This window comes from Cupressus sempervirens, chromosome 8 (assembly GCF_028749045.1).
Source record: "Cupressus sempervirens isolate cs-2001-9-10 chromosome 8, ASM2874904v1, whole genome shotgun sequence".
Taxonomy (NCBI): Eukaryota; Viridiplantae; Streptophyta; class Pinopsida; order Cupressales; family Cupressaceae; genus Cupressus; species Cupressus sempervirens.
Window position 1 is genome coordinate 279,291,642 of NC_143125.1, and position 144,179 is coordinate 279,435,820.

Genomic DNA, 144,179 nt, shown 5'->3' on the forward strand with positions numbered 1-144,179 from the left:
ATACTATAATATTATTTAATCATTAATTTTTTAATACTATTGAATTTGTTAATTTAATACAAATATTTTATTCAAATAAATCACATGCACAAAATCACAATATCTTCAGGACTAATACTATATTGTTTTCTTTCAAATTGTAGGTATCTAATATATTGGTCATACAATGCATTTGACTGCTTTAAAGGTTATTATCCAGGTACTTTATATCGATTATCTTTCTTCAATAATATTTTCAGTTATTATTATAATAAATAAATTTCTTACATTGTATTCTATTTCTGTGTCATTATATAGAGATTTGAATTATGAAGCTAGCAGTTTACATGATATAAATTTCAATTATATTCATGGGTTAGATATACAATGGACTTGTGCTACAATGAAAAAACAATGTCATACAAATATCAGATATAGAAGACACTGTAAATGGGCCACCTCCATCAAGTCCTATGATTTCCATAGGTTCAAATGGGTACATAGAAAAACCCATTAAAAATATAATGAAAAATATTTGTGGCCATTTCACAGAGATGGTAACTGATATTGAGAACTTAGCAATGCACATACATGATATTGACGAGACTGATGTCAACGTATCGAGAGAAATGACATCCTTCAACCGAAAAGTAGCTTGCAAAATAGGAAGCATTGATGTATTTGTCAAAGAGATGTATTATGATAAATATTATGATTTAGGGAACATTCAAATATTATGTAATGATTTCTTATGTTACTTGAACAAGTAGATATTGTAATAGGGTTCTTTGTATTCTTGTAGTTACAAAAATCACAACTAAATAAATTGTTCAACTCTCAAATGTTATGTGATGATTTCTTACATCACTTGAACAAGTAGATATTAACACCAAGGCTTCTTTGAATTCATGTACTTGCAAAAACTACCAATAAATAAATTGTTGATAATGCTTGTCACACTAGATCAATGTAAATGTACTTTTATATTCTTATTCATTATTTTTGTATGAGTGCTACTTAATCAATTAAAAAGTAAATGTGTCTCTCATAAGTAAGCATCTATTCTACAAATACAAACACATATTGAAACGGATAGATGAATTACTTAGTCATGAATTATATAGAAATATATATTTAATCATATTTTTATCAACCGTATTAAAATATACTTTTTTTTTGTTATTATATTTTTTCAATATTAGCTATGGGACGTCCAAAATGAAATTTTGAAAAAAAAGACCAACGTAGACTATATATAAGAGAATACCAAAGAGAGTATCATAGAAACTATCATAGACAAAGAAGAGAACAACAAACAAGCTCTCAGATAGAAAAGCAAAAAAGAAAGCACAATCAAGTTGATAGAGAACAATATGTTAAAAAAAAAGAAAATCCAAGTGTAAATCATTTCGAAGTTGACAATAGTGAGGATACAAGTCTATAGAGAAATGTTCATCAAATGACACCTACACAAACCTCTAATTCTCAAGGTCAAGAAAGACAAGCGGATCATGCCGAACCAAATGAGACTACCCATCCTCACTTGAATGGAACTATCCAGTTCAATGATGGACATGAAAATTCAGTCTCAATAGATCGTGTTCTAGAAACACCTCAACATGAAAATTCATTATAGATGAAGTTAGGTATTTAGCGTAGTGTCCACAATGTACACATTTGTAATGGTTCAATTCAATTTGATTTGAAAAGATTCCAAATGCAGTTTAGATCTCAAGTGGATAGTTTTAGAACCCCAAAGGTGTGTTATGTTTATCAAGAATCATATATTGGAATCAAAGTATACTAAAGTTCTGAAGATCCTATATGCAACAAATGTAGACAAGAAAGAAGAATTCATACATTTTCATGTTCAAATAATATGGATCCTGGGCCACAAGCAAAGGATTTATCAAAATTGACACAAGTCGAGGAAATGTTGATTGCACGTGTAAGCCCAATATTGCAAGTGACCCATGCAACAGGTGGTCAATATAAATACAAAGGGCACACCATAAGTTTTCCTCAAAATGTACAGTAGGTTTCAAAAATATTGCCACACACACTACAAAATTTTCCCATTATTATTGTTAGAAGAAGGACTCAATGTGGCATATATTATAATTTCATTGTCAATAGAGATTATGTTTACAAAGCACTGAAATACAAAATAGAGCATGACAAATTTTATTCAGATGCTATTATTGATGAAAATGCTCTCAATGACCTACCAATGAATACAAATGAAATTATATTTAGTAGATTAACTACAGTACAAATGGAATTTGACTCAGATACCAATGAAGTCACATATATCGGTCTTATATTAGAGATTGATGAAGGTAGAACAATAGAGCACACTACATCAATGGCTTCAAAACCACTAAATTCCCAAAGAGAAATGGAATTAATTCAAATGTGGGTTAATAACCCTGATGAAAAACCAATAGCATTGATTGATTGGCCCGGTATTGGTGCTTCTCCTATCAATGAGTATGTAACATCAGGTTTACTAGACATGGCATTTCCTACATTATTCCCTAATGAAAGATGTGATTGGTTAGAACCACGAACGAGGCATACACATCTACATGAAATTGTCAAGCATTTATTATGGTATAGGGATCATAGGTTTGGAAAAGATCCACGATTTAAATATTTTATGATGAACATGATAATGAGACACTGAGCACATAATTCATTTGCAGTGTTTGTCAAAAGAAATATCAAAGACATGCCAATTACTATCAATGAGCTACATGAGCATATGGAAATAATGCCACAATTTCATTTAGCTAATAAGTTGATGTAGTTTGGAACAACGTTAAGGGGAACACGGTCATATTGGACTAAGTATCATGCAGAATTGACAGACTTGCTTCACCAAATTGGCACTCTAACAAATTTTTTCACCTTAAGTGCAACAGATATGAAATGGCCTAATCTACATTCTCTCATGCCCGGAACATGCCCAACCAATATGTGAGAAGCTCAAAATTGGAGAAAACAAAATGTTATCAACTATCCTCATATAGTTGCACATTACATGCATTTAAGACATATAGTATTCGAAAAAGAAATTGTAGAAAATGGAATGGATGTCAAAGATTTTTGGTGTAGGTATGAATGGCAACATAGAGGTTCTCCACATGTGCATGGATTTTTATGGATCAATGGTGCTCCCATTATGGACATTATTGATTGGTCAAATGAGGAGGAATAAAGAACAGTTGAGCAATATTTTCATCGCATTATTCATGCATGGAATCCTAGAGAAGATCCACATCAAAGAAATATACTAGTCTTTTCAAATTGTTTTCCTGTAAAATATCTTGTTATTATATAACATATTGTTTCAAAACTATATTTATATAATGAACATATGTCAAATATCTTTATTTTCTTGTAGGTATTCCAAAATTTTGGTCAACATTTGTGTCTCAAAATACAACACACCTTACCAATATGGATATTGACAATTACTATGAACAAATACTAAATTGTGTTGAGCGTCACACAGTTTGTAGAGAGGGTGCATGTCTATGCAAAAAATAAGGAAAGATGGTTTGTAGGTAACTATTATAGTTATTAATATTTGTATTGTAAAAACATATTATTTATTTAATAAAATAATTAATCATTCACCTTCTTATAATGTTTTTAGATATCATGCTCCTTCACCATTGAATCTTACTGGATCTAAATTATAAGAAGACATAGGAACAGGTGATTTTTTTTTTTAGCCAGTAAGAAATGATGATAGAGTGAACTCACATAATCATCACATATTGTAATTATGGAGAGAAAATATAGATTGGCAACCTGTTTTGTCCAAACATGCAGTCATTAAATACATAACAAAGTACGCATCAAAAGCTGAGAAGAGCTCTGAAACATACCACCAGATGTTGATGCATCTTTCAAACATGGAAAACCTTGATGATTTAGTTGCACGTGCATATAGAAGGCTTCTAACATAAATTGTGATAGAAAGGGACATTGGAGCTCAAGAAATATGTCACATGTTGTTAGAGCTTCCGCTCATGGAGAGTAGTAGAAGATTTGTCAATCTAAATGTCTCACATGAAGTGTTCAAAACTATAACTTTGAATAATGAGGAGAACAATGATGACAATACAAAATGTTTCATTGATGGATATAAACAAAGGCCTCTTTCTATGGAAGGCATCACACTAATTGATGCAGCAAAATCATGGATATACAATTCTAAAAGAAAAAGAGAAAATAAATGGGATCCAAGGGAAAAAGTAGCTATAGTTAGAGTTTTTCCAAGATTTACATCCATTCCTCCACATGCTTCACAAAAATGGACAAAATTCTATTTTACAGAGTTAGTACTATACAAACCATTTTGTGACATAGAAGGGGATATTGGTGTAGATACTGACTCCATAATAGAAAAGTGAGACTCATTCAGCTATAATGCTTGACATGTACAAATAGAAACAATTATAGAGGAAAATAAAAATAATAATGGTTCAGATATTGAAGATGATGAAGCTATTGCAAGTAATACTATAGAGAACGAATGGGAAATCATATCTAGACTTCATAACGGTCAAAATATGCAAGTATCAGAAATAGATATGTTGGGAAGAAGAGACATTGATAACAATACAAATTGGTCTACTAAATATCAAGGTGAGAAGTGTACAATGGGAGCAGTCAATTTCATAAAAAATACGAAGAAAAATGGATGTCTCATATATGACGATATTCCTCAATGCTTCAATTATACAACCCTTAGCAATAAACAACAAAAGGCAATGAACATAGTTATGACACACTACCATACCAATGAAGATAGAGGTCCATTGTTCATGATAATTCAAGGAATATCATGAATAGGAAAGTCATTTTTGATTGGTGGCATACATGAAGCCCTTCAAAATGCATGTTTGTCGGGTCCTTCTCCCCTTCTTTTACTAGCACGAACATGAGTTGCAACATTTAATATTGGAGCTTTTACTATTCATTCAAAGCTAAGAATACTAGTAAGAGATTTTTTACAGCTAGAAGGATCACGTCTTACAAGTTTCCAAGAGGAAATGAAACATATCAAATACATATTGATTGATGAAATGAGCTTCATTGGTCAGACTATGTTGGAAAACATAGATTCAAGATTAAGGCAAGCATTTCCACAAAGTTCAGACCAAATTTTTGCAGGTATATTTTCACTTCTATTAGTACATGGTTTCATATTATGCCATATTTAGTACAATATATAACTATTAAACACATTGCATGTTCAGAACAACTTATTAGTTTTTTTTATTTTAAATATGTTTAGATATATCTATGATTTTTTTCTGAGACTTGGGTCAATTACCTCCAGTGAGTGACAGATTTGCATATGATATTAAAAGATGAGTAAAATTATTGTGGGAGGAATTAAAAATTGTGGTAACTTTGGATAAGATTTTTAGACAAGAGGGGGAAAACATTGAACAAAAAAGATTTCATCAACTTCTAACAAATCTTAGAGATGCTGACCCACAAATTGAAGACTGGAAATTACTTATGATGAGAATTCCTATCAATTTAAATGCTACAACAAATGATGAGTTTCAAAATTGTGTCCATTTGTTCTCCACAAGTGACAATGTTTATAACCATAACAAGAGAATGCTACATTCATTGAAGCATCCTGTTGCACGAAGTCTTGCAACAAAAGTAGGGAGTTTGAATGCAATAGGAGATTGTTCAAATGGAGAGCTTGAGCTTGAATTATTAATCAGTAACAATTCAAGAGTGATGTTCACTACAAATATTTGGGTAGAGGTAGGTCTTGTAAATGGAGTATTGGGGTATATTAGAAAGATTATCAACAAGTTAGAAAGTAAACCACCACAACCACTAACATATGTTTTGGTTGCATTTGATAATTACTCTGGATTACCTTTTCAAGATCATCAACCAAATATAGTCCTAATAATACCAATACAAAGGGGTAGAACTCTTCAACTACCTTTAAGATTGACATGGGCATTGACCATTCATAGATCACAAGGACTAACTCTCTCAAAAATTACAATTGATATAGGTCCAAGAGAGAGAACAAGTTTGACATTTGTGGCAATATCTCGTGTGAAGTCTTTACAAAGTCTTAGAATAACACCACTATTCACATATGAAATTTGTTATGAGAAAATGAAAAATGTCATACAACTTTCCAAAAGAAAACCTGAAGAAAATACACTCAGATGTTTAGAAGAATATTAAGGTAATCATTTTATTTTCAAAATTGCTTCAATTACAATATATTGGTACATATATAAGTTCAAAATATAGTGACTTTAAAATGGTTGCATCAATATAAACTTATATATATATATATATATATATATATATATATATATATATATATATATATATATATATATATATATATATATATATATATATATATATATATATATATATATATATATATATATAAGTACACAAAATTGAAAAACTACAATTTTTTTAATCCTATTGATGTTCAAATTTATTATCTTAAATTATCTATACTAACTTTGATTTGATTTTGTTTGATTCTTAGGTAACACTTTTCTCTATGGATCTATCAAACAATGAATTTGAAATTGTTGATGCAATTCCAAACATCTCAGCCAACTCTACTCCATCTAATGAAATACCTATTGATAAGTGCACAACATCAATTTTACAGTGTTGCTCTAAAATTCTTCAAGCTATTGAAAACATTGCATTATCCATTGATTATGTTGAAGAGCTAGAAATAATGAGGATGAAAGATGTTGCACACAAGGTTAAGGAAACATATACAAAGGTGATTGCCTTCACAAGTTTTATGGAAGAAGTATATCGTAATCACTTGCATAATAAAGGTCGTAATACTATTATAATCACTGAAGAATATGTAATGTATTTGCACCATTACAATGAAGTGCTCTTTATGAAATTTCCACTTTGTTAGCACAAATTTTTTAAATAATAGTTATTTGAACCATTTATAAACTCTTCAATTGTGATATAAACTACAAGGTTTTACCTATGTTTTTGTATTCTCTATAATTTATATGCTACTGGTTGTAGAACTTTTTCAACTATTTTGAATCAAATAATTAGTTTGCCTTAAACTCCAAGCTTTGTGTAATGGTTTAGATTGATGATTGTGACTTGTAATATCACCAAACTTTTAAATAACAGTTACTTGAAACATTTATAAACTCCTAAACTGTATCAATACACTACATGTTTTGACCTATTAAATTTGTTATGGTTTATAATTGATATGATACCAATTGTACGACTATTCCAAATTTTTTGTATCAAACAATTCATATGGTTAATTATGAACTATTATGTATATGTCATTTGAATTATTATTGCTTCAACTCCAATCCTTGTGCAATGGTTTAGATTGATGAATGTGATTTGTGTAAATGCTTTAATAGTATATTCAATAATTATAGATTTAGTTTATATTTCAGATAATGGTATGAAAAAATATTTCAATTTTACTTGAATTCACAATAAATATATAATGTATTATATAATGTATAAATAATTTGTAACTAAATGTAAATGAAAAATTGAATTGAGCTATTGTAAAATGTTATAATTTTACTTACCATAAATGTCTTCAAAGTTATACTCAATTGTACCTAAATATTCATTTTGTTAGTATAATTATCATATACTATGTTTCCAATTAATTTAGCAAAAAAATTAAAATATTGTTCAAATACTTTTATTTGTATTCATATGTATTTCTTTTTACCAATGTCCAAAAAATGACGAAAAATAAATATTGTTTAATATACATTTAAAAAATAAATATGTATTTTTATTTAGTTATGACCAAAATATTGTCAAAAATCTTATATATATAAATTTAGTTATCATACATGTATATCATGTGTGTGGTTGCTACTAGCTTATTTATATTTATTTAGATATTATTTATATTAAATATGTCGATCAATATCTTTACGAAAGGCATATATTAAAATAAGATATCGATCAGTGTATTTATATAGATATTATCTGAATAAATATAAATAAGTTAGTTATTATTTGTTGATATTAATTATTATTATGCTTTTAGTCTTGAATCCAAGACCTCCAAGATAAGAGGTTCATTGCGTTGTAGGCTAAATGTAACAATTAATCAATTATATTATTTCAATATTAACAAGAGCTCTGGGAGAGCTTGAGTCCCCGCCTTGTGCAAGAGTTAGAAGGTAAAAATGCAAAAGATATTGTTATGTGACATTAGGTTATAGAAAAAAGCATAAATATAAGAATATCATATTTTTAAAATAGTGATATTAAATTATATAAAGATTATATTTATTAAAAGCATAGCCCTTATACATATAATTGCTACAAAGTGAAATTGGCATTTTGAGTACATGAGTGATGTAAACTAAAAAAATAGAACTCAATGACATGACGATCAACAACTAAATTATTAAAAACTCTCAATTGAAATAGTAGAGCTCATATATTCAAATTAAGATGAAGCATTCGTAATTACTAAATAGCAAACAAACTTACGTCTATAAAGCCAAAAAGGACTTATCTGTGTTTGCTAAAATTGTGAATGTTCCCCTTCAAAGGACTATGTATCCAAACCTTTTGTAATGTTTATGACTAAATCTATGACACATTACCCTCTCAAATATTTTAATTGCTTGTTAAAAATGATTTAATCAATCTTATATACATTTTCACCATTTTATAATAATATTAAATATGGAAGAATCTTTTTAAGAAAATCTTTGAAGAAAAATGAAGAAATTTTTTCTTTTGAAAAAGTAAAATAAATAGATTTATAAAAAAATTACAACTTAATTTATAGGGAGAAGAAAATATATGAAGAAAACATGAAACTTCTATCATAAGATAGTGATTTAACTATTTGATAGAAACATATCTTTAGAAGAAAATTCAACTATTATCTTCTAGAAAGTCAAATTATTTTTTAACGTCATTATATAAATTTCATCAATTACATTTTTTTAAATGTATTTATTTAATATTTAATTAAAATATAGATTGAAAAAATACTATGCATAATTCAATTAGCTATTCAAATGCTTTATCTATAAATAGCAATACAAATAAATTTAGAATTGAAACTTAGTATACAAATATAATACTTTAAATATGTATCGAGTAGATAAATAAATAATCATAATATAATGCAAATATTGGAATTTTCTATCTTTGCATTTATACAAGGAGAAGCACAATCTTCAAAGTCAAAGTTGGAAGAACACAATGCATGAATGATCTCCAAATAAGCTCGAACAATTTTGGGGTGGATAGCTCTCTTCAACATCGGACTTTTCCAGATTTGATTTGACAGGTTGCAACACAATGTTCTACGTGGCGATCATGGTTGCACCCTTTCTAGAAGTTTCTTGTTGATTTCATTCTACTCTCGCAGCATTCTAAGAGAACTAGTAGGTGGTTAAAAAATTGATCTTAATACATTTTCCCTCTTCTGAAATTTTTCTTTGGGTATGACCAGACGACTATCTTTAAGGCGGGGTAAAGTAGAAGATGATGAAATAACAAAGCAAGATTCCTTCTAACAGCTCCAAGGACGCCTTGGTCATGTATTTGGGATGTGGGTATCTGCTGCATACCATCCATCTGAAGCCCCACATATTCTCTAGTTGCTGTACACAGTAATTCCCATATATCAGTGTTCTCCGTCAAGGGAGTAGTAGGAGGAGACGAAACCTGTGGAGGCCCTTTAGAGCTCACTGTAGACCAACTACCCACTGCCGACAGGATAGATTGTGGAGACCTTGCCATTGTATTGGACTGTAAAAAAGATTCAAGAATAAAAATTAAGCTAGATGTTCCTCAAGTATAAAATAAACTATATTTTAAATTCATATGGTAGTCGAAGTCCCTGGTTGATATGGTGATTGTTTTAAATATGACCCACTTACTTGAAATGTTGTGTGTCCAGTTGTAGTGGTTAATAAAAAGGTTCTGTCAGAATATAAATGTGTATTCTATAAGGTTGTAATTCATACATATTCATTTGCATAGGAGGTTTGAGAAGCAGAATAGAGGCCAAGATTGGGGTTTTTTAAGTTGAATGCCACAATCACTGCATCTTTCCATTCCTAAAAACAGGGCTAGGGTTGGGGTTTTTTAAGTTGAATGCCATAATTGTTGCATCTTTCCATACCTAAAAACATTATGTGATGAAGAAGAGATAGTTGCCTCTGTTCCTTTTGCGTCCAATCTGAACATTATGTTGGATGTAAGATTTTTGTGCAACTGATAATCAATAATGGGATTTTGAAAACCTGTGAGGGCACCAAAGGCGGTGACAGTGAAGAAGTAAGGAGGTGACAGTGAAGAAGATTCTAGAAATTAATTTCTAGTAATTTTGCTCATCAATAAATCCACTTTACTCTTTGGAAAATGGGCAACAACCAATCAAAAATTTAAAATTGATGTAAACAATTTCGACAAACTGACTTTGGTTATAAAAATTTATTAGGGACCATCATTGAGAACTTGCCTTATAGATAATGCAGGGACTAATAAGTGATCTAGTGGTGCATTGGGGTGATCTCCATATAAGAAGTCTTAAATTCCACTCTTATCTATACATGTATGACCTTGGCCAACTTTGTTATGAGTAAATAATCATATAATTTAAAATGAATTTTATTTATTAAAAATATTTATTTTTTTTCCTATTGTTGAATTTTTTTTTGAAGCACATAAAAGATCAATTCTTTGTGAACGCAAGTTCATAAAATTATTTGTTCTTAATCAATCACAATTAGAAGAGTTTCAGCGTCAGCTTGGCTTTACTTTGCAGCCTACAGGCTTATATTTCCAATATGAAAGAGGTAGCTATATAAAATTGATAAATGGAAAACCCTAAAAACAACAACCATCACACTCCATTGCCAAAATTAACTCTATCTAAGAATTAGGAAAAAAAACATGAAACGGAGGCATTTTGATAGCTCGGGGGTTACAAGTGCCCAGGCTGTAGATAATGAACAATTCTTCGGAATTTCCAAGGAAAACAGGGGTTCCAGGAGAAGGAACTTGGTATACTAATCTGCGTAAGCCTTGAGACGAATATCATACTTCTACGGTGAGAAATATTTAGGCTAGATTGAGGAGGAAAAAAACATGAAAAAGAAACAAAACATTTCTGGACTCTGAAACACTGCAACAAAACTATTTTAGGCACATTTTATATTAAGAGTCAAGATGCCACGCCAGCGTGACCGCGGCGTAATGACTACGCTTGTTGCGTGTAAATTTTGTTTAACTCGGAAACATAAAATTAGTAAAACGGAGACTTTTTTTTATCGAGGATAAAATGTTCACTCCGCTAAATTTTTGTACAGTGGAAACAAATGCATAGTCAATTTTGTTCAGAGAATCTCTGGTTAGTCAATTTTATTCAGCAAATCACTAGTGGGGTTGAATTTTTTTTTTATCCGAGAATACTTAAAATCTTTCAAATTTCCCATAGTTGCTTTATCTTTTCTCCTTTTTATAGTGTTGGAGATTTTGACTGAAACAATATTAAAATGTTCCGCGATACAAAAATGTTTTGTATTGAAGGCCATGGACCCGGTTTTATAATATAAAAGAAGCTGAAGGAAGAGATTGTGGGTCCCTATTCGCGAACTTAGGCCAGCCACCATTGATGGGGAAATATACATCATATTTTGTAATGAACTGTACACAAAACATAATCTTATCATTTTGTTTCTTCTGCGAAGTTGCAGTCTCCAGGATTGGGATTTCAGATGGCCTATTTATATTGATATTTGAGGGCAAATTTTCGAGGTATGTCATATCAAAATCAAATGATTATCATTATGTTCCATTTACAAGCTGAGGAATCACAAGCAAATGGATTCTTATCAGAATATAAGTAGAATAGGATTATCTGGCTGTAGATTTTATCACGAGGGCATTGTACAATCACATGAGTTAGCGTTGCTAGAGTTGTTCAAGATGAGTTTTCTGAGAGAGAAATTTTGAATGAATGTTCTTTGTGAGCAAACTAGACTATTGGATTCTGAGACAGCTTATGTAGAATATTTTCTGACGGTGTCTCTTTTCCTCCGAAGTGGGTGTTGTTCAATCTCTGAAAATTTCATCGTTAAATTTCTTCTATTGGCTTCTGATAGGGTTAGACTTGAATGAATCTTCTTTTCCAGCTAATTAAACTCTCGACACAACATGGATTAAATAGGGTTTTTTGGGCGTGCTTTCCTCAATTGGGTTTTATTCTATCAATGGTTTTGTCATTTCTAAAATTATTCAAATAGGATCTGATAGAGATAGGCTTGAATGAACGTTTACTGTTATAGGTTCTGGTTCGGAAGACAACTAATGCGTTCGTTGTGGTTTTATTAGGGCTTCATGGATTCTTCTTCCTTCAAAGGGATTACACAACTGGCCAGCAAGGAAATGGACGAGAATGTTGCTGTTGCAGAGTTAATGGATTTGGATACTTTTGGAGATTCTTTGGCCGTTGGGTCATGGATGGAAAACTGTGGTGATATGGAATTTTCAGAAATGTCACCTAACTCCTCAGCTTCTTTCTTCAATGCACCATTTTTTTCGTTGTTCCCTTTTCCCGCTACAGAGAATCCTCAGCTTGTACAGGACCAGAGGCTCCAGAGCAATGATGTCAAAAACCAGGAGCAGAAGGCTGTAGCACATGAGGAGCACGCTTTTCAATCATATCCAGTGATTTCAGGCATTGAAAATGATACTCCCGCTGCTAGACAAGATCCTTTCGTACGAATGGAGGGTTTTCAGGTGAGGAATGAATTGTTGAAGTCAAACCTAACCAGAGAATCGGATTTTCAACAGCTAATGGATTCAGCTACGCGTGATAAATCTTTTACAAGATCAAATGATGAACAAAATGAAATTCGTATGGCCCCAGGAAACAACAATGATGATCTTGCCAATAACAGAGCAGAACAAGAAAATGATTCGCTGTTGAAAGCTATCAGAACATATGATGGGTCATGTCTTCTAAAGGAAAAGATGACACAGGCGCTTAGATATATAAAAGCCTTTAGCGGAAATAATGTCCTGGCGCAGGTATGGGTGCCAGTAAAGAAAAATGGAAAGCGTGTCCTTACCACATTTGGACAACCCTACTCTCTGGATTATGGCAGTGACAAGCTCATTAACTTTAGAAGTGTTTCCTTGAATTATGAATTCTCGACTGATGAGAACTCAGAAGAAGGTCTTGGAATTCCAGGAAGAGTTTTCGTAAGAAAACTGCCTGAATGGACACCTGATGTGCAGTATTACAGTAGCAAGGAATATCCTCGTGTAATTCATGCACAAGTCTACAATGTGCGGGGCAGTCTTGCCCTTCCTGTGTTTGAACCAGAAAATCAAACTTGTATTGGTGTTGTAGAGCTCATTATGACTACACAGAGGATCCATTATGCAACTGAGTTTGAGAATATCTGCAAAGCGCTCGAGGTCTGTTTTGTAACTCTATTTGTTCATTCTTTTCATTTACAATGCGTTTATGCCTTTTTTCTATTGGTTAGGCATCTCAAGACAGGACTTGTTCCCTGCCAGACATACATGTACTTTTAATAGTTTACCCAACACAAGTGCCACATACTATTAGACTCAGCATTTCTATGAAGCATTAGAAATGATGGGAAAGTGTAAGAAGAAATGAACAACCAATCTGTACTAAATGATATATTGAAGGCAAATGCATTGTATTACCTCCTTTTCCACCCGGGCCAGTAGAATCTCCCAGTTGTTCCTATTTGACCTGAAACTGATCGATCTATCCATGAGCAGGGTGGAGAGAACTCCAACAGGCGTGGGCGAACCGAGCCCACATATGTGGCAAGATATGGGGATGACTTGTGGCTAGGGTGAAAGGCCAACCAAGGTCGGATAGAACTGGTTTTCTAGTAGGACCCTTAGAATGGTAGGGCCTCCCCCCGGGGGCTAAAGGGCTTACCCATCGACATTTCCCTCCATGCCCCTTTTTGGCACTGCTTAATAGAAATTGTAAATCGGTAAATAGGTATATTACTGTAAAGAACTGTTAGACTATCTCCAGCTAGAACCTGTTGGTGTCAAAGTCCAGACAAACCAGAGAGCAAAACCAGCTTTTAAACATATAATTCTAAATTGTCATGCGTGATTTGAACAAAACAGTTCTTCATTGCACATTGTTCCTTTTAGCAACAAGTACACATGATTATCAGACATGTTAACAAGCATATAAATCTAATGGTATTGACTTACCGAGTCTTCTAATAATTATGTTAAATGTAAAAAGTATTCTTTCAGTTAATTTGCAGTTTGAATTAGTGCTTGTAAATTTGTAATGATATCATATGACACTGTTTTCCTTCTAATATTATTTTATTTCTAAATATTTTAAAAACTTGTATTGCAGTCTGTTAACTTGAGAAGTTCTGAATTTTTAGATCATCAAAAGTTGCAGGTAATGTGCTTGCTTTCACCATAAGCTGATTTCACTGATTTAGTTTTTGCTTCCTGCCTTTTCTAAGTGGATTGACTTGATAATGTGTGGAAATTTCAAATTAACAGATATATAATGAAAGCCGCAAAGCTGTCCTGCCTGAGATTTTAGAGATTTTGACTGCAATTTGTGAGACACATAAGTTACCATTTGCTCAAACCTGGGCTCCATGCAGGCATCATAAGGTTTCCGCTAATGGTGACGACAAGAAAGGAAGTTGTATTGGTATTGATGGTTGCTCTGATGGGCGAGTTTGTATATCTACAATAGTTGAGGCATGTTATCGGACAGATCCTCGAATGTTTGGATTTCAACAGGCATGCTCTGAGCAACATCTCCTGAAAGGGCAAGGTGTTCCTGGAAAAGTCCTCCAATCCAATCAGCCGTGTTTCTCAGCCGATGTAACAACTTTCAGCAAGATGGATTATCCATTAGTGCACTATGCACGCATGTTTTCCTTGAGAGCTGCTGTTGCTATTCATTTATGGAGCACCCTTGCTAGTAATGATGATTACGTCTTGGAGTTCTTTCTGCCTATTGACTGTAAAGACTTAAAAGAGCAGCAGCTAATGGTGAATTCCATATCTACAACTCTGCAGAGGGTACGCAGGAGTTTATGGACTGTATCTGACAGGGAGCTAGAAGAGGAGAGATTAATAGAAATTACAGACGAGTGTCAGACTGGGAAAAATAATCTCAAGGATGAGTTGCTGACTAGAGAGGGTGAAAAGTGTTTGATAGGAACTCCAGAACAAGAATGGAAACGGCAAGGTTCACTGCAACAACCAAAGCAACATATCCAAAACCAAATAAAACAACCTGCAGCAAAATCACCCGCTGCTATTGAGTATGAGGTACATGATTCAGCCCAAGTTGATAATGGCGATCCCACTGCTCATTCAGTTGGGGAACCCACTTCTTGCTCTTCTGTTAAGGAGAATGTGAATATGAGGAAGCGGGGTAAAGTAGAGAAAAACATAAGCTTGGCAGTCCTTCGGCAGTATTTTGCTGGAAGCCTGAAAGATGCTGCAAAAGGTATTGGGGGTAAGTAGCTTAATCAAAACCTTTGTCCAACATTCAGCACATAAATCACAGTAATGAAATTACATTTTTGTTTTGTTTCCCTGTTCTGTTTTACTGATCTATCTGAATGGTTCACATAAAAGAAAAATTAAAATGAAAGGCTTCATGTGAAGTTTAACTGAATCTTCGCTTCAGATCACATGGCAAAGGATAGATTTTGCAGAGGCATATACTGAGAATGACTTATGTGGTTACTTGGGAAATATAACTGTTGATTCCTTTTCAGATTGTCTCTTCACATGATATCTGTAGATTTAATTGATGAATAGTGCACCAGATGAGCTCTACAAGACTGCTAAATATTGGTGTTTATAATTTGTTTGATCCCTCTTGGTTCTGGTACCTTTTCCTCTATTTTTTGAAGCTAGGAGCAGAGCAATATCTAGTGATGGTGTACTTTTCCGCTTTCTTTTTTGGTGGTGCATTTACTATCATTCTTTGCAGTGCTATGGTTGCCTGTCGAGTTTTGAACATAACACATGCAGTTCTTTTGTGTAGTTATGCACTCAACACACTGTGTTCTCTTTTTTCAGTAATCCCAACTTTGGGGCATCTTCAGTGTTTTCTGCTGGTTGCTCATTTCTTTCATTTGCTTCTGTTTCAGATATCATTGTGTTGGAGACAATTTTTCTCATTATTACATAATTTTCCTTCTTTTTTGCTTTGTCATATACTCTATATATAAATGGACGTCATAGATCTCCCAAAAATGGTGAGACACCAACAAATCTGTGTTATTAGATTCATCACACTGAGCTAAAGGAAAAATGAAGTGCAGAGCACTCCATCCAAACTGAGCACTGTATCCAAACTAAGACATCAAAGCAATCCAATCCAAGATTGTACAAGCTTTAATATTTTTAAGCCGTGTTTAAACTTTACTGCCCAAGTCTGAGAACCAGCAATTATGGTAGCCAGCAACCTACACTCTGCTCTCTTCCTTTCTAAAACAACGGAAGAGCAGAAGAATTACCATCCTTTTCCTCTCTGCTCAGTTACAAGACAGAGATCAGGAAATTTGGCAGAGAAGGATTATACTGTCATATTGCGTAGTTTTAGTTTATGAAGATTGCCAAAATACAAACCACCACTCTCAAAGTTAAAGAATAGAGGATCTTTTCTTTGTAGTCTATAAAATCTGTCTGATTTTCTTCTCTTTTGAAATCACTGTACAAACAAGCAAACAGATGCGTTTCTCTTCCTCACAACTTTCACTTCTCCTGTCTTACACCATAAACTCGCAAAAGTGGGAAAAAAAAGGGCAAATAAACTGTTTTTAAGTTTTAACTCTTCACATAGCCCTCTCTTTTTAAAGAAATTTGGAAGTACAGAACATTTGAAAATTGTAATGAGGAAAGAGGCCAAAGTTCAGATATTCTGATACTCTCTTTAAAAAAAAATAAAAATCCTTGCTTTTGTTCCAGAAGCAATAAAGCCAGCCAGTTTAATGCTCATAAAACACTTTTACTGCATACTGTAGATATTACTCACAGAAGAAAATTCCTCATTTTGTATAGTCAACTCTTCCTCATTTTGTATTGTTCCAGAAGCAATAAAGCCAGCCAGTTTAATGCTCATAAAACACTTTTACTGCATACTGTAGATATTACTCACAGAAGAAAATTCCTCATTTTGTATAGTCAACTCACTTTTATATGAAAGTCCTTACTGGTTGACTGCTTGGAAAAACTTCTTTCTTAAGAGCTAAAGACACATATTGCTAGAAATTTAGCAAACTGTCATCTTCTGACACATCTCTCAAATCTCTTTCAGTCCTCATTTGGCAATATAACTATGATATTATGTTCATCCTTCATTAGCATATATTGGTTTAAGAGTTTTTTAAATAAAATTACCATTCTTTAAAATTTACTTAGTCATGCTTAAGAAATCCAGTCATGATAATTGTCTGATGTACAGATCCAAAAGTATTCTTGAATTTTTTAAAAATTCTTAAAACTCCAATTTATACACAATTATATTGTCTTCTGATCCATAACCAGTTATGATATTCTATAACATCATCAACACAAATCCCTGTCTTTCAATTTAACTTATTGACTTTTTTTTGATTTATTCGCTGTTCTCTAAGTTTGCTCAAGAAAAGTCAATAATTGTAATGGGTATGAGTTATGTAAATTCTGGGATGGATGTTGACAAGTTTATGTATGAGCTGAATTAAAAAGGAATAGGAACTATACTAAACAGATTTCCACACTAGGCATCACCTTGGAGAGCCCATTATTGGAAGAAACTCTAGAAAATATGAAAACCTGGTGTTGCCTTTTTTTGCCAGCATCTCTTTGTAGTTTACGTGTACTGCCTTCTTGAGGCCTTCAAGTACACCAATTACCATAACAGCAGTATTCCTGTAGTTTTGTGCTGCAACTTTCTCAGATGCATGCTTATCTACTTGAGTATACTATTACCTAATGTCCTAGCCAACAAGAGTTATATCAGAAGTTTGATTATGGTGACCCTTAAGGGTGTATTTATGCAATAAAAACAGGTTCAGTATCCAAACAAGAAGCCCAAAGGCCATGAATTGGAGACCTTCAACATCTACCGCACAAGAGAGTTTCTCTATTCTCTTATGTAATCAAAAAATTTAAGCATATCTTGAATGGAGATCGATTGGTAAAAGAATGAATTATTCTATAATAGCATTGTTGGATATATGTTAAATTTTCGTTTCAAGTCTTAGGAAGCTTCCTATTATGCCCTCAAAAGCTGCACTAATGTTTTTACTGGCCACTCTGATTTAAGAGTCTGTTTGTGGATAAAAGACAGTAGAAATCTTCAACCTTGTATCTATCTTCTCAGACAAAAAGGCCCAATTTCATAAACCTCATCTTCTTATTTGATGTGGTAGAGCTAAACACTCTCTGCACACTTAAGTGAGTCCTTGTATCAGTGAAAACTAAAAGCAACTTGGTTGCTTTATTTTTCTTCTTTTTACATGTAATGAAAAGGTACATACTACTAAACCGGTCTACAAGAATGGAGAACTTGTGACGCCCTTTCCTTTACCAAGAAGAGTCCCCTTCAAAATGAATGTAGATGCTCTCCTGTGGCATAGAGGGAACAGTAAATGGCATATACAAACAAAACTTTCTGTCATTGGACTTGTGCCATGCAAAGCACATTTCATTAGACATGCAACATCAATTTGCATTTTTGGTCAAATATACTTTTGCGAATGTGCCACTGCTGTGACACACCACAGTGGCTTGCAACTTTTAATGTATGAGCTTCTCTCATCAACTGAACTCTTCCATCGATTTGGGTACATAATTATTTTCCAAATTGTAGAGTAAATTTTGTTGGGGTCAAGATTTATTTTGTTTGCTCCATATGAATTCAAAAACATACCTATGAAATCTTCATCATGTTCATATTCTCAGTGTGTCCAATGCACAAAAAAATTCAAGATATAGTGCACAAAGTTGAAACCAAACCCATCCAGAAAATATATCAGTCAACTTGTTACACACACCTCGTTTTTACCTAATAACCTACTGAATCCTTCGAAGAAACTGGTATTTTTACAAAGACCTTGTAATTTTGATTGTATTGATGATGACTTACTGTTAGAAACACACAGATGCTGTTGATGTGGAATATTTTTGGATGAGCTTTTTCAAGCATTACCTCTACAAAATTGTTTCTCTGTCACTTTGGAAGGTCAACACCTCTTCAAAATGTATTTCGCTTTTGTTGAATTGATTCCCAATTCATATTCTCCAAATGCATGCTGTAAATATATAAGTGATTGTTGTGGAAACTCAGTCTTCTTCTCATTAAGTAGCAACCTTTTCTATTTAAAAACTTGAAAAACATGTTTCAAATGCTTTAAGTGCTTAATAATGTTTTTGCTATGAATCAATATGTGACACAAGCAAACAATGATGTAAGGGTAGATGAATAGTCTTGACCCTCAATAGCTCATTTGTCAATCACAAGAAACTAATTGTGCATTACATGACCTGAAAGTGAGTACAAGACACCCATACAATCTTTGTCTTGTTTTGAATGCCATTTGTCGCAAGCCCTCCTTATATCTTGCTTGTTGGTATCAAAATTTTGAATCTGACCTCCTTATATCTCTCTCTTGTTGATATCAAAATTTTGAATCTGACATCATCAAGTAGTTAGTTTGCAGAAGTTGGCCCATCAAGTCATCAATTCATGGATGAGTGTACATGTTCTAGTTTGCTTTATTATTCGAAGTTCTATAATTTATACACTCTCTCTACAAATCATGTGTTTTATATCTACTAAGAATTGAAGAATTGCATGGAGAAGTGGATGGATTACATCTCAATTTAACAAAGATTGCAATTATTAGTTGTAACCCTTTTGTCTCCACAAAGGATCATGCATAGAGACCAATGTTTCGGAAAGGAAACTCTACTAAATTGGTAACAACAAGATCATCTTTCTGCTGCTCTTCAGGTGGCATACCTTTGGGTTTTTGGAAAACTTTCCTAAATGTTTGCATCAACTCTTAAATGGTCTCTCTTTCTTTTAGACATCCTTGGAGAAAAATTTATCATTGATAACATCATCTTGCTTATCCCTTTGAAGAAGCAAAACAAACTTCCCACCAAAATGAGTCAATTGTTTGTTTTTATTAGCACCTATCAAGGTTAGTTTGGAAGGACTTTCATGAGCATTGATAATGTTACTTCCCACTTCTTTGACCAATCAATATTTACTACTTCTCATTAAGATACCATATCTAACAAAAATGTATGGGCCACCAAAGATGCTGTAACAGATATCGAGAGGAACAACATCTGCAAAAACCTTATCAATGAAATGTCGCTTTATCGTAAACTTCACATATTATGGCAACTTGTATTGCCAAACTTCACATATTATGGCAGCTTGTAGTCAACCAAAAAAAAAAAAAAAAAGCTTGTATTGCCATTCCTTGCTAACTAAACATAACTATTAGTATATAATGCTGCACAAATGATTTGGGCAAAAGCTGAGTTACCAGGATCGTGGGGTATCTATGCTATACCTAGACTAGGTTTGTATCAAGTATTTACCCCAGTTTGGACAAAACCTGGGTATGCCTAGATCTGTGAGCATGGCGCTAGAAAAAAGAACAAACTTTTCGAAGATAAAATCTAAAAAATGAAAATTTAGACCAACCCTAAAAAGTGACTATTAACTCATTAACATCCCACAACAAAAGTAAAACTCCGTCCTACCTTTCAACCCTCACTCAGCCAATATGCCACTTCTATTTTTGCTGAAGGTTACAAGTTTGGTTTGTGTTTGGATATAATGTTCTCCCTATTCCTATGCTTTAGGAGGTATTAGGTGTGGGGAAGATTAAAGAGCTTGCAGCAAGGAGAATCTCCATTGAAGATAAGTTTTTCATTTAGATTCCTTCCAAGTTTTAGGAGAGATTTTTCTGTGTTATTTTTAAATGGTTTACTATAGATTATTAATATCTTTATCATTTTTTCAACTAGTACCAATCGGGGATTCTGTTATCATTTCTTACCCCTGGTTTTTTGTTTATTTTAAACTATGCAGATATAGGTATATTCTAGAATGTTTTAAATTTTTTAAACTAGGGGTTTCAAAATGACTTTTTTTCACTACTGTGGCAACATGTGACAATGACTGAGAACTTCCCAGAGGCAGGGGTTATCTTTGGCATTGAATGAGTGCCAAAACAAGTATTGGAGCTTCTATTATTTGTTGAAAGTCCATTTATGCGTGATTGTTGGTCAAAGAAGTAGAGCTTGTGGTAGGCTAATCAAATATAGGTTGGCAAATTGATAGATTCTTGAGCATATAAAAAATAAAGAGAAAATAAAACATGCAATCAAGAATTCTCAATCACGTTCTTCTTCATTGGCCAAGGAAGGACCATACAGGTCACCTACCTGGCTATTCTTGAGCATTGTAGTAGTGATCAATGCCACGCATTGATTTTTAGTGACACCATCTTCGAAAGAAGAAAACAGTCTCCCTCTTTCTTATAAAAGAAGAAAGGAGGCGAGTGACAATTTCAATAACGGCATTGTGCATTGTATTTACCTCACATTCATCATATTGGTGTGTAACATGGTGGACAGATGGGGCCCCCAGCAGTATATAAATTCAGGCTAACTTATCAGCCAAGGAAAGAAGATATGCAAGCACTTAATTGCAACCTGTTTTAGACTTTGGGCCAAAATTGAGGTGTTCATTGTTTTAGATGGATAGAAAAAAATCTATAACATAGGCTTTTAATTAATGTTATTGTAGCGTTCCCTAAGGGCGCAATGTTTTTGAGAGTAATTGGTTAAGAGTAGTTGAGGGATGCAAAATTCATCGCTTACATTCTTGTAATGCTCATTGGTGTGATGGGGCCTCAAAACTATTACAGAAGTAATTGGTAAAATACTTGCATGTTATTAACAGAGACTAGACGATCAATTTATACAAAAGAATGAGACGATGTTTCCTTAGGAAATGATTGGAAAGAATAGAAACATTCTATTCTAGAGAAAGCAAAAAACGAAAGCAAACTAAAGCTAATTAGATATTTACAATAGATAACCATTAACTAATAATATATGATTTATCTATTATTGTAATACCCTCCCTTAATGGTTAATCTATCTAGAACACCAAGCTGTCCTTTGAATTTGACAAACTTATCAGGACCAAGAGGTTTGGTGAGAATGTCTGCAGTCTGATCTCTAGTAGGAACTTACTGCAAATCTATAGTCCCGTCTTCAACTTGTTGTCATATGTAATGACAGTGAACATCCACATGCTTGGTTCATTCATGGAAGACTGGATTTCATGCTAACTTGATAACGCCTTCGTTATCAACAGAGTAGTCAGTCCTGCTGGTGACATTTGCATATCCCCAAGCATCCGATGAAGCCAAACAGCTTCACATTTTGCCTTAACAATCCCTCTGTATTCGGCCTCTGTAGAAGAGAGAGAAACTGCCCGCTGCTTCTTACTTGTCCATGTGACTGCACCAGATCCCAAACTGAACACATATCCAAATGTTGACTTTTTATCGTCAACAGAGCTTGCCCAATCTAAATTTGTGAACCAACTAAGTTTAGGATTAGAACTTCGAGAGTACAGAAGCCCATAATCTGAAGTGTCCTTCACATAACAAAGCATACACTTTGCTGCCATCCAATGATCAGCCTTAGGAGCTTTCATAAAACGTGAAATATAGCTCACTGCGAAGCTGATATCAGGCCTAGTAGCAGAGAGGTAAATGAGGCTGCCTACTAGTTGCCTGTATGTGGTATCATCAACGGAAGGAGAATCAGACTTTGTTGATAACTTGAGACCTTTCTCCATAGGTGTAGATGCAGGTTTGCAATCCTGCGTACGAAATTTGTCTAACAGGGCCTTGGCATATTTGGATTGAGAGATGAATATACCAGAAGACTGTTGCCAAACTTCAACACCTAGGCAATAATGCATGAGCCCAAGGTCAGTCATATCAAAAGATTGGCATAAATTTTGTTTGATTCCTTGAATCAAAGATGCCGAATTGCTAGTGATGATCAGATCATCCACATAAATAACCAGAAGGATGATGTCACTATCAGTAGTCTTCATGTACAGATTTGAGTCTGAAGAACTCCTCTTGAAGCCTTGATCACTGAGGTACTTATCAATTTTTACGTACCATGCCCGAGGGGCCTGCTTCAAGCCATAGAGAGCTTTTACCAATCTGAGAACCTGATGGTCTTTACCAACAACCTTGAACCCAAGAGGCTGCGTCATGTAGACCTCTTCATTGAGATCACTATTCAAGAAAGCACTCTTGACGTCCATCTGATGGACCTTCCAGCTAAACTGTGCTGCCATGGCTAGGACTGATCTGATGGTACTCATCTTTGCAGTAGGAGCAAAGGTCTCCTCATAATCAATGCCCCAACGCTGAGAAAAGCCCTTTGCCACTAAACAAGCTTTGTACTTATCTAAAGTACCATCCGATTTGTATTTGATTTTGTAGACCCATTTGCAACCAATGGATTTCTTCCCTAGTGGAATATCAGAAAGGACCCAAGTGTTGTTCTTCAGCAGGCTCTGGTGTCCTTTAGCCTTAGAATATGTTTGAGGTTCAACACACTATGAATGTTGGCCATGAGAGCAAAGTTAACATAATTTGTAGTTTTGCTCTTTTTCTGAGCAGTTCTTCCATCAATGAGCTCATCATCACGAAGATCAACAAGTGTCAGCTCACCACTTAGGCCGGATAGGAGAATGACCAACATTAGTACCAGGAGATGCTTGTTCAATAGGATCCTCATCAGAAGTATGTGGATCAAACTCAGGTGAAGCATCTGCAAGGTGAGGTGATCCTGCAGGAGAAGTTGGAGGTATTTGTACAAGTATCATTGGAATAACTGGAGCTGTAGGAGCTACTGGAGCCTCCTTGTGATGTCCCCAGAGTGGGCCCCTAACGGAAGGTGACGTAGGTTTGTCCGTGCGGTTTGTTGCTACCACGTGTCCAGGATCCTCGCCAGCGAGGCTGTCCTGGGGTTGCCCCCTTAATGTGGGGAGGTGCCGTTTACTAACAGTCCGGGCTTTTGGTGCAATGGTTACTAACTTGGTATCAGAGCCGAAGGTCTCGAGGTCAAGACCCGCGGAGCGTGGTGGGCTGTAATGTCCTTAGAGTGGGCCCCTAACGGAAGGTAACGTAGGTCTGTTCGTGTGGTTTGTCGCTACCACGTGTCCGGGGTCCTCGCCAGCGAGGCTGTGCTGGGGTTGCCCCCTTAATGCGAGAAGGTGCCGTTTACTAACAGTCTGGGCTTTTGGTGCAATGGTTACTAACTTGGTATCAGAGCCGTGGGTCTCGACCTCGCGTTAAGGGGGCAACCCCAGGACAGCCTCGCTGGCGAGGACCCCGGACATGTGGTAGTGACAAACCGCATGGACAAACCTACATCACCTTCTGTTAGGGTCCCACTCTGGGGACATCACAACCCACCACGCTCCGTGGGTCTCGACCTCGAGACCTCTGGCTCTAATACCAAGTTAGTAACCATTGCACCAAACGAGACCCGCGGCTCTGATACCATGTTAGTAACCATTGCAGCAAAAGCCCAGACTGTTAGTAAACGACACCTCCCCGCATTAAGGGGGCAACCCCAGGACAACCTCACTGGCAAGGACCTCGGACACGTGGTAGCGACAAACCGCATGGACAGACCTACGTCACCTTCCGTTAGGGGCCCACTTTGGGGACATCATAGCCCACCACGCTCCACGGGTCTCAACCTCGAGACCTTCGGCTCTGATACCAAGTTAGTAACCATTGCACCAAAAGCCCGGACTGTTAGTAAACGACACCTCCCTGCGTTAAGGGGGCAACCCCAGGACAACCTCGCTAGCGAGGACCCCAAACACGTGGTAGAGATAAACCGCACGGCCATACCTACGTCACCTTCCATTAGGGGCCCACTCTGGGGACATCACAACCCACCACACTCCGCGGGTCTCGACCTCGAGACCTCCGGCTCTAATACCAAGTTAGTAACCATTGCACCAAAAGCCCATACTGTTAGTAAACGACACCTCCCCGCGTTAAGGGGGCAACCCCAGGATAGCCTTGCTGGCGAGGACCCCAGACACGTGGTAGCGACAAACCGCACAGATAGACCTACGTCACCTTCCGTTAGGGGCCCACTCTGGGGACATCACACTCCCATCAGGTGGACCTAATGGAAGCCGAACTCCCAAATCATGAGCCATCATAAGCTAGTCTAATGGATCAGGAACAGGAGAAGCCGGCATGAAAGGTCCTCGTTGCTCATCAAAGACTACATCACGACTGTATATGAGACGAGATGTCTCAATATTGATCAGGTGGTAGGCTTTGTGAAGATTGCTATATCTAGCAAGCATGAGTTTCTGACTCTTGGAATCCAACTTGGTGCGTGAAGCATCAGGGATCCGAACAAAAGCAAGGGAGGCAAAAACCTTTAGGTGACTGATTTTGGGCTTGCAACTTGACGAGGCCTCTTCCGGAGTTTTACCTTTGACTGCCATTGTGGGTGACCGGTTCAACAGATAAACTGTAGTGTTAACTGCCTCTGCCCAAAACTGCTTCGGAACATGTTTGTGTTCAAGCATGGAACGAGCCATCTCGGTGATTGTCTTGTTCCGACGTTCAACTACACTATTCTGTTGTGGCTTGTGGGGTGTGGTTAACTGGCGTTTGATGCCATGTGTATCCAAGAAGCTGGAGAAAACATTAGAACAAAATTCCCCCTATTGTCTGATCTAAGAGTAATAATAGATTTCCCAGACTCTTTTTCAACTAAAGGTTTAAACTTCTGAAATACAAGAAATGCATTTGATTTCTTTTTAAAGAAATACACCCACATTTTCTTACTGAAATCATCAACAAACAACAGAACATACCTGAACCCAAGAATAGGAGTGGCCATAGAGTCGTAGATATCGGCATGAACAAGCTGAAGTACTTGAGAAGCTTGCCATGAATTGCCATTGATGAAAGGTGTGCAATGTTGCTTCCTAGCCTGGCATGCGTCACAATTTCCCAGGTGTTGAGTTTGAATCTCTGGCAATCCAAGAACAAGCTCATCCCAAGCAAGCTGTGAGAGATAATGCACATTTAAGTGCCCATATCGCTGATGCCAAGTGTGCTGACAGAAGATTGCCGAGCAACCATAGCTAAGTCTTGAGAATCACCAAAATTAGTAAGTCTGAAAAGACCATGATCCTCAAGACCCACTGCAATAGTAGACTTAGTTGCCCGACCAGTGATGGTGCACTGATGTGAATTGAAGGTGACTGCCAAGTGTGGAGAATGTCGCAGCAACTGATTGATTGAGAGTAGATTTAGTTCCATCCCTGGAACGTAGTACACATCAAGGAATATGAGATTCCTCCCAACAGATTGAATCTAGATGTTGCCTTTACCGACAACTATGTACACTTCTCCGCCACGAAAGATAACAGAGTTTGAATAAGGCTGGTAGTCAGTAAACTAGTCTCTGCAGTGAGTGAAATGACGAGAGGCACCTAAATCAATGTACCAGGTAGACGACTTCACATGATCTACAAGTCTTTTAGCCATGAAGGCGTAAAAGGAAGATTCCGCGTGCTTAGTGTGCTCTGCACTGTTTGCTTTGGGCTATGAACCTGATTGCTTAGACTGTGCAGCTAAGCGTTTTCGACATTCAACCTTCATGTGTCCAAACTTGTGGTAGTAGTTGCATTGAATGTTCTTCTTTCTGGAACCATTTGATGCTAGAGCAAAAGACTTCTGTTGAGATGGCTGTTGAGACTTGCCTTTATCCTTCTGAAAGGATTTTGCAACAAAGGCTTGCTCTGTGGAGGTGGGACTGAAGTTGCCACCGAATTGTTGTTTTCACTGATCTTGCTGAAGCAGCAGGGTGTAGAGATCAGTGAACTTCAAATCATCACCAGAAGATGTGATGTTGAGAGTCTCGATAAAATGCTCATAGGATTTTGGTAAACTCCGAAGAGTGATAACCACAATATCTCTTCCTCCATCTTGCGGCCGATGGCAAGTAACTGATCACAAATTTCCTGAATCCGATTCAGGTGTGTGTTGATGCGAGTTTTGTATCACTTACATAACATATTAGTAATTGGATATCCGATACAGAGTATTGAACATACAATTCCTCTCTTGAAAAGTTATTGCTCATGAGACATGAGTATAACTCCAATGTTCCTTACATCGTTGGATACTTGCTCAGTTTTATCGATGTGATCTGCTGGTAATCACGTAGGCGGCCTTACGTTGTTCATTCAAGGATGACTTGGACTTTGGTGGAATGATGGTGATGGGTTTGTGAAATATGTGGGTGGCAGATAATGTTGATGGTGGTGATGATGGAGGATGTGTCTGCCAATGGTGATGTTGATGGGAAAGCAATGGTGGTGGAGGGTGAATGGGTGTGTTCTGATACTTGACTTACTTCTCTAACTTCCTTCTCTAAACTTCAACTACCCAACTACTCACTATTCTACTCCTACTCCTATGAATGGAAAGTTAGCAAATGGACGGGATCAAACCTAATGAAAGTTGACCAGCGGCCTCACTTCCACAGGTGCAATGATTCAAAGGAATTATAAACTAGTTTAGCACACAAGGCTTCCCAACCAGCCACTAGGATGCTAGTGGTCTAGTATTGATCCCTATCAAACCTCTGCCAATGCTACCATACAGCTATACATCTACTTTACTCTTGCTTAAACAACTTGAAATGAAATTTGCTTCAACAACTTGAAGAGAAATCTAACTATGTGGAAGTAGAAACCATGCAATAACACCCAATGTTCTTAATCACCATGCAAATCACAACAATGAAAAAGAGAGCGATTTTGGTATTATCTTAGCAACAATTCCTCCAACACCTTACAAATGAGAGCAAATGGCCTTATATAGGGGCCAAAAATACAACGGATGATGGAGATCAAAACAAGATCAACGATCCAGATTGGATCCTCAAAATGCTAATTAAGGTTGCCACCCCATCGGCCAATGAGAAGCTGCCACCTTGTCAATGGACCAATGAAAAAAGTCTAAAAATGGCAACCAATGAGAAGGCACCAAAATGGTGGCTAATCAGAAATAGATACTTGTCCTATTCTAAAAGAAAGAGAAATTGCCACTTGGGCTTACATCAAATGATCTTCTAATATAAATCTTCCCTTTTCTTTCATTTTCTTAGCTAAAACAATGAACTTAGCTAGCCTTTCATTAACTTCTTCCATAGGAGGACAAGGTGTGTGCTTCACCCTGAGTTCCGCTGACTTCACCACGTTGCTTGCTACTTGTAGTATCTTTTCATGGTCCTCATATTCTTTCGCAAATCCAATAAAAGCATTGAGAGAGGAAAGAGTGCCCAAATGCTTTTTCTTGATAGCAACCTTTCCTAACTCATCCAGCCTCGATCCAAAATCTGTCTCATTGATATCCTCTTCTCTAATGTCCTCAAAATCAAGCGCAACCCCAACATTGCTCATCATGGTTGTAATAGAAGTGTCGACACTTGGATCGTGATGTGTAACCGCCTTCTGTATCTTCTTTGCTAAGGGGAATTGTCCTTCCTTCACCCATATCATGTCTACTGTACCGATATTGGTGTTGGTTATTTGCTTTATTTTCAAGAAGAAAGGTGTTTTGGACATCATATCCTCATTGTCTTTCTTAGTGTTTGTCTGCTTGGGATTCTTACTTGCACTAACATCCTCCAATTCGTTGCCCTATTACGGGATGGTAGAGTGGTGGACCAGAAGGCTAGCAGAACCAAGGGAAGCAATCGTTAGACTAAAACGAAAGAAGGATGTTAGCTTAAGGACCCCTTTCAACTCTAAATGATTAAAATTCACCTTAACCAATAGTGGACAGTGACTTTTCGGAATTTAGGATCAGACCTCAAGAACTTCAAATCCCTTCCAAAACAGAATTTTACCATGTAATTCACCTCCAAATAAAATCGCCCAACCTAGGGCAAAAATCGCAGCGCCTTGCACAAATCAGAATTTGCAAAAAATTGCCAACACCAGGAAAAATCTGCCTTTCAGCCAAAAATTGCCCAAGACAAGGGCCAAATCTGCCCTCAAGAAAAAATCGCCAATGGAAGGGAAATCTGCCTTCAAGACCAAAATCGCAAAAAATGGAGAAAAAACTGCCTTGCAAGGAAAATCGCCCAACACCAAAGAGCTGCTCCAAGAAGAAAATTTGCCCAACAATGGAGAAATCTGCCCTCAAATAAAAATCGCCCAAAAGCAAGGAGGACAAGATGAGAAGTGAGGAAAGAAGAGGAAGGAGTTTCCTCTTATAGCCAACTCCACAAACCCTCTCTGGCCTAACAATTAATGCTTAACCAAAATTAACTTTGCCATGATGAAAATTAACTTTTTAAATTGTCATTTGGACCAAAATTGCAAAAAGAAAATAAATAATGCCTTAGAAGTGTTAAACATTTCCATTTAATGAAGATTTAGTAATTAATACGTCATTAAAATTGGATTTTGGCTAGTGAAAAGCTATTTTTTCAATGTTAAATTACTAATTTCATTAACGACTAAAAAGTTTTCAAGGCAATTTAATCCATTTAAAGCCAAATTTTGCAATTTTAATTCAAATCGATTTCGCTAAGCAATTTTAGCATTTTAACACAAATAAAATTATTTCTCTAAAGTCTAAAATCAATTTTGCAATTTGATTTCACCATCACAAAATTAATCCTTTTCACCAAAAATAATTAAGATTTTCCAAAAGACCAAATTTAACAAAATTTTCATTTTTTGAAAATTATTCAAATTTACACAATTATATCCAAATTTTCAAAAGAAAACGTCTAAGTACAAAATTCACAACTTTATCCTGCCAAGAGTTGTTCTTTAAAATTTGTTTGCCCTAAGGATGAAATTGGTGGCTCTCGAAAATCAAGTTGAAACCGGGTGAAAATAAGCCAAGCCCCTCCCATTGGCTTGAAGGTGTCCAAGACTCAAAAATTTTCAAAACTCAAATTTTTTTGGACAACTCCAAAAATTATTATCAATGTGACTGAAAAAAAGGGGGTCCCCAAAGTTTTGGGGCAATGGTGTGAAAACCTCACAACAGTGTGCTTGGAGCGAGGTGCGTTCATCCATGACAATAGAAAACAAAGTGTTTTTTAAAAAGAAGGCTTTGCTTTTGTTAGAAGTCTCATGAAGACTTTTGAGATGTGTCCAGATCTCGATAGCTATCTTGCCGGATGGAATTTGAGAAAGTTGATCATTAGCCACGAATAATTTGAGAAGCATCACTACCTCTCGATTATTCAGATCCTATGTATCTTGATCAGGACCAGGAGAAGTCGGACACTTCGTAACACCCAGAACAAGTTGATTACTGTTCCAATATTCAAAAATTGCAATGATCCGCTACTTCCAGGTGCCATAATTTCAACCATTGAATGTGGAGTTATGCTCGAGCAGAATGTTTGTCAGAGATGCCATGGCACGTTTTTCAATGAAAAATAGTGAAAATTTGCAAAGGCATGTTCTTCAAGGCAAAAAAACGGAAGACCTAGTAAAATCAGAGGGTGACTCAAAAGAGAGCTCGAAAAACCTAGAAGGAATATGCTATCGGTTTCTGGATTTGCTAGCTCAAAAATCGAGGCAACCAAAAAAATGAACAACAACCCAATTGAGCTCTCGAAAAACCCACGAAGAACTTGAAATCCATTTTTTTTTTTGAACCCAAAAATTAGGGTTTCAAGCAAAAAAACAGGTTGGCGGCCATGGAGGTCAAAAACAATAGAAAAAATGGTGATTTGATACAGAACTTTCAGATTTTTGTTTTAGAGCTCGACTAGAGGCTAAGATGAAATTGAAGAGTGCTTAATATGTGGGGATTTAACTCCACAAATGGCTGTAAATGCAGGTCTACGGTTGTAAAAACCGTCAACAAGAAAACGCCACAAAAACACGACCCTCTTGTTGGTTATTGCCATGGTTTTTGAACGCTAAGAGCTGAGAAATTGCCCTTTACAGACGTGTGATTTAATCACGATTTTCTCCATGCGATCTCCTCTACAAATCACGATTTTTAGTCCTCAAACTCTAGCTTGAAATTGTATTAGTCTGATTCGAATTTCTTCAGGTAGAAAACCCTAGGCGGGTTGTAGAGAAATTAACTAAAATTTTTTGAAATTATTTTAACAAATAATTTTAAAAAGAAATTGTAAATTTTTCCGAAAAAATTTAAGTATTAGCTCTGATACCATATTACATAAGTAATTGGTAAAATACTTGCATGTTATTAATAGAGACCAAACGGTCAATTTATACAAAAGAATGAGACGATGTTTCCTTAGGAAACGATCGTAAAGAATAGAAACATTCTATTCTAGAGAAAGCAAAAAACGAAAGCTAACTAGAGCTAATTAGATATTTACAATAGATAACCATGAACTAATAATAGACGACTTATCTATTATTGTAATAAAAACATTGTCTAACTCTAGATCATAACACACAATGCTAAAATATACCCAGCAATCGGGATACTGGTTAAGATGAGATACAAGCACATATTTTGAACATCGTATGGCATTCAATTTTATGATATAGAAGCTTGACGCACAAGTGGTTGAAACAACTCTATATTGAGGTTGGTGAGATTTAGATCTTTGTGACTGATCACCTTATGTCACTAGCCATCATTAGGCCTTTCTTGTAGTTGTAGCTCTTGAAGGTAGCTTTTTGCAATTTCAATATCTATTTTTTTGTTCATTTCAGTTTTGAAAATTTAAATTTAAATTTTTCTGTCATTTACTTAAGTTTTTATATATAAAATTTGAAAAACAAAATAGATAATGTTTCAACTTGGAATTTATCCATCATTAGGCCTTTCTTGTAGTTGTAGCTCTTGAAGGTAGCCTTTTGCAATTTTAATATCTATTTTTTTGTTCATTTCAGTTTTGAAAATTTAAATTTAATTTGTTTTCTGTCATTTACTTAAGTTTATATATATAAAATTTAAAAAACAAAATAGATAATGTTTCGACTTGGAATTTGTCTGATTTGTTTTAAAACTTTTTAGCACATTTTTTTTTTGCGATTCAATTCACCTTACATATCATTGGCTTGAGATGAGTTGTGAAGGTGCAAAATACATAGAGCACCATGACAACCAATAAGATTTGGAGTGTATTGAGATGGTTGAATGCATAGAGGACCAAAAAGTTCAAGGTGTTTATCTTAATTGATGATTGGTGGACTTGTGGAATATGTGTTGAGTAACTTGAGTTACACTCAGCCAATCAGAAGTATGATTATATTCATTGCTACAGATCAGGGTAATCAATAATCTATGGAGTGCATCGAGATGGTCCAATGCATAGAGGCCCAAAAGTTCAAAGCATTGATCTTGAATGACGATTGGTAGACTCATGTGGAATTTATGTTGAGTTTCAGTCAGAGTACGATCAACTTCATTTTTTTGGATCAGTCCTGTTTAGGTAAGATACATGATGATGTTGACTCCAAAGTAATAAATTTAAGGGGCATAATAGGAACTAAGGAGCAAGATCCTATATTTTTCAACTAGTTGCAAATAGGTCTAATCCAGAGATGGAATAAGATGACCACCTTGTTGCATCTCCTAGCATTGTTTTTGATTTTTAAGTATTAGAGTGTATATACTTTCTTTGCCAGGGAGGGGGTGGCCATATAGAGATGTTAAAAGGACATTCACTAGACTTTTCTCAATCTAGATGTATAGGATACAATTCTGAACTGCCTTGGGCTCTTCCAGAAAATGCAAGAAAGATGCTCATATACAGTTTTATCCTATAGTCAAGGGGTCTGTTTGCTTGCTACCTCTTAATATCAAGTTTCTCTTTAAGTTTTTTAATTAGTTTTCTAATTCTTGTCTTTATTTGAGAACTAAATTTCAATAGTTTATTAAGTTTTGAATCTCAATATGTTATGAATTCTTCATATGAGCAGATGCAGTACAAGCTTCTTTATCTAGTCAATTAAACACAACTAGTTAGCAGCAAAAAATTTGAAGAAAGGGTAGAGAAGTTGATTATATGTGTAATCCAAACTGCATTTCTTCTCAAACAAGCAAGTTGAGTATGAGTGAATAATGAGGTGCTGGTATGTAGCTCTAGAGTATCCCAACTTGGATGCTTTTGTTTCAAATGTTTCCTTAGTCTAAAATGATGATGGAAGGGCACAATGTTGCTCAATTGGACATGCATAGTGCAGCAATTGGGAGTGGCATTGTGATGCTTTTGAATCTAATGAAGTAGTGGATGGTGTTGATGCACTGAAGAACCATATGATGATCATTGACTCGTGTTGAATTCTGACATGCCTTTGAGCTAATATAAACTCTTTTGATTTTTCTTCAACATTCAACATTAAATATTAATTATTCACCATTTTTATGTGTATAACTATATTTTTATTGTATGGGCATATCTAGCTGTGCTGAATCTGAATAATAAAAATTGCATCATCACAATACATGAACCTTGAACTTTAACTTGAACATGTTACTGAACTAGCAACTTAGGCCAAAATGAATCGAAGATTCAAAACACTATATATCCTTTTTAAGTTATCAAGCTTGGAAAGTAGAGTTCCATTCTTTTTAGAGCATGTCCCCATTGACATTACTTCCATTGCACTAATTAATTATCACCTATGATATGGTGGATCTTCCAGGAAAAACTTGCCTGGAAAAACCATGGAACCTATAGGTCCTGCCAACAACAAAACTGAAAACAGATATCGTTAGTTCCTTATTCAAAATGGGTTGCATCAACATTTCATTGTTCTCCACTAAAATGAGATTGGGATGTTTTGAATTTCCATTGCCCTATCCCTGGCATTATAAGAATGACTATGTTCTGAGAAAATCATCTTGAGAAGAAGATATCATGATTTTCTTAATGGCAAGATCAACATATCATAAGACCAATGCTTAGATGAAATAAAGAAGCAATATGATTAATGTTCACCTTCCAAAAGGTGGCAAGGTGCAAAGTGTGATTAAGGGGAATGGATGTGATTGGTGTAAGTGAAGGGATACATCAGCTCTGAAGCAATACAACCTTGGAAGGGAAATGACACTTCCACCCAAAGAGGAGACACACACACACATATGAGAATGGTATTCAAGGAGGATCATCGAATCAAGGAGAGATGTTTCACAGCGATCTCGCTCAAGTATTTCTGAATGTTATTTATAAATCGGTATAAGTGTTAGTTCTGATATTAAGCAGCACATTAGGATATCAAATATGAATTCTTGCTTATGGATAATGATCGTATTAGTATTTATAGTTTCTTGTTTATTTATAATGTATGAGTATGATATCATTACTATGTGATGTCTTATATGAAGAATACATGTAACTCTTATATATTTTCTATAATAGATCATGTTAGGGATAATAAGGAATTCAAGGAGGGACAAACTGTTATGAGGTTCTCTTCTAAGTATGCCACCTCATGGTTGTGACAGGAATCCCCATAAGGCCAAGGGTAATGCAAGGAATGCCCTGATGTTGGGCTTATAAGGTAAGGATGCGCTGGATGCAATATTGTAGTTTCCACAAAACCCTTTCCTTGGTGGACCATTGTTGTTAAGAGACTCTAATCATAAGAAGGATAAGTGTGGCACTGGAAGAGCAAAATGGCTATGAAATTCTTCTCTAGGTACAACCCCTCATATTGATGGCAAGAGCCACTGGCCAAGAGGGATGATGCCCACTCTTGGGCCTAGGGTAGAGGACTGTGAATGGCTTTGAAAGTCCTCACCTGGCACACTCCCTCATATGTATGGTAAGAGCTACATGATGGGCAAGAGGTATGGTATCTACTCTTGGGCCTAGGGTTAGAGGATTATAAATGACCGTGGAATTCCTCACTAGGTACACCCCTCATATGAATGGAAAGGAGCCACACGATGGCCGAGATTGACGATATCTGCTCTTGGACCTAGGGTAGAGGATTTTTTAAGGCACCCTAATATGCTCCTTATCCTAGCCCTCCTATGGTTGAGCTCCATCAATGAATTAAAATGTCTTACAATTAAATTAATGTTCATAGCCCTAGATGAAATGATCTATACTTTATTGTCTCTAATGAGGAAGATCTATTTTTTGAATTATGGTTTAATGATTTCCTAACATGTTGCAGGATCTCAACTAGGCACACGAGGTTACTAATTCTATTTTTGTTCTTGTTCTATTTGGAATTCTGATTCAGGGCAAAAGCTAGGGCATTCACAAAAGGTTATATTGCGTCCGTTCTCAACAGACCTTTTCCCTCTGACATTACTTCCACTGCACTAGACATCGACTCTTATAATATGCTATCCTTTTTGGGAAAACCTGCATTGAGAAACTATCTAGCCTATGGGTCTTATCAACACCAGAATTAAAAAAGATTTCCTCAGTTACTCATTCAAACTGGGTTGCATCAAAATGTCATTGTAGTACTCTGAAATATGATTTGGGAATGTTTTCATGGAGCTCATTCTGAGCTTGATCTCTTTTAAGAATTTTGTCTCGACATTTCTGTAACAAATTTCAGCCTCATCTCTAATTTGGTAACTTGATCCAAAGGGAACATGGTGTTATCAGTATGATCAAAATTACTGAATAGGAAAGAGGAGAAAAAAGTTTGTTTCATATCCCATCTTTCAGCCACCCAACTTCCAATTTCTGTTTTTCGTATGTCTCCATTTAAGACACCTTCTGAAAATTTGTGATCAAGGGCCTTGTACTTATCAAAGATTTTTTATCTAGTCGCTTGATTGCAATGTGCTCTTATAACATTTTTAGATCCAACGAGATTTGTTCTGTTTTTTCAGAAGTTGTTGTGAAACTAATCCTTGTTCCATTTTATAACCTCTGTTTTTAATTACTCTTATTTGAATTATTTTACAGCAACTTGTGATTGTCTTCAAAAGTTGGATCTTTTATCAACATAAACTCAAATTGAAATGGATCTCTCTCAGCCTATGATCCTCTCCATCAGCAAGCCCGCAAACCAATAGTTTGAGCATGCCAAGTGAAGAGTTTTTGTCACAAATTTATCCCCTGTTAGCACGTTCTCTAGTTTGCCAACGGGATGTGCTTTTATGCTAATGTCAATAGTAAAAATCATGTATCATGTATAGTTTATTGGTCCATCTTAGTTTTGAGCATGTCTTTGTTCAACTTGGTAATCTTGTTGTTCCAATGGTAGTCATTCATAATTTCATTGGACCTCTTTGCATTGGGTGTGCTTTCTCGTAGTGCAAGTGTATGTATTTCACGTTTTTGGGGTGGGTATTAAGTGTTTTGAATCTCTTCATTGTTGCTATTTGAGTGTGGGTGTTTTAAAGTCATGTTGTAGTCCTATTGTCGAGTTTCAAAGTTCTAGTGTAGTTGAACAATTTGCAAATTGTTGACCGAACTTTGCACTCTGACCATTTTACACTTTAGAGCTTCCTCGCAATCTCATAATCCTTGCAATATTCTCCTTGATTTTTGTCTTTTGCTTCCCGCCATGGTTCCTTCTCATGAATCTCTTCCTCTTCTTTGTTCCTCACCGTCTTTGTGCCTTGTGCCTCATGTTATCAGAAAATTTCCTCCCTCTTCTGCAATTTGAATCCCTACTTTAGAGTGGGTCAGTTTCCATTAGTTATTTTGGGGATTTGACCCTCTTGTGTAGTTGTGCTGCCATCTGGCTTCTCCACTTCAATCCCCAACTAGCTGAATCTTTAAAAAACTGAATGATATTAACCAATTATCTGAATATAGAGTTTACAAAAGCTTTTAACAAAAAGAGCAAAAAATAAAAACCAAAGTCGTCTAAATATAGACAACTGAAAATAAACTAGTGAAGACAGCTCAAATAAGAAACTAAATGACCATTAACTAAGATTCTAAAATAATGAGCTAAAAATAGCAAGAACTTTAGGACACTAAAAATAGTAGAATACCCTTCTCTAATGGTCATTCTATCAAATATCCAACTGATGTAACAAAATCTGCTTATCAACAGCATAGTAGGCTGTTTTCTCTTTAAAATGCCTGTGCAGGAGCTTGCTACTTAGGGGGACAGACTCTTTCTAGTTTGTCTTTTGATCAGCCAATTGCTTTCTATAGAACTTTTGAATATGACCAGACCTCCCACAATAGTGACCTGATTTTCTTCTTGGAACCTTTCTCAGATGTGTGTTGTCCTTTCTGCTGACTGGACACGCCTTTTCCTTATCACCATGTCAGTGCTGCTACCAAACTATTGTCTCCATCTATCTTGCTGCAACAATTTACTGTGCAACTCATCAAATTTCAAATCGATATTAGTGGTGGTAATGGTGAGTGTCTCATTAAAGTGTTCATAGGAGCATGGTGAATGCTTCAGCATACTCACCGCCATGTCTTCTTCCATCTTGTGATCAATGGCCTCCAGTTAATTGTGTACATCCTTGATCTTCATACGATGCTCTTGTAGAGTCATCCTCTCATCCATCATAAGGAAAAATAACATGGTCTTCAGAAAGAACATTTGGCCCTTGTCAGACATCTTATGAAGACCCTTCAAGTGATTCCAAATATCTTTATCTGTCTTGCTTGATGGCACTTTTGGAAGCGTCTCATTAGTGACTGATAATTTCAGTAGTATAACTGCCTCTTGGTTACACTCATCAAACTTGTCTTGGTTGTTGCCCGCTGTTGTAGGACAAGTAGTCTTACCTAGAACAAACGCATCTAAACACTGGTACTCAAAAATTGGAATCATCCTCCAAGTATTATAGTTCTTGCCATTTAAGTGCTGAATGCCTTCCAACATGATGTTGGTCAATGATGCCATCCCTCCCCTTTTTTGAACGAGGTCAACTTCTCACAAAACTGAAAGATTTAATTTTTCTGTGAAAAACCTTCAACAAACTATTGGTACAAACTTTGAGGCACTACTCAAACACCAAAAACCCCGTGCAGAAAACAGATTGATATTTTCAAAAACATCATGCAAAAATCGGAAACCACAAATTATGCTAAAAACTGTGAATGTAAGCTATCTTCAAGTCTGCATGTACCAAACTCCAAAATGAGAAATATTTTATTGATTTCAATATTCTCTCTTGGCCTGATCAATTTGAAATTGATAGTACCTCAAAGAGGCATGATTACAAAAGGCATGTTATGAGTGGACGTATCTCATGTTTGGTCATGACATGACTTTATATTTAACAACTTAGTTAATGTAATCATTAGTTTGTTTAGTTAATACATTGCCTCTTATAGCTCTAGGCAAATCGCTGATCTGCTATAGCCTTATAGATCATTTTCTTTATCATAAAGAGGCTAATTAATGGCATAATTTGATCTGCTCATACGATCATGTTTAAGAGAGGATAGATATACTCAGAATCTGTAAGTGTAGAAAGAGTTTCAATTCTGCTATGAGGTGATAGAATTATAGTCATGTAATTCATTACCCGAATATCTGACCGAAGCTACAATGTCATAACACTCCCTCTTAGCTAGGGAAGATAACTAAGTATAACACAATTTAGATATCACCTAACTCATGATATCAAGGAATATAGAGAACATCAAGTCACTTGACATTCTTATATCCTAGTTATGGTATGTGCACTAACATCACGTTACATGATGTCTACCATAACATATCATGGCATGTCTACGGATATTACGTCACATAATACCCACCATGATTATCTCATAAAGAACATATTGATACACAACCGATATCAATTCAGCATGATATCTATCAATAAGTCCAAAAGATATTAACTATTAAGACATTTCCATGAATATCAAGTTGGCATGATATTCGTCATGATAGTGAACATTGTAAAGTTGTCACCGTACAATGTTGAATACAAGTGTACATTATCAGAAAGATCGTCACCTTTCAGTAATGTACATAGGGGGCCCATAAAGTCATGGAGTCACACACATGACAATAAAAGATTTTTCACACAGCCACTATGAATTCTCTCACGTGGTGTTATCATGGCATCACACACATGCCATCCATTATGAACCATATCAGAGATCATTGATGCTGAAGTTTCTTTTCAGCTAAGGCTTCTTTCTCCAACGTATCAAGCTTGTCCCAGAAGTACAAAGAACTTCTCTTCGGCATGAGGCTTGGCGAGAATGTTGGCCGTCTGTTCTACAAGACTACAATGATGAGCTACCTCAACTGAAAGTTAGAGAAACCATCTCGTCATGGTCCACTCCCTCTGAATCAATATCATTGGATGTCAACAAATGTAGATCCTTAAGCTGCTCCCCGTGTCAAGGAGGCATGTCCATTTCATATAGCCCAATCATGAAAATATCTTGTTCCAAGTGACTCATCATTAGGAACATGATTTATTAGTTTAATAATCACAACATTGTTCACAAAAGCAACTTTCCTACATGAATGTACTTGTTTAATTCCATAGTAACATGAGTAAATGTAATAAGCTGTGTATTTATCCCCATGTTTGGCTACACTAGACATTTATGCTAATGTGGCTCCCTTCTGAAACTCCAAGTACATGCATAAACTGCTTGGCTTCCAAGTTTACCTTTGACGGATGTGCCAGACTCCCTCAAAATGATATCACCTTGTATTGGCCACAGAGGTTGGGAGATACAACTAAATGTATCAATGAAAGCAGTATCCATGATCTCTCGAGTCTCATCTTCCTAATGCATCTTCTTATGAAAAGAAATTTCTTCCTGGTAGAAGGAATTTCAGACACATCTGGTACTTTAACTAGGTACCATCCTGAAAGCTTTTCACACAGACTCTTTATGAGTTAGTCTTCCAATGCAGGAAATACAATACAACCAACAACAATCGCAATAATGGCACCAGAGTTTGACTTCTTCCCTTCAAAAGACTTTTCTTTCGGAGCTTCTTTAGATCCAAGAGAACCAGGACTATTATTGCTGCCATTGCTGCCATTACTGCCATGCGAATAACTGGGAGCAACTGTATTAATCTTAGCATTCCCTTCAGTACTAACTTCTACTCCTGGTAAGTTTGGAGTTTGGACAACTAAAATTAGCCAGACTATGCTACAAAGCTAGAGACTAGGGCACTATATCAGTGAGCTGGTTACTACACAATAAAAGTCTACTCAGGGCACTAGCCTTTGAAAAAAATCATCAAGGATTTCTCCTGAAAAGTTGATAGCCATAACTTACTTAGAGTAATGATACTTCCAAGAACATCCAAGGTACCCCCAGTTGTGGCACTCGCTGACAATTGGCAATCAAAACCTGCAGGCCGCTGCTATTGAGTCTACTTGGTATAGGCCCCTTTAATGAATTATGGTGTAAACCAAGGATCTGCAAGCTTCCCAGGGAACCCAAAAAAATTAAGGAATAGAACCAACTAGTCTGGTATTTACTTCCGAAATCATAGGATTCTCAAAACCTTACCAGAAGACAATTACATTAATTTCCAAGAGCAATGTACCCACACCTTTCTCACTCACAATCCACCAGTTGTGATGTATCTCAGAGTGAGATAAACAACTTGACGACCCACAGCTGATCACAAGGTTCAATCCGTATTCTGTTCACAGAAATCAATCAAAGTGCAGATAAGCAATCCAGGGTAGCTGCATTGATTCAGGGTAGGTTGTTGACTCTTACGGTGCCTCTTGAAGTGTCGCAGGTCTCGATGAGTTATCCTTGAGGCTCCTGGAAATGGCAATGGCCTCTTCATCCTTGACATGCATTCTATCAAGGAAAAGTTCTGTAAGACCTAGATGTCCAGGTACGACATTGCTAAGAGCAGCCCCACTGACTGTCCCAAACATGTTATGATTAAATTTGAGTGTTTTCAACCCTACGCCTTGGCTCAAAGTGTTCTGTATGCTCTGTGGTGGCAGGAAAGCTCCTCTTGATACTTTCCAAACAGATAAAACATATTAAAACCCATCCATAATTTTGTAATATAGAATGCCATGAAACGTAAAGGAGCTTCCTAACATTGATAACTTTCTGCCTTCTAATATTTGACTACTTTTGTAGGAATATTACTGACTCTGTCTCCTCATTCCCATTGCCAAAACATCCAGAATTAATTCACTCTGCGTAAGTTTAGAGAGAACTTGCTATTACAGCTTGTCTTACAAACAACTAACTCTGTGAAATAAACCACAAATATTCTCATCCCAAGGACGTGACCCTCTTCCTTTTCGCTGTTCAAAGGCTTCCAAAATAACTCCAGCTTCCTTTAATATGGTGTGCACGTCCAAACAAATGCTCCTTACAAAGATTCCAACTTCATATGGCAAGAACATACAACAACTACATTAATACACGAGCTTGTTCCAGAACTCCTTGTAACTCTGTGATCATGTGATGCAGAGGAGACACATGGTATTTTTATTTTCAACTCTTGTTGGTTTAATGTAATGAACTCGTGAATTCCCATTTGTAATGCCAAAACACAAATTATAGTCAATCATTATTTATGGTTGACAATGTTCCTCTACACTGGTGGTATTATTTCCTGGAATGGTCATGTCTTACAACTGTTATAGTTTCCAGAATTAATTCAATATGGAACTCCTTAACCTAACTACATCCAATAGGCTGAATATAACAAAAGTTATACTCCTGCAAACATAATCAACGCCAAAGCCAAAAGGTCGTGTATGTATCTGTAGATACTCAATTTTAATGTTTTATTTCTGATGACAAACTCCACCACATAGATCAACCTGTCCATCATTATTCAAGACATTGAATGCTTCCTCACAAGATTACTTGATTTCTGATTCATAAACTTTACTCAAGTCTGAGGGATGGAAACATATCGATTTGAATTGGTCAATACTCCAGAATTCAGCTTAATAGTAATTAGAAGCATCTCTTCTATTGCACTCTAGCAGAAACATTGGGTCGCCACAATCTCTGGCTTTCCCTCCAATCTTTGAAACCTGACAAGGAGTGACATTTCTAGCCACAATTGTCACCATAGGTAGTCAATTTGAGGCACTGAAGCTTCTGTAGATATTTATACAGTCGTCCTCCCCAGAAAGAAAAATGAGTCGGAGGAGTGGGCCGCTCATGTCAAAGATAGCTCTTGTTTGAGTAATCCTAAGGTCGAGAGTTCGTCCTTTTCTCATCTTGCCAACCTTACCAACTTTCATCGCTGTTAGTTGACCCTTAAATTTGAAGACAACACTTCCAAGCTTCAGTATAGCTCTACAAGGCAGATTTCAAACAAATTTCAGCCTCTTGGAAGAAGATAATCGAAAGTTGAGAGCTGACTAAAATCAAATTCCTCTCTTGGCCAAAAACCATGTGCTGGAACCTTAATTTCTACCATCCAGTCACCTCAAACTTGTAATACAAACAATGTGAACTGAGCTCAAGACATAGCAAACTCGAATCGTGAAATCTCTAATCTGTGGCATTGCTTGAAGTCCGCACATCTGATCAACGCATAGAGCCTAAATGGCTCAAGTCAACGTTCTTATTGAAAAGAGTCTGAATCGTTGAGCAACATCATTTCTCATTCAATTTCGATCCTTGGAAAGATCCCTAAGACTGAGTGGCTTTGGTACCATGTGAATGCAAGTTATCTTCAAGTTTGCAAGTGCCAAACTCCAAAATGAGAAATATTTATTGATTTCAATATTCTCTCTCGGTCTTGATTGATTTGAAATTAATATTACCTCAAAGAGGCATGATTACCATAGTAACATGGAGACACGTCCCCCTCCTTTTTGCCCCATGTGTCGAAGAAGAGGACACACCCAAAACTTTAGTGACTTTGTCCCCTCGTCCCCAATGGTGCCACCACATTCTGCCACCTCCGCTGAGGATGGGGGGACGTCCTAGTGTTGACTATTTGCTGATTTGACTATTTATGTTCAATGTTTGATGTTCCAATTTAATGCGATGTTCAAGTATTTACTCTTTTATATCATTATATCTTATATTACAATACATCTTTTCATTACTAGCATTTTAAGTACCATATGTATAGTATATACAACCCTCCTCTGCCCCTTGCCACCATCCCCTTGCTGTTCCCCCACCATTCCCAAATTAAGGCCCCTTTGTCACCTCGTCCCCTAGGGCGATGTAACTGTGAATCAATTATGCAATTAAATTAACTCTCAATATCCTTATTAATTCCAAAACATGTAAACAATAGATGCAACAAGCATATAAAGATAATCATACATAATAACACTAGATCTGTTAACTAGGGAAACCCTTGATCAGAGGGAAAACCTCGGTGGGGATGGTACCCACAAGATTATGTACTAATATAAAAGTCCCTTGTGAAAGGATGGACCTTGTTAGGAGTCAATGAAATACATTCAGTACATATTAGTCCTTGTTAGGAGACTTTGAATCTCCATTAGGAGATTCCAACCCTGTTAGGAGTTGATTAGGAAGATAGATGGACCCACTGTCCAAACAACTTCAATACTATTCTCACTGAATAATACAAATGTGTAATAACCACTGTCCAACAACTTCTTTGCCAGATATAGTTTCTTGTAAGCTCATTTTTCCTCAACCGCACCAAATACTTTTCTGATCTGAAAGATATTCACATGTAAGTTTGCACAACACAATATTTCACTGATTACACAATATCCACACTAGATGATTTCAATCAAATAAATCATCTTTCGTTTATACCAAGTACTAGAATAAGTTATTGAGTCGGCCGTCAGGCTTTACCAATTTACAATAATAATATAGGACTAACTTAAGATATTACCTTTCCATGTTACATTACAATATTACACCATTTCACAATAACACACAAACTGTTGGCTCACAGTCTTAATAACTCTTTATGCACTAATCATCTGAATATTACAAGGTAATTGGTAAATACTTGCTTATTAATAACAGAGACCGAAAGGTCAATTTATACAAAAGGAAGAGACGATGTTTCCTTAGGAAACGATCGTAAAGAATAGAAACATTCTATTCCAGAGAAAGCAAAAAACGAAAGCAAACTAAAGCTAAAGATATTTACAAGATAACCATTAACTAATAATAGACGTCTTATCTATTATTGTAATACCCTCCCTTAATGGTTAATCTATCTAACACACCAAGCTGTTCTCTGAATTTGACAAACTTATCAGGACCAAGAGGCTTGGTGAGAATGTTTGCAGTCTGATCTGAGGTAGGAACATACTGCAGATCTATAGTCCCGTCTTCAACCAGCTGTCGTATGTAATGACAATGAACATCCACATGCTGGGTTCGTTCGTGGAAGACTGGATTCCGTGCTAACTTGATAACGCCTTCGTTATCAACAAACAGAGTAGTCGGTCCTGCTGGTGACATCTGCATATCCCCAAGCATCCGACGAAGCTAGACAGCCTCACATCCTGCCTTAACAGTCGCTCTATATTCAGCCTCTGTAGAAGAGAGAGAAACTGCCTGTTGCTTCTTGCTGGTCCATGTGACTGCACCGGATCCCAAACTGAACACATATCCAGATGTTGACTTTTTATCATCAACAGAGCCTGCCCAATCTGAATCTGTGAACCCACTGAGTTTAGGATTAGAACTCCGAGAATACAGAAGTCCATAATCAGAAGTGCCCTTCACATAACGAAGCACACGCTTTGCTGCCATCCAATGATCAGCCTTAGGAGCTGTCATAAAGCGTGAAATATAGCTGATTGCGAAGCTGATATCAGGCCTAGTAGCAGATAGGTAGATGAGGCTGCCTACTAGTTGCCTATACGTAGTATCATCAACGGAAGGAGAATCAGACTTGGCTGATAACTTGAGACCTTTCTCCATAGGTGTAGATGCAGGTTTGCAATCCTGCATTCGGAATTTGTCTAACAAGGCCCTAGCATATTTGGACTGAGAGATGAATATACCAGAAGACTGTTGCCAAACTTCAACACCTAAGCAATAATGCATGAGCCCAAGGTCAGTCATATCAAAAGACTGGCATAAGTGTTGTTTGATTCCCTGAATCAAAGATGCCGAACTGCCAGTGATGATCAGATCATCCACATAGATAACCAGAAGGATGATGTCACTGTCAGTAGTCTTGATGTACAGATTTGAGTCCTAAGAACTCCTCTTGAAGCCTTGATCACTGAAGTACGTATCAATCTTGATGTACCATGCCCAAGGGGCCTGCTTCAAACCATAGACAACTTTTACCAATTTGAGAACCTGATGGTCTTTACCAGCAACCTTGAAACCAGGAGGCTGTGTTATGTAGACCTCTTCATGGAGATCACCATTCAGGAAAGCACTCTTTACGTCCATCTGATGGACCTTCCAGCCAAACTGTGCTGCTATGGCTAAGACTAATCTGATGGTGCTCATCTTTGCAGTAGGAGCAAAGGTCTCCTCATAATCAATGCCCTGACGCTGAGAAAAGCCCTTTGCCACTAATCGAGCTTTGTACTTATCCAAAGTACCATCTGATTTGTATTTGATTTTGTAGACCCATTTGCAGCTAATGGGTTTCTTCCCTGGGGGAAGATCAGAAAGGACCCAAGTGTTGTTCTTCAGCAGGCTCTGGTGTTCAGATTGCATGGCCTATTCCCACTCTGGAATTCCTTTAGCCTCGGAATATGTTTGAGGTTCAAACACACTGTGAATGTTGGCCATAAGAGCAAAGTTAACAAAATCTATAATTTTGCTCTTTTTCTGAGTAGTTCTCCCATCAATGAGCTCATCATCATGAAGATCAGCAAGTGTCTTAGCCCACCACTTAGGCCGGAGAGGAGAATGACCAACAGTAGTACTAGGAGATGCTTGATCAGCAGGATCCTGATCAGAAGAATCTAGATCAAACTCAGGTGAAGCATCTTCAAAACGAGGTGATCCTACAGGAGAAGCCGGAGGTGGCTGTACAGGTATCACTGGCAGGACTGGAGCTGTAGGAGCTACTGGAGCCCTCCCATCAGGTGGACCTAATGGAAGCCGAACTCCCAAATCATGAACCTGCATAGGCTGGTCTGCTGGATCAGGAACAGGAGAAACAGGCATGAATGGTCCTCGCTGCTCATCAAAGACTACATCGCGGCTGTATATGAGACGAGATGTCTCAACATCAATAAGGCGGTAGGCTTTGTGAAGACTGCTATATCCAGCAAGCATCAGTTTTTGACTCTTGGCATCCAACTTGGTGCGTGAAGCATCAGGGATCCAAACAAAAGCAAGAGAGCCAAAAACCTTCAGGTGACTGATTCTGGGCTTGTGACCTGACCAGGCCTCTTCCGGAGTTTTACCTTTGACCGCCACTGTGGGTGACCGGTTCAACAGATAAACTGCAGTGTTAACTGCTTCTGCCCAAAAACGCTTCGGAACATGTCTGTGTTCGAGCATGGAACGAGCCATCTCGGTGATTGTCCTGTTCCGACGTTCAACTACACTGTTCTGTTGTGGCGTGTGGGGTGTGGTGAACTGGCGTTGGATGCCATGTGTATCCAAGAAGCTGGAGAAAACATTAGAACAAAATTCCCCCCCATTGTCTGATCTAAGAGTAATAATAGATTTCCCAGACTCTTTTTCAACTAAGGGTTTAAACTTCTGAAATACAATAAATGCATCGGATTTCTTTTTAAGGAAATACACCCACATTTTTCTACTGAAATCATCTACAAACAACAGAAAATACCTGTACCCAAGAACAGAAGGAGTGGCCATAGGGCCGCAGATATCAGCATGAACAAGCTGAAGTACTTGAGAAGCTCGCCAAGAATCGCCACTAGGGAAAGGTGTGCGATGTTGCTTCCTAGCCTGACATGCGTCACAAACTCCAAGGTGTTGGGTTTGAATCTCTGGCAAACCAAGAACAAGCTCATCCCGAGCAAGTTGTGAGAGGTAATGCACATTTAAGTGCCCATATCGCTGATGCCAAAGTGTGTTGATGGAAGATCGCCGAGCAGCCATAGCTAAGTCTTGAGAATCACCAGAATCAGTAAGTCTGAAAAGACCATGATCCTCAAGACCAACTGCAATAGTAGACTTAGTCGCCCGATCAGTGATGGTGCACTGATGTGAATTGAAGGTGACTGCCAAATGTGGAGAATGTCGCAGCAACTGACTAACCGAGAGTAGATTTAGTTCCATCCCTGGAACGTAGTACACATCAAGGAATATTAGCTTCCTCCCAACAGACTGAATTTGAATGTTGCCTTTACCAACAACCGTGTACTCTTCTCCACCACCAAAGATAACAGAATCTGAATAAGGCTGGTAGTCAATAAACCAATCTCTGCGGTGAGTGAAATGTCGAGAGGCACTTGAATCAATGTACCAGGCAGATGACTGTACATGATCTGCGGGTCTTTTAGCCATGAAGGCATAAAAGGCAGATTCCACCTGCTCAGTGTGCTCTGCGCTGTTCGCTTTGGGTTGCGAACTTGATTGCTTAGACTGGGCAGCTAAGCGTTTCCGACATGCAACCTTCATGTGACCATACTTGTGGCAATAGTTGCATTGAATGTTCTTCTTTTTGGTACCATCGGATGCTGGAGCAGAAGAATTCTGCTGAGATGGTTGCTGAAACTTGCCCTTATCCTTCTGAAAGGATTTCGCAGCAAAGGCTTGCTCAGTGGAGGTGGAACTGGAGCTGCTACCGAACTGTTGTTTCCACCGATCTTGCTGAAGTAGCAGGGTGCAGAGATCAGTGAACTTTAGATCAACACCAGTAGATGTGATGTTGAGAGTCTCGATAAAATGCTCATAGGAATTTGGTAAACTCCGAAGAGTGATTACCACAATATCCTCTTCCTCCATCTTGCGACCGATGGCAAGTAATTGATCACGGATTTCCTGAATCCGATTCAGGTGTGCCTGGAGCGAGGTGCGCTCTGACAATAGAAAACAGAGTGTTTTTCAGAAAGAAGGCTCTGCTCTTGTTGGAAGTCTCATGAAGACCTTTTAGATGTGTCCAGATTTTGGCCGCTGTCTTGCCGGATGGAATCTGAGAAAGCTGGTCATCAGCTACGGAGAGTTTGAGAAGCATTACTGCCTCTCGATTGTTCAGATCCCATGTATCTTGATCAGGACTCGGAGAAGTCGGACGTTGCTTAACACCCAGAACAAGTTGATCGGTGTTTCGATATTCGAAAATTGCAATGATGCGCTGCTTCCAGGTTCCATAATTGCGACCATTGAATTTGGAATTATGCTCGAGCAGAATATTTGTTAGAGATGCCATGGCACATTTTTCAATGAAAAACTGTGAAAATTTGTGAAGGCATGTTCTTCGAGGCAAAAATACGGAAGACCCAAAAGAATCAGAGAATGACCCAAAAGAGAGCTCGAAAAACCCAGAAGGAATCTGCTGTCGTTTTCTGAATCCACTGGCTCAAAAATCGAGGCACAAAAATCAAATCACCCAGAAAAAACGGACGACAACCCAGTTGAGCTCTCGAAAAACCCACCAAGAATCTACAAACAAAAATTTTTTCGACCCCAAAAATTAGGGTTTCGAAAAAAAACAACCCTAGCTGAAAAAAGCTTGAAAAAACTTCAGATTTCTTGATGAAAAATGGTCGAATCTGCTTCCCAAAGCACGATGACAGATTGAGACGGCTAAGAGCATGAAGATTTGATATAGAAACATGCAGATTTTCACTCCAAAAATGCGAGTCTCCAAAAAATGGCCACGATTTCCATGCGATTTGCACCCGTAATTCGGGAATTTCTCCAAGCAGAAAAACCCTAGGTGGGTTTTGGAGAAATTAGCTGAAATAATTTTGGAAAAATTTAAACAAATAATTTCAAGAAGAAATTATAAATTTTTTCGAAAATTTTTAAGTATTTAGCTCTGATACCATATTACAAGGTAATTGGTAAATACTTGCTTATTAATAACAGAGACCAAAAGGTCAATTTATACAAAAGGAAGAGACGATGTTTCCTTAGGAAACGATCGTAAAGAATAGAAACATTCTATTCTAGAGAAAGCAAAAAACGAAAGCAAACTAAAGCTAAAGATATTTACAAGATAACCATTAACTAATAATAGACGTCTTATCTATTATTGTAATACTGAATGTGCGTATTAATCATAACATCATCGTGTCTTCTACCTTTGTCCAAGTCCACTTAACCAAATTCTATCTTTGTTAGGAGATACAATCCGAACAACAATAACCGCTTCCTAGAAACTTTGTCGGAATGCTGCCTTCACTAAATCCATCACATCTTTGTCTAGTCTTCATATTTTTGTATGCACTCTTAGCTGCAGCATCTAGAGACTTTCTAGAACATAATCCCAACTGCGCATAAGCCGATCTTCATTTCTCGAACCGCGCAAAACCAAACTCTAACTGCTGCTCTGCTAGTCTTCATATAATAACAAGTATGTTGACATCAATGACAAACGCTGTCATGAATGCAACACACAACCTCTGAATCATGTCTTCAGTAATGCTAGGATACTCCCTAATAGGAATACCATCAGCATTTATGCTAACAAATACATGGCCTTATATAACTCTAGGCAAATCGCTGATCTGCTATAGGCTTATAGATCATTTTCTCGATCACAGAGTCTCATCAATGACATTATTTGATCTGCTCATATGATCATGTTTAAGAGAGGATAGATATACTACAAAACTGTAAGTGCAGATAGAGTTCCAATTCTGCTATGAGGTGATAGAATTATAGTATATAATTCATTACCCAAATATCTGACCAAAGCTACAATGTCATAACAAAAACGTAGATTTTTTTTGCAAACCCTAGGCTGCAAGAAAATTATCAGCAAAACCCAGAAAGTGGCAAGGCTTCCGGGCAGAAAAATAAATAGACTTCACATGGGTAGAAAACCACAGTTTTGTTAAAACCCTAGGTAATGTTAAAAAATTGTGCAGGTAGAAATTTTTTCACAAAATTACTCCGCATAACTCCATGCAAAATTCTCTAATGCAGATTTTTTTCAGAGAAGAACTCTTGAAATTATATGATCTAGGGAAGGGCACAAAAAATTTAATGCCTTGTCACCGGCTCTAATAACATGAAACTCTAAAACTTGAATGATCGTATAAACTAAATACCCAAATATACAGAGTTTACAAAAGCTTTTAATAAAACAGCAAAAAACAAAGTTGTCCAAATATAGACGACTAAAAACAAACTAATTAAGACAACTGAAAAATAGAACCTAAATGACTATTAAGTAAGTTTTTAAAAACAACCTAAACATAGCAAGAACCTAGGATAGTAAAATAGTCTAATACAAGCTTCATCCCATTTGGAATCTCAAAACGTACAAGCAATTGGCAATTGTTGAGAGTTGCTTGTTGAGTCTTGTAACCTATCAATATTGTGTCACCTTGTATTGGTAGCGCATATTTTTCCTTGGTGGCTAATCCTCCAATTGGTCTCCTTATGTTCGCACATTGTAGTGATCTCATTGATGGGTCTCTAGAATTGTTTAACTTGTGCTTGCATGGACCTGATTGCCACTATTTGCATGCATGTGTCACTTTGTGGTGGTGACAAGCCTAATATCTCAATGTCGTGGCGTGTACTCTGTTGGCCTGGTTTTTTACCTTGCATATTTCTGTTATATTCCACAGTGAAAGAACCAATGATCCTATGTTTTAAATGTGAGATGTGTTAAAACCCTAGATGAAATTATTAAAATATTTCATGAAACCCTTGTTATGTGCCCTAGTTTTATCAAAATCTTGGAAAGTAGTGTTTTTAAATTTTTGTGTGGGAAGCTTGTTACCCTAAGATTTTATCTTTACCTTTCCCGTATTTATTTTAGAATTACTTTCCTGGGATTTTAATACCCTTTGTTGTAAACCTTTGTTTTAAACTATGGTTTTACCTTTGTTAATTCCTTAATACTTTCCCAAAGTATTTTAACCATTGCAGGGTTTGATTTGATAACCGAAGATCAATGATGAGTGCTTGCCTGCAATATGAATTTGGTCAACTTTTATGAAAAGTGGGGAAGCACCTGATTGCCACGTAGCAGTTCCAAACGTTAAGCTCTTTAATGCGCCGCATAAAACTGAAGGTGTCAGAACGTTCTCAGAATTGGTAGATGGTCGTCAAAGCACGTTGGAATTTCAAGCTACCACATTGGTCAAGCTGAGCAATAGAGTTACCTTTTTATATTATAACATTACACCGTTGATGGTGCGAGGATCTACGGTAGGCGTACTACCGCAATATAGAGATGTGCAAGGTTTAACTAATGTGAGAAAGCGCCCTAACAACATGTGTACTTAGTGATGTCATGCGTCTTAGTTTAAAAAGGTGTTGAAGTAGTTGGCGACTGTTGGACACGTTGGAAAAAGCAACATATTTTATTGGTTGACCTTGCTGATTGGATTGTTAAAAAGGTAAGATGTATGGCACCGTCGATCTTTGAAAGATCAACGGAAGGCGCTTCACCGCAACATGAAAGCGACTGAACTTTAACTAAAGTGGGGAAGTGCTTGCTTGCCGTGTGGACAAGTGGAGCCAGTCACTCAAAGGGTCGCTTAGTCACGTCGAGTTGGAATGTATGTGGACATGGTACATGATGATTGATGGAGCGGTCTACATGTTTAATGAATTGGAAAATGATTGTGTCAGTGGGCCCGAATTTGTGAAGCCGGTTTTATAAAGTTGTAAAGATTTTCATGATCGTTGAGCTTCCAAAGATCGACGATCAGCGCTTCACCACAATATAGAAATGCTCGAACATTATGAAATGCGGGGAAGCGCCCTGTTGACATGTGGCAATTTGCAAAAAAGGTTAATGCAGCCATTTTGATTTCAAATTAAGTTGTTTGATTCTTCATGATCGACGGTTGAATTTCAAATTTCGTGGCACGATACAAAATGTGACTGTTAAAGCATTAAATTTGATCAATGTTGTTTCATACGAGCTTAATGCTGTAATAAAAATTCCAATTCTCCATTAGTGAGCCATAAAATTGCAGAATTCTTGCAGCGCAAAGATTTCTAGAGCGAAGGGTGAAATTTTTCGAAAGTTATTGACATATTGTTGAGTGATTTCCAGGCAAGAAAAGGCAAGGAAAATGGGTAAGTTGTCTGAGCTTCTGGAAAATTAGGAAATTGTAATTGCATTAGGGTAAATTCTAAACATGCCTCCACGAAAGGAATTTTCGTGAAAAGTAGATTTTATGAAGAGGGCGGTTCATGATGATTTCCTGGAACAAATGCCACAATCTATGAATGAATTAGGTAGGGGGAAAAAGCTTATTCCAAAAAGCCCTAGGTTACTGGTCGGTGAGGGTTTCTATGATAAAGCGAATTGGTTAAGGGATGTAGAAGTGTTTGTTGGAGGATTAGAGCTTTTTCGGAAATAGTGCAATCTTGATGAACAGGGGGTTACTCAAAGACACCCAAATATATTTAGACGAGGATTTAACCGTCAACCAGCAAGAGGAAAGGAGAAAAGAATGGGAGAAAGTAAAATCAGCAAGGCCTGCCGGCAAATGGGCTTGGATGAAAAACGGTAAAGCGCAGATTGCCGACAAATCAGTGAATCAAAAATAGGAACTTAGGGCCCCACAAGAGTATCTAAACATGGGGAGTTGGAATTGTAGAGGATATCCATGGAGAAGAGGACTGGGGTTGGGCCCATAGCTGAGGGAAAAGACATTATTTGTCTCATAGAAACACACGAACATGATGGATGTAGGATTCCGGATTTCGAAGGGTACAATAAAATCTGTGTGGAATGAAGAAACAAAGACAGGTAAAGGTCATGGAGGGATTACTATCTTAATAAAAGATATGTGGAACAAAATCATAAAATTGGAGAAAGAGGATCCAAATAAACAATTTATATGGCTGAAGATTGAAGATGATGAGGAGATCACATGGCTGGCAGCGTGCTATTTTGCACCAAAAAGCTCTAAATTCTACAAAAAGAGACATCTAGACAACGAAGATCCATTTGCAACTTTAAAGAAAGATGTGCTTGCCTTTAATCAAACTGGTAACACAATCCTTCTAGGAGATTTTAGTGCTATGACAGCAAGTAACCAGGCTATCCAGTTGGGCAATGATCTAACAGAGGACAATAATCCCTTGTGGCTAAAAGAAGATGGTGACAATATCAAGAAACGGACCTTACAGGATGAAAAAGGTGGTGCGTCTCACTTTGGGGCTGAACTCTTCAGACTATGCAGCCTACACGAGCTAGTTGTGTGTAATGGTATGGAGATGTGGCCTAAATCAAAAAAATTTACTTGTAAAACGCATAATGGAAAAAGTGTGGTAGGCTATCTAATATGCTCGCAATCAACCATCACCAAAGTAGTTGATTTCAGTATTAAACAATGCCCCATAGAACTAAATTCAGAGCATATGCCTCTTTATATTAAATACAATATGCAGATGAAAAGATTGAAAAGTGATCAAGTTCTAAATGCAAGCACAAAAGGACATAAAGAGGGCAAGATTCTGATAAACAATGATAATAAAAAGATATTTTGCATCGCTCTTGAACAATAGCTCCAAATACATCATAACATCACGAATATCAAGGAAAACAATGATAAGAAAAGTCACGTCAACAACAGTTCTTTAATCCCACTAATTAAGGAAGCACTAAAGGGTTGCAAGAGAACAAGGATAAAGAAGAGCATCTCAAACACCTTCCCGACTAGTCCATGGTATAATGAAGAATGCAAGGCCGCAAAAAGGAAATGTAAAGGGAAAAAGGAAAACAAAACAATCATAAGAGAGTTCAAGTAGTTGATCAAATCCAAAAAAGAAAAATATGTGATTAATCGAAGGAAGGAGCTAATCATGTTAGGAAAGCACAATACTAAAGATTTTTGGAGGAAGCTACAACAAGCTAGGAAACAAGTTGAAAATAAAGTTACGGATTCTCAATGGTTAAAGTATGCAAAGACTCTTTATGAGAGACCGGAGGATGAAGTTTCACATCCCACAACCACCAATTTGGATGAACTTTTTTCAGATGAAGACATTACTCTAGGGATAAAGAGATTAGCATGGAAAAGCTCAAGATATTGATGGGCTGCAAGCTGAATTTCTAGAGTGGGGGACAAATCTATTGACTCCACACATCAGGAACATTTTTAACATGGTCACGCAAGGCTGCTTTCCCACGGAGTGGACTACCAGTGTTGTTATTCCTCTTTATAAGAGCGGGGATGTCAACAACCCCTCCAACTATTGCGCCATCATGATAAACCCACTACTAAGAAAACTCTATGGGGGTATGGTAGAACAAAGAATCAGTGGATGGGCGGAAAAAGAAGGAAAAAGAGCGATGGGACAGGCGGGTTTCAGACCAAAACACTCCACCATTGATCACTGCATTACCCTAAGGTCCCTCATAGAAAAAACGTGGGATAAACAAGGGGACGAGGCTTTTTGCTGTTTTGTTGACTTTAAGAAAGCTTTAGACACTATCCCTAGGGATAAGTTATGGAATAGGATGGAAGAATTAGAAGTCCCAACAAAATATAGAGCTGCTGTTTATAAGTTTTACGAATAGGTTAAAGCGAAAATCAGAACCAAAGAGGGCATGTTAGAATGCTTTGGCAGTGACATAAGGGTCAAACAGGGATGCCCGTTGTCATCTACATTGTTTGGCCTCTATATTAACAAGTTAGAAGAGTGGCTATACAAAACCAATGGAGAGGGAATTCAACTGGCTGATTATGTGATCAGATTGCTTTTATATGTCGATGACCTCATTCTCATTGCTAAAAGAACACAAGGGCTGAGAGAACATTTGAAGAACTTAGAAACCTTTTGCACAAAGGTAGGGATGGAGGTCAACACTTCTAAGACCAAGATCATGGTCTTCTCCTTGAGGAAGAGAAAACAACAATGCACTTTCATATTTAGTGACAAAACACTAGAAATTGTAGAAGAATACAAATACTTGGGGATAGATTTTCATTACCGGCTCAGTTGAGAAACTTGCAGATCAAAAAAGATACAAGGGGGATGAAAGGCATCTTATCTTCTTCAAAACAGGTGTAGGACAGTAGAGTTATGGGACTAGAAGACTAAGAAAACCTTCTTTGGGTCGTTGGTGATGCCAGTTATTTTATATGGCAGCGAGGTATGGGGGAGCAGTGTATCAAATCATAAGTGGCAACAAATTGAAAGGATTTAGAAACACTTTATTACAACTAATCTCAAAATCAAATCCATAGTCCCATATGAGATTATTTTAGCGGAGGCGGGCATGTTCCCGATAGAGGCCTCAACAATTGTTAGATTGTTGAGCTATCTAAAGAAGGTGAATAAAATGGATGCACATTGCTAACCTAGTAAGGTGGTTGATAGAGAATTGACTCGTCGGAAGAAGACATGGAAGAAACAAAACGATAAATGGTTCAATAAGTGGAACATTGACTACCAAGAATGCTCGGAAAACAATTCTGAAATAAAAAAGTGGGTGGCAGGAAAATTCAGATCTGTCATGTGGGCAAATCAGTTAGGTAGAAAAAAGCCTATTATGTCAAAGAATTTAACCCCACATGCGAACATGACAAAGAATATTTAGGAGCAGAGATCAAAGGAAAGGCAAGAATCCTAATTGCTCAATTGAGATCTGGTTCCCATCATTTGAGATGTGAAACTGGTAGATGGAAGGTCCCTAAGGAAGAATGGGAGGACAAAATTTGTAGATTTTGCAATGAGGGTGTTGTGGAAACAAAGTGGCACTATCTGAAGGATTGTACGGCATACGAAGACATTCGCAGCCAACACAAAGAAACGTTAAAAGTAAACAGCATAGAAAACCTTTTCAAAGGACCAAGACTCCTCAAGGGGGCCATTTTACTTATGCAGATTCACAACAAAAGAGACAGGTTGGAGAAATCTCATCAGACTGACTAGGAGTTCTATGTGGGTCCCTGAGGCTTATGGCCTCATGAACATCATTAAAAATCTTTCATTCATTCATTCAGAAAGAAAATTAGATACTCGAGTAAACAATGTATGGGAATTAAATATAGGTAAATTGATTGTTCCAGGAGTTTTCTTCGATGATGATTTATTGGCAGTCATGGCAAAAAAGTATGACCTAATTACCAGAATTGTGAAGAACCATGTGGATGGTAATCTCTCTAGGGTTTCACTTGAACTGATTAGAGAAGTTTTTAAGCTGAACCCTAACCATGTTGTTCATGAAAAAATAGACATAGAAGATCTCCAAGCTAGGTATGATGCACAGAGAATATATCTAAGGATAGGACCATTGTAGGAGCATTTTATAAAAATTGGATCATTGCCCTTCGTTACACAAAATACCCTCGAGCCTCTATTGAAAAAATACTTCAACCCTAGGGCACAAGCCTTATATTTTTTTCTTTGCAAGATCTTTGGCATGGATGGGCAAGATCACATCCTAGGCTCCATTGTTTTCATAATTGCTCAAACTTTTCAATATGGAATGAGTTCAATTTTTGATTTTGCTACTCACTTAGCAGAGGAGATCCATAATGGCTTAATAGGGATTGCAAAGGCTAAGGTTGATAAGCCCTTTTGTTGGCACTCCATGCTGATGTATATATGCTTATACAAGGGAGTTACCTTTTTCTCTAAGGAGATGAATTTGGAATTGGAAAGAGTGGGAGAGAAACTCCCGGTTCAATTATGGAGTGCAGATATGACATAGGAGGTAATTGATGCCAGTTTTGTTAGATTTGACAGATATTTTGCTTCAAGGCTCAGAATGTTGTTAATAGGGGATAGCCCTAGGATACCACAACCTCTATTAGAACTGATTAGACCTAAGGATCATGCTAAAGGGCTGTTGGTTAGCTTTAATTGGGGAGATATCATCCCATATGTAGTGTCCACTATTTTCAGAGTTTATGGTTTTTTGGGAAAACCACATGTGTTACCATACCAAGTGCCTATAAAAATAGGGATTGCTGAATTTTTGTGACAAATTGGATCAGTTGAGGAAAGAGATTTGCTAGTTAAATCTAAAGGTACATTTTTTCCCTAGCTTACTATTGTTCAAAATTTTATTTTTGTTAAGAAGGGATGGAGGAACTTGAGGAAATTCTTAGATAGATATCAAATGGCTCAGTCCCATGCCCGTTTTGTAGACTCAAAGGGATTTTATGACCTCCTCAGAGAAAGGAGTAAGGCTAAAATTAAGAAGCAAATTGTACACTTTCTTGAGGACATAATTAGAAATAGGTTCTCATTGCAAGAACAAGAGCTTAGGAAGGAAAAATGGATAGTTTACAGTAAAGTCTTATACTTTATAAATGCTTTTGAGCCAGATTATGATCCCTTAGTAGATAGAAAATATTGGGGTATGAAAGTAGATATGCTGATGGACAATTTTGTTGGGATTATGCAAACATTGAATGAGAAGAAAGAAATTATGACACAAGCATACCCAGACAAGGCCATTGAGGTGGAGAGGAGGCTGGCAAGCAGAATGATTTTGACCTCGGGGTAGTATACATTGCAGAAAAGGTGGCTAGGAATATACACCATATTCCTCCATACAAAAGACCAAGGTTTGAGAGCCCATCTGACACACATGCTCCCAAAAACAAAAGTTGGAGCTAGGATCTTCTTCTAATGTTGAAGAATACTCACCCACCCAGACTCCACTTAGGATAGATGATGAAGCATCCTTGAGAGAACAATTAAGACAAATTGGAGGGGAGAGGGATATTGTGGTCACAATTGTAGATATTGAAGGAGTGCCTGAAGAACCTCCTATGCCATCACTTGAGCTCACTGTTGGAGATTATAAAGGTAAGGAAATAGATCCAGTGATAGCACAGGCTGGCAAGAAAATTATTGATGATGAAAGTTTTGTGAAATCTAGAGCTTTTGCCCAATTCTTATGGAGAAGAAACATTGATAATTTTGAGAATAAGTGTAAGCTAATAAAAGTAGAGCAACCTAGTAAAATGGACTCTGAAATTGAAGAGGAAGTTAAAGCTAACTTCATGGAGGAATTTGCACAAATAACCCCTGAAAGGGGAAGACAATTATTAAAGGACTCAGGAATTTTAATCTTTGCCTGAATGGGACATAGCCAATGCTATTATTTTTGATTCTATCAGGAAAGCAAAAGACACTTAGTTTAAATTTGAGGAAGAGGTCCTGCAGGCACACAAAGGATTGAAATACAGTAATGATCATCAGCCATTGGTGATATGGTTCATTGAAAAAAGGGACAAGACCAGAATACATGAAGTTTCAAGTGCTAAGCATATAGGTAGCCTCATGGTGTATAGGGCAGAGGAGGTAGACATTGAAAAGGTATCCAAAATGACTAGGGAAATGATGAACTTTGGGGTTGTGATTGCTGAAAAGGATAAAAACAAATTCTTGGAGCTCAATGTCAAATTTGAAGAAATGCTGAAAGCATATGAGGAAAGGGGAAATAAGATACATCAATTGGAGGCTCAAGTAGCCCAAATGAATAAGCACTAGAAAAGAGAAAAGTGGGTGAATCCAGCCGGCCCCAAATTACTTATCCCTGCCCCTCAATTGAGCCATTCAAATCAACTCCCTTAGTAGGATTACCAGATACCCCACATAGGCCAGAATTTTATACCGCTGAGGAATTTGAAGAAGAAAAGAATAAACTCTGGGCCTTGCATGTAGAATTAAATGACTTATATGAGGACAAAATCAGGAAGACAATCTTATATCTGGTAGATAAGATTGAATGACCAACATTTTATGAACAACTAGTACAAATAATGGACATGTGGACTGAAATAAAGAATGGTGAGGATGCTTTAAAGCCCATCATGAGTAAATGGGATAGTAGGGACAAGGATATCACCCTTGTGTTGATTTCAGTTATTAGTCTATCTTGTGAACAGATATAAAAAACCTTTTATATGGCTAATGATCTATCTGATTTTGATGAGAAAAGGGTTGCAGTACAAAAGAAGATAATAATTTGTTTTTCAAAATATCTTGCTGAGAATTTTGAACTTTTCCCTCCATGCACTTAAAAAAAAAGATAAACTAAAAGAGAAGGCGAAATGGGGCAAAGTATTAGATGATTTATTGTGCCTTAGAATAAATGGGGTTATAAATGAAAAAGGGCATGTGTTATGGGCAATGACAACTGAAGAAATTGTTAAGGTGCAATTATTCTATAATTCTATTAGAGAAGATTTTGTTGAAATCAATAAGTTTGGAGATTTTGTGATAAAGAAGCAACGAGAGGTTTTGGGTTTTGATTGGCCAGATGACAGTTTTTAATAAATGGATGGAAGATTTTGTGCACTCAAAACAATTAGTGATTGAAGAAACCGATGACAAGGAAATGGACCAAGATGAGATGCAAGCAATTGATACATCAGTTCGAGTAGAAGAAGATATAGAGGAACAATCAGTTGTAGTAATTGGCACAATGGTCCAAACTGATGACATGGCAACAGTAGAATCAGATTTAACAGTTGTTTTAACAGTGCATGATGACGTGGATGGAGATCCTCAAGTTGAAGTAACTTTACAAACATCAAAGCTAGGTCCATCACAAGCAACTCCAGTGGTCACATCCTCCGAGGAGTGCCGACAACCTCAAAGGCAATCATGAACCTCTTAGCAACAAAAAGGTGTAGCAGAAAGTGGTCCCCACAAGGAATATTCATGATGTGAAATCCTTCTGTTGCACTAATTTTTGTCTTTTGTGACAAGTAACATTATAAATATCTTTCTCTGTTAACGACAACTGTTAGTACTCTCTAAGTTTGAAGTTTGTTGCATCTCATATTATATAAGTGAGATTCCAAGGCTATAGAAAGGGTTTGATTTATTGTATAACTTTTAGTTTTGCTAGTCTATTTCAGTCCAGTTTTTCTTGATGTCAACTCTTTGATGTATTTTCTCTGCAAATCTGAGAATACATTAATTTTCCAAGATCATGGTGTCTTCTTTTGAGTTGTTTTGAGTATTATCCAATGTTACATAATTTTCAAAGAGAATCAATATAAAGATGAGCTGTCCCCATATCTTTTCTCTCTGAATCTTGTCTCTATTTTTATTGGCTGGTTATTTTGAGATTGTATGAGCAAAGCTTGTTCAGTTTAATGCAACTAGGATAAGTTGTATGTCAATTCATTATTGCTTTTGATTCAATGAATTAAATGCTTTAGTGAATGTGACAGGATCTCCAGGCATTAAGAAGGATTTATGTAAGAATGAGTTTTAGGGAGAATTGCTGATGATATTGATTGTAATACAGTCATTTAGGTCAAGAAATTGGATAGACTCTGAATCCCAATGGATGAGGCACTGATCAATTATTTCAGTTAGCATATGAAAAGATCATAGACAGATGTCAAGAAAAAATTTAAAAAATTAATATCAATTTTATTTTAAATGTATGAAGAATGTCATGGTTGGTCAATACTTGTTTACATTTAATCTCCGAGTCTGAGTTGCTATTTCCTAGAATTATTTGTAGATTTGAGAAGAATTGTGACCAATCTGCTATAGGGGATGAATATTGTTATAAAATGCCATGGAATGAATGAAATGTAAATTTAGTATCAAGTTGTGAATCTTTTTATCCCTAAGGTGCATGCCCCCTGGTTTTGCAAAGCCAAAAGAGTAGAAAATCTTTTATGATTTTGTTGAAGTTGGGTCCACATCTGAAGAGCATCTAGCTGTTTATGGGAAGTAGCTAATCCTTAGGTTATTTTGATCTTCATTATCTTGGTATCTGGTATCCTTATTACTTGGTAGTATAAAAACACCAACATACTCTTTGGTGGCTTATTGTTATGTGCAATGTGTTTTTCACATGGTGGAGTGGTGTACTTGGGTTCCTTAACAAAAGAAAATGGAATTTGTGTGCTATGTGGCCTTATCTTATTGGCCAATGACAAATTGAGGCACAATGGCCACATTCTTTGATGATCACTGTCTTTAGGTGCCATGTCCTAGCGATTGATCAGCTACTAATTTATTCATCTTGCAGGAATTTGAATGCAGTAACCTGCATGCTTATGCATTCCAGTGATCATGAACACCATATTTTATGGTTTTCTTTGCTATGACAAGGATGAAGGCTCTGGAAGCAATATGTGCTAGTACTTGAGATTGGTTTCAACATATTTACTCTCTTTAGGATCTCCTCTAACTCATTTGTATTCTTTATGGCAGTAATTGGGATTGACAAGTGTAGTTTTAGTTGTACCATAGATGTTCGTTTACATCTTTGTTACAAATTTGCCTTATGATGGAAATTTAATGGTTGTAGATGCTTTGTTCCTATCCTTTGCAGCATGGTGAACTTGTTGGTAATATGTGAGGCCACAGAGGTTGTAATTACTATGGAGTTCTGTGGAGATTCAAAGAAATGGAGTCCAAATTGTGCAGCAATGTTTTGTGTCATTATTGCACTTGTTGTTGGACGTGTGAGTTAGGCATGGGTTAAAGTAGATTTGCATAATGTGCAGATGTGTCACTTGAAGTATACCTTTGAATATTGAAGTAGTCACTTGCACCAATGTGAAGATTTTTGTTTGCTCCTGTCTATCCTGAAGCAGGTCCAATTTTGATTTTCCTATTTGTGTGGGTGCATCTGTTTCTTCTACAACAATGTGTTGACTGTGACAGTGGTTACTGTTGTTGTTGTCTGGTGTGTCATCTGTTGCCCATAAAGTTAATAAATGGTATTATACTGCTATATATCTAGGAAAAAGATGCAATTGGGATTGGTTGGTGAGTTTTAGGGCAAGGCCCCATTTGTAAATTTTTTTCAATTTGATTAGAAAATTGTAAGGCAACAAATAATGTGTCATTCTTTTTATCTTTTACTTTCATTTAAGTTCATGAAAAGGAATAGAATGCAAAAGTCTGTGTGTTATGAATGGCTCCATGGCTAAAGTTAAATTTGCTAAAATGGTAATGTATTGATTCATCAACTAACACTGGGGATTTTTAAAATCGAAGTGTTTGATTTTCACTAAGATGGGTTGTGTGTGGACTGCTTATGCATATACCTTTGGGTATATGAATACATCTACTCTTGCTGAATATAGAGCCCATCTTATGGTTGTCAATTTTCATACTTGATTTTCAGTTTGTACTTGCACTTTTGTAGCTGTTGAGTTTAGTATCTTGGTATGGTTACCCATTGGATCAAGGAACCAGTTTGAAATGGTCTCAGTTTCTACCATACCTCTCAACATGTAAAGTTCTGCAAATTCTTTTGTTCTTCAATCAGACTTATAGTTCAGTTTCGAATTGATGAGAATGATCTTTTAAACAATATGTATATTCAGATTTGTTTGAAGCAGATATCACTAATGTTTACTGCAGGTCCAGACCTCTATATTCGATCTTGGATGATTAATAATATCTCTGCTATGTAATTCGAAGGAAGTAGAATGCTTGGAAGATCAGACTGCTGTGTGTATGTGTGTCCTCCAAGCTGCATTATCAACCTGTACATATATCCTATCTAGAGGGTATGTCCCTCAAGGGACATAACCCTTGGCATTAACAAACTAACTGTTTTCTCTAAGCCGGCGATCTTTAGTAAACAATTTAGTTATGACTAACTAAATTAACCAAAAACTAAATAAGGTGTTTTCTAAAAATCACCGGCTCCTCTAGAAACAATTTATATTAAATTGAATGCCAATTATTAGGAATATATGTATAAAAGAGTAGGTATAGTATGTACCATCAAACCTGTAGGTTTATCTAGGTTACATTCTTAACACTCCCTCTTAACTTGATAATCCTAAAGAGAGATATCATATCTAGCAACATCAATACAGATTTTTAAGCAAGAATTAATACTCTATATCTGTCTGTCTCTTCTTAGTATGTGGTATCATAGAACGCATGATACAAAGTCATATTACTAAACCTGTGATATGACAAATCACTGCTACTAGTGATAAGACACATGTTGTGACTCATAGAAACTGGTATTTCCTATCACAATGAGATCCTGAGTTTAAGATCTACCAGAATAGAAGATAAACCCGAAGAATTCTAAGATTCTTCCTATATAAATTGTGACCCATGGACATGTCAATGTCACAGGACGATCTAAAACTCATCTAGATCTTACAATGAAATTTACTGTTTAGTACATTATCTAAGAGATTGTCATCTCTCATAGTGCCTTTTACACAAGTATTCATTATTTCAGAGATTGTCACCTCTTTAAATAATGATAACACATGGTGGAGCCCATAACAGTCAATAGCTTGACAAAAATAAAATTATTTTATTAATAATCAAAAGAGTACAAATGGATTACAGCTCAACCATACCAAGTTTCCTCCTGAAATGTTCCATCTTTACTTTAGATAGAGGTTTGGTGAGTATGTTTGTTGTCTGATCTGTAGTACAAATGTATTCCAATTTTACAGAATTCCTATCTACCATATCTCTTACATAATGGTAAGGAATTTCAATATGCTTGGATCTATCATGGAAAATTGGATTCACCTTGAGTTTGATGGAACTTTGATTATCATAATGAATAATCGTAGGATTCATAGCTTGCCCAAATAATCCCACAAGTAACTTCCTTAGCCATACTGCTTCTTGAGAGGCCATCGTTGTTGCAATGTATTCGGCTTCTATGGAGCTTTGAGCTACTGAAGACTGCTTTCTGCATATCCATGAAATCATAGCTGATCCTAAACTGAAACAACATCCTGAAGTGCTTTTCCTGTCTTTACCACTTCCACCCCAATCTGAATCAGTGAATCCATGTAAATCTAAAGCAACTTTCTCATATTTGAGTCCATAATTAAGAGTGCCTTGTAAGTATCTCATAATTTGTTTAACAACGACTAGGTGAATCTCCTTAGGTTCACACATAAACTGACTCAAGGCATGAACAACATAGCAAATATCAGGTCTTGTATTTACTAGGTACATAAGGGACCCAATCATCTGTCTGTACAGAGTAGAATCTATTGGAGGTGATTCTGCAGCTGCTTCTTTAAGTTTATGCAAATTGTTCTCCATTGGAGAAGACATAGACTTGCAATTCCTTTCAAGATATTTGAAGTATACTTTCCTTGATTTAGTATGATACTATCAGAATTCTGTCATACTTCCAATCCTAGGAAGTAATGGAGAAGCCCCAAGTCTTTCATCTCAAATTCTCTAGTTAGATCTTTCTTGCACTAATCTATAAGATGATCATCACCTGTGATAAATAAATCATCAACATACAATATTAGTATTACCATATCATTTTTATCTCTTTTATAATATAAGTTTGGATCGGCTTGATTCTTGGAGAATCCTAAGCCGGTGAGATATTTATCAATTCTTTCATACTAGGCCCTGAGAGCCTGTTTAAGCCCATAGAGAGCTTTCTTGAGCCTGCAAACAAAAGCATTAGGATCATGGGTTTCAAATCCTTCTGGTTGCTCCAGATAGACTTCTTCTGAAATCTTTCCATTTAGAAATGTTGTCTTTACATCCATTTGATGTACCTTCCATCCCTTAGATGTGGCAATTGTTAAGACTGCTCGTATGGAAGTATATCTGGCAACAGGAGCAAATGTTTCTTCATTATTAATCTCTTCTTTCTGAGAAAAACCTCTAGCTACAAATTTGGCTTTATATTTCTCAATACTCCCATCAGTAGCATGCTTTATTTTGAATATCCATTTGGAAGAAACAACAGATTTTCCTTTTGGTCTTGAAACTATTTCCCAAACATCATTTTTCATAATTGATTGGTATTCTTCTGTCATAGCTTCTTTCTAGGCTGGATGTTTAATAGCATCAGAAGGATAAGTTGGCTCTGTTTTGGATAAATCAATCATATTTGTTGTATAACCAGAGAATCTTTTAGGTCTTTTACTTTCTCTGACTGATCCTGAAGGTGCAGCAAGCTTCAATTGTTTTTATGGCCCAAAGTGGTCTTTTCTTTGAATTTTCCTCCAAGTTTATATTTTCATTTTCAACCTCTTCTAAGTTCTTCCTCCAGGATTTAGAGTCACTAATTCTTTCAGAACTTGATAAAGGAGAAGGTTCATTGGAACTTATGGCTCTTTTGAATGCAAGATCTTCCTCAAAGATTACATCTCTGCTAAGTTCAATAGTTTTCTGTCCAGGTATGAAAATTCTATATGCTTTAGAAGTTTCACTATACCCTACAAAGATAACTTTCCTCCTAGATGGTTCTAATTTGGTTCTCTTTTCTTTTGGAACATGAATGTATACCGGACATCCAAATTTTTTGAGATGACTTATATTGGGTTATACTTTAGTAAATACTTCTTCAGGGGTTTTATCTTTAAGATAGGAGTGAGGGCTTCTATTTTGAATATACACAGTAGTATAGAGGCTTCTGCCCAAAGATAGAATTCTAGATTTTAGTCCATAGCCCTAGCAACTTCTATAATTGTCCTATTCTTTCTTTCAGCTACCCCGTTTTGTTCTGGGTTATAAAGAACAGTGTACTCCCTCTTGAACCCTGATTCTTTACAAAACCTTTTAAACAAGTTTGAGGTATATTCTCCTCCGTTATCTGTTCTAAGGGTCTTAATATATCTCTAGAAAAATTTTCAGTTAATGTTTTGAATTCTTTAAATCTTTGTAGGATTTCTTCTGATTCCTTGCATTTAAAAAAATAAATCCATGTTTTCCTAGAGAAGTCATCTATGAACAAGATATAATATCAGAATCCTCCAAGAGAAGGAACGGACATAGGTTCACATAAATTTGAATGAATTAATTCTAGTACATTATTTGTTTTCCTAGTACTATCATGAAAAAGATTTCTAGTACTTTTACCCAGAGCACACCCTTTGCAAATACTAGGGTGATCTTGATTTAATTTTGGTAATCCAGTAACCATCTTTTCCATAGTTGATAAGGTTTTAAAGTTTAGATGCCCTAATCTTTTGTGCCATATTTCGTTTGAATCTTCAGCTTCGTGAACTAGGTCTTGAATGGATCGACTGGGTTCTGTATTCAATTCATACAAATATCCCTTTCTTTGATCAATTAATTTAGCTTTTTTGATGGAAGAGTTCTTAGACCAAGTTTTTACTTTGCCATCCATGAATGCAACATTGTGTCCATCATCTTCTAGTGCTGTAATTGAGATTAGGTTTCTTTTAATCCCTGGTACATAGAGTACACCTTTAAGAAGAAGAGTATTTCTTGTTTTTAGTTTCAAAGTGCAGCTTCCAATTCCTTCAACAGAGTGTGCAGAGTTATCACCAATAGTAATTGCACCGTTAACTTTCTCTAATAAAGAATCTAGAGTTTCTTTGTATCCCGTTATATGTCTGGAAGATCCACTATCAATTACCCATGCCTTATTTGAGATTTCATTTGATAGAGAGGAATACAAAACACGGTTCTCAGGATCATAAGTCTCTTCTTCTCTAATGACGTTTGTATAATTTGCCTGTTGTTTGGAATTTTTCGGACAATTAGATCTATAGTGTCCAAATTTTTCACATTTGAAACACTTTATTTTAGATAGATGTTTCTTGGGCTTTCCATTCTTCTGATTTCCCTTTTTCTTCTTGAAGTGTTTTTTCTTGCCTTTATAGGAGTTTGCATTAAGAACGTGAAATTCATCATCTTCTACTTTTGGTTTTCCTCCTTTCTTTAGTTTTCTAGACTCTTCTTGAAGACAATCATTCTTGAGTCTGTTAAAGTCTAGAAGCTGATCTCTAGCACTTATTCCTTGTGCAAATGTTTCCCATGATTTTGGCAATCTATCTATGGCCATGAGCGTTAGTTCGGTGTCATTAATGATGGTTCCTATGCTTGATAATTCATCTCTAATGCCGGCAACTCTTAGGAAATAAGAGTTTATTAATTCTCCTTTCTTTATTTGGTTGTGATTCAATTGCCTTTTTAGTGCAAGAACCCTAGTTGCATTGTTTACTTCATATGCATTCTGTAATGCATTCATCATATCGTAGGCAGTTTGGTGTTTTGTAAGCATAGGTACGATATCATTTTTAACTCCATCCAAGATGATATGAATTGGTCCATATGGATTTGTGAGGTTCAACTGGGGGCTGTTTGGATGCTCCATCAACAAATTGTTTAACATTGTTCTCTTCAAGAATCATCAAGATTCTGAATTTCCAGGCTTCAAAGTGTTCCTTCCCATCGAATCTGTTCTCGGGTTTGATTGTATATGCCATTGAAAATGGGAGAAAATTACTGAATATATATGAGGTCTGATTATTGAAATTTTGCAGAGCCATAGATCTGATAACTTGGCTCTGATACCATGTAAAGTTCTGCAAATTCTTTTGTTCTTGAATCAGACTTATAGTTCAGTTTCGAATCAATGAGAATGATCTTTTAAACAATATGTATATTCAGATTTGTTTGAAGCAGATATCACCAATGTTTACTGCAGGTCCAGACCTCTATATTTGATCTTGGATGATTAATAATATCTCTGCTATGTAATTCGAAGGAAGTAGAATGCTTGGAAGATCAGACTGCTGTGTGTATGTGTGTCCTCCAAACTGCATTAACAACCCGTACATATATCCTATCTAGAGGGTATGTCCCTCAAGGGACATAACCCTTGGCATTAACAAACTAACTGTTTTCTCTAAGCCGGCGATCTCTAGTAAAGAATTTAGTTAGGACTAACTAAATTAACCAAAAATTAAATAAGGTGTTTTCTAAAAATTGCCGGCTCCTCTAGAAACAATATATATTAAATTGAATACCAATTATTAGGAATATATGTATAAAAGAGCAGGTACGCTCTGTACCATCAGACCTGTAGGTTTATCTAGGTTACATTCTTAACAATTATTAAAAACGTTTTTTGATTCTTTTTAGATGCTAGTTTCAGCCTTGCTTTTGTGCATATTAAAGTCTTATAAGTCCTACAATCTTAAGAAAATTCACACTTGAATTAGATTCAAAAGTTGAGTTCTGCTCACCTTATAACCCATTACTTTAGCAGTACTTATCTTTAGAGAATCAATGTCTGATAGAAATCTAGAGGGTTACAAATGTGAAGTTTCAGGTTGTCTATGAAGTATGCAATGTTAGGGGGATTCTAGTGATTTTGTTTCACATCTTTGGTGTGTACATAATCTTGTTTCCTATCTGTTTAACATGATGTCAAGAAGGTCTACTTATGGTCTCCATTAGAATATGGCTAGCCCAGGCCTGGATGTCTTATCATTTCATCTCCCTTTAATTGCCCTGCTAAGAGTCTCGAGGGTCACCTTTTTAGACAGCCGATTCTGAAGAAAAAAGAGGAGGTGACCTTTCCTATCTATTGCCCTTTAACTGCCCATTATCTGATGATGAATCTTGCCTCTTTTTTATGACTCTTGTTCCTTTTGCATGAGTACCGAGTGTAAAATGTATGATAATAGAAGTGCAATTTTGAGTGCTAATGGCTTCCTGATCCATTTTGATTTGAATTGAATATATCCAATACATTGGCAATTAATTGATCTGTGTTTAATGTTGGACCAGGCAAACATTTTATTCTTAGGTTCAACATCCACCAAAGCTAAGATCTAACTTAATGATCCATAAATTGTTATATTCTGTGAATCGTGATATGTAAATAGAGCCTAATTTTATTTCTGCTAACCTCTGCTTGACATCCAGATATCCAGATATTTTTAGAAGGCTCCAAATCCGTCTGATATTCATTTTTTTCCTGCAATTCCATTCGATCATGTGCTTTAGATAGGGGAAAGACAAACTCCCTTTCAAGCACTTAATTAGAATGGGTTTTGAGTATTGAGTCTTGGATATTAAATTAACTCTTAATAAATAATTTCGGGGTTTCAAAGCACTACCAAGTTCGCTGCTGATTTGTTTGCCTGTATTGCTTCCCAGTGACAGGTCTTCTGTAAGCCATTGGCTATTATTTTAAAATATTCTTTGCTTATTGTAGTACAACGTTTGACTTTTGCTCTTCCTGTAATAGCTAAAATCAGCAATGTATTTTTTTCATGTCAAGAATCAATTTATGGTTTGTCCATTGAAATTAAGTTTTATGTTCTATATTTTACCTTCAAATGTTTTGTTCTGCAAGCAGAGTGTGTGAAGAAACTGTCTTTGTTTATAGAACTTTTGTAACTGTGCATGACTAGTGTATCTTGCTGAAAAGTCAGGTTTTCATAATGTTCTTGATAGATTTTCACGACAGTTTGAAGAGCTTGCCTGGATCCTTTCTGACTCTTTTTACTGCATTTGATTTTCTTCAATATGTTCCAGGTATTTGTTGCATATTTTAGAACATGATTATGTTTGAAAAAAAATCCTCATGTATCGAGTCGCATGGCTGGAGTCTGATGATGGCCTCCTATATTCCAAGATCATGTTAAATATATAACTGCGATTGCCTTAAATTGACACAGCCATTGCAAATTTTGTCATGCTAGAAGCTGCCAAAATGCATGCATAAAAAGCATTTAAAGGTAAAGTTTGCATTGAAAGGTTAGAATTAGCTTAGGGAAGAACTGTTTAGGGCATAGCAGAAAATATTTTGGGGGAAATTTGTCAAACCAAAATGATAAAGTATAAGATTTTTTAAAAAGAATTGGTATTTAATTGGAAAACCCAGATTTAAAACAAATAAATAAAGTTCTAACAATGAAGCAGTAGGGACAAACATGTTTAGATTCTAAAGGCATTTCACTAGCAGAAAAAAAACTTAAGGTCTTAGTGACATTGGGCAACGACCTTAAACATGGTTTTCCATATATGTTAAAATATCATTCACATGCTCTGGTTATCCCATAGTGGTACACTACCTTTATGGGTTTTAATGCTTTTCTTTATGTCAGATTCATACCATTCTTGCCATCTGGGATCTATGCAGGCCTCATCAAAAAGTGATGTTGACTTATTTCAACTCACTATCGTTATTCTTCATATTCTTGTGGAGTAGAAAAAATACAAGCACACAAATTTTGACAATCTGAGTGTTACATGTTGGTTTCTGTATATATGTACATGTTGTGCCATTAGATTCATATGGCTTTGAATGTAACTGATGTGCAAGAATTATTTTCCAAGTCTTAATCTAAAAATGTTTACTTATATTGCATACTTCTTGCTTCTGAGATGTTGTTGTGCTATTGCAGTGTGCCCTACAACATTGAAAAGAATCTGTAGACAACATGGAATCTCTAGGTGGCCTTCACGCAAAATCAGTAAGGTGAATCGCTCCATAAAGAAATTGCAAATTGTAATTGAATCAGTACAGGGTGTCGAAGGGGCATTTAAACTAGGCCCTTATATAAATGGTTCATTCTCTCCTACTTTATCAAACAGATGGATGGGGAATTCTCCACTAGTCCAGGGGAATTCATGTACTGCTGATATGAAAGGTGAAACTAGTCACCTGGAAAAAAGAGCTTCAACCGAGGGTCAAGAAGTCCGCTCCTCTGCTCAAACTTTTCCTGAGAAGTGCTGTGCTGTGCCCAAGGAATTGCCAGAATCTCAAAGACTTATGACAGCTGGTTTAGGTACTAGACTACCTTCTGTATTATCATGTAAAGAGAAACCTGGAAATCATGCTTATCCTCAAACATTTATTCCTGAAAACTGTGCAACACCAATAGAAGGAAGCTTTATGCAGATGACAGGTCATTATAGAAGGGGCCTTGACTCTCTCATGGATAGTGGGTTATCTAATTCTTCAGAATGCAGTCAGAACTCAAGTTCAAGTGATCATTGTTCAACTGAAGTAGACCCAAATGATCAAGCCGCCTCCTATCAATTTGGCACTCCACAAACGTGTCAAGAGAGAGTGCAAATTAATGGTCAAAAGGAACAATCTGCCTTTCCTGTTGTGAAAAGGGTACATAGTGAAAAGCTCTTAGATAATAGAAGTGGGAAAGTACCTGTGAGAACTTCCAGTGTCAATTATCTGGACTCAGCTCCAAATGAAGCTAGAAATTCAATTGAGAAGGGAAAATGTATTCAGGAGTGTAGCAAACCAAGTCCTCTACACGTCTATTTTAATGAATCTTCATTTCCGATGAACCGGAATGATCCAGAATCAGAAAGGTTGATTTCAGCAGGTAGATTGCAAACTGGTACACTCAGTAGTGCAAAAGAGTTCACAGTAATGACAGTGAAAGCAACTTATAAAGATGATACAGTCCGTTTCAAATTGTCTCAACATATGGGCTTTCAAGAAGTTCGTGAAGGAGTGGCAAAGCGTTTCAAGTTGGAGTTGGGTACATTTAATTTAAGATATATAGATGATGATTCTGAGTGGGTTTTACTCACATGCGATGCAGATTTGACAGAATGTGTTGACATCTTCAAATCGTCCGGTGGTCATACAATTAAACTTTTAGTTCAGGATGTATGCCCAAATATTGGAAGTTCATGTGGGAGTACTGGGGGACTGTAAATTATGAGGTCATGTAATCGAGCACCAGTGTACTGTGAAATATGAAGTCTTGTAATTTTGGTATCCAAATATTGAGAGTTTTGAGTCTAATGGGTCTGTATTAACATTTTGTTTAATTGTAAACATATTATTAATCTTCATTAGTCTCTCATTTTTGGCAAGAAGCACCTTTTTGTATGTAGAGAAGTAAAGTTACTTTCTACCCTCTAGAGTCAAATATGTACGAGGACTGTGTTAATAATGGCAGGGAAAACTGTAAATATGACTTCTCTTTCTGATAAATAGTAAAATAAAAGACAGTTGCCCGAGTGTCATAATTTTCTATACCAGGAACTAGGTGTCTAACTGGGATTTACTCAGGAAGCACAAGGCCAGTAATTTCTGCACCAAAGTATGAACACCAGCACTAATCATCAGATATTTAGGACAATGAAGGGAGGCTATTTCAAGTTTCATTGCATGCTTTGATGAGAAGACTCCGGATTTTTATGCAGTAGACTGGTCTCATGTGTGCCAAAATTTTAGTGCAGGGATTTTTTTACAGCTATTTCTTGCTCTAAAATTCCGAGGATATTCTACTGGGTGAAATGCAGCAAAATACCATGTGAAAATTTAGAGAAAGTCCTACACCAGGCAGCTGTAGTTGTTTTTAATGAACATTTTAGTGGGCTATATGACAAGAAAGTTGATAAAATGGGGAGGTAAGCTTCTATACCTCCCTTCCCACCTTGTTTACCCGTTGAGGGGGAATTCCTAAATTCTCTGCAGGTCCTGCTCAAATTTACCGGGATTCTTTTTGGCCCATGAGTGGTACCATGATTCTTCAAACTTGCTTAATACAAGCTACTGCTGAGAAACAACAAACTTTATTTCATCAAAAGAATTATATAAAAAATACAAATAAACTTTTCAATTGGGTACATACAGCAGGTAACCCAAAGTTATGAGAAGCTGCTGCAGACCTACAACTTTTATAGGGATCACCCCTAGCAACTGAATAATCACTCCTAACCATTGTATGAGACTCCTACAAGTTGCAATATAAACTGGGGTTCCCATTCTTATGATTCTGGTGATCATATGAAACATGAATAATAGAAGCAATCAATTTTAGAATCTTCTCTGAGCAGTCTGAGCATCTACATTTTAGTAAGAAGAATTTTGTCAGCTGCAAGTGAGCAGGTGAAGAACTTTGCAGTAGCTGCTGAGATTATTTTTTGAGGAAAGTTGTTGAGACAAATGGCTATCCAACTGAGATCAGCTTTACTAACCAGTTATTTTCAGAAGAATTTTTTATTAAAATTTATCAAAAATTACAGCAGAGTTAACAATATTGTTTTCTACAACACCCTAGAACTGCAAAAAGGTTGAGATTTTATCGAGAGCAACTGCTGAAAAAGTTATGCCCCTCAATAGAACCACTATTCTGTATGTCATATTTTATAGTTAGGATGATTCTTGGAGTTGCTGTTTGTGTAGCTGTAATGGCATAATGGAAAAACATCCTTCCAGTGTGTCTCAGGAGGCAATTATCACTCTATAAAAATTAAATCAAAGTTTAGCTGATGCCATAACTAGTTAATACCTTTTAGTTTCAATATCTAGCAATAGAAAGTTTTGCTCAGAGTGAGCATGGTGCAATATTAAGTAGAGAACTGTTCATTCCTGCGTATCCATAAATATCCATATTGTTCAGAATGGTTTTCTGCAAAAGAAAAGGAAAAAAAGCATTCAGGTCTTTTAATGTTTAGCCATTTCATGCTCATTTAGAAATTTTCAAATAGACTACAAGAAATAGAATATAGAAGAACCAACTGGGGTTAAATGTCAGCTTAGAAAAATAATAAATATAGAATTTTTCCTTGTTAAGGAGTTTTTTACGCTTATTATTCTGTAATATATCATGGAAAAAATAGGAGACTACTTAGCAATGTCTTTCAAAACCGGAAAAAGTTAACGTTAGCATTGAATTGTCATTAATCTTATTTGTTTTGTAAGCAACCCGTTGATGTGTTGTGAGCTGTGTGTTGACTTCTTGTTTTTCATAATAGCAGTAGAATTGTTAGAAGGGAAGGTGGGTTTCAGGCAAGGTATTTTGTGCAGGTTAAATGAGCCTGTGTTAAATTTTAGTGATTATTGGGCTTATTTTCAATCAATGCACTGATTTCGTATAGTGTGTTGTGTTGTAAAAACACACACCCTATTGCAAATGTGACCCCTTTTTTCTGCTTGCAAGCTTAGTTTGTCATTAGTGTCTTTTAGTTTTGTTTAGCTTGGCGCTATTCTGGTCTCCTAGTTTCTTAGCAACTGAGAAGGTTTGTGGTATCTTGGCAAGGTTGGGTGGAATTCCAATCAATTCGTAAGAGAAGTATGTGTATTAGCGAATTATGTCTAAGCTAAAATAAGCTACTGATGTACTGTTCTTCAATTTTGAGATATAAATCTGACTTCAAGATCAGAACTTCTTTAGGTTTAGAATGAACCTTGATTCAAATTCTATGTTCGGATATAGATGAGAACTACAGATCTAACTAGTAATTACAAACTTGAATGATATAATCTTCTTATTGAACTGGTGGGAATATGACTGCTTGGAGATCAGATTGTATGTATCCTGTGTGTCTCCAAACTGTAGTCATAACCCGCCTATATATCCTCTTTAGAGGGTATGTCCCTTAAGGGACATAACCCTTGGCACATAACCAATATTTAATTATCCTAAGTCGGCAACTAAGAGATGAGTGTGTGTTAGATTTAATAACGATTAGTCAAGAACAAACTAAACATTTATTTCCAGATCGCCAACTCATATAAAAGATATATAAATGATCACAAATGCCAATCCTGAGTATATATAGAGAGAAGAGTCAGGTACGATCTGTACTAGTCGACCTGAGGATTATCAAGCTTAAATTCTTAACACTCCCTCTTAACCTTATAATCCTACAGAGAGATATCATATCTAGCAACATTAGTACAGATGTTAAGCAAGAATATATACTCTATATCTGTCTTTCTCTTCTTAGTATGTAGTATCATTGAACATATGATACAAAGTCATATTACTAAGTCTGTGATATGACAAATCACTGCCACTAGTGATAAAACACATGTTGTGACTCATAGAAACTGGTATTTCTAAATCACAACTAGACTCTGAATTTAAGATCTACTAGAATACAAGATAAACTTGAAGAATTTTTAGAATTATTTTGTTATCCAATTTGTGACCCATTAACATAGCAATGTCAATATCACAAGACGATCTAAAAATTCACCTGGATCTTACAGTAAAATCTATTGTTAGGGCATTATCTAAGAGATCGTCACCTCTCATAATGCCTTTGCACAAGTATTCATTATTTCAGAGATCATCACCTCTAAATAATGATTACACATGGTGGAGCCCATAACTGTCAATAGCCTGACAAATAAAATTTAACTTTATTAATAACTAAAGAGTACAAATGAATTACAACTCAACCATACCAAGTCTCTTTCTGAAATGTTCTATCTTGACTCTAGATAGAGGTTTGGTGAGTATATCTGTTGTCTGATCTGCAGTACAAATGTATTCTAATTTAACAGGATTCCTGTCTATCATATCTCTTACATAATGGTAAGGAATTCCAATATGTTTGGATCTATCATGGAAAATTGGATTCACAAAGAGCTTGATGGAACTCTGATTATTACAATGAATGATCGTAGGATTCATGGCTTGCCCAAATAATCCCACAAGTAACTTCCTTAGCCATACTGCTTCTCGAGAGGCCATTGCTGCAGCAATGTATTCAACTTCTGTGGAGCTTTGAGCTACTGAAGATTGCTTTTTGCATATCCATGAAATCATAGCTGATCCTAAACTGAAACAACATCTTGAAGTGCTTTTCCTATCTTTAACACTTCCATCCCAATTTGAATCGGTGAATCCATGCAAATCGAAAACAACTCTCTCATATTTCAGTCCATAGTTAAAAGTACTTTGAAGGTATCTCATAATGTGTTTAACAACAACTAGGTGAATTTCCTTAGGTTCACACATAAACTGACTTAATGCATGAACTGCATAGCAAATATCAGGTCTTGTATTTGCTAGATACATTAGAGACCCAATTATCTGCCTGTAGAGAGTAGAATCTATTGGAGGTGATTCTGCAGTTGCTTCTTTAAGTTTATGCAAATTGGTTGCCATTCGAGAAGACATGGACTTGTAGTTCCACATTCCGAATTTCTTCAAGATGTCTGAAGTGTACTTCCTTTGATTTAGTATGATACTATCTGCATTCTGTCACACTTCCAATCCTAGAAAGTAATAAAGAAGACCCAAGTCTTTCATCTCAAATTCTCTGATAAGATCTTTCTTGCATTGATCTATAAGATTATCATCACCTGTAATTAATAAATCATTAACATATAATATCAAGATTACCATACCATCTTTATCTCTTTTATAATACAAGTTTGGATCAGCTTCATTCTTAGAGAATCCTAAGCCCTTTCATACCAGGCCTTGGGAGCCTGTTTAAACCCATAAAGAGCTTTCTTGAGTATGCAAACAAAGGCATTTGGATCATGAGTTTCAAAACCTTCTGGTTGCTCTATATAGACTTCTTCAAAAATCTTTCCATTGAGAAATGCTGTCTTTACATCCATCTGATGTACCTTCCATCCCTTAGATGCGGCAATTGCTAAGACAACTCTAACGGTAGTGTATCTGGCAACAGGAGCAAAAGTTTCTTCATAATCAATACCTTCTTTTTGAGAAAAAACTCTGGCTACAAATCTGGCTTTATATTTCTCAATACTTCCATTGGCAGCATGCTTTATTTTGAATATCCATTTTGAAGACACAATAGAATTTCTTTTTGGCCTAGGAACTATTTCTCAAACATCATTTTTCATAATTGATTGATATTCTTCTGTCATAGCTTCTTTCCAGGCTGGACGTTTTATAGCATCAGAAGGATTGGTTGGTTCTGTTTGGATAAATCAATCATATTTGCTGTATAACCAGAGAATCTTTTAGGTCTTTTGCTTTCTCTAATTGAGCTGCTTCAACTGTTTTTATGGCCCAAAGTGGCCTCTTCTTTGAAGTTTCTTCAAGGTTTATTTCATCTTCGACCTCTTCTAAGTTCTCCCTCTGAGAATCAGATTTACTTATTCTTTCAGAATTTGATAAAGGAGAGGGTTCATGAGAATTTATTTCTCTTTTAAATGCAAGATCTTTCTCAAAGATTACATCTCCGCTAAGTTCAATAGTTTTCTGTCCAGGTATGAAAATTCTATATGCTTTAGAAGTTTCGCTATACCCTACAAAGATACCCTTCCTTCCAGAGTGGTTCTAATTTGGTCCTCTTTTCTTTTGGCACATGAATGTAAACAGGACATCCAAAGATTTTGAGATGACTTATATTAGGTTTTATTTTAGTAAATACTTCTTCAGGGGTCTTATCTTTAAGATAGGAGTGAGGGCTTCTGTTTTGGATGTATACAGCAATACAAGATGCTTCTGCCCAAAGATAGTATTCTAGATTTTGATAAAAAATCATAGCCCTAGCAGCTTCTATAATTGTCCTATTTTTTCTTTCAGCTACCCCATTTTGTTTAGGGTTATAAAGAATAGTATACTCCCTCTTGATCCCTGATTCTTTACAAAAGGTTTTAAACAAATATGAGGTATATTCTCCTCCATTATCTGTTCTAAGGGTTTTAATTTTATGTCTTGAAATTTTTTTAGTTAATGCTTTGAATTCCTTAAATCTTTGTAATATTTCTTTTGATTCTTTGCATTTTAAAAAGTAAATCCAAGTTTTCCTAGAGAAGTCATCTATGAACAAGACATAATACTAGAATCCTCTGAGGGAGGGAACAAACATGGGTCCACATAAATTTGAATAAATTAATTCTAGTATATTATTTATTTTTCTAGTACTATCATGAAAAGGACTTCTAGTACTTTTGCCTAGGGCACACCCTTTGCAAATACTGGGGTGATTTTGGTTTAATTTTGGTAGTCCGGTAACCATCTTTTCCATAGTAGATAGGGTTTTAAAGTTTAGGTGCCCTAATCTTCTGTGCCATATTTCGTTTGAATCCTCTGCTTTGTAAACAAGGGCTTGAATGGGTTCTATATTTAGTTCATACAAATATCCCTTTCTTTGACCAATTACTTTAGCTTTCTTGATGGAAGAATTCTTAGCCCAAGTTAATACGTTGCCATCAGCGAATGCAACATTGTGTCCATCATCTTCTAAGGCTGTAATTGATATTAGGTTCCTCTTTATCCCTGGTACATATATTACATCCTTGAGAAGAAGAGCATTTCCTGTCTTTAGCTTCAAAGTGCAGCTGCCAATTCTTTTAACTGAATGTGCTGAGTTATCACCAATAGTAACTTCACAGTTAACTTTTTCGGTCAAGAAATCTAGAGTTTCCTTGTATCTTGTTATATGCTTGGATGATCCACTATTTATCACCCATGCCTTATTTGAGATTTCATTTGATAAGGAGGAATACAATGCACGATTCTATGGATCATAGGTTTCTTCTTTTCTGACAACATTTGTGCAATTTGCTTGTTGCTGGGAGTTTTCTGGACAATTAGATCTTTAGTGTCCAAATTTTTCACATTTGAAACACTTTATTTTTAATAGGTCTTTCTTGGGCTTGCCATTCTTCTGATTTCCTTTATTTTTCTTGAAATGTTTTTTCTTGCCTTTATAAGAATTGGCATTAAGAACGTGAAGTTCTTCATCTTCCACTTTAGGTTTTCCTCCTTTCTTTAGTTTTCTTGATTCTTCCTGAAGACAGCCATTCTTAAGCTTGTTAAAATTGGGAAGCTGATCTCTAGCACTTATTCCTTGTGCAAATTTTTCCTATGATTCTGGCAGTCCATCTATGGCCATGAGTGTTAATTCGATATCATTTATGATGGTTCCTATATTGGACAATTCATCTCTAATACTAGGGACTCTTAGAAAATAAGAGTTTATTGATTCTCCTTTCTTTATTTGGATGTGATTTAGTTGTCTCTTTAGTGCAAGGACCCTCGTTGCATTATTTATTTCAAATGCATTTCGTAATGCATTCATCATATCGTAGGCAATCTGGTGTTTTGTAAGCATAGGTACTATGTCATTTTAAACTCCATCCAATATGATTTGAATGGCTTTCTTGTATGTCATTTTAAACTCCATCCAATATGATTTGAATGGCTTTCCTGTTTCCATTGATCCATATAGATTTGTGGGGTTCAACAAGTGGCTGTTTGGATGCTCCATCAACAAACTGTCTAACATTATTTTCTTTGAGAATCATCAAGATTCTAAATTTCCATGCTTCAAAATGTTCCTTTCCATCGAATCTTTCTTTAGGTCTGATTGAATATGCCATTGGAAATGGAAGACAATTACTAAATGTAAAAGGTCTGATCACTGAAAATTTGCAGAGCCCTAGATCTGATAACGAGGCTCTGATACCATGTATAGTTCTTCAATTTTGAGATATAAATCTGACTTCAAGATTAGAACTTATTTAGGTTTAGAATGAACCTTGATTCAAATTCTATGTTCAGATATAGATGACAACTACAGATCTAACTAGTAATTACAAACTTGAATGATATAATCTTCTTATTGAACTGGTGGGAATATGTCTGCTTGGAGATCAGAATGTATGTATCCTGTGTGTCTCCAAATTGTAGTCATAACCCGCCTATATATCCTCTTTAGAGGGTATGTCCCTTAAGGGACATAACCCTTGGCACATAACCAATATTTAATTATCCTAAGTCGGCGACTAAGAGATAAGTGTTTGTTAGATTTAACTAACGATTAGTCAAGAACAAACTAAACATTTATTTCCAGATCACCGGCTCATATAAAGGATAAATAAATTATTACAAATGCCAATCTTGAGTATATATAGAGAGAAGAGTCAGGTACGATCTGTACCAGTCAACCTGAGGATTATCAAGGTTAAATTCTTAACAACTAACACTTAGTGACACTATTTTCAAAGATAAATTGATGTAAACCTTTGAAAATTGCCCTGTAGCTCTTTATCTACAGTGTACAAAATCTATGTTATGAAATGTGCTCTAGAATTGAGCAGTTAGACTATTGCAAGATGCGCTGCAGAATGAGAGGTTCAAAAAGGAATAGAGCCATGAAAAGACAAAACTCTCAGCAACTCCATTGATGCATGCATGCATGCAAAGGAGAATGATGAATACTAAGCTAGAAAAGGATGATGAATACTAAGCTAGAATGCAAGATTAATAGAGATGAGGGCTAACCATGCTAATTAATCTAAGTGGGCTAATCTAACATTCAAGAGTAAATAAACTAAATGATTAATAAAGCTAGAGTGCTCAAAAGAAATCAAATGTCAAGCAATAACATCAGGATAACATAAAAATTAGGATATTTTGGAAAGAGGTAGAGGCCTCCCTTTTTATGTGGAAATCTAATGGATGGATGAATGTCATTGTCAAAAATAAGAGCAAAACATGCCAACAATTTTTTTCAAAAAGAAAGTTATGACTAAGTTCTCTACACACTATTATAGAAAGAGTTGTAGATAAGACACAGTAAGAGAATGTTTACAAGTTTCAAGTCTTAGGTTACATGATAAGGTTACAATGTGTTTTCAAAAGAACTTGCTATTACATAAATGAAAACTAAAGTAGTTAAACTCTCGTAAGACACCTTAACTATCAATACATTACACTCTAACTGTAAACAATTCTCACAAATACATTACACACTAACTTACCATCTGCTAATAGATCTAATGACATCTAGTATCTAATTTACACCCTATCAAAACCATTTTCTAATTTAAATTCGTTACTTACTAACCATACTAATTAACTATACTAACAATCCCATTTGCTAACACCTATTTATTAATACATTTATTAACCGTACTAAATCTAATCACTAACTAACTAAAGTAACTTACTAATAAATAAGTCCACTTATGAAGTAAATTAATCTATTAACTATTTAAAAAAAAATAAATCTTTAAATCACACATAACTATACCCATTAACAACACAGATTTACTCACATACTAAACTAAGTTACTAGGTAAAATCCAATAACTAATTAACTAAGTTATTTTCACTTTCCACCAATTAAATCTACACACTAAATAATCAACTACTAACTAACTATACTCTTTGCACTAATTTACTAGCTATACTCTATGCACTAATTTACATACATAATAGGCTGCATTAAATGGAGCGCGCAACGCTTGGATAGGAAGGGTGAGTGCTTGGAAAGGAGGGTGAACACCAAGCAAAAAGGGAGGAGAGTGTGGGGGGGAGGAGGCCGGTGGACTCCAAACAAGGGCCCCCACCAAAGCAATTGCATTTTATTTTTTTTGAAACTTGACTATTTGATAGGCCTGCTTTGGAATATGGCAGACCCTGGGTGGATGGGAAGGTGAGAAATTTTGTGGACCTGGGTGGATGGGAAGGTGAGAAATTGTGGACATGTTATTCTGATATAATTTAATAATTAAACTATTCTATGGAAATTTAAAATATAGGAAACTTTTAAAACCCTATTACCTTATGTTCTTGTAGCAAAAATATTATGTCTTATCAACTTAATCAAGAATGTCTGCATAAGGACATGTGAATTATAGTGAAAAGTTAAAATGAATTCAATAGCATGTTTAAACCTAGAAAAAAAAAATGAAACTCTTTGACTCACTTTAACCCCATCATCAACTATCACCAAGATCAGAAATATAAATTTGAAACTTAAACCCTAAACACATTGTAACCTTATTGTGCAACCTCAAAACTTATAAACATTCTCTTATCGTTAACCTAGCTACATCTCATTCAAAGTGTGTGTGTGTGTGACGGTTATACCCTTTAAAAAAAATGTTAATGTGCTTCTGCCCTAATTTTGGGCATGCCAATGAGATGCAATAATTAGCAACAATGGAGATTTGTATATTTGTAATTCATTCTCAGTTTTAGAAACTTCCCAAAAGTTGTGCACTTAAGCGATGCTATTTTATTTTAGATGCACTTGAGTGATGCTAGTATATCATCAACAATTTAACATTCTTTAACTCCCTATTTTGTCTATGTGCGCCGACAAACAATAAAGTAAACAATTGTAAAAATAACATTCATAAAGTAATGTCCACGCATGTAAATGACACTTTGACACTAGGATTTAACGTGGAAACCCAATTTCGAAAAAAACCACCAAGTAACATGCTACATTTTTTTTTTACTCTTATGAAGTGAGCTCGGTAAAGAGCCAACCCTGTTAAAGGTTATACATCACATTGTTAAATGTGACCTTGTTAAAGGATTTAATCACCTTGTTAGGAGTGGCCTTGTTAGAGGACTTTAGATCATTCCATTAGAATGTCACATTGATTAAAGAATTTACAAAATGACTGTTAGGTCAACTTTGATTAAAGGACTTTGACTACCACAATGGTTAGAATGTAACAATAGGTTTGATCTTTAAAATACAACTCACTTTGCAAATTTAGATCTCCATTCACTCATATGCTGGTTCATTGACTGGCCTCCATCGTCATCTCCATCACTGATCTGCTTGGTATCCCTTCACACTTCTCCTTTGTAGATTTGCTCTTCACAACTTCTCCTTAAGCTCACCAATCAACAACAAAGCAACCTTGGAACACATCTCTTATGTCTCTTTAAATAGGTAATTGTGATCTTTTACCACTTAAACATCATTGTACATTTTAGGGTTAGGTCATATTCATCGAATCTTTCAATAATTCTTTTCGTTCTCCTTCTAGAATTTTTTGATAAAATCCTCACCTTTGATCATATAAAAAATTCTTCTAGTGCATTGAATTCACCAGCTTATAATTCCTTATCATCCACATGCTTTGACTAATTCAAAAATTCAATTGTGTTGGCCTCAGATTTGATTATTTCACAAACTATAACTTTTACTATCACTCGACAATCATTGTGTTCTTCTTCTTGGTCAACACTATGTAGCTTGACATACACTATCTTGTCTTGCTCGACATCAAAATGCTCACTCGACCATTACTATGCTTGGTCACTACTAAAATTTCCTTCATCAACTTGCTCGACAATAACTATCACTCAACTTGAACTATTTGTTTGGTTTCTTCATAAGTTCCTTAATCTTCTGCTTCACTTGCTTCATTAATCGACCAATACTGTTACTCAATCAAGCTTAGAGTTTAATTCAACTATTCTCGTTTCACTCACACATCAATTCACTTGTCTTCTTCACTTCATGTATTGATTAAACAACACATTATCTTGCCAATGACTAACTTATCAAGTGTCCATTGTAGTTCCATGATACTTAACTTCACATCACTCGTCAACATCACTAGCACCTTGCTATCTCTTCTTTTCAAATTGTCTTCATCAATCAAATGATATGACACTCTATAGTATTTGTAAATGTCTTTCCAATAGGTTTGACAATGTCTTACTAGCAGGTTTGACATCGATGACTACATAATAATTGTTCCAATCACAGTTTCCAATAATCTCCCTCTTTGGCATTGATGGAAACACCTCTAGTTACAATGCAATCACTACTACATTTGGGCTCCAATTGCGATGATCACCCATCAGATGAGCGACAGTAACTGGAATTGGCCCCCGTCGGACATGCATTGAACTCTTGTTGTCACAAATTACAATGACATGGGCTTCTGTCGCAATTGCGACATACAAAGCAATCATAATTTTGAAAAAAATAAGGTGAAGAGTTCCTCTTCACACTATCAGAGGTTCGACGGTATATTGTCATAATGACGATGACCTACATTTTCAGTTAGTCGTCATAGGTCCAACGACATTGCTATCTAGCCGAAGGGGTGTCGCAACGAAAATAGGTGTGTGACAACAACATTGTTTGAGCGATGCCCAACTATTAGTTATTGCTGTCGCAATGGTGACGGTAATTCTGTTGGAGCGATGGCTGCTTGTCGGGTAAACCATTGTAATTGTGACAAATTGCTGCTTTATAGAAAAAATATAATTATTTGCAAGCTCTGCATAGATTAGTTGTCATGCAATCATAGGTTAATATTGAGCTTCACTTGGTTTTGAGAATAGTTTAATGTTCTCTACTAATCAGGGCCAACCACATGAAGGTGGAAGCTCATTTTCCCCCCCTCCCCCCCAACATCTAAATTCCCCATTAACATCTAAAATCTTTAAGAAATGATCAATCTTTAAAGTACAAAAAAGGTTCTAGACCTGCAAAAGTGACATCATTTTCCCATCTTTTGGTGCATGTCATTTTTTTGTTGCATCCAAAATAAGATTCTGCCACTCTCAATTGAGAATGCACGTGCAACTCCGTTCTATATGCATGGACAATAGAAGGAGCTGAAAAAACCCAACATGTTTACATTTATTTAACAGGTCTATGCAAACCTCTAACAAAAATGTAAACTTGTTAGGTTTTTTCAGCTCCACTTGATGTCATATGCATATGAATTGAGATTGCATATTGACCTATGGAGTTCTTCTACATTGCCTGGAACCAATAGATTCACACAGTTAGTTGTCATACAATCATAGGTTAATGTTGAGCTTCACTTGGTTTGAAGAATAGTTTAATATTCTCTACTAAGTAGGGCCAACCACGTGAAGGTGGAAGCTCATTTGTCCCCACACCCCCCTAACATCTGAATTCCCAATTAACATCTAAAATCTTTAAGAAATGATCAATCTTTATAGTACAAAAAGGTTCAAGACTTGCAAAAGTGACATCATTTTCCCATCTTCTGGTGCATTTCATTTTTACATCGCATCCAAAATAAGAATCTGCCATGTTGAATTGAGAATGCACATGTGCAACTGCATTCTATATGCATGGACAACAAACGAAGCTAAAAAAATTAAGTTTTTAAAATTATAGACCATCATGAACATTAGAGCTTTAATTTCTATGGCCAAGGGAATTTTCATGATGGTCTATAACTTAAAATACCTAATTAAAGACCTCTAAAAAAAATGCAAACTTGTTACGTTTTTCAGCTGCACCTAATTGCATATTGAACTATGACCTCCTTCTACATTGCCTCAAACCAAGAGATTCATACAATTAGTTTTCATGCAATCATATAAGGTTAATGTTGAGCTTCACTTGTTTTTGATAATAGTTTAATATTCTCTACTAAGTAGGGCCAACCACGTGAAGGTGGAAGCTCATTTCCCCCCTCCCCCCAACATCTAAATTCCCCGTTAACATCTAAAATCTTTAAGAAAGGATCAATCTTTAAAGTACCTGGAATGTCCTCATCACCTTCTACTACTCTCACGGAAAGTCCATCTTCATTGCTCACAAGAAATTCATCACAATTCTTTATTGATTCTCACACATCTAAAACAAGTACTTCTAGGAATGTCCTCATCGCCTCCTCCATAAAATGAATCCAATATTACAAAATGCCCCCTAAGAAATAATAGTTCAAGTGAAATAAACACATGAAAAATGAGAGAGAAAAAGAGGAGTATACTTACCAATAGGCATTGCCATCATATTTGTGGCCATGCTACATGTTGAGTGAGTTTTATTATTTTTCTACTATACATGATACATACATACATGTATGTATGTATGTATGTATGTATATATATACAAAGAGATCTTTTTAAAGGTGCTAGGCGACTTACCTCGAGATCCTCCAAAAAAATAATGTAGACTAGGAAAAAAAGGTAGAGTTCACAAGGAATTTTACAAAAACATATCATAGCAGGTATTTTTAGAAAGAAACAAGCCATAACCCAATTAAATGGGTCTAGTTGTTGCTTTTCTGGATTGATTACAAATTCCTATAGAACCATCATCATATTAGGTACAATAAAATGAATGAGATGCAGAGATCATAAGGGCATGATAACAAGATGCAAAGATCACAAGGGCATGACAATGAAACACAACGATCACAAGGGCATGACAACGAAATCCTAGATCTCCACATGATACACACATACATACATACATAAGAGATTTTTTTAAAGGTGCTTATTACATCTTAGCACAACAAAAAAATTGATCGAACTGCATACATATTTCAGAATCCAAATAATTTAACAATAAAACTCACTCAACCTGTGCTAAGTGACTTAGCTCAAGATCCTACACAAAAATAATGCAGAGTTAATGGGCAATATGTAAATATATAATGTATGTATGTAGGGGAAATATAATGCCAATTAACACTGATATTAACTCTACTCATTTTTCTTAGACTGTATATATATATATATATATATACCTACATACATACATACATACATATATATACATACATATATACATACATACACATATACATACATACACACATATACACACATATACACACATACATCTATTTGCATCCTTTGCATGGTTTAGAGGTAATTTCATCGTCGCAGAGGCTTCTATAAGGGAATGAGCCCGTGATTATGACATTTACACAAAACAAATGGGGAATGATTAATGTCCTATTTTATTTTCTATTTTTTTAATTTTACGCAATCCTCCATATGGCCTATAGTAATATATGTATTTCATCTGCATTTCCTTTTCCATTGCGGCAGCAGTAGTAGATACTTGGGATCCTCGCAGGGAGAGCGTGCCAATACATGCACGGTTACATCCTTGACTTCCATTGTTGGGAAAACATATGGAGCCTTTATATCAAACCATTTGTTATAAATTGGGGAGTGTGCTTCATGCCTGGCATTCAAGTGATGCATTTGCATATGCAATTTTATCACCTTCAAAAACTATATTTGATCCTGCTATCTGGGAACAACTGATTGTTCATTTTATTGTACCTAATCTGATGACAGTTCTATAGGAATTTATAATCAACCCATCTAATCAACAACTTATAGACCTATTCAACTAGGTTATGACTTGTACATATACCTATATTTATTGTGTCATGGCTTCTGCAAGGGAATGAGCCTCATGATTATGACATTTACATAGAAGAAGAACTTGCTTCTTCAACTCCTTACACTCACTCTTTACTGAAGTTATTCTTCCAATAGTGAGAATAGCTGCTACAAATTCTTGGGAGCCAAGGGACCCTAAACCTATGCTACATTTTCTTGAGATGTGGGAGAAGTTACTGCCGGCTTCAATACTTCATAACATACTAGATCATATAGTGATGCCCAAATTAACAACAATAGTAGATACTTGGGATTCTCATAGGGAGAGCGTGTCAATACATGCATGGTTACATCCTTGGCTTCCATTGTTGGGCTGGAGTATGGAGCCTTTATATCCAACCATTTATTATAAGTTTGGGAATGTGCTTCATGCATGACAATCAAGTGATGCATTTGCATATGCAATTTTATCACCTTGGAAAATTGTATTTGATCTTGCTAGCTAGGAACAACTGATTGTTCATTTTATTGTACCTAATCTAATGACAATTCAACAAGAATTTGTAATCAACCTAGCTAATCAACACATAGATCAATTTAACTGGGTTATGGCTTGGGCATCTATCATTCCCATTTATCATATGGTTTCAATGTTGGAGGCATAAGTTTTTCCAAAGTGGCAGTAGATTCTGTAAAACAACAAGTGCTTGTACAATCTAGAGATAGATGATTGATTGCATCATTTAGTTGAGATGCACCATAATCAAACTAGAGGAAATCAATGATAAAACAAATATATAATGAAGAGAAAACATGAAAACTCAAATGCTGAAATGCTGAAATGAAAGCTATCGAGTATCAAACACCTATGCCCCAGTTACAACACAATGAGAAATTGATTTTAGATATGGTAGAGGCAAGTATTTAGAAGTTTGATTAGAATTTAAGGCACAAGAGAGAGTCTGTGGCAATATATCCAGGAAAGTGTTGTGGTAGCTACTCTGACATTGGAGTCAGTTTCAAGTGTCTTTGAGAATTCACAGTCCAAATATCAGGGGGACTACAAGTTGTGCAATTTGTCATGAATTGCATCTATATTTAGAGGAATAAAAAATTGTTTCTCATCTTTGTCTCATTGTTGGACACAAAGTGTGCTTGAAATAACAAAGTTTAATCATCTTCCATTAGTGGATAGATATAATCCTCTCACTGAATACTCATCGTTCATAGAGTGCATGAAAAAAGCCTCTCATCAGTTTTAGTGCATTTCTATCCACTTGCTGGTCGGTTGAAGAAGGGAGAATCTCATCGCTGATTACAAGTTGATTGTAATGATGCATGGGTACGTATATGGAACTAATGCAATAAGCTCTCCAAGATTTCTATTGCATGAGGTTGATTTTGGATGGGGAAAGCCATTGGATGTGTAGATCACAACAATGAATGAAATTGGATTAATGTTTTTGTCATGTGGAAAGGATGAAGGAACAAACATTTTGGTCTCCACTTGCCTTCCTCAACACCAGATGCAAGTCTTACATAATCTTCTCTCCATTTAACTACAATGACTTGCAATATTCCCTTGTAGGATGAAAATTGTAGGCAATGACAAGTACTAATTAAGGTTATTACTAGTGGCAGTTTGCAAAAACAATACCAAAAGATCTATATTTAAGTCTACAGATGATTTCCAGTAGCAATCCAACATATATGAAAGTCACACCCATAGTGAGACCACAAAAACAAAATCTCCAAGATAATTTACAACATACATATCAAATCATAAAATGAAATCTTTATCTACTTCACCCTACCAAAAGATTTATAATTTACATATGAATCATTTCAACTTGTATGAAACTCATTTCCATTGTTAGATCATCAGTAACTTCTAATCCTTTCATAACCTGCACACATATGTACTAATTAAAGTTGCAATTAAGAACGTCATCTCCATTAGTAGATGATTAAAATGAAATCCATTTACAACCCACACCACCAAAACCTCTATTGAATCTATAAATGAAATACAACATACACACCAATTCAAATCAATTCTACAGTTAGACAATAAAGAGATTTCCATTTATAACCCACAACACCAAATCATAATCCTTTTGAGTCCACATGTGCAACTTACATAAAAGCCTAATTGAATTAAATGTGAGATGTGTATTAGTGTAAGCATACTCCCATTTTCTAAACATATAACTCGTACCCATAGGTTTCATCTTCTAATACAAAATGTGATGGATTCTTATAATAAAATAAATAAATAAATGAATGATAACAGGCAAAATGTATATGAAAATTTAATAATGAAACTCACCTTGAGGAACTTGTGTATTCTCTTGCCAAACATGTCATAAAAAATGTTCATGATTTTTTTTGCTTCTACATGTTTTTGCATGGAGCCTTCACACGCCTAGTGCGCACAAATGTCTACTTAAGAATGTTTTATTATTTGGATTTTGGAATATGTATGCATCTAGATCAATTTTTATGTTGTGCCAAGACTTCTATGTGTATACATACATACACACATACATACATACATACATATACATACATAATAGTAATATATGTAATGTATTTGCATTTTCTTTGCCATTGCTTATAAGAGTGATTCAAGGTTGGGAACCACTTAAATATCCTTTGCATGGTTTATAGGTAATGTCATTGTGGCAGAGGCTTCCACAAGGGAATGAGTCTCATGAGTTAACATATGTCTTAAAATAGTTAAGTGCTACCTAACTATGTCCAAGGTGTCTGCACACTCCACCTACCGGACTACCTACATACCCATATCCATAGGATCAAGACTGTTGAACTACTCACTCTAATGCATATGTAGTTATGGTTTCTAATCATTTTGATCTAGTTGTATTCCTATAACTGCTAATGAGATTAACTCACCTAATACAACTCTTTTCCATCATACACCCACTCGAAAAAATCAAATGGGTTTCTATAATTAAAATAATGTAATACCCTGGTGCAACCTTTGTGTTGTAGTTTACAGTTAATGTAAGGTTAACATATATATGTCCTAAATCACTCCTTATATAGTTATGTTTAAAAACTAGTTTTGAAGCACATATTCCTTTTATTAATTGTAAGGTTTATTGCCTGAACATCCATACATGTATAAACATGGGAAGTTACTTGAAATTTCATGAGATCAATCTTTAAAGTACCTGGAATGTCCTAATTGCCTCTTGCTACTCTCATGGGACGTCCATCTTCATTTCTCATGAGAAATTCATCACACATGTACATCTCGGAATGTCCTCATTGCCTCCTACATAAAATGAATCCAATATTACCAATGCCCCCTGAGAAATTATAGTTCAAGTAAAATAAACACATGAAAAATGAGAGTAAAAGAGGAATCTACTTACCAATAGACATTGCCATTGCATCTGTGGCCATGTTTCCTGTTGAGTGAGTTTTATTTTTTTCCTATTGTGCCAAGATCTCTTTGTCTATATACATACATACATACATACATACATACATACATACACATACATACACATACATACATATACACATACATATACATATACACATACATATACATATACATATACATATACATATACATATACATATACATACACATACACATATACACATACACATACACATACACATACATATACATATACATATACATATGTATGTATGTATCATACATACATACATACATACATATACAAAGATCACAAGGGTGCAACAATGAGATGCAAATATCACAAAGGAATGACAACGAAATGCAATGATCACAAGGGCACAACAACGAAATACTAGATCTCCACAATCCACAAGTTTCACTCTATATATACATACAGACATACATAGACACACACATATGTGTGTATGTATGTATGTATGTATATATACACATATATACATATACATCTATATATGTATATACATACATACATATACATAATTACACACACACACACACACACACACACACACACACACACACACACACACACACACACACACATCTTCATATGCAATTTTATCACCTTGGAAAATTGTATTTGATCCTACTAGTTGGGAACAATTGATTGTTCATTTTATTGTACCTACTCTGATGACAATTCTATAAGAATTTGTAATCAACTTAGCTAATAAAAAACTACACCAACTTAACTAGGTTATGGCTTGTTTCTTTCTAAAAATATCTGCTATGATATGTTTTTTTAAAATTTCTTGCAAAGTCTGCCCATTTTTTGTGGTCTGCATTATTTTTTTGCAAGATCTTGAGCTGTTACTTAGCACAAGTTGAGTGAGTTTTATTGTTTAATTATTTGGATTCTGGAATATGTATGCAGCTAGATCAATTTTTCTGTTGTGGCTAATATGTAATAAGCACCTTAAAAAAGATCTCTCTGTATATATAAAGACTACAAGTGCAATTTTCATGTATTGCATTTGCATTTCTTTGCCATTTCTTATAAGAGTGTTTCAAGGTTGGGAATGTGCTTCATGTGTGGCATTCAAGTGATGCATTTGCATTTGTAATTTTATCACCTTGGAAAATTGTATTTGATCCTACTAGTTGGGAACAACTAATTGTTTGTTTTATTGTACCTAATCTGATGATAGTTCTATAAAAATTTGTAATCAACCCAACTAATCAACAACTAGACCAATTTAACTGGGTTGTGGCTTGGGCATGTGCTATTCCCATTTATCATATGGTTGCAATGTTGGATGCAACATTTTTTTCACAATGGTAGCAAGTTTTATATCATTGGCTTTGTTCAAGTCTTGACTTTAATGAAGTAACAAAGTGGTTTTTAGGGTGGAAAGGACTGTATAATGAAGATGACACTTGGAAAATTGAATGTTAAAATGCTAAAATGAAAACTATCAAGGATCAAAAATCTTTTCCAAATTTACAACACAATGTGAAGTTGATTTTAGATATAAACAAAAAAAGAAGAAAACACGACATAAATCATTCCCTATTTATTTTGATTATGTAGAGCTACACATGAAAGAGGGTGGAGAGCTCCGAATGAGGGTGGATAGCTCTTAATGTTGCCGCTTCCTTGTCATTGGTGAAGTTCATTGCTATGATCTCTACATTTTTTTTCATGCCCTTGGTGGAGATTAGTAGAGATCTATGATTTTTTTGTCATGCCCTTGGGATCACTACATTTTATTGCCGTGCCATGCCCTTGTGATCTTTGTTCCCTTTGCACTAGGACATTTGGGGTCAAATTGCAATGACGATGTAATTTGTGGTGTATTCAAGATCAAATGTAGTAGTTCTCTATGATTTTATTCTAGGAGAGAAGAGGTACCTATGTAAATGTTCTTTTCTTTTCCTTCTAAACATGTATCTCTTTATATTTCCCCCAACAGGTGATTGGAAAAGATTCTTTTTATGTATATGTATATGTATGTATGTATGTATATATAGAGAAGCTTCTCTTTATTTATGTGTATATATACATACACACGCACACACATATATATACACATATACATGGATCATAAGGGCACAACAACAAGATGCCAAGATACATATATACAATCATACATACATATATACATATACACATACATGCATACATGCATACATACATCTACATATGTAATTTTATGACCTTGGAAAACTATATTTGATCTTTATTCAATCACCAAGAGATACTACAATTTGTAAGTACATATTTCTGCATACTTAGTTTGGTATGAATAGTTTCGATTGAATTCATCTAAGGAGAGCGAGTCTACTAATGATGATAACGGCTCCATGTATTGGATCTTTAGAGGAGAGAGACTTATAGAAGATTTGATGTTGTTTATGGATATGGGATGATTCATTTGTGGTGCCAATATATCCTCCTCCATATTGAATTTCTATATCATAAAATTTCTAGATACAAATCACTGGACTTGGTCTTCTAAAATGGTATGGGCTACTTGGAATTGTCAAACTTGAACCATTGAACTATACATTCAGATTGATGAACCAAAACTTTGAATTATTAGTTTCATGTTAAGAACCTTTTGCCTTTGAAATGCAAACTTTGATTTTTATTTGTGGTCCGTGGGTTATTATGAACCAAAATACACCTAAATGTTCTTGGAGACATCTGAAAGCATCTGCACAAATTGATATGAACCATTCAATCTAAATTACAAAGTCTTTGAATCTTAGTACTCTGATCCAAGCCAAGAGCCTTTTGGACATTGAAACCACTAAACTACCTAGGACAATGAACTTATCAAACATATGAACCTTCTTGAACCAATGGAACCATTTTGAAATAGGTTCAATGAGGTTCAAAACCCAAGACAAACTAAGATATAAACCTCAAACAAGGGATGCGTGCTATGGTAGGGTAGGAGGAAAATGGTTGTGTGAATGGCTAAAATGGCAAGTTTTAGAAAATCAAGGTGTCAGTAGCAAGTAGTTTCATTAATTTGATAAGGGAATCAACTTTCAAAGTGGGATGATCAAATTGGCATGTCCATCCTTATGATAGATATCTCTATCTCAGAATAGAAAATTACCTCAAACAAGCAACAAAGAATTATTTAATGTATGGAAAATTAGAAGAACATTCACCTATAATATTTTTGAAGGACAAAAATATAATGAAAATATAATTTGGTGGTAAAAGCCATTAGCTATGTGGCTCCACACTGTGGCTATTCCACTATCTACTAGTGGAAACTCTTCATGTTAAATATGAAGATCTTGAAATTATAAAAGATAATTATCAGAGATCTATATTTGTGTTTTAGTGATAACAAATATACAGTATAATTTTAAGAAAACTTATAGTCTTAAATATATATAATTAAAAAAACAAACAAGAGTACTAGCTGTAGTTGTATAATTCTAGTATTATTGATTATGTTAAAAAAAATGTTCAATAAAATAAGTATGTAGTAACTTAAATGGATCATCTTGTAGTGGTAATATTTTTTGAAGTTTGTGTTGGATACAATTGTTAATTGTGTATTTCCTTTGATGTTACACAAATGTCATATTAGTCATCAGACAGAGTCTACCGAGCTCAGATGATCAGCAAAGCAATTTACAGTGTCTACCGAGCTCCCAAGGTTAACAAATAAAAGTCAGTTCTTACCAAGCTCACTCGGTCATCAAAGGATTTTGTAGCAGAAAGTTAGTGTTAAATGAGCTTCCAAGGTTAACAAAGAAAAGTTAGTTCTTACCAAGCTCACTTGGTCATCAAAGGATTTTGTAGCAGAAAGTTAGTGTTAATCGAGCTCCCAAGGTTAACAAAGAAAAGTCAGTTCTTACTGAGCTCACTCGGTCATCAGAGGATTTTGTAGTAGAAAGTTAGTGTTAACTGAGCTCCCAAGGTTAACAAAGAAAAGTTAATGTCTACCGAGCTCACTCGGTTATCAAAGGAAATGTGGTAGAGAGTTAGCTTCTATCGAGCCCACAAGGTCAACAAAGGAAGGTCAGTGCTAACCGAGTTCACTTGGTCTCTAAAGGATTTTTGTAGGGTTTTTAGTGTTTACTGAGCCTCACTTGGTTAACACTAGAAAATGATTCTGGAACAATGGTTACCGAGCTAGGTTGGCTAGCGAAGGATTTTATTGTTTTGATATTAAGTTCAATTATTTCGTGCAGCCGACTGATGTAATGATTTTTTCAGTTGTTGTAACTTATATTTGAGCTGACTTGATAATCTGAAAGGTATATATTTAGATGTTCAAGGTGTGAATTAGTGTGTGAGTGTGAATATATGGATGAGGATGGAATAAGGGAATATTGAGAAAATTTTGATGAAGGATTAGATATCCTGGAGGAGCTGCAAAGTTGCATTTGATCAGTAAGATCTAGTAGAGCCGAACAGAGATCTATAATTAGCAAAAGATAAGTTGCATATCATTCAGGTCACCTCATTGTTGCTTTTTAATCATTGTAATAGTGAATCTAGAATCTCTTAATAGAGTTGGTTTAACAACCATTTTGTAAATCCTCTAACAAGGTGACAGTTCGGTTGAATTTTTCTAAAGATTGCTAACCAGGCCACTCCTAACAGGGTGATTAAATCCTCTAACAAGGTCACACCTAACAGTGTGCATTGTAACCTTTAATAGGGTTGGCTCCTAACAGGGCTCACTTCAGAAGAGTGAAAATTGGTGACTAGTTACTTGGTGGTTTTTTCCCATATTGTGTTAACATGTTAAATCTGGTGTCTCTTGTGTTCATTTATTTAATCTTTGCATGCACATTAATAACTATGAATACTAGATGATCAGTAATTAGTTAACCTACTGAGTTACAGTATTCCTGCACTATTTACCGAGTATCAATAGTAAGTAAGTATTATAGACATCTCAGGGATTTGTGAATTTTTTATTTTTGTGGTAACTGATTCACCCCTCCCCTCTCAGTTACTTCATCTATATTTCCAACAATTGGTATAAGAGATTTTGGTGCTTACAGGACAAGATTTCAAGGATCTAAGTCAAAGATTAGGATGTCTTCTAAGAGGGAAATTCCAATACTTAATAGGGACAACTTCTCAGCATGGCAAGGGTTGATGAGACTTCATCTAGCTTCTATTGGAGATATAGGAATACCTTGACAAAAAATATGCAGAACCAGCTAGTACACTATCTGTCAATGATATTGCTGAAAAGAAGACCCACAACATCATGATGATAGATATAGCATCTGCTCTAAGTTATGAAGAATTTGATGATATCAAGGACTACAAATCTGCTTTTGAAATGTGGGAAAAGCTGAAAGAAATCTATGGAGGAGATGATAATGTAAGAAGAGCCAAAGCAAAAAGTCTAAGAGGACAATTTGATCAGATGAGGATGAGAGAGGATGAAAACATTGCAAAATATGTTGAAAGAGTCAAAGCATGTGTCAGTGCAATCAAAGCATCTGGAGGAGATATCAAGGAGGAGACAGTAATAAGTAAAGTTCTTAGAAATCTACTTCCCATTTATGCAATAAGAGTTTCTGCAATTCAAGAAAGAAGATGTGAAGCAAATCACAAGATAAATCTAGAGGCCATAGTTGGAAGATTAACTACATTTGAACTAGACAACTTTGACAACTATGTTCCAGCTTCCAAAAGCATTGAGTTAGCATTTGAAGCCAAGATTTCACTCAAAGAGAAAAGTAAAAAGAAAAAGGAATCTTAGTTAGGAAGTGAAGATGAATCAGACCAAAGTTCAGACAGTGATCTTGAGGTGATTGAAGCTCTACTAGCAAGAAAATATTCTAGAGGCAGAGAAAAATATAAAGGTAAATTTCCTCTAATCTATTTTTCATGTGAAGAAGTTGGTCATATTGCTGCTAGGTGCCCAAACAAGCAGAACAAAGATGAGAAGAAAGGTTACAAGTACAATGGCGAGAAAGACTTCAAATCATTCAAAGATAAAGGCAAGAAAACATGTTTTATGGGTAAAGATTCTAATGATTCTAATGATGAAGAAGAAGATGAAATTGTCTACATTTCTATGAAAGATGAGTCTGATAATGATGAGGAAATGACGCTCATTTCTCATATGAGAAAAAATGATACATGGATCATAGATAGTGGTTGTTCTCATCACATGACTGGTGATAAGACTAAGTTTGAATACTTTGAAAAATATGATGGTGGCAATGTAAGATTTGGTAACAATGAACCTTGCTGTATAAAAAGAAGAGGAAGAATCTCTCTAACCAAAAAACTTATATGTGATAATGCCTATTGGGTAGAAGGACTAAAGCATAACTTTTTAAGTATAGCACAACTACTCAATAATGGATTCAAAGTAGAATTCATGCATGGAAAAGCAAGATTGCTAGATGGCAAAGGAAAACTAATTGGATCAGGCATTCAAACAAAAGGTAACTTATTTTATCTTGAACTTGGTGAATGTTCATGTTTTATTGCTCAAATTGAAGAAAGTTGGTTATGGCATAAAAGATTGTGTCATGTTAATTTTGATAACTTGGTGAAGATAAGAAAATTCAATAAAGTAAGAGGCATTCCTAATATAAAGAAACTTGAGGTCGGTCCATGCAAGAATTGTTAGATTGGTAAAATTGGAAAGACTAGTTTTAGAAGTAAAAACTATCAGTCTAAAGATATATTAGAAATTGTGCATACTAATTTATGTTGACCCATTGGAATTGAAAGCTATACTGGAGAAAAGTTTTTCATTCTTTTTGTTGATGATTACTCAAGAATGATGACTATCATGTATCTAAAGAACAAATCAAAAGCATTTGAGAAATTCAATTGGTATATGGCCAGCGTAGAAAAGGAAACAGGGAAAAGATTGAAATGCTTGAGGTCAGATAGAGGTGGAGAATTCATTTCACATGAGTTCAATAACTTTTGCATTGAGGGAGGAATCTAAAGACAGGTATCAACCCTTGGAACTCCTGAGCAAAATGGAATAGCTGAAAGGAGGAATAGATCTATCATGGATTGTGCAAGAACCTTAATGATTGAAAAGAACATTGCTATCAAATATTGGAAGGAAGCTATCAACACTGCAGTTCATACCTTGAATCGAGTATAGCCTAAAAAGGACTCATTCAAAACTCCCTATGAGCTATGGTATGGCTATAAACCTAATGTAAGCTATCTAAAAGTATTTGGAAGTAAATGTTACATTTTGAAAGAATCTAGAAAAGGAAAATTTGATGTAAAAAGTGATAAAGAAATATTTTTGGGATACTCTTGCAAAAGTAAAGCATATAGATGTTTGAACTTGTCTACTTACAAAGTCATAGAAAGTGCACATGTGAAAGTTGATGAGTTTGCAGAAAGGACTGAAGAAAGAAGCAAAAGGGAACCAAAAGATTATAGAAGGTTTATTTTCACTGAACCTGATACAATACCAGTCAATTAGGAATCTTCTACGCTCGAGTTATTAGTAACCAAGTTACAAGAAGTTCAAACCAAGCTACAACAACCCGAGTTACATTCTGATGCTACTGAGCAAGTGTCTACTGAGTCTGAAGGACCCAAGCCAATATCTACCAAGCTAGAACAATCATAACCTGAAGTTGAAGTGCAAGAGGATAACAATGGAATTCATTCAAAAAGAAAGGAACTTGTATTAGCAAAATATGTCAGGAGACATCATTCAATAGATTAGATCATTGGAGACAAATCTAAAGGAACCATGACAAGAAGTAAGGTGAAAGGTACTTGTTTACTTGCTGATTTTGAACCTAGAAATATCAAAGATGCATTGGGAAATGATAGTTGGATTGAGGCTATGAATAAAGAAATAGAGTAGATAGAGAAAAAAAAGACATGGACTCTTGTACCTAGGCCTAAAGATAAAAATGTGATTGGAACTAAGTGGGTATTCATAAAAAAGTTGGATAAAGATGGTAAGGTATTAAGAAACAAAGCTAGACTAGTATGCAAAGGATATGCTCAAGAAGAAGGAATAGACTATGAAGAAAATTTTGCTCCTATTGCAAGATTGGAAGGAGTCAGAACTTTACTAGCATATGCTGCTCACAAATGATTCAAAGTTTATTAGATGGATGTAAAGTTAGCATTCTTCAATGGTATACTGGATGAAGAGGTTTACATTGAACAACCCAAAGGTTTTGTTGATTCAAATAAGAAGAACATGGTTTGCAAATTACACAAGGAATTGTATGCTCTGAAACAAGCCCCTAGAGCATGGTATGAAAGATTGCATAATTATCTTATTCAGATTAGTTTTCAAAGAACTAATGATAACATTAGCTTGTATATAAAGGAAGGACCAGATAATAAGATTGTCTTGGCAGAAATATTTGCAGATGATAATATTTTCACAGGGAATGATGATCTTTGCAAAGAATTTTCAGAAAAAATGAACAAGGAATTTGAAATGTCTATGTTTGGAGAGATCAAATTCTTTGTTGGTCTTCAAATTCAGTAGAATAAAAATGGTATCTACATCAATCAATCAAAATACATCAAGGAGATATTGAAAATTTTTGGTACGGAAGATTGTAAACCAGTTGGGACTCCTACGTGTACTGGATTAAAACTTACCAAGGAAGATGAATCAAAAGAAGTAGATCAAACATTGTATAGATTTATGATTGGAAAGTTGTAGTATGTAGTTCATACTAGGCCAAATATTGCCCTTGCAGTTGGTATTGTAGCAAGATTTTCAGCAAAACCAAGAGAAAATCACATGATGGCAATCAAAAGAATAATGAGATATTTGAAAGGAACTGAAGATTATGGTTTATGGTACAAATTTGGAGGTAATCTAGATTTGAAATTTTTTACTGATGCTGATTAGGCAGGAAATCTTGATGACAGAAAAAGTACAAGTGGAGGAGCATTCTTTCTTAGAAAGAGGTTGGTTTCTTGGACAAGCAAAAAGCAGAATTGTACATCCCAATCTATAGCAGAAGCAGAGTATGTTGCTGTAGCAGTAAACTGTTCTAATAGTGTTTGGTTTAAATAGTTGTTGGGAGGCATGAAGGTGGAAATCAAAGAACCAGTTGTTATGTTCTATGATAATACACGTGCAATCAACATATCCAAGAATCCAGTAATGCATTTCAAAACCAAGCACATTGCAATAAAATATCATTTTGTCAGAGAATTGGTGCAAGATAAGGAAATCAGATTGGAATATGTTCATACAAAGGAACAAATTGCTAACATATTCACAAAATGATTACCTAAGGATGCATTCTTGTATCTAAGAGGTAAGTTAGGGGTCACTCCCCTATCTGAAGTTCATTAAAATGAAGTTTTAGTGATGCATCAATGCATACCAAGTTGAAGATCTATCAGTTGATGCAACATAATTAAGAAATATTGCATATGAATCAGCACTAAAGGTACATTAAAATTCATTTGAGTTGTGTTGTCGTTGGCATGTGTTGTCAAAGAGGGAGAGTTTTACTAAAACTGTCATATCTCTCTAAAATTTGTTTGAGAGGAAGAATTTTGCTATGTAATTCCTTCATAGAGGGAGATTACTAAAAGAGGGAGAGTTTGCTATCTAATAGAGAAAGTTGTTCTGATAGAAAAAGACTTGTTAGACTTGCTTTCAAATTTCATTCTGCTATGACATGTTGTGTTGCCATCAATGCCAAAGAGGGACATTGTTGGATACAATTGTTAATTGTGTATTGCCTTTGATGTTACACAAATTTCATATCAGTCATCAGACAGAGTCTACCGAGATCAGATGATCAACAAAGCAATTTCCAGTGTCTACCAAGCTCCCAAGGTTAACAAAGAAAAGTTAGTTCTTACCGAGCTCACTCGGTCATCAAAGGATTTTTTAGCAGAAAGTTAGTGTTAAACGAGCTCCCAAGGTTAACAAAGAAAATTCAGTTCTTACCGAGCTCACTTGGTCATCAAAGGATTTTGTAGCAGAAAGTTAGTGTTAACCGAGCTCCCAAGGTTAATGAAGAAAAGTTAATGTCTACCGAGCTCACTCGATTATCAAAGGAAATGTGGCAAAGAGTTAGCTTCTATCGAGCCCACAAGGTCAACAAAAGAAGGTCAATGCTAACCGAGTTCACTCGGTCTCCAAAGGATTTTTGCAAGGTTTGCAGTGTTTACCAAGCCTCACTTGGTTAACACTAGAAAACCATTCTAGAACAGTGGTTATCGAAGTTCAATTGTTTCGTGCAGTTGACTGATGTAATGATTTTTTTAGTTGTTGTAACTTATATTTGAGTTGACTTGATAATCTGAAAGGTATATATTTAGATGTTCAAGGTGTGAATTAGTGTGTGAGTGTGAATATATGGATAAGGATGGAATAAGAAAATATTGAGAAAATTTTGATGAAGGATTAGATATCCTGGAGGAGCTGCAAAGTTGTATTCGATCAGTAAGGATCCAATGAAGTCGAACAGAGATCTGTAATCAGCAAAAGATAAGTTGCATATCATTTAGGTCACCTTATTGTTGCTTTCTAATCATTGTAACAGTGAATCTAGAATCTCTTAACAGAGTTGGTTTAACAACCATTTTGTAAATCCTCTAACAAGGTGACAGTTCAGTTGAATTGTTCTAAAGACCTCTAACCAGGCCACTCCTAACAGGGTGATTAAATATTCTAACAAGGTCACACCTAACAGTGTGCATTGTAACCTTTAATAGGGTTGGCTCCTAATAGGGCTCACTTCAGAAGAGTGAAAATTGGTGACTAGTTACTTGGTGGTTTTTTCCCATATTGGGTTAACATGTTAAATCTAGTGTCTCTTGTGTTCATTTATTTAACCTTTGCATGCACATTAATAACTATGAATACTAGATGATCAGTAATTAGTTAACCTACTGAGTTACAGTATTCCTACACTATTTACCAAGTATCAACAGTAAGTATTATAGACATCTAAGGGATTTTTGAAATTGTTTTTGTGGTAACTGATTCACCCCTCCCCTCTCAGTTACTTCATCCATATTTCCAACAGTTTGTACCTTGTTATATTTTGATTTGAGAGATAGTTTTTACTCATGTTATTTTTTACATTTGAAATGACTTGATGATTAGATGTTATACTTTGATTTCTAGTATCATAGATGTTAGCTTACTATGATGTTTAGTTGATCATATCTGAATGATGATGCCTTTTTGAAATGACAGTATTTTTCATAATAATATCTGGTTATGTTGTACTTGAAAATATCCTCTGATTAAGTTTATATGTTGGATTTGATGCTGTGGTTATTTACTTCATTTTTGCTTTGTGATGCTTATGTGAAAGTGAGTGATGTAAGTGGATTATTTCAGTATAATTTGAGAAATGGTTATTTAATGTGATTTAATGTATTATCTCTTTGGCTACATTATTATATGCAATTTCAATTGATCATTTTGTTTAGTGTGCAAGATTTATGTCCCTAGTAGTGGCACATAGAGTTAGTAATTCAACTGTTCATATTTAACCAATATTGTCCCTGTATGGTCGATGTACCCTATTTAATTATTTAGATTAAACATTTCGATGATTTAATAAATCTAGACTCATTTTCATTATGTGACTAGACCTGTGAGCATGTTTGCACATTTAGAGGTTCACATTTGTCACAAAAGTTATTAAGGAAATTTTGTGATTTTGGTTTAAGGGAATTTTGGGCTTTATCTTATTTAATTTAATTTCCTGACAGCTTTACCGTAGATGAATTCAAATTACTTGGAATAGTCTATTTTTGTTTGGGTTGATTTAGGGTTTAACTAGGTGACCTGGTTAATTACCCTAATCCTTTATTCACTCAAAAAGTGAATAAATATCCAAAAAGTAATATTATTCTTTACTTCTCACTTTCTGAAATAAGAAATTTGAGAGCAAATTTCAAATTCTTTTAAAGAGGAAATACTATTCTGTTCCCTGTAGGAGCTACGGGCATGGGATTGTTGCAAGATTGGTCTCGTTGGATCCATCTTGGGGAGACCTTGGATTGTTGTATTTTTTGGTAGCTTCTATGAGATTTTTATTTTATTGTTTAGATTCCTGTGTTTGCCCTTTTGGTTGTAAGATAGGGCTCTCCTATTTTCCTATTTTTTCTCCATTTATACTTCTGTTTCTGGTAGTTGTATGTTAGGAGGTTGAAACTAATGTTCCCCTCTATTTTTGATTGCTAGCTCTACCCAGTTGGTTGGGTATGAGCATTTGCCTAATTTTTAGGATGGGGTTTTGGGGTTCTACACCATTATGCTGGCCATTTTTGCATATGGTGTTCAAACCCATTTTTTATTTAATTTTTGTGGCTCATTCACTCATGGGTTGAATGGGTTTTATTTTCATTGATTTTCATCAATGTTGGGTTTTTGAGGTTTTTGCCTCAATTTGCATGTCACTCAGTTTTCTTCAGCTTTCTTGGCATGGTGTTGGTTGTGGATGTAGATCATTCATAGGATGTTAATTTGACTAGTATGACATGTTTATGTTGCATTAGGATGCATGCCACATCTGTACTTTGATCTTGTATTCGGTTGAGTGTTGTTATGCTTGTGTTCTCAGCTAGCCCTTGTTTGTTATAATCTTTGTGGAGTTGGTGTTCCCACAAACAAAAACATGCACTTTTTTTTGAGTTCTCGTAAGACCTAAACTCCTAGGTGATTTCGATAGAGTTATGTTCACTAGGATTGGGTTGGGAATATACATTTCCTATGAGAACTCATTGTGTTATGAGCATGTATATGTAGGGTAGACAGTGTAGGGGCTTCTCTTGTAACCTTGGTGTTCATTTCCTAGTTGGTTTGCATGAAGAATTTCTAAGTAAGTGATAACTAAAGAAATAAACTGGGTAATACAACTAAGATAATTAAAATGTGATGCCCATATGGTTTATCCTAGGGTGAGTGTCTTATGGTTTGATTATAAGAACACTCAGTGATGGCCTCCAAGGGAGTACCTTCAGACTATTTTTGCAATAGTGTGATGGCCTTCAAGGGAGTACCTTGAGAGAGTTTCCACACTAGGTTTATCTTGGGAGTACCAAGCATATTAATATCCACTATAGTCCCTACATATTGATCCATAGAATGTCTAACTAGGACCTTTTGTAACTACATTGTCTCGTGATCTTGGTTATAGTCCTCTTTACTATTTGGAATGAGTGTTAGCCATGGATATTTGTTTTATGTGTGTTTTTGGTTGGCTCATTATCTCCATCAACATGATGGGAGTGGGCCTATGGGTTCCACGTGGTTGGGAGGTATAGCTACCTATACCACTACTGGGAACCAATGTACAGAGACAACCTATTTCTAGTTGAGACTAATGTTTGATATTTCACTTGGTATATTCGAGTTTTCAAAGTATGTTTCCTTGTGATTTATGCTTTAATTGAAATTCTTGGATATCAATTTTATATGATGTTAGTTTCATTGATGCATTCCTTTATTATGATGTTTTAGCATATGGTTAGATGACATGATTCACTATTAGTTGGAGTATCTATGCTTTATTGGATTTGCATGCTAGATCTTCTTGTTCTTAAGGTGTTATTATGTTTTAGTAGTAACACCCTTGTAAGACAACTCTGACTATCTAGTTGAAAATTTGGGATGTTATGTTTGGGGGATAGCTAGGTCCCTTGAGATCTCATGATGCCACTATAGTTGGGCGAAACTGAGCACAAGTTTAGTTGTTTATGTTTTCTTCATATGATGTTTGGTTTATGAGCCATGTATATTCATTGCGATGTTTCTTTCTGCATGTTTCTTCATATGCTATTATGGATTAGATGGATAGACAAATTCTACTTCATGTTTCTTGGTGTCTTATATTTCATGCCTTCGAGTGACATTTCCTCGACTATTGTAGTTTTGACAGTCCTCGATGTGGAGTTTCTTACCTTGTTTTCCTTCTAAACTTGTCATCTTCCCCTTTGGTTTTGAACCTAGGAAACATTTGTTCAACATTGGGTGATACAAGAAAAGTATCACACCATAGTAGTGCAAAGCATCATATGACACTGGAAAAGTGTCACCTGGCCATACTAAAAAATTTCACTTGGCCATAGTAGAAAGTATCAGTCACTTGTAGGAAAAAGTATTGCATGGACAAAATGTATCACATGGGTTTGTGAGAAAATCCACTTGGGCAACCAACAGGCACTTTCTAACTTGACCAAATTTTTTTTAGAGGTGACTTGGTTACCTTTTACAGAATCTTTATGTTTGACTCTTCGAATTCAGGATTTTTTAGATTTGAATGTGTTTTGTGGCCTCTGTAGCTTTGTCATTTTGGTTTTAGTGTCACTTGGAGATTTGTTGGTGGTTGCATTGGTTGGTTAAGTCTTCTATTGTGATCTTATGATCAGTTGCATGTTGACATTTTATTCCATGCTTTAAAAAAAAAATATTGGCTTTTATTTATCCTTGTTCCAAGGATCTCCAGGTGGGGCATTACATATGGTATCAGAGCCTATATTGCAACATTGGGATCTATGTGTTATTCTCCCATTATGATATTGTTTTCATTGTGTATAGTGTTATCTTATTTTAGCTTATGCTTGTGACTCTTATGATTGTTAAGTATGACTTTGACCCTTATCGTGCTACTTCCTTAGTGATGCCTCCTACACGAAGACCTAGTCTTCGAGGTAATAACCGTAGAAATAAAAATGAGGAAGAACACCATAAGGAGGAACATTTGTATGGTAGGGAAGAGAAGGATAAAAATGACCATGGTAACATTGAGTCATTGATGCCCTTGGTACAAGAGATTATAGCTCATTTGGGACCTTGTGTAGAGGAAAACCAACATTACTATGGCTAGGAGGAGGGATCTCATCATGGAGATTCTCATATGTCAGATCATAGAGAAGAAGTGGAATGTGGCCATGAGTGTGAATGTTCTCGTACACCACCTGGTGATAGAGGGCATCAATGGAGAGGCCATGCTCAGGATGATGATGAATCACACATGTGGAGATGATGCAAGACCTTCAAATATCTAAACCACCACTATTTGATGGCCAAGGGATGAGACTCAAGGCTAAGACCTAGTTACTAGGTATGGGGAATTTCTTCTTTGTACTTCCTTATGGAAGCAATGTGAAGGCCTTTTGTACTATCACATAGCTGAGAGACCATGGATCTATATGGTGGGATATGGAGAGCAAGAAGCTCCATATTGATGTGGCAGATCTCACTTGGGAGATCTTTGAGGAGAGATTTAGAGATAAATTACTTTCTCCACAATACGATGAGGCTCATACCGATGAGTTCCATGAGCTCAAGAACAAGAATATGATGGTGGATCAGTATGAGAGGTAGTTTCTTTGTTTGAGGTAGTACTCAAGTTAGCATCATGATGAGGCACTTGTCGCACAACATTTTGTTAGGGGTCTTAGGGAATATATCATTGGGGATGTCTGTGTTCACTAGTCGAGGACTCTTGCATTTGTCATGGAGAAGGAAAGAATTGTTGAGAGTAATGTGGCTAGGAGTTTCAGTGGTAGATTAGGCTCTTAGAATTAGAGTTTACAACCTTCAGGGAAAAATGTAGAATCCCCTCGGATGCAATCCTTGGGAAAGGGCCAAATCCAATCAACACCCTCACAAGGCAGTTATCATCACAAGGATCAACAATGATAGAATTAACCTAAGGGTGGACAAAATTTAGGTGCCTCAAGGAAGAAAGGGGTGACTAGAGCTGATGCCAATAGTCTTAGTAGAGTTACCCATCTTAGAATAGTTTGTGCAGTAAGTTGATGAAACAGGTAGGCAGGTAGAGCTTGTGGGGGTATAGTTACCAATCTCACTTCAGATGATCTTAGCTACTTAGCTGAAGTAGAGTGTGCAGTAGGGATGTTAGTTGTTTTCCATTTCTATTAGTGACCTTGATGAGGATAAGGGTTGTAAAGTGACACTTGATGATCACCCACTCCTTTATGGGTATGCAGACATATTTCCTAATGAGATACTAGGTATGCCACCACAACATGACATTGATTTTCAGATCAATCTCATCCTAGCAGTAGAGTTGATATCTCAAGCTCCTTATTGCATGACTACTCAGTAGTTGAGTGAGCTTAGATTGTAGTTGGAGGAATTGTTGGTTAAGGGCCATATTCATCCTAGTGTATCCCCATGGGGTGCACCAATCATCTTTGTGAATAAGAAAGATGGATCATTATGTTTATACATTGACTACTGATAGTTGAATAAGGTGACAATGAAGAATTGGTATCCTTTGTTGAGGATAGACGACTTGTTTGATCAGATGAAGGGAGCGAGAGTGTTCTCAAAGACTGATCATAAGTCAAGATACCATCAGCTTTGTATCCATGAGGCTGACATTCATCAGACAACTTTTCACACATGTTATGGGCCTTATGAGTTCATAATTGTACCCTTTGGGTTAACTAATGCACCATTAGTGTTTATGAGTATGATGAATGGAGTATTTCACACATACCTCAATCAATATTTCATTTTAATCTTGGATGACATATTGATCTATTCTAATAATTTAGAGGAACATGAGGTCCATTTATATTGAGTGTTGCAATTCTTGCTAGATCATCAATTGTATGGCAACTTGGGTAAATGAGGATTCTTCCAGTTTGAGGTGAAGTATTTGGGGCATATCATCATAGGTGATGGTATTGTAGTGGATCTAGAGAAAATCTAAGCTATCATGGATTGGCTTGTACCCTATAATATTTTTGAGGTTCATTGTTTCATGGGATTAACAGGTTACTACCATTGATTTGTGAAGGATTTTTCACGTGTGGCTCATCCCATTACTTCTCTTTAGTGGAAAGGGAAGAAGTATGTTTGGTTAGACTAGTGTGAGGAAACATTTGATGCTCTAAAGAAGCATTTGACCAGTGCACCAATCCTTGTAGTGCCTAATCCTTTAGGCAATTTTATGGTTTGCATGAATGCTTCGTTAGAAAGTGTGGGTGCAATGTTGATGCATGATGGTTGTGTGATTGCATACAGGTCTAGAAAAATCAAAGATCATGAGCTTAACTACCCTACTCATGATTTGGAACTTACGGTTGTAGTGCATCCACTTGTGCATTGATGACATTTCCTTTTGGGACACAGATTTGAGCTACATAGCAATCATAGAAGCTTGCAATATATCTTTACTTAGCCAAAATTGAATGCACGAAATCATCACTGGATGGAGTTTCTATGTGAGTATGACTTTGATGTTCACTAAATTTAGGGGAAAGAAAATGTTGTCGCAAATGCCTTGAGCAAGAGGCAATATGAGATATTAGTTTTGTCATTGGGAGTGGATTTGTGAGGTGGTATCTTGGAGGCCTTACCTAGTGGCACATGGTACCAAGAGGTGAGGGCAGAGATTGAGTTTGGATGTAACCTCAAGGGAAGGCTTTCCGGTTATTTGCTAGAGTCTAATGGATATTGGAGATAACTCCACTCATCCTATCAAAGGTATTGCCTCCTGCTCAATTTACCTAAATTTAGGAATTACTCTCCTACTCAAAAATGTTGTATATGTACATGGAATAAAAAGAAATCTAGTCTTGTTGATCAAGGATTTAAATCACTTTTCAAGAGGACAAAGTTCTATCTTAGCTGAAGAACTTTAATATCAATAAATCCATTTTTATTAGATTTAGAGATGGAAGTCTATATAAAATTTGTAATAATCAAAACTTATCTCTAAGTCATGAAACCTCAAATTCTACTAAAATTTGGCATAGGAGGCTAGGTCACCTTCATTGTCGTTCATTATCATCTATGGGAAAAATTATAGAAGGTTTACCTAGTCTCAAAATTGATCATTTAAGCATTTGCAAAGGATGTACCCTAGGCAAAAACAAAAAGCAATCATTTCCTAAAAGTGTTCACAAATCAAAATCCATTCTTGAACTGATTCACATTGACCTTTGTGGTCCTATGTTTGCACCTTCTCTTAACGGTTGTCTCTTTTATGTAATTTTTATTAATGGCTACTCTAGAAGAACTTGGATCTACTTTGTAAAATAGAAGAATCATTGAAGTAATATCAAAATTCAAAGAATTCAAAGCTCTAGTTGAAAATCAGTCAGGATAGAAAATAAAAATACTAAGGTCAGACAATGGAGGTAAATACATCTCTAAAATTTTCAAAAACTTTTGTATTATTGTTGAGATTAAAAGGGAGTTTTCTATACCGTATAATCCTTAATAGAATGGAGTTGAAAAAATAGATCTATTGTTGAATCAGCCAGAGTAATGATGCACAATCAAAATCTTTATACTTCCTTCTAGGCTAAAGCATCTAATACTGTAGTCTACATTCAAAATAGATGTCCACACTTAGTATTAGAGAACACCACTCCTGAAGAAGTATTTATGAGTATTAAACTAGATCTAAGTCACCTAAGAATATTTGGATGTCCTGTTTATATCCACATTCTTAAAGAGAAAAGAACAAAACTAGAACCATCTACAAAGAAGGGGATACTCATTGGATACAGTGAAACAACCAAAGGCTACAAGGTTTTGTTCCGAGTTAAAGAACAATTGAGATTAGTAGAGATGTGAAATTTGGAGAGGATATCACCTTTAATATTTCTATAAATAGTGATGAATCTCTTACTAAACCTAAATCACCTAGAAAAAATCAAGAGGGAGAATGATATTGAACCATCTTCTACCACTCAATCCAATCCTGAAGATTCTAAAAATGTTAACAATAAAAAGAGGCTGCTTTGTGCTAGGAAAATGATAGAAGAAAATCAAGTTGAACCTAATGAAGTGATTCAAGAAATTAAAAGAACTAGAAATAAGTCATGCTATGTTTCATTATTAATTGAACTTATAAAAATAGAACTTTCAAATGTTAAAGAAGCACTATCAAGTCAACATTGGAAAGAAGCAATGATTGAATAATATAATTCCATACTAAAAGATGATGTATGGGATGTTGTACCCAGACCTAAAAAAAAATTAGTTGTTTCTTCTAAATGGTCATTTAAAATTAAGCATGCATCTAATGGCAGTATTGAAAAGTACAAAGCTAGATTTGTAGGATGAGGTTTCTCACAAAAAGAAGACATCAATAATGAAAAAAATTTGCTTTAGTTTCTAGATAAACTTCAATGAGAACCATCTTGGTTATCACAACATCCAAAGGATGGAAAGTTCATCAAATGGATGTCAAAATAACATTCCTAAATGGTAAAATTGAAGAAGAAGTTTATATCAAGAAACCAGAAGGATTCTACACTCATGACAAAAAAAATCATGTTTGTAAATTAAAGAAAGTACTATATGGTCTCAAATAGGCTCCTAGAGAGTGGTATGAAAGGATAGAAAACTATCTAATGAAGTTTGGATATTCTAAAAATGAAGTTGATCCTAACTTATACTTCAAAATAGATGGTGATGATATGATTATGTTGATGATTTTTTGGTAAAAGGTGAAGAACATCTCATAAATAAATGCAAACAAGAACTCATAATAGAGTTTGATATGAAAGATTTAGGTCTTCTATAGTACTTCCTTGGATTGGTAGTCTGGAAAATGGGTAACTACATTTTTTTGAATCAAGAAAAATATACAGTTGATATTTTAACAAAATTTGGAATGATGGAATGTAAACCAACTTCTACTCCTATGCAAGTCAATCTACACAAGTTGAAAGATGATATGGTCAAATCGGAATCTACATATCCTACTTACTATAGGTAGATTATTGGATCTTTAATGTATTTAGTGAATAGTCATCTTGACATATATTATGCAACTAACACCTTGAGCCAGTTTATGTGTGCACCAAAGAAGATACATCTGCATGTAGCTAAATACATTTTGAGATATATAAAAGGCACTATTGGCATGGGAATCAAATATGATCAAGTAAACATCAACCTTCATGGGTATTCTAATTTTGATTGGGTGGGCAGCCCTACTAAATGTAAGAGTACTTTTGAATGTTGCTTTAGTCTAAGATCTAGAATGGTTTCTTGGTTTAGTAGAAAACAATCTTCAGTTGCATTAAGTTCTACTAAAGCATAATACATTGCCTCTTCTTTAGGAGCTAGAAAAATTGTATGGCTATGAAAATTACTAGTTGATTTGTTCAAAAGACCTTTGAAGTCCACTATGATTCATTGTGATAATAAGAGTTGTATTAAGATTTCAGCTAATCTAGTTTTTCATAATCGTTCCAAGCATATTGAAATTCCTTATCACTACATTAGAGATATGGTGGATTGAGGAGTCATTCAACTAGAGTACATTAGTACTAATGACAAAACAAAATATATCTTTACCAAGCCTCTTGCTAAAGTGAATTTGGAATACTTTAGAGGAAAACTTGGTATGATTAAATTGTAATATTGAATATTGAATTTAAATTTTCAATTTATACGAGTTTATACTTCTATTGTTGTTTAGTTGCATCAGATATGTAATGAAAGGTGACAATCTTTCATAGACATATATATTTAGAAGGTAATCATTTGTAAGGTGATGATCTTAAAAATGATAGGCCTATTATCATGAAAACTCTAAGTATTGATTCAGACAATTAGAGATCATAATATATGTTGTGATAGTGTTCATAGTATGGTGATTTTAATTATTTGACAAGTCACTATTTTAGAGTGTTAAGACCAGATAATGTACTGAAATACTCTATTATGAAATCTATTAAAAGGTGTATTACTTCTCCCTTAGTAAGAGGGAGTGTTGATGTATAGCATAAGTATAAGTAATGATCAATTGTGATGTCTTATGTGAATAATGTTCTTCAGATGTTTACATATATATAAATGCATTTGGATTATTACCATAACAATCTGTATTGTTATTGGCAAACATTGTGAAAGTTTTTATTATTATCAGGGGCCTTATGGTCTGGCATTAATTGCATAAAGGGTGCTGAAAATATGATGTTTTTTATGTAAACTAACTAATGGTTAGTTATGCATCCATAGAGGCATGACCCTACATGGCAAAAGACCATGTAGAGTCATGACTCTATGGAGGCATGTCTCTTCACAAATATATATATATATATATATATTCAAATGCAAATCATTGGAGACAATAATCAATACACGATATTACATGTCCCAGCGATCTGCATATTTCCTCTATAAGATAATTCTCAGTGATCTTTATTCAAGGATATTCTATCTTCATTGTAGACTAAAGATAAAGACTCAGTGATTACCATTCAAAGAACAAATTTTGCATCTCTATTTCAATGATTATTCAAGTAAGGATATTCATTATTGTTCATATCTATTGTAATAGTTTTGTCTATCAGAGATCACTAAAACTAACAAAATTAAAAAATCCCTTTCTAAAGTGCACATGAATTCCCATTTTTAAAATCAAATCAAATAAAAATCACTTAAGTGGACAACTTTTGGGAATTTTTTTATAACTATGAGCACACAGATCACAAGTAAACAAATATCCATTGTTTCTTATTATTGCATCACATCCATCCATTAGATTTCCACATCTATAAAAGGAGGCCTCTACCTCATTCCAAAGGGTCCTAATTTTTATTCTATGATTATCCTTCTTTGATATTTTTTTTTAACATTCTTTGTTTATTTACTCTTGCATTTCATATTAACTCATTTATATTAATAAACATGGGTGTAATCCTTCATCTATTTTAGTTAATTTTTCATTTTAGCTTAACATGAATCATTAGTCTTTGCATGCATGCATCAATGGAGTTCTTGAGGGTTTTTCCTTTTCATGACTCTATACCTCTTTGAATCTCTCATTCTCCAATGTACTTTACTATGGTCTCGTTTCTCAATCAAAGAACACATTTCATAATATATATTATTGTATTTTGTGGATAGAGAGTTGTAGGTTAATGTTTAGAGGTTTCATTCAATTTGTCTTTGAAATTAATATCTCATAAAAGTGTTAGTAGCTTAGATTATCTTAGACATAACTTACTAATACATTTTTGGCACTCATTGGGGACTAAAACTAGTTTATAGCTCTGCATGCTCATATTGTTAATTGTATTTCTAACACGCAAGCACAAAACATCATGCGATAAACTTATCCATTACATTTAATAAACTTTTAGCATGGTTTATCATACAACTTCTGGTAATTTATCATGTAACTCATAGAGATCTATCATGCAACTCAAGGACTTGTATCACCTTTGTGAGTTCTATCACATGGCTTAGGAAGGTTTATCATGTGATATCTCGGTGAATGGTCATACCCTCCTGTTGTATTGCACTATTAATAGGGGGTGTTTTTTGGCATCAAGTTGGTAGTTTTCTACATTTTTCAACGTAGTTTATGGTTTTCACTAATGTCTAGCAACTTTTTATCATATTGACTATATATTTTGCAAGAATTTTTACCTTTATTTTGAAGTTTTTATCTAACTTGTAGGATGCACTTGTCAAAGGTTTACAGATGAAAAAACACTAAGTATCTTTTTCTTCTTTTAGAAAAATAAAAAATCCCAACCCTTTCCATGGAGCTTATTTTCTTTTTTTTTAGTTATAGAGGGTTTATCACTTTGAGGGAAAAATCTCCCAGGAATGACCTAAGTGAAAACCTATTAATGTTAGTGATCCACCTCACTATAATCAATATGCTTCCTTGAGTTCAAAGAATCATAAGACACATGGGCTTCATACATGTTCTCCTTGGCATGATCAATCCATGTATGCACTAACTAAATTGTGTAGAGAAATACCGCTCCCAACCTTTCTAGCAAGTGCACACACTTTAAAATTTGGGTAGGGTTAAGAGGTCTCAATTTTATGAGACTACATGGGGGTAATTACTGAAGGAAACATGTATTAGACACTATTAGTTAGTTTTCTACCTAGTTCACCTCCAAAAGAAGCATAATCTTTGTGCAAGGAGGAGGGAGAATCTCTTTTGAACAATAATTCATCATACGTATCCACTTGGATGTTTGAAGGTAGGAATGATAATGACCCCTATTTTAGGGTAACATTTGAACATGTTTCTATTGAGTTATTGGAAAGAGAAAAAGCATGGGCTCTGTCAACTAGGTGGCAATGGTTGTATGAGCTACATGGATACACATAAGTTGTGGGAAAAGGGTTTTTTTCCCTCATCCATTTATTTTTCTAGAGATACATGTGTTTGTTATTTCATATTTGCAAGTTTCCCCATCACCTTCGTCCTACTAAGTTGATTTATCCCTAGTAGGATTATTTTTTACTACTGTCTTCTTTGTGTTCTGAAACCATACAAAGTTTAATTAAAAGTGAAATAGGTGAAAACTTGTTAGTATATTGGGACAATATTTTAGTTTTTACCAAAGATAGAGACTATTGAGAGATGGTTGAGTGGTTTGAAATTGGATTTATTGCTGATGTGTTACATTAATGACTTGGTTTTTTATTGATGCACATATATGTATTATGGTATGTAACAAATAAAGTTACAGTTTATCATAGAGGTTGAATTGATCAACAAGGTTTCAATATAGCAAGTTAAGATATGTGGGCTTAGATTCATATTTTTGGATGTCTTCAAATGCTACAAGTATGTTTTCTCAATTTAGTATGAAGATTTAGTTGATTCTATGGAGGTCATTGAAGTGTAATTTGTGATATGTTCACTGGCAGCTAACTTTTGTATTGGGATTTATTTTGGATGTTGTAAAGTGTATTGTAGCACATCAAACTTAATTTTAATATCATATAGATGTTATTTATTACTCATTAAATATTAAAAAATCTATCAAGGCTGACTCAATGAATTATTAGGAAAATGTATAAATGAAATGTTGTTTCCTTAGTTATAAGTGTGTAATTATGTGATTGTGATAATGTGAAAGTGTATTGATTTTGAGGATGTGAATTTGATCAGAGATAAGAAATAGATGATGTCAAAATTAGATTGAAAAATTTAAAGGAACTATATTGGTAAAGATTATTTTGTATTGGTCAGTTCGTTACTTGGTCATGTTATCCTAGAGATCTATTTTTTGTAATAGTTTTGGAGCAATTTAGACAGTGGGTTCAGTTCTCTTCTTTTTTCTCCTAATAGGCCTAGAATCTTTCAATAGGGATTCAAAGTCTCCTAAGAGGGACTCATATGTACTAATTGTGTTTAATTGGCTCCTAACTAGTTCATATCCTCTTACAAGTACTTTTATATTAGTATATAATTTTGTGATACCATCTCCACTAGGTTTTTCCCTCTAATCAAGGACTTCCCTAGTTAAAAAAACATTATGTATGTTCTATCTCTTAGAATTATTCATATTATTGGTCATTTAATTTGGATTTGATAAGTTATGTTTAATTTTTATTAATCATACAATTGATTCATAGCCCCTTTGTTGTATTGGTGGACTTTTTTTTAATAATTGGTATAAGAATATTAATCCTTTATCAAGAAGTTTAATAGCTTAAGGAGATCCATGGCATTTAGGAAGGAATGTTCAAAGTTTTATGGAGATAAGTATAATGGTTAGAAGGAGAAATAAAGACTCAATTTATATATAAGGAATTGACTACTGAATGATTAGAGGGGATAAGAAGACTATAGTAGAAGAAAAAGATCTAAACTCTTTGCTTTGTTGGAATAAGGGAATTATTCATGTATAATATGTATGCTAGAGAGACACTATTCTTTACACTTATAAAATTAGAATTTGTTGCTGTAAAAGGTCTACATCTTGCTATAGAAGGGGATGAACATGTAAACAATTCCATATTACAAAATTAGAAAGCTATACTTGAGGGTGCGAAAATGCAAGAAGAAGAAACAATCATATCATTTACACAAAGAGTATTTGAGATTATTGTAGGAATTAAAAGTTGTGGAGATCTATAACTAACATTAAGGTATGTTACAAAATTTTGAGACATTTGACCCATGGTTATGAGAATAAGATATTAGCTATTGAAGAAATTATACAAGACATGCCAAATTTAAATAGAGAAACACTGATTGGAAAATAGTAAGCATATGAATCAAGATTGAAATAGAACTTACCTATATTTTGAGACTATTTTTAGAGCTAGTGTACAAAAAAAGATAGAAGAGTACTAAATAAAAGTGCAAGTACTAGTGGATATTTTACAATAACATTGTCAAACATAGATGCAAAAGATAAGAAGTTTGAGGAATCTCTTTCACTCGTTGTAAGGAGAGAACCATAAGGTAAGATTTTTTTGCTTGTTGGACTTGCAAAGAATTTGGTCTTTTTTCATATCAATGTCCTAAAAGAGAAAAGAAGGTGAAACATAAAAAGCCTTAATAATATAAGATTACAAAACATGGCTTCTTTTCTGATGAAGATGATGAAGTTAATTTTAAAGAGAAACTTTCTAGAGTGGTGATGAACATGAAATATAATTTGTTTCTATAAAGGAAGAAATTCTTGTATAAGAAGAAAACCACATGTATCACATGTAGAAAAGAACAAATATGTTTGGATTATAGATAGTGGATATTCACATCACATGAAAGGTGAAAGAAATTTTTTTGTTGAATTCAAAAGCTATGATGGTGGAGTAGTTAGAGTTGGAAACAATGCTCCATATCCTATTAAGAGAAAAATGATCTATAACACTTTATGGTAAAACCAATACTGAAGATGTCTATTTTTTTTATGGGTTGAAACATAACCTTTTGAGTGTTGTAAAAATTTTGGACAAGGGATACCTTTTGCAATTCAATGAGAAGGCATGCATTATCAAATATAAAGATGGAAAAATTATTGGAATAGGTATAAGAACCGAAAGTAATATATTTCAAGTTAATGCTATAGAGATGACATGTTTGGTTGCTAAGATTGATGATATTTGGTTGTGGCACAAGATATTTTGACATATAAACTATAATAACATTGTGAAGATTAGTAATAATAATGCAATAAGATATTTTCCTAAGATTATGAAACCTTCTAAAGTGATTTGTAAGGAATGTGTGATGGCTAAATAGAAGAAGAATTCATTTCCAAGCAAGTTATTTACTAAATTAGAGAAAATAGATATTTTTCATATAGATTTGTGTGGTCCTACAAGAGCTAAAGAATTTAATGGTGAAAGGAAATTTATTATTTTCATTGTTAACTTTAAAATAATGATGTGGGTAGTATTCCTTAAAGAGAAATATAAAGCATTTAATAATTTTAAGATTTTCAAGGCTAAAGTTGAGAATGAATTAGGATTGAGAATTAAATGTTGAAGACCAAATAGAGGAGGATAATTTACATCAAACCAATTTAACATCCATTGTGAGGATGATAGAACTAAGAGACAACTTTCAGCTCCTAAGGTACCACAAAAAAATGAGATAACAAAAAGAAAGAATAAATAAGTAAGTGAAGAAGTTAGAGAAATGATTCTTGAAGGAAATTTGGCACATATATATTGGAGAGAATAAGTTACTATACGCACTATGAATAGAGTTCAAATTAGACAAGGCACTAGAAAGAAACTTTAAGAACTTTGGTTTGGGTAAGAACTTTGGTTTGGGCATACACCTAGTGTGAAATAATTTAGAATCTTTGGAAACAAATGTTACATTGAGAGAGAGGATGAAATAGGAAAGTTTTACACTAGAAGTGATGAAGGTATATTCTTGGGTTATTTATTTAAAAGAAAGATATATAGATATTACAATAAAATATTAAGAATAATAGTTGAGAGTAAAAATGTAAGAGTTAATGAGAAATTTAGGATACAAGAAAGGAAACTTGATAGTGATTTTGGCAAAGAAGCAAGTAGTAGTAAAATGCCTAACAATAAAAATGATAAATAAGAACTATTCTATGAGATAGATAATGATTTGCAAGTATGTATTGAAGAACCTAGTGATGAAACCGGACAAGAAGATAGAGAAGTGAAAAAGACATAAGATCATAGGACACCTAAATATGTTGCAAGAAATCACCCTATGGTTCAAATTATTGGAAGCAAAAACAAAGGAGTAATGAAAAAGAACAAGGTAATTGAAGAGTTATATTTGAATTCATGATTTGAACCTAAGATAACAGATTAGGCATGTAAAAATGAATATTGGATAAAGGCTATGAGTGAAGAACTTGATCAGATTGAAAAAAATAAGACTTAGGGAATGGTCCCCAGACCTAAAGATAAGAGTGTTATTGGCACAAAATGGGTATTCAAGAACAAAATGAATGAACAAGGTGAAGTGGTAAGAAACAAAGAAAGGTTGCTATGTGAAGGTTATTCACAACATGAAGGAATTGATTTTGAAGAAAACAAATTCCTTTCTACAATACTTAAAGCAGTAAGAATGTTTTTAGCGTATGCATCTAACACAAAATTTAAGGTATATTAGATGAATGTTAAGTCATCATTTTTGAATGGAAATCTTAAGGAAGAAGTATGCATTGAAAAACCTAATGGTTTTTCTCTTACTGAAGAACAAGACATGGTTTGCAGATTGAAGAAGCTATTATATGGACTAAAAATGGCTCCTAAAGCCTAGTATGAATGATTCGATAAGTACTTGATAAGCTTGGGATTCAAGAAAGGTAATACAGATAGTAACATGTACTTAAAAAGTAATTTAGATTTTTTTAAATTATTATTTTATTTGTAGATGACATTATCTTTGGAGGTAATGATAAGGCTAGTGAAAAAATTTCTAAGGTGATAAAGAATGAATTTGAGCTAAGTATGATTAGTGAGATGATATATTTCTTGGAATTACAAATAAATAAAAATAAGGATGGAATTTTCATATCATGGACTATGTAAAGGATTTATTGCCTAGATTTGGATTGTGATATTATAAGCTAGTTGGTACACTGCTTATAGGTTACAAATTTTTATGTAAGGGTGAGTGTCCTAGTATAGTGAAAATAAGGTTTAGATCAATGATAGGAGGATTATAATATCTCACTCATACAAAACTACATATCACAAATGAAATTGGTATTGTTACAAGATTTCAAGAAGATCCTAAAGAAATCTGCTTAGAAACAATAAAATGAACATTCAGATATTTGAAGGGCACATTAGATTATGGATTATGGTATGATAGATCACATGATTTTACTTTATGTGCATATAAAAATTCTGGTTGGGAAGGTAATGTGGATGATAGGAAGAGTACTAGTTTCATGGGAGGAAGATTAGTTTCATGGATAAGAAAGAAATGGGATTGCATTTCATAATTTACAACAGAAGCATAGTATGTAGCAACAACCAATATCTATAATCAAATCATTTGAATTAAGAAAATGTTGAAGGACATAGGTATTGAATTATTAGAACCTATTATCATTAATTGTGGAAACACAAGTATAGTAAGCATGCCAAACAATTTGGTTTTACATCTATAGACAAAACACATTGATACAAAATATCATTTTTCGAGAGAAAAGGTTGTTGAAAAAGGAAATTAGAATGTAGTATGTCATTACAAAAGAACAAATAAGAGATATCTTTACTAATCCTTTGGCTAAGGATACTTTTGAGTGCCTTAGAGAAATGCTTGGGTTAATGAACCAACCTATTTCAAAGTAATTGATGCAAGTATTGCATCAGTCCAATGTAATTAGGGCATTATTTATTGTGGTCTGGATAGTTGATGCTACTCATGTGAGGAAGAAATAGCTATTTTGAGAAGACTTATTATAGAACTCTTGTGCAATGTTTTGGTACAAAAGTGTTTATTGGTACTTGGCATTTGTAGATTGATTTGAGTGGGAAAATAATTAGAGCACTTCAAATTCTTAAATTGGCATAATGGCATCATTTTCATTGATTCAAATTAGAGAGATTAATACATGAAAAACTCATTTATGGATGATATATGAATGGGGAAAAGTATTTAGTAGAAGATTGATGTCAATGTGGGAGAATAATTTTGAGAAGTTAGTTCGGGTTGATGGTTTTTTATCATACATTGTCATCAAAGGAAAAGGAGGAGATCATTAGCATGTTGGGAAGGATTTTCAGATATAGTTGAGTGGTTGGAACTTGGATTTCTTTCTTATGTGTTGCATTCATGACTTCATTTTTCATTGATGTCAACATATATATATATATATATATATATATATGAAATGATCAATTAGGTTTTGATATATCAAATTAACCTAAGTGGACTTGATTCAGGTTCATCAATGTGCTCAAATTCTACATATGTGTTCACTCAAGTTAGTATGAATATTTGTATAAGTTGTAGTTGATTTAGTGAAGATTGGTAGTAGGTCAGTGTGCAAGAAGTAGTTTTATAGTAGCTCAAGTGTATATTTAAAGAAAGGTGGAATGGAGTTAAGAGAGCTTACATCATAGTTGAAGACATGTTCATGATGATTTTTTCATGGTAGGAGATGCTAAACGTTATTTTATGGAGTTCATTAAAGTGTAACATGTGATATGTTCACTGGCAACCAAATTTTGTATTTGGATTTGTTTTCGAAGTTGGAAAGCGTATTGTAGCATGTGGAACTAAATTATAATATCATATAGAGGTCCTATATTACTCATTGTGTATTAGGAAAGCCCTCAAAGCTAACTCAATTAGTTATTAGGATGAGGTATAAGGAAAAGATTGTTTCCTTAGTTATAAGTATTCAGTTATGTAATTATGTGAAAGTGTATTGATGTTGAGGATGTAAATTTGATCAGAGATAAGAAGAAGATGATGTTAAGATTGGATTGAGAAATTCAAAGGAACAATATTGACAAAGAATTTTTTGTATTGGTTGATTCACTACTTTGGATATGTTATCCTAGATTTTTTTTTTGGTGTAACAGTTATGAAGCAATTTGGACAATGGGTTTAGTTGTCTTCCCTTTTCTCCTAATAGGGCTAAAATATTTTGATAGGGATTCATAGTCTCCTAGCATGGACTCAGATGTACTAATTATATGTAATTAGCTCCTAACAAGGTCATATCCTCTTACAAGGAACTTGTATATTAGTACATCATTTTGTGGGTACAATCCCCACAAGGGTTTTCCCTTTGATCAAGGGTTTCCCTAGTTAACAAGTCATTGTGTCATTATGCATATTCTCTCTTTGGAATTTCTAATATTATTGGTTATTGAAGTTGGATTGGATAAATTATGTTTAAGTTGAATTAAGCATACAAATGGTTAAAACTTGTAAACAAAATTATCACATTAAATTGGATTATACCACTTCCCTCTTGTTAGCTACATCAATGGTTAAAACTTGAAAACACAATTTCTCTGAGTGGTGAGTAAACTTTTGTGTCTTGTGTGAGATTTTTTTGAAAACCACCTCGTTGCAGTCTAATAGATTTTTTGTCAAACTAATCTACAAACACTATAAAAAATGGTCAAACAACCAAAATCAACAAATCAAATATGCCTTTTTTGGTCAAAATTTTCATAAATTTAGCACGTACTATATAGTATGGAATTTTATTATATGATACATGTAACACCCTGCTTGGAAACCCAAAAGAAATAAATTTAATATGTTATAAAGTTTACCATTTTTTTAAAAGTTTAAACAACATCAAAGAAACAATGCATAAGTAATACACTCATACACATCAATCATACATATGCAAATACAATATAGATTCCATTCCTCAAGGGTTCCTTCACATTGAGTCACGTTTAAGAAAGTTTTATTAATAAGTTTAATTCTCAATTACAATCACCATAATCATAAAATAAATAAACAATTACATAATCTCATATACACATGCATAAAACCAACTAATATGATAAAGTACATTCAAATAACATCATCTACTACATGGATGACAAATAACTTTTAAATATTGAAGAAATTTTCCACTGTCACTGCCCTAGCCATGAAGGTTGTTGCCGCTGCCCTGGCTGTGGTTGCAGTTTGGCTCCCGCAACCCTGGCCATGGCCATTAGCCTATTTTGCATGCTCTTCATTGTTCCAAGATTGTAGGATGCTACTGACACTAGTCACTAGTTGGTTTCCTTTGTGCTCATGATCCAGTTTGCCTGGGTTCTTTGCCTCTCTGTGCCATGGCCGTTGGTTGTAGGTTGCTACACATTGGTTACTGTACAAGGCATGTGAGTTCTATTCTCTCTATTTCTATTGCTGGTTCTAGGTCAACTTCTCCTATGCCTTCAGGGGGAAGATCTACCTCTTATGCCGATGTGGCTACATTTGAGGTAGGTCTTCATGGTGCTATTCGAGTTGCTCATTCCAGGCCTTCTTGTCCTCGTGAAGTTTCCCCTATATCTATTTCAAACCCTATAAGGGTACTCTTGGACTCTGTAACAGTAGATAATATTTTAGGTATGATAGATGAGCTCTCTTCCTTTTCTACTATCTTTAGATTTTGGGGTTTTTGGCCCTCTCTTTCTAATCTTCATGCTTGGATTTATAAGCATTGGGAGCCAATTTTAAATAGTGAGGTCCACATTTTTCTAGTGGCTAAAGGATTTTTCATAGTAAAGTTTAATTCTATTAAAGATAGGAAGACTATTTTGTGCAATAATAGTTTTTCATGGGATGAAAGATTTCATCTTATGGCCAAACCATGACATATGGATTTCAATCCACTTACTAAATCCTTTAACAAGGTTCCTATCTGGGTCCAGATTCCAGATCTCCTGATGCATCTTTGGCTAGATTCAGTTTACGAAGCTATTGGGGTTGCCATTGGTGATTTTTTACATGTAGACTTAGACACTTTGGATATCTTTCATTTGACATATACTCGATTTATTGTAGAGATGGATATTTCTAAGGGCCTTCTTGAGAAGGTTTTTTTGGATTTCTTGAGAGGATCTTGGACCTAAATATTGGATTATGAAGGTATCCCTTTTCACTGTAGAAAATGTCATAAGACTGGTCACATTGTTGCTCGTTGTGCTACTGAGAAGACTAAATCTAGGCAACCACCTTCTTGGTGATTAGGGGCCTCTTTTGAACACTATACAATGCTTAAGTCTAGAGATGTGCCTCTGGATTCAATGGTTGTATCTATGTATGATTCCTCTACTGATGATCTTTCGATGCCGGTGTGAGAGGAGGTTATCCCTATTCCTTCTCTTTCCCTTGTACTAGATGTTCCTCCTAGTCCTATTGGGGGCTAGGACCTTTTACCCTCTCCTGCCCCTACCCATGGTTCGGACCTACCTCCTAGTTTTGTGGGGGCCAGTTGGCTTCGAGCTCTTCTAGGAAGATTGTTGGTGTTTTGGATTCCCCTGGGCTTCATTATTCAATTTTTTATGGGGATTAGATTGCTAAGGTAGCTAAGGTGGAGGATGGTTGGACTGTAGTAAAAAGAAAGAATACAAGATCATCTGCTCCTGCTTTAGAAATACACCTTTGATCATGCAAGGGAGGCTCTAAATCAAAGGGTAAATTGTGAAATATCTAGCTTTGGCCCCTTGCTAGATCTTTACTTTTGGTTGGTCATAGGCTTTTTGTCACCTTGGTTACCCTTTGTTTGGGGCATGACCAGTTGTACTTTTGTTTGCTGTATTTTTGTTTCTACACTTACTGAAAATCTTTAGACTTGTATAGGGTTTCAAGCACCCTTCAAAATCTATTGTTCTTAATAAAAAACATCATCTACTGCACATGTCATAGGGTATGAAATAATAAATACAAGGACAACAATATACAATACATCTTGTAGGATCTCAAAATACAAGATACATAACACATAGATACATCAAATGAATAGAAGTCCCCAAGACAAGAAAAATAATGATAAAGGCACAATTGTATCCATAAACATATGATAATTTTTAATTTATGGGGGAACCCAATGGTAAGAGGTCACTACCTCATGACCCTGTGGTCACGTAATCAAGCTTACACTCCCACCATGTAGGGGAGATAATGAATGATTCACACATAGATAATAAAACTAAACAAAAAAAAATCCTAGGAAAGGAATCCTGATAGCCAAATCTACCTCAAGTGTAACTCAAACTATTGGTAAAAAAAAGATAACCAAAGTAAAAAAGACACTCATCCAAACCAACATCACATACCAAAATCAACAACATTGTTAGAGTTGTTTAGAATAACTGAGAGGGGGGGGGGGGGGGGGGGGGGTGAATTAGTTATCCAAGGTCTAAATGCCCTAATAATACTTTTTCTCAAATTATAGTGAGCCCATAAACTTTTCATCCATCCAAGCTTAAATCAATCATCTTAGCAAGTTACAGAAAATCAACATGTAGCAAGAAAACATGCAAGATCAACTCATGACACAGTGATTTATGTGGAAATCCAATTTAGGAAAAACCACTAGTAACATGCTACTTAATTCTCACTCTTCTAAAGTGATGCCCTATTAAAAGCCTACCCTGTTAAAGGCTTACAACACACTGTTAAATGCGACCCTGTTAGAGGATTTCACCATACTGTTAGGAATGGGCCTGGTCAAAGGACTTTAGAACATTCACTTGGAATGTCACCTTGTCAAAGGATTTACAACATGGCTATTAAACCAACCTAAGTCCATAGGGTTTAAACTATCTATTACAATTGCTAGAGAGCAACAATAATGGCTTTTTGATCTGATACAACTTGCAAAATATTTTTGTAGATTTCAGATCACACTTTAGTTCAATCCTTTGCTTGGCTTTTAATCACTTTAGCTCTGACAGCTTGTCATCTCAAGCTTCATCTCCTTGAGTCTTCTTACTCATCATACCATTGCAACCATATCTGTGGTCATCTATTGAAGCAGAGTAATTGTGCTCTCTTACTCATTAGCACCTCCTTCAACACTTTATGCTTTCATGCTTGACCTCCTTCTTATTTTGCTTCGTGACCTTATGACTCCTTAAATAGAAATCTGGAGTCCCTTTCCCGCTCGATTCTTCCTATCCAATTTTAGGGTTTCAGGTAGATTAGGTAGGGTACAATGTATCTACTCCATATCTTTCTCTTATCTAGAAACTTCATCTAGAGTCCAGTTGTATTCTCCAAAAAAATTCTACATGGTGTTCTGTGCCACCAGCTCATCACTCTTATCTTCTATTTGATTCACAGAATTCTAGACAACAACCTTGTCGGCTCAGATCTGGCGAATCTTTGAAATAATGCAGCAACTTGGCATTATTGGTTTACTCATGCTCGACACCTGATCTTCACGCAGCACATGATATTCAATCGACACTTGTTATCTTGACTTGGCACTTGAAGATCACTCAGCATCTGTTCTTTACTTGGCATCTGAAGATCACTCGACACTTGATATTCACTCGGCACATACTAAAGTTAAACTTGCTTAGCTTCAACTAGGAATTTGTTCGGCATTGACTAGCTTGCTTGGCTCTCTCTCTAATAATCTTTGTTAGGCTTTACAAATGACTTAGCTAAAACCTTACATCTTTGATGTGTTTTAGTATGCCCATTCTCTATGTCTTAGAGTATGTCATCAATACACTATTTCATCAATGGTTTAGCTGATCCTTGTACTTCATTACAACATCATAACTTCAACCTTTCTCTAGGTGTTCTAGTTACATCTTATTGATTGCCTCCTCCTTGTCAATCAATCAATTCATAGTACTTGGATCACTAAATCAATTGTCATTCCTGCAAGTAGCAAGTTTGACATCAATGAAAAAAAAATGATTGAGAACATTCTATACCAGTTCCATTACTTTTTATGTAAGATCTTTTCAATCATTTCCAACAATCTCCCTCATGATCTATTCAATCATTTCCAAAAATCTCCCTCTTTGGCATTGATGGCAAACCAAAACTGATCAATTGATTAACTTAGTTACCACCAAAATTATATACATTTTCTGCTTCTTTCTTCACTGCTGCATCTTTACTACTAATCTCATATATCTCCCTCTTACTTTGCATTGATCAATTTTCTACATATATCTCCCTCTTTGACATAAATGCCAAAGATTTAGCATCTTTATCATGCATAATATAAGATTTGGCTATGATGTTTTCTCCCTCTATCACCATGCTTGTGACTGATTTGAAGTTTCTGCTCTTGCTGTCATCCTCTGCATCATTCTTTTGATATTTCAATGATTTGTTCCTGTTGATGCAGGGCAACTTCCTTGTTGCTTTAAACTGGTTGAGTTAGGGGCATTACCCCCAACTTTCCTCTAAGATATTCATAAGAATCCTTGGGCAATGGTTTGGTGAAGATATCTACAGTTTGTTCTTTTGTGTGAATGTACTCCAACTTCACTTGTTTGTCTTCTACCAATTCTCTGACATAGTGATACTTGATTGCAATATGCTTGTTTTTTGCATGCATTACTGGATTCTTGGATATGTTTATAGCACTTGTATTATCATTATACAATATCACAAGTTTGGTTACCTCTTCTTTCATTCCTTTCAATAGATTTGTGAGCCACACAATGTTTGTGCAATTGACTGCTGCTGCCACATATTCTGATTCTACAGTGGACTGGGATGTGCATGTTTGTTTCTTGCTAGTCCAAGTAACTAGCCTTTTACCTAAAAATAATGCACCTCCACTTGTGCTTTTTCTATCATCAATGTTGCCTCCCCAATCTGCACCTGTATATGCATTGAGCTCAAAATTCTCATTCCTTTTGTAATATAGACCAAAGTTATCAGTTCCTTTAAGATATCTCATTATTCTTTTTACTGCTATGAGATGATTTTCTTTGGGATTAGTAGAGAATCTAGCCACTATTCCAACTGCTAATGCTATGTCTGGTCTGCTATGTACAACATATTGTAATTTTCCAATCATGGATCTATACATTGTTTGATTGACTTCAGCTGATACATCATTTTTGGATAGATTATTCCCTATTGCCATTTGTGTGCTGATTGGTTTGGATTCCTCCAATCTAAACATTTTAAGTATCTCTTTGATGTACTTTGATTGTGTCACAAATATACCATGTTTTAGCTGATGTACTTGCAATCCAACAAAACATTTGATCTCTCCAAACATAGACATCTCAAACTCATGTTTCATTTTGTTAGCAAAGCCTTTGCAAAGCACTTCCTTTCCTCCAAAAACTATGTCATCCACAAAGATTTCAGATACAATAATATCCTTACCTTCTTCTGATTTGATGTACATGTTGCTAGTATCATCAGTTCTTTCAAATCCTATTTATACTAAATATTTGTGAAGTCTCTCATACCATGCTTTGGGTGTTTGTTTCAGACCATAGAGTGCTTTATGTAATTTAAAAACTATATCCCTGTTGTTCTCATCAACAAATCCCTCTAGTTGTTCAATATAGAATTCCTCTTCCAATATACCATTTAGAAAAGCAGATTTTATATCCATCTGATAGACTTTAAAACCTTTATATGTAGCATATGCAAGTAAAGTTCTTACTCCTTCCATTCTAGAACCAGGAGCAAATGTTTCCCCATAGTCTAATCCTTCTTCTTGAGCATAACCCTTGCATAATAGTCTAGCTTTGTTTTCAGTAATCTCACCATTCTCATCTAACTTGTTTCTGAATACCCACTTGGTGCCAATCACATTCTTGTCAACTAGTCTGGGAACCAAACTCCAGGTTTTGTTCTTCTTTATTTGATCAATCTCTTCTTCCATAGCTTTATACCAATCATCATCTTGTAATGCACCATATACTATTTTAGGTTCAAATTTGCTAATCAGACATGATTCATGTCTTAGTCTATTCCTTGTCATTGGTCTTGCATCTTTGTCACCAATTATTTTTTCAGCAGGGTGATATCTTTTTACATATTTGTATAATCTTGGTTTTGCCCTTGTTTCCATGTTTGATCTTTCAGACTCAGAGTCACTATGCACTTCATTGTCAGGTTGTTCTTCATCTCTTTCATGTATACTGACTTCAGGGTCAGATTGTGCATTTCTTTCATTCTACAACTCGGCTTTTGAATGTAACTCGACATTCACTGGTTGTGACTTGGTTGAAACTGAAATTTGTTGTTGAATCCCAATTTGATTGACAACATTCTTGTCAATAGGCATTCCCTCATAGGAATACACAAAAGTTCAGTATTCATCCATTCTCTTTGGTTCTTCAACTTGGACTTCTATATGCTCATCAAAGTTTATATTTGTACTTTCCACAATTTTGTTAGTGTTAGTATTCAAACACTTATATGCTTTACTTCTAGTGGAGTAACCAAGGAATATGCCTTCATCACTTTTTGCATCAAAATTTCCATTTCTAGCATCTTTAAGGATAAAGCATTTGCAACCAAATACTTTGAAATGTTTTACATTGGGTGAGTGACCATACCATAATTCAAAAGGTGTTGCACTAGTACCTTTCTTGACTTGTACACGGTTCAGTGTATGAACAGCTACACTTACAACTTCTCTCCTGTATTTTAGAGCAATAATCTTTTCCATCATTAGTGTTCTAGCACAGTTAATCACATATCTATTTCTTCTCTCAGCAATTTCATTCTGTTGGGGAGTTCTAGGAGCTGACGTTTGTCTCTTGATTCCTTTGTCATTACAAAATATCTCAAATTTATTTGATGTGAATTCACCACCTTTGTATGATCTTAGGCATTTTAAACTCTTTCCTGTTTCCTTTTCAACTCTAGCCACATACCACTTAAACATTTGAAAAGCATCAGATTTTTGCTTTAAGAACATAATAGTCATCATCCTAGAATAGTCATCAACAAACAACATTATATATTTATCTACTTTGTAGCTTTGTACTTCCATTGGAATAACTCAAGTACTTCTTTAGATGTATAGTTTTTACTTTTGAAACTTGACTTTGTCATCTTTCCTAGCTGACATTGTTTGCACATGATATTGTCAGGCTTCTTTAGTTTAGGTATACACCTGACTTTCTTCATTTTACTGATATTGATCATATTGTCAAAGTTGACATGACATAGTCTTTTATGCCATAACCATTCATCATCAAATTTTGAAAAAAAATAAGAAACATCATCCATATCAAGGTAAAATAGATTACTTTTTGTTTGATCTCCTTTTCCTATCAGTTTATGATCAGTATCATAGATTTTTGCAGTTTTATTTCCAAATTCTACTTTGCATCCTACATTGCCTAACTATGAGACACTCAGCAAATTGTAGTTTAATCCTTCAACATAGTATGCATTATCACATGAAATTTTCTCTGTAAGCTTAATGGAGCCTTTTCTTTTTATTTGACATGGAGTATCATTACCAAATCTAACACTTTTTCCATCATACTATGTAAAGTTAACAAACTTACTTTTGTCTCTTATCATGTGATGTGAGAATCCACTGTCTATGATCCATCTATCATTCTTGTTCATACATGTTACCAGTGCTGTAGGCTCTTCTTCATCAGATTGGTCCTTCATGGCTACATAAACAACTTCATCATCATTATCATCATAATTCTCTTCAACAATATAACACTTCTTGCCTTTGTCTTGGTAATCTCTCTTATCATCTTCTCTTCTATATTTGTACTTGTTGCCTTCCTTGTAATCCTTTTTCTATGTACACCTTGCAGAAATATGTTCTACTTCATTGCAATTGAAACAAATAATAGGCATCTTACCTTTGAATTTTCCTTTACCTCTGTGAAATTTTCTAGCTAGTAATGCTTCTGATTGTTCCACATCTTCCTCATCAGTGCTACTGTCACTGGATACATATTTCATTTTTCTTCCTTGCTTTGATTTCACTTATTCAACATCTTTTAGTGATAGCTTGGCCTAGAAAGCAGATTCAACATTCTCAAGTTTGTAGTTGTCAAAGTTAGATAACTCAAATGCAGTGAGTCTACCTACTATACCTTCAAAACTTAGATTGTTTTCTAGTACACATCTAGTTCTTATATTGCTGATACTCTAATAGCATAGATATGGAGCAAGGTTCTTAAGAACTTACTATTAACAGTATCTTCATCCAATTGACCATTTAAACATCTTATTGCACTTACCACTTCCTTTATTCTAGCACCATACTGAGCAACATCCTCACTTTCCTCCATTTTCATATCATCAAACTTTCCTCTAAGGCTTTTTTTTTTGCTCTTTGGACATTCAGATCTCCTCTATAAATGTCTGATAGGGCTTTCTACATCTTGAATGTAGTGTCACATCCTTTGATATCATCAAATTCAACATAGTTGAGTGCAGAAGCAATCTCCAACATTGTCTGATTGTGTTCCTGTTTGTTTTTCAAATCTTCTGTAGTAAGAGTACCAGTTGGATCAACATGTTTAGTAACAATTGAATTTTGGGCATAATCTTCTATGGATCCAAGATGTAGCTTCATCAAACTTTTCCATGCATCAAAGTTGTCTTTGTTGAGCTTGGGAACTTCTCTCTTAGACATTTTGATGTTTTCTGCTTCTAGCCCCTTTAAACTAAGTCAATAGCAAGGCTCTGATACCAATTGTTAGAATTATTTAAAATAATTGAGGGGGGGGGGGGGAGGGTGAATCAGTTATCCAAGGTCTAAATTCTCTAATAATACTTTTTCTCAAATTATTGTGAGCCCATAAACTTTTCATCCATCCAAGCTTAAATCAATCATCTTAGCAAGTTACAGAAAATCAACATGTAGCAAGAAAACATGCAAGATGAACTCATGACACAGTGATTTATGTGGAAATCCAATTTGGGAAAAACCACTAGTAACGTGCTACTTAATTCTCACTCTTCTAAAGTGATGCCCTATTAAAAGCCTGCCCTATTAAAGGCTTACAACACACTGTTAAATGTGACCCTGTTAGAGGATTTCACCATACTGTTAGGAATGGGCCTGGTCAAAGGACTTTAGAACATTCACTTGGAATGTCACCTTGTCAAAGGATTTACAACATGGCTATTAAACCAACCTAAGTCCATAGGGTTTAAACTATCTATTACAATTGCTAGAGAGCAACAATAAAGACTTTTTGATCTGATACAACTTACAACATATTTTGTAGATTTCAGATCACACTTCAGTTCATTCCTTTACTTGTCTTTTAATCACTTCAGCTCTAATAGCTTGTCATCTCAAGTTTCATCTCCTTGAGTCTTCTTACTCATCATACCATTGCAACCATATCTATGGTCATCTATTGAAGCAGAGTAACTATGCTCTCTTACTCCTTAGCACCTCCTTCAACACTTTATGCTTTCATGCTTGACCTCATTCTTATTTTTCTTTGTGACCTTATGACTCCTTAAATAGAAACCTAGAGTCCCTTTCCCACTCGATTCTTCCTCTCCAATTTTAGGGTTTTAGGTAGATTAGGTAGGGTACAATATATCTACCCCATATCTTTCTCTTATCTAGAAACTTCATCTAGAGTCCAATTGTATTCTCCAAAAAAATTCTACATGGTGTTTTGTGCCACCAACTCATCACTCTTATCTTCTATTTGATTCACAAAATTCTAGATAAGAACCTTGTCAGCTCAGATTTGGAAAATCTTCGATCTTTGAAATAATGTAGCAACTCAGCATTATTGGTTTATTGATGCTCAAGACCTTCCGTGTTACTCGGCACTTGTATCTACTCAACACCTGATCTTCGCTTGACACTTGATATTCACTCGACACTTGTTATCTTGACTTGGCACTTGAAGATCACTCATCATCTATTCTTTACTCAGCATCTGAAGATCACTTGACACTTGATATTCACTTGGCACATACTAAAGTTAAACTTGCTCGGCTTCAACTAGGAATCTATTTGGCACTAACTAGCTTGCTTGGCTCTCTCTCTAATAATCTTAGTTAGGCTTTACAAATGACTTAGCTAAAACCTTACATCTTTGATGTGTTTTAGTGTGCCCATTCTTTGTGTCTTAGATTATTTCATCAATACACTATTTCATCAATGGCTTAGCTAATCCTTGTACTTCATTACAACATCATAACTTCAAGCTTTCTCTAGGTGTTCTAGTTACATCTTATTGATTACCTCCTCCTTGTCAATCAACCAATTGATATTGCTTGGATCACTAAAGCAATTGTCATTCCTACAGGTAACAAGTTTGACATCAATGATAAAACAATGATTGAGAACATTCTTTACCAGTTCCATTACTTTTTATGTAAGATCTTTTCAATCATTTCCAACAATCTCCCTCATGATCTATTCAATCATTTCCAAAATCAACAACATATACTAAGTACAAATCAAATATCAAAACTAAAAAGATACAACCACTTCCAAATCAATGTCAAGTGTCACAAGCACAATAAATAGACCATCAAAAGTAACATGCAACAAGTACACGACTAGAGTTAATTTTTAAAAAAAATATATGTAGGAGGCTTAGGCTACATAATATGGAGTGTCATCACATGAGTCAACTCTAAGGTTACCTTGGTAGTCTCTCAGGACCTCAACCCTCTAGTAACTCTATGCAAAACCAAAATACCATCTCGTGAAGATAAGGAAACTAGTCATACCTCTTAAGGTATCATCTAGTCATTCCCATCCTTAGCATATACAAGCACTAAAGAAATGGATGCGAAAAGATATCTAACTTATCTTTTTAATTTATCTCAAGGCATGGGTGAGGTAAGATTTTTTATTACTATGTTATCACTTGTTACACAACTTATAATGAGTTACCCTGGCAACCACTTTGGGCCCTAAGCAGCATTGCAAGCCACTCCTATAGACATGCACCTAGACTACCTTCCCAAATCTAAAAAATGACAATTATATCACATACCACAAAAATAATATTGATTGAATTTGGTTCCTTAATAGGCAACCCAAAAAATAAGATTGGTTTTCAAAACCCATGTTTTTGTAAATGCTCATCAAGATAAATCCCATAAAATAAATCTCAATTTAAATCATAAAATACATCATGACATCCAGTCAAATAATCATAAAAGAAATCTAAATAACACCTCTAGTGCACATACTAACTTGGCCAACTAAACAACCCAGAGAGAAAACCATCACAAAAATAAACATAATAAGACTATAAATATAATATTTAAGAAAATGTATAGTTTTCAGCCATACAATTTAATTCCATCATTTTTCTTATTTAGTTTGGGTCATAAAGATGTGTTTAAAAATAAAGCAAGAATATACGTGTTAATATAAATTGTTATGCTAATATACTTATTTAAATCAATAAGTATTTAAATGTCAAATTTCTTTGTACATATAAAATATCATGCAATATTATCATGTTATTAATTTAAATAATCTTAAATCATGAATGATTTAATTAATAACATAAATGTATATTATTATATTGAATGTTAATATCAATTTTATTTCTAAAATATTAATTTGACTTCTTTTCAAGTCTAATATTAATATTTACTTTTTCTTTAATTCAAATGCAACTACAAGTAATTCAAAAATGAAATTTTAATTTTAATTAAGTTATTTACAATTTCTCTCATAATACTTAAATATTCATAACTAGATGATTGTATAGTGAAATCCACTATACCTTCTCTTAAAATATAACTACATTACACATATATTTTTTAAATTATAAACTTCACTTGTATTAATAAATATATAACCAATTGAGTGTTTTAAAAAGAATTAATATTCAAAACCCACATATGATAAAATAAGTAGTATTTATTTATTTACTTTTTAAAATAAATAAATAATATATTTTTGAAATTAATTTTTAATCATAAAATGAGTTTGTTTTTTATTAGATAAAGAGGTTTTACAGGGAACCTGAAACTCAAAATTTAGTACATAAGAAGGCTGATAATAAGCGTGACGACCTAGCCAAAAAAGTATAAGTTCAAAGGTTGATAATAAGCATTAAGCCCAGCCAAAGGAAAGAGTACTGAGAAAAGACCAAGAAAAGGAAACAAACAAAGCCAAGGCCAAAAGCCAGAACAAAAAGTCAAAAGACAACGTTAAACAAAAGAACAGGCAAGAGTTATTCCTCGTTCTTTTGCTCCAGATCATGCATCACCTGAGCAGCCTCAAAGGCATGTTGATTCTCCTCCATTTCCATCTATTGCACCCTTTGATTCCCTTGGTCCTGAGCAGGAGTGGAGTTGTCCTTTGCAGGGTCGTCCTTCGTTTGTTGTTTTTATTTAAATCCAAAAATTAAATTATATTTTTATAAAATAAAAATAAACATGGAATTAGTATTTTCTCATGCCTTAGATCTTCTAAAAACATGCAAGCACAATACACTTAGTTCTCTATCTTGAATGTATTTATTTTTTCTTCTATAAAATTTCAATTAAGGGTTTGATAATAACAAGTTTTCCAATTCCTCCAATTTAGATATGACATTTTCTACTATTTGCACAAATCCAAGTTACTACATTAAATAAAACAACCAAATTGAAAGCACTCAATAGAACACAAAGAATATAGATCTTTTCAAATGAATTTATTACCATGGGTTTCAAACCCTACCTTAATCTGTTGCTACTAATCTAGACAATTTGGTGAAACCCTTGCTAATCCAAAACCCTAAAAAGCTTCCAATAATTATTTTGCTTCCATTCCAAAATTTGCTCCCCAAAAACTGTGTATCCCTTAAATGAACTACAAACCCTCTAATAAAGAACCATAACCTTAGCTATGGTTTCTATTCCCCAACTACTAAAACCCATTAACTTTATTAAATAAGAATTACTTTAATTATTCAATCCTTTCATGCATACATAAAGAAAATTTTAATTAAAACATTCTTTTATTTTATTTTCCTCCACTTTATTGATTAGTGCAAGCACTATTTAAAGCATAGTTTATTATTTAAATTAATAATAATAAATAAAGCTCATTATTTAAATGCAACTCTAATTTTATTATTAACAAAAAAACACAGTGATAGAGCCACTTGATATGTGTGTGTGTGTGTGTATTACATTACTCTAATTCTAACATAAGGAGCTCTCGGAGAAAAGAACTAGAAAGAGAAACTTTGTTCATAACCCCATCAAGAAGAAGGGAAAAGAAAACAAAAGAAAAAAAGGAAGGCAATTGTAGGTAAACAAACCCAGTTATAATAGCCCAGGAATGAAACCTCCAATTTACAATATATTCATGTGGAAGGAAAAGAAGAAGTAAACATCTAACTAATATGTACAATTATTTACATAAGAAACTTTTGATAAAAAACTTTTAGCAAAATAGCATCAACCAAAAAAACGTCAAGAGGATGCTGTAATAAACCAAACCAACTATTGACCAAATTTCTGAAGTATCTCCATGCAATGACTTGATCATAGCAAAAAGGAAAAAACACCAAACCAAAAAACATAATACGAAATAGTCTTATTTCTCCATGTCACCTACTAAAGAGACAAAATTACCAAGCTTAAGAGTTGGATAAGGAGTGATAGTGGGAGGAGATGTCACAAGTGGAGCAGGTGCTTAAGAAGATTCATGCTCTAAAAGATAAGATGGAAAAGATAATTTGATGCATATTGTTAATAATTTTTTTGGGAAAACAACCACCATATTGTTGCAAATCAGCCTTAACAGGATGAACAGATTACCTCTCTAGGGCTTTCTTGATGCTCTGAAACACCACATAAATACCATGATTACTAAGGAATGCATGATGATGAAACAAACTCATAATGAGGGCAACACCACTTCAAATATCATACTTCTAACATGCTTTAACAAGCTTACCACCTTGCAAGTGTAGGAGTTGATAAAATCCAACTCCATAGCTCACCAAGATCACCTGCATGCAAATAACCTATTGAAGGGAAACCAAAAAGGAAGAGGCGGAGCTTGCAAAAACCTTAAATGGACTTGAGAGAGAAAATATTGCAAACCAAAAAAAAATGTATTTACAATTGAAAATGAGTTGAGAAAATACAATGAGAGAGCCCAAATATAAAGGCCTCAAGGAGGCTTGCAGAACAAGCTAGAAAGTGGTAGAAGACAAGGTTGACAACAAAGCACACTTCCACAAAAAGGTGGAACATGCTAGAAGAGAACAAATTCCCTTGTTGTCAACAACTCATCACTACAACTATTAACTAATGCATTAACCTAAGTAAACTTAAGTAAATAGAATAAAAAATTAATAATTAATTATTTACTCTAACACCCCTCTCTTAAGTGCAACTTAGGGGAATGCCTTAAGCTCACATAAACTAAGATGAAATGCAAAATTGGTCTAAAAAACAAGGCTATATTCCATCTCACCAAAACTAAATAGAATTTTAGACTTCAACTGCAAAAATGAGTAATAAAACTACATCAATATCTAAAACTACCTACACCAATGTTTCCATCTTAGAACCAACTTTTTGGCACTTCTTTTGGATCAGAAATATACCTCTGCATGCTCAAGTTATTGTCAAAAAATTGCAAGTAGGTCAAAAAGGACCCTGGAGAGCCTGGCAGGGGTGTTGATGCAGGATGATGTCATGTTGACATCAGCAAAACCCTAGGTTAAATTTGACAGCCTAGGGGTCATCACAGCAAAAAAAATCCCACATGGCAGGTTGCTAAGGTGGCAGGTGACATGGTAGGGGCCACGTAGCACCCCTGCCACATGTCACTCGCAAAACTTGCCAACTATGCATGAATTTCCATGTAGGTGGAGCAGTTTCTACTAATTATGCATAGCACTGGTGGGTGGTAGAGAGGTAGCAAATGTTGGCAAAGTGCAGACTAAAGCAAAGGATTTGGGAGGCACCACCAAGAAGGGTGGTGGGGGCTACAGAGCAGTGGCCACCTGATGGTGACACTTTAAATTAATTTTTAAATTAATTTTGAATCGTGTGTCTGTACAATCCATACGACAACCTGCAACTAATTTTTTTTGCTCCCAGAGCTCCTATCACCAAAATGGACAAATTTTATATGTATTTTGACTATAACGAGCCTTTTAAACTCAAAGGTAGTGTCTGTTTAGGCCCAAAGTGCTCTAAAAAATGATCTTCCCCTAGATTGGAGAAAAAATCATAAACAAACTAGGGTTTGTGTCTTTGAATCGTGGCTTAAAAAATCTTTCAGCCAAGAAGTAGTAGGGAGGCTCTGATACCATGTAGGAGTTGATAAAATCCAACTCCACAACTCACCAAGATCACCTGCATGCAAATAGCCTATTGAAGAAAAACCAAGAAGGAAGAGGTGGAGCTTGGAAAAACCTTAAATGGACTTGAGAGAGAAAATATTGCAAACCAAAGGAAAATGTATTTACAATTGAAAATAAGTTGAGAAAATACAATGAGAGAGCCCAAATATAAAGGCCTCAAGAAAGCTTGTAGAACAAGCTAGAAAGTGGTAGAAGATAAGGTTGATAACTAACCACACTTCCACAAAAAGGTGGAACATGCTAGAAGGGAACAAACTCATGCGTTGTCAACAACTCATAACTACAACTATTAACTAATGCATTAACCTAAGTAAACTTAAGTAAATAAAATAAAAAAATAATTATTAATTATTTACTCTAATTACCCCCCTTAAGTGCAACTTAGGGGAATGCCTTAAGCTCATAGAAACTAAGATGAAATGTAGAATGGGTCCCAACAAAAAGGCTATGTTAGGTATCCATGTACAATGGAAAGAAATGCAAGCTTTGAAAATGAGGAAAGAGAGAAAACCACATGGGAAAAACCCTCCCCCAAAAAAGGTAAGAATTTAGTGAAGGACAAAAGAAGCCTTCAACTAGAGGAATGTCCCATAAAATAGGCAAAAAGAGTGATCATGAAGAGCATCATTGAAGCATGAAGAAGCCAAAAATTCTATCATCAAAAAGAAACTACTAATTTGAAGAACCTCCATGGAAGAAGAAGGCATGAACTGAGTGTGTCTATATGGTAGATGATCCATCTCACCAAAATGCATAGGTAGCCGACCACTACAATCACCTAGTATATAGGATCAACCACTAAATACATAGCTCATACTATTAAACCATTGAACCAAGGAAGCATTAGAACACCAAAATAACCCCCCTTTAATGTAGACATGGTGAGATGATAGGCAACTGAGAAGGTGGGCCAAAATCCTCTTGCAAAAAGAACCAAGAATGATGAGAGAGTTGAAGAGGTACAAACACCTATAAAGACATAGTCACACTGACTCAACATGGGGCAAAAAAGTAAGAAGGCATAAAAGTGGCAAACAACTATCCCCCCATTGTGCTTTATAAAATAGTGCAAGTACAACTATCTCAAAACAATGTTCATCAACCTAAAATGGAAGAGTGGCACTTTATCTTGGTTTGTTTACATAAAAATGCTTACAAATGATAACTACAATGATCAGAAAAGGGAAAAAGCTGATACAAAAGATAGGACAACCCAAAACAAAAGATCCCATGTCATGAAAATGATCCTTGAACTTGGAACAACCAACGTATCCAGCATAGAGTAAAAATGCCAAAAATATGATAGAAAGAGAATGGGGAAATATCTAAAGGAAATGATAGTATTTCTAAAAAGATGACAAAAATAGCTTTTCGAAAATATAATGTTTTCAAAAAATGGAGATAGGATGCAAAAGCTATGCTTGCTGGAGTGAAAAACAAAACTTTGAACTTCAACTACAAAAATGAGCAATAAAATTGCATCAAAACCTAAAAATACCTACACCAATGTCTCTGCCTTAGAACCAAATTTTTGGTGCTTCTTTTGGATTGGAAAAATACCTCTGTATGCTCAAGTTATGGCAACAAAACTGCAAGTAGGTCAAAAAGGAGCCTGGAGAGCCTAGCAGGGGTGCTAATGCAAGGTGATGTCAAGTTGACATCAGTAAAACCTTAGGTTAAATTTGATAGCCTAGGGGCCATTAGATCAAAAAAAATGCCATGTGGAAATGCCACATGGATGTCATGTGGTAGGTGATGTGGCAGGGGCCACATAGCACCCATGCCATGTGTCACTCGCAAAAATTGCTAACTGTGCAGGAATTTCCATGCGGGTGGAGCAGTTTCTACTAACTGTGTGCAATGTAGGCAGGTTGAAAAGAGGTAGCGAACACTGGTAGAGTGTAGACTAGAGTGAAGGAGTTGGGAGGTGCCACTGGGAAGGGTGGTGGGCTGGCCAGGTGGCGAGGGGTGCGAAGCAACGGCCATGCAGCTATTGCCCCATGACTACACGATTGGGGATAGTGGCACATGGGTTGCCCACTGTTGGCATGGCAGTGGCCTTGTGGTGGTGTAGCAGTGGCCACCTGGCGATGGTGCCTTAAATTATTTTTTGAATTACATGTCTGTATAGTCCGTATGACAATTGACAACTAATTTTTTTGCCTCCCGAAGTTCTTGTCACCAAAATGGACAAATTTTATATGGATTCTAACTGTAATAGGCCTTCTAAACTCAATGGAAGTGTCTATTTAGGCCCAAAGTGCTTCAAAAAAATGCTCTTACCCTAGATTGAAGAAAAAATCTCAAACAAACTAGGGTTTGTGTCTTTGAATCGTGGCTTAAAAAATCCTTTAGCCAAGAAGTAGTAGGGAGGCTCTAATACCATGTAGGAGTTGATAAAATCCAACTCTACAGCTTGCCAAGATCACCTGCATGCAAATAACTTGTCGAAGGGAAACCAAGAAGGAAGAGGTGGAGCTTTGAAAAACCCTAAATGGACTTGAGAGAGAAAATATTGCAAATCAAATAAAAATGTATTTACAATTGAAAATGAGTTGAGAAAATACAATAAGAGAGCTTGAATATAAAGACCTCAAGGAAGCCATCAAAGAATACCACAAGATCACCTCAAAAGGATGTCATGCTAAGTACAAATGATAGATCCTCATGCCAAGTCATAATAATTACTTAGATTGCAACACCCATCTATAAATCATTAAAGTTTCCCCACTAGATGCCAATTGCTAACCCAATGTTATCATGAATAATACAAGCATTGTCTGAAAATTTAAAACCATATCTCCTAATTAAGATATGCATAAGTAAAACATACATAATGATATTAATCATCATAACACAAACCTAGCAACTCCCACCTAGTAGAAAAATTAAGACTCACTCTTCATGATAGAAACAATACAAGGAAACATTTCTAGTATTTGAGTTGAAGAGTGAGAATCCATAATAGTACTATCACAACCAATACTAGCTAAACTATCTTCCAAAGCATTACCTTCCCTATACACATGCGATAACAAGTAACTATCCAAAGAGTCAATGAGATCCAAAATACACTGAAAAATATATTCTAGATGCCAATTAATGATCTTCCTATGAATACATGCATTAATAACAATAGAGGAATCACCTTCTATATGTAAACAAGAAAAAGATAAATGCTTTGCTAAAATCAGTCCTTCTAGCCACTGTAGATTCTACCATGTTATTGGTCCCAAAAGAAAAAGGTTTTGCATAAAATGCTCGGACCTCTCTGAATTGATTTCTCAAAGAAATCCCAATACCAGATTCACCAGGATTCCCTCTAGATGACCCATCAAAATTAAACTTGATAAATGGGGAATCAAGAGGCTTCCATTTAATAGAATTTCTACAAATTGGAATAGACCCAACTCTTGGAAACACAAGAGAGGATGGAAGAGATACAAGTTTCCAAGCTTGAAGTATTGAACTATCCTAAGATGAAAATATGTCATTGCTCTTAAAGTGTCCAAGAATAAAATCATTCATTAATTCAAAAATAAGCTGTTCAATTGTATCAATCACACGACTCACATCAGACACTACTTTTCTAAATATTCTCTTGTTCTATTCGCACCAAATAGAAAAAATAATTTATGATGTAACAATAATCCATAAACACACAAAAATAGATTTAATAAATAGAATTAGCCAAGACTAGAACAATTCCCATAGGGCTTGGGAAAAGGGAGAAAGGTAATTTTCCCAAAATAGAATACCAACACTGATGATCAAAAAGATGATCAATTGACAATGCACAAAAAGATGATCAATAGATTCATCATATAGACCACACAAAACACATTTAAATGTATCTACTAGGTGTAGTCTATTAAGTCTATCACTAGTCAGAATTCTGCCCTAAATGGCCAACCAAGAAAAGCCACTAGCTTTTGACAAAACACACTTATCCCAACAAATGGTAAAAGCTTTGTGTATAACATGCTGCTTAGACATACCAAAAAGGTCCTCATATCTAGATTTAATTGAGTACACACCACTCTTAGAAGGACACTAGATGAGTCTACCATAACCTCTAGTCAAAAAACTAGTTTGCTAGCTAGGATGTCAGCAAAATTCCTAGCCAACTCTCTTCCAATAGACAAAGAAAAATGACCTTTCTAGAAAACCTTATGAGACACAATGTCAACATTATCCACATAATCCACTAACCAAACTCCCCATTCAATAGATGAAACTTCCATAACCTTCTTCAATGAGAGATTACGACACAATGGAAGACTTCCATTCCAAGAGTCTTTTCAAAAGGGAACATCAAGACCAGACTGAACCTGCCAAGAAAATTTTTTTGTGGCTACTTCCTTAGATGACATCATAAAATTCCAAGTAGGAGATCCTAATGGGGGATTCAAAATAGTAAAAATTCTACAAGGACAAGAAGAATCTAGATATTTAGCTTGCATGATTTGACACCATAATGATTGGGATTTATAATACATATTCCAAACTAGTTTCCCGCAAAAGCTTTATTCCTCTAAGAAAGATTATGTACCCCATCCCTTCCAAAAGGTTTACATAAAGATAGTTTCTATAAGGATACCAAAGGAAACTTCCTAGTATTAGTCATGTTAGAAGACCACAAAAAGGTATGAATGATCTTCTCAATCTGAGTAATAATAGACTATGGAGCTTGAAGGATTGAAATGTAATAGTTAGGAATGGTGAGGAGAACTATTTTGATCAATAAAATTATCCTAGAAAGGGAATGCCACCTCACCTTCTAAGCCAAGATCCTACCTTTTAATCTATTAATCACATTATCCCAAAATGAAGGTTTCACTAAACCCAAAAAGAACAAGATCCCCAGATAAACAGATGACAACTCATCCACTGAGAAACAAAGAATTTTTATTATTCTTTGCTTGACTACTTCAGGTGTAAAGAGAAAAAAAACTTTATACTTATTCAGATTAATGACTTGATTAGATCTATTAGTATATGTGTCTATAGTCTACTTAATACCTTTGGCTTCAATGATTAAGGATCTACCAAAGAGAACCGTGTCGTCAACAAAGAAATTATGAGTGACAGAAACCTCAAAATTGGGTACATTAATACCTTTCTAATTAGCTAGCAGCTTCTACCTAAGAATAGATCTACTAAGAGTTTCAGCCATAATAATAAATAAAAAAGGAGAAAGTGGATCTCCTTGTCAAACTCCTTGAGTATCTTGGAAAAAAGAGGAAGGAATGCCATTGATTATAACTACAAAAGAAGCACCCAAAAGACACTTCTTAATCCATTTACACTAAGGATCCTATTAGCGAACAAATTGTCCTTTCAAGGATTTCAATAAATCTACTCTATGCCCAAGTTTCAGAAATTACAAAATGTCCACAACAGTTGAGAAAATATCATATTATTTGACTTTCTAAATTTTCTAAAGGTACAACTCCCTTATTAGATTTGTAATGAATTCAAATTATCTTTTGCCCTTTTACTCGAAAGTGCGTAAGGATCTCTTAACTACTCTGAGTTAGTGAGGTAAAAATCAATTCAAAAATCTCAAAGAAAAATTCATTCAAATATACTCATACAAAAAATCTACTTCAAAAGAATGAATAACACCATAAACTGATATCAATCATCCAAACACCTTAATCAAAATGAACTTACAGTAATGACAACAATTGAGTTTCTCGAACCAATAAAGTAGAGTTCTCAAAGTAACAATAGTTTATACACTTTGAACACAAAGTTTCAAAGCTAAATTCAAGATGATATATATATATATATATATATATATATATATATATATATATATATATATATATATATATATAAAAGTTAAACCTTCCACATGCACATAGTCATTCAAAAGAAAAACATCCATATACTATCCTTTGATTATTGTGTAAAAGTATTTACTTAACAAAGTTTCTTGCCATCTATCTCCTAACTATCTATTGCTAACCCTTAAACTAGTTCAATGCCCCAACATTTATAGCTTTCTCATACAAATATGAAAGGCCTCCATCAAAACCCAACTATTTCTGTTAAAACAATAAACAATTACAAAACAAGAAAGCAGTTTAAAAACTAGCACCAAAAAGTAACTGAAAGCAACAGTTTAGTTCAATCGACATCGCCAGTTTTCTCTTCCTCGCCAACGGTTTGATGTACCATCTTCTAACTTTGGAAAGTATTCATAAATTCTTGCATCATGTGGGAATTCAAATTCTTCAAGCTCAATAATTAGGCTCTACATGCGTCCTTCTGCCATTTGAATTCCTTTATCTTTAAATTTTGACATGGCATTAGGTTCTTGTTGAGACACAACATCGATTCAATACTTGCCAACACAGTGAAATCATTGGCACTTGGTGCTTCACCATCCCTAATTTGTTCCACAAATTTATTAAAGCTCTTTGTTAGTGTCTTGACATCCACGTTCCCATTGTCAAATTGTAGGATCCCTATATGATTAACTACCTTCATATCCTTGAGGAGTTCCTCATGCATTTTAGTGATTTTATGTCGTATGCCTTGCACTTCTTTAATTGTTTCCTTGAAAATTGACTCCTTCTAGCCATGTTGTTCTTCATAATGAACAACATGTAGGGATCCATGTTCTTCATTGGGTTTTCATTCAAGAAATTGATGACCTTGAATCTCTCAACTTCAGCCACCTAAAAAACAACTGCTTGACATTGGCCCAACTTTGCTTCCCAAGTTGGAACTAAAGTTTGGATCTCTCCCAACAATGATTCTCCCTTAGCATAAACATTAACAAATTTTGAAATAAACTTATTACCTTCTTTCATGATAGTGTCCACCCAGTCCTTCATGACATCAGCTAACAACCTACCCTTTTGCATTTGCTTCATTAATTGTTGACTTCCTGGAGAATTAGGATCAAAGGGCTGTGGGGCTTGAACAATTGGCAATGCACCAAGGTTCATCAGACAATTGATTTATGCAACCATTGTAGCTACCATGCCTTTTAGCTCCTTTTTCTCTTTACTATCCTTTTTGGATTGTGTCAACATATGATCACCAAAGAATTTAAAGAAATGGTTAGTGGTGTGTTCCCAATTCAACAAAGGTAACCTTGAAGCCTTCATGATCAATATCCCCTGACTCCTTTTTCTATTTTTAGGTAGCTATCTTAGTGGTAATCTTTCCAATTACTAGATCCTTGGTGAGGTGAGCATCTATCATCAACTTCTTTACCTTCAAACCTCTAGCTACATATTTAGTGACAATGTCTTTCATCGGTGTGGACACTGGTTGCAAATTCTTTTTCTTGCTGATTGTATTAGATAGCCAAGAAGGAATAACAGGGCTCATGAACATTGCCCGAGCATCTCTAGTAGGAGTTAGGAATCTGGGCTGATCTACCTTAGGAGCTTCGATGAATTGAACATCACCATCCATACCATCTAAGGAATTGAGACCACATTTGAATCTTTCCCTTGAGTTGACATTCTCTTCTTCTAAACTTTATGTTGTTTCAGGGCTTTAGATTTAGATTGAGATCTAGTCCTTGGAGCTGTAGTTTGCAAATGAAGGGGCATCTTCTTCTATTTGTCCTAAGCCAATATAGTACTTGCAATAGGAGAAAGTGGGACGTTAGATGGAGATGGTTCAAAAAAAGAAACCACCTCTGAAGAGGGTTCATTGATAACTCCTTTGCTCTTTTTCTTTAACCAGTCATCTATGAAGGTAAGTATAAATCTAGCCCTTAGGTTGATATCATCTTCCTCATCTTTATTCCAGTCAACTGTTAAAGACTTCAATTCACTAGGTTCTTCCCAGCCAGGTTCAATTATATCTAAGCCATCCTCAACCACTCCATCTATTTTGAACTTCAATATGAAGGAATTAATTTGCTGCAAAGTCAGCCTTGAATGATCTCTCCTCAAAACTTTGCCTTCGTCCTTACAATCTTATCATAGGTCTTCCAACTGTGAAGTTGCTAGCGGGTGAACTTCAAGGCCAAGAATCTGGACTGCATACCCTTTACTATCAAAATTTCTTCTGCTATGGTAGGATCCAAGATTGAACCAAGAAAATTACTTCCAATAATAGAAGCATTGGTCATAAAACTACAAACCAACGAACCCAACTTGATAGGAGAAGATGTTTCCCAATCCTCTTGTGGTAAATTATCTTTTCTTGGTAAATTATCTTTTATAATAGAGAAAAGTTTCCTACATATCTTGGCCAATACAAAATAGTCCAAAGCATACCATGGCAACTTCGTAGGTTCTTCTTTGAATTCACTTATCCTTAAGTAGGTGAACCTAGGGAATTGTATGAAGTGACTTCCATATTTATGAATTAATCTTTGGGCTTTAGGAGACAACCGAGGCACCAACACTTCCTTTAGAGAAATATAAATATTCTCCATTAATAGGTCATGAACTTTCCTAAAATCTTCAAAGACTCTATCTTTCTATAGCAAAGGGAAATATTGAA

At 35.2% G+C, this 144,179-nt stretch overlaps 1 protein-coding gene across 2 annotated transcripts; it reads left to right on the forward strand.

Annotated features, from left to right (window-relative positions):
* Positions 1 to 11,423: 11,423 nt before the first annotated feature.
* LOC149542522 (protein NLP6-like) lies at positions 11,424 to 71,589 on the forward strand. Of its 2 annotated transcripts, none has more exons than XM_089797454.1 (5): positions 11,424 to 11,817; positions 12,394 to 13,485; positions 14,432 to 14,479; positions 14,587 to 15,562; positions 70,170 to 71,589. In XM_089797454.1, the coding sequence occupies exons 2-5, from the start codon at positions 12,400 to 12,402 to the stop codon at positions 71,447 to 71,449; spliced, it is 3,390 nt and encodes a 1,129-aa protein (XP_089653580.1). In that variant the 5' UTR covers positions 11,424 to 11,817; positions 12,394 to 12,399; the 3' UTR covers positions 71,450 to 71,589. The 2 variants fall into 2 exon arrangements, with proteins under 2 accessions (XP_089653580.1, XP_089653581.1); XM_089797455.1 differs by having other exon boundaries at positions 11,815 to 12,103.
* The last annotated feature ends 72,590 nt before the right edge of the window (positions 71,590 to 144,179 follow it).

Excerpts from the sequence above, each read along its gene's own strand:
- LOC149542522 (XM_089797454.1), top strand. The coding sequence starts at position 12,400 with ATGGATTCTTCTTCCTTCAAAGGGATTACACAACTGGCCAGCAAGGAA. Across the intron at positions 14,480-14,586 it reads TAGATCATCAAAAGTTGCAG|ATATATAATGAAAGCCGCAA; the intron begins GTAATGTGCTTG and ends TCAAATTAACAG. Across the intron at positions 15,563-70,169 it reads TGCTGCAAAAGGTATTGGGG|TGTGCCCTACAACATTGAAA; the intron begins GTAAGTAGCTTA and ends GTGCTATTGCAG.